Consider the following 144,179-nt stretch of genomic DNA (forward strand, 5'->3'; position numbering starts at 1 on the left):
TCATTCTATTGACAAGGACAGTGAAGGGAACAGAAAATGGAACAAAATTAGTCTATTTATATGACAACCTAAGACTATAATCATATGGTTCCACTCAAATCCTACAGAAATTGGCCATAAGAAGCATCATAAACAAGACACATCATTTAAAACTATATTGTACCCATCAACCTTTCCAGTTTCTCTGCAGCACAGAGAAATAAAAACAGTAAAGAAAAATTAAAGGTTATCTCAAACCTTTTAACTTGCTCTAGAACTATTGTTTATAATCTGAAATGTGCCTTAAAATTGTTTTTATCCAGAAAGGAAGCAAAGAAAGGAGGGAGGAAGGGAGAATCTTTCACATTTGCATTGGCTGTATATAAACAATATTACCAACTTTAAAGATGTTGCTCTTAGATGTATCCAATGCTTTTATGTGGGTGGGCATGATAGGAATGATGAATACATGTCAAATATTTCACATAATTTCTGCCTTGTGTCCTGCTAATTCACTAGCTGGGCTGCCACACAGATACAGCATGGCACAGACTGTCTTATTGCTCAAATGGAATCTAGCAAAGCAATGTCCCATTTTGATCAGTATGGTAAAATGTCAAGAAGGTGGCTGTAAATCTTCAATCTCAGCCTATCTGTGTTTTTGTGTTTTTGTGTGTTTGTGTGTGCGCGTGTGTGTGCACATGACTCATGCATAAAAACCTTATCCTTGTAAGCTGCCTGGAGTTACTGAGAATGAGTTGGGCAGCCATATACATTTTCTTATAATAAATAAATAAAAAAGAGGGGGAGCTTGAATTGTACCATGATGTCACCATATTAACTTTTTATAACCAAATCCTGCTGATACCCCTGCCCCTAGCACTGGGGATTTGCTTACTTTCCCTACCACTTCGCGAATATGAGTGCATGCGCCCCATCCACCCTTGTGCTCGGCCTTTCGTGCATGTGCTTTAATCATGCATGCAGCTTGCATGCATGTGCGCGGCTTGATAGGACAGCATAGAGCTGGGGCGGGTGGGTGGGTGGACCTGCGTTTTCCACTAGCGGTTCAGGCGAGCCAGTCTGAACCAGTTGAATACCGCCCCTGCCTAGCACCCTCAAATCCAGTATTAACCTATAAATATGGTTTTATTATTCTTTTCTAAGAATGTTTACTAAAGCCTTATAGGAGTAAAATCTTTGTTTTTAGAGAGGGAAAATAAAAATGGAAACTGGCATTTTGCTTTGTGGTCTTCCAACTTTATATTTGTTTTTACATTAAATGAAATATATTATTATTTTATATTTTATTATTAACAATACTACTGTAAAAATCGCCATAAAGGCAGAAGAAAGCTAGCTGTGGGCACTTGGGTCCAATAAACATTGTGTCCTGAAGATTATATGACATCTCTTAATCCTTGCTTAAATAGTTGTGCCAGAAAGTAAATAAAAAAGTAAATAAAAAGAAATAGATGTTCTGTCCAATGATAGTTGTTCAGATGAATAAATAATTTTGCATGCATAACAGTGAAGCAAGATCTACCTATTTCACAATCCTTATTAATATGAATTATTAGAGCCAAGGTGGCGCAGTGGTTAAATGCAGCACTGCAGGCTACTTCAGCCGACTGCAGTTCTGCAGTTCGGCTGTTCAAATCTCACCGGCTCAGGGTTGATTCAGCCTTCCATCCTTCCGAGGTGGGTAAAATGAGGACCCGGATTGTTGTTGGGGGTGATATGCCGACTCTGTAAACCGCTTAGAGAGGGCTGAAAGCCCTATGAAGCAGTATATAAGTCTAACTGCTATTGCTATTGCTATTGCTAGAGGTCTTCAAACTGGGCAATTTTAAAACTAGTGGACTTCAATGCCAGCTATGCTGGCTGGAGAATTCTGGGAGTTGAAGTCCACAAGTCTTAAAGTTGCCAAGTTTGGCGACCCCTGAATTATGCTAATATAAAGAGAGTCAGTTTGTTATAGTGGCTAAGGTGCTGGCCTAGAAACCAGGAAACATGAGTTCTAGTCTGCTTTAAGAATTAAAGTTGACCGTGTGACGTTGGGCCAGACACTCTCTCTTCAGCTAACCCAACTCATATGGTTGTTGTGGGGAAAATAGGAGAAGGAAGGAGCATTATGTGTGTTCACCACCTTGAGTTACAATTCTAATAAACAAATAAATAATAACTAACAAAGGCGTTTGAAGGATTGGCCAAGATAGTGACCACAAGTGTATAATTAAAACCTCATCCTTCCTGTAAGTAAATTGGTTATTTCTATGCGATTCTGTCTGAGAAAATTTTTGTATTCAACATTGATGAATGCATAAAATAAATCTATACAGGAGGGTATAACAGACATGTAATGGCGTTCTGTGTGCCTTCGGAGTCTAGTCATGCTGGCCACATGACACGGATATGTCTTCAGACAAAGCTGGCTCTTCGGCTTTGAAACGGATATGAGCACTTCTCCCTAGAGTTGGGAACGACTAGCACATACGTGCTAGGGGAATCTTTACCTGTACCTTAACTGACATATCAGAATGACTTCTTTTTGATAAATACATTCCTATACATTTTCCTGAGAGTAAGTACTCTGAACACAGTGATACTTATTTGCAAATAAATATGCATATAATATAAATATTGTAGTCCTAGTTTAATTTTCTGCCTCAGGGTACATATAATGATTGTTGTTTATTTTTGGTGTCTTCTTTCTTATTAATTTTTAATTCTAATGTTTAAATATTAAATATTCAATGTGTTAATGTTGGTTATTGTTTATAGAAATAAACAATAACCTTGTCATAAGACTTGTCATAATTTGATTATGTAGTTTTTAATTATGCATTTTGATTTTGTTGTATACCATCCTGAATAATTGGAAACAGCCATCAAAATAAACAATAATGTAAGATGAACGGCACCTAATTCCTTTAGCTTTCCTCTTTCTTGAGGCTGAATTCCTTTAAAGGCTATATAATCTTACACGTTGCTGCATCAAACTTTTGTGTGATGTTTTTTTTAAATCACATCTGCCTGAGTGAAAAATACTCTGCCAAAATGTATTCTCCTCCTTCCTTCAAAACTCTTCCCCGTGAGAGGCTCAAGTTTCTGATTCATTTTCAGGGTATTTATATATATTTGGTGGCATTTTTAAGCCCACCTTTGTTGAGAGATGGTTGATTGAGGAAGCTCCCGGTTGTTGTTTTTCTTACTTCATATCTCTCCCTAGCTCAGCGGATCCTTGATTGCCCCCACTTCCTGATCTGAAAAAAAGCCACAGCAGAGAGATTATTGCGTGTCCATTTCCCTTGGGCTTTATGATAAGTACAGAAAGCCAAGAATGCTGCAAAGCTGATTGTAAATAAGAAATAGAAAGTTGCAACCAAGATAAGCACAAGTTCTCTGTGTTTTACAAATGAGAAACCTTCTCATCTGAAAGTATGTTTGGAAGCAATTTGTTTCCTATCGGCTTATATAAAAATGGCTGGATATGCAAAAGAAAATGAGCAGCTCAACAGACCTATGGATGCAGCTGATCTTACAGTTGTATAAAAGGCCTCAGAACTTAAACACAAATAATTTAGGCTATTTTGGATGACTATTACGATTATCTATCCTGCCTGTTGTGTAACAGCAGCCTAGGCTTTAAAGTTGGAAAACTCCAACTTTAAATTGCTTTAAAATATTGTTCCTACATAGTGACTTAGGCCTGCCTGACAATTCCTCTGCTCGGAAGTATAGCAAGTATTGCAAAAAAAAATATATTAAAATCATAACTTTTTTCTTCTGTAGTGACAGATGCTGGTTTAATTTTAAAAAAGATCTCCTACTTGAACTTCTAGGAGGTTTTACAGTGTGAATTATAACTGTCTGAAACCTGGAGGCTTTCCTAGAAATGTTGGCAGGCACAACAATCTGAAATCATGGGAAATCCTACCTTTGCTTAAGAGGTCACAGTTATGCAGTTCACAGGGCCAAAGGTAAATATTACTGACACTGCCTCACCTAGCCAACATGGGAGAATGATGAGGTAAATTATGTTTTTAGAAAGAAAAGGCAATATGGTGGGTTTTTCCCTCCCAGAAAACCATGTATTTTGAGCAGGCAGCAATAAAACACAAAGGAATCCAAAAGCACAAATACAGAGGCCTTTTGGATAGTTCACTGAAAACATCAGCTCAATATGCTGCAAAGGTCAAGAAGGCAAATGGAATGTGACAGACTATTAGGGAAGAAAAATTACAGACGATCTAACAGCACTGTAAAATTTGCAGCTGTGCAAACTTCAGATTCTGCCTTGAGACGGGTTAGGGAATGGCGGAAAGTTTGATAGCCCCACCAAGGAAAAGGGCACCGATCTTTGCAACAGATCACCGCCGTGTACAAAGGGGTAGGACCTCTCTCACCAAAATAAACAAATAAACTGGTAGGAATCCTCTACCCAGGATTAAATAATATAGCTTGGGTGATCTTGTGTGAGAAATCAGTGCCGTGTCAAAAGCTCATTGCACATGGGATATAACAATATAATTTGAAGGGAACTTGCCTTAAATAAAAAGCCTCTGGCTTAAGATAGGGTATGTCCTGATTAATATTTCTAAAGGAGGCTCCCAGGACTGTAGAAGCCCATACAGATCATATCTGTCGTTTTGTCCAGAAAACTGCACAACTATGAATCACAATCCCAATAGTCCTAAGGCAGGCAGCTACAGTATGCTGATCCATATCGATTGAATTTCCTTTTATGCAGGTGGCTAGGAGTGTAAAATTATGCAATATAATAACTGTCCTGCTCCCATACTGAAGCAGATTTACAAGAAATTTATAATGCCTGTTTAGTTCCAACAAGTTTTATCTCTTCCAGGAAGAACCTTTAGTGAAGCTAAAGGACTCTTAATTGGCCACTGAGGACACAAAGAAGACTTCACAAAAAATAGCTTCTTCACCCAAATAAAGGAGACATGGCAACTAAACTTGAGGAGGGGAGGGTCAATGACATTATTGTTTGCAAGATGTACGCAAGGGATCAACAACTCAAAATGGCAGCCAAAATGATGCCCTGCCCTATTTTTATATGTGCCACATGTTTTTGCACATGTCCAATGCACAGAAGGGGCAAGCTTTTATTTCTCTGGTCACAAGTACCATCTGGACTTTTTTGACACTTCCCCTGACAACAAATCCCTCTAATTGTTCTGTTCTCAGCCAGCTGAGGAATTGTGGGAGTTGAAGTCTACAAATCTCAAAGTTGCCAAGTTTGGAGACCCTTGCTATAAAGCATAGCATATACTGGGGCAGAAACCATGCATTTCTGAAAGTTCAAGAATAAGCATACAATGTTATGCACTTAAATATACTGGGGATCATTTCTAAGTAAACATAGAATTGGCAAATCTGAAATGAATGCACAAATCTCTGAAAAGCTTGCTTGGTTTTTATATGCTGGCCAGCCATTGTATTCTATGGGTTGGGTTTTTTGGGGAAAAAAACCCCTTACATTTATATTTAAGTTTATATATGCAATATTCCATAACATATGGAATCCTTTCCTGTATCTGCCCATAATTTATGTAACAGTTGCAGTAAATTGCTCAAGAAATATTTTTAATGCGATTCACCCAGCTTCCCTACTTTGACATTTTCCTTATGCAGACTTTTTAAATGCAAATGTTACTGCATATGACTTCCACTAGCACACTTTCTCCCTAGCACTTTTTTCTTTCTTTCTTTCTTTTTTTCTTTCTTTCTTTCTTTCTTTCTTTCTTTTTGCAAATTATTGATTGTGAAAAGATAAACACTAGTCAATCTTGTTTGGCAATAGAATTTGTGCCACTGTGAAGTTGGAATGCAGACTTTCAAATTTACTGCTGGCTGAAGTGATGATTAGAAAGTCTTTTATATCCTTAACGAAATGCAGATTTAGCATTTTGGTTCTTATTTACTCTATTTGATTACAGAGAAGAGCTTAACATTTTCTGATTTTTCACACAGAAAGAGTCATAAGCATAAGAAAAACTTAATAATACAGCCGATTTTGAAAGCATGTTTTCCTCCCATACTCTATGGTCCCTTCTCAGGTGTCACTCGACTCTTTATCCTCATATACTGGTAGATATGATCGCTAAAGCCAGGTGGTTTTATCTCCCAAATGTCTCTAAAATCTTCCATTTCCTCTTCATTCTCACCACAAAAATATAAAACCTGTCAAGTCCATCATCCTGTTCATCCTTGATTATTGCAACCTCATTTTCTTCAGGTTCCTGCTGATACCCTCAACATTCAGGTTTGCCAGTAATCTGTTGTGAAAATAATCCTCCATTAAGATAGTGCTGTGACATTCCTAAATTGTCATCTCTGCCAGTTCTCTGTTGCCTGCTACATCTGATGTAAGCTTCTTGTATTATCCTTAATAGTCTTATGAGCTGACCCCTTTCCTGCTCCTGTCTGCTTTTCACCTTTCATTCCTGCCTTCTTGGCTCATCTAAACTTCCCATCAAACTCCTTTTTCCCTCCTTTCCACCTCTGAACTTTTTATGCAGTTTTCTTTCTTCTTTTTTTTTGTCAGTCTTATAAATGATGGTGAAATGTAGGTAAAAAAATATGACAAGGGAAAGGGAGTGAACAATTATCCAAGATGGCAACAAATTAGAGCCAGGAAATGAATTTGTGCACCTTGGTATCATATTTACTAAAATGACAAAATGGATGGACGATGTGGAAATAGGGGTGGAAAGATAGTAATAAATTAAAGAAAGGATGGGATCTGTTGCGAGAATGAATGTTAACTAAAAGAGAAATTGGATAGGTGGAGGGACATGTTTCTTCCTGCTTTGTTACATGAAGTGAGACTTGTTATAGATGAAAAAACCCATTTTCCTTCATAGCACACACTACAAACTGAATCAAGCAGATATTAATCTAAGGCTTTCTTCCTGCATGACAGGGACCGATTATGTCAATGTTTACTCAATGCTGTTCTTGTGGACATGAAGTCACAACTTTCCTCATCTTGATTTCTGGTCCTTGTTTGTGTCTTTTGGATTTTTTTATGGTGTGGATGTTGAAAATTGGGAAAGCTCATTGACAGGCATAAATGCTCCTACTGCAGCAATAGCTGGATTTTGCTTTAATATCATTTCCTGCTCAATACTTGAACACTGATCTCCTGAAATATCTTTGCTTCCTTTCTAGCCAGGAAAGACAAATTCTGATTGACTATTAGTGTTTGCATATGTTATAGCTTTTCCATGCAAAAGTGACCATCATATTCTGGTGACTTTAATAATAAGAAGAGCCACTCAAGTCCTTTTCCGTTTAAAATGTAAAATTGGAAGGTTGTAAATTTCTTGTGCCTAGGAGAGTCCCATTATGTCTACATAAATAGTTACTAAAAATTCATCTAAGGAAGTACTTCAATATGTAATATTCTCAAGCAGAAATATTCTCATGCAGAAACATACAAATGTATACTCCTTTCTCTGAATTATAGAACACATTGTTAAATATAACAAGCAGTGAAAGGACAAGTTTCAGAGGAATCAGTCAATTTGATAAATGTGTAAGTAACAATACCTCCTCACCCAAAAAGTGATTGACAGCTTGATGTACCTTTTTGTGTAAAACTGAACAAGCTGAGGAAGGTGGCTCTTAAACAGTTTAGAGTCTAGTTATTTATAAATCTCTTGTAAAATGAAATACAGTCCAGACAGAAAACAATAAGATGGAAAAAGAACCTCATCTGTCTCAGTCCTATTGGGAGTGAATTCGGGAATGCATTTTCACTGGAATTTATGGCAGGAGGCTACTCACTACTAGCACAAGTATTTTAAAGCTTTAAAAGTTGGAAGAACCCATGGGTCTGCTTTTGATCTTTAAAAATATATATTGGCACCCATTGTATAGTTTAGTGATTTTTTCCTAACATCACCAGACTAGAAAATCACCCTTCTATTACATGGTTTTATATGTCTGGGCATTTATTTCATTCAGTCATTGTCCTGGCAGGGTAGGTATCAAAAAATAGAATTATTGGACTTCTGTGAGATCATTAGATTCTTCTGTCTACATCTTTCTGCTGTTATTTATTGCTATTGGTACTTGCATACACTATCCCTAAATGAACAAAGCATGGCAGGAGAGTGATAGGTAACAGAAAAAAACTGTTTTCCTTTCTGTAGACTTCTTTTGTAGAGAAGCACAAGCAAAATGCGATGGAGTAAGGATGGTGTCAATGGCGGGTTTCAAAAATTGTTCGAACCTACTCTGTGGGTGTGGCCTCCTTTGTGGGAGTGGCTTGCTGCCCATGTGACCGGATATGAAGATGCCGATGACACTTGTCAGAACCACCTTAAATTACCTCACACACAGCACTGGCATGCATAAGAATATGATGTAAACTTGTTTTTTAAAAGGCATCTTTGGTTTGCGTTAAAACAACTTCAACACACGCAATGTTCTGATTGTACCACAAATGCAGTAGTCATCCTTACCTTTCACAGAGGCACTGAGTTTTATAAATATGAGCATGATAGTGTAGAATAATCATATCCAAGGACCAGTGGTGGGTTTCAAAAAAATTTGGAACATCTTCTGTAGGTGTAGCCTGCTTTCCGGCTCCACTGGTGGAACCTCTTCTAACCGGTTCGGTAGATTTGACGAACCAGTTCTACCGAATAGGTGCGAACTGGTAGGAACCCACCTCTGGATGGTGTGTATCCTGCCAAAAAGAGGAAAGATCCTTTCCCATGAGCATCACAAAAGTGATGGTTGACACTTCTGTCAGACCAAGATCTTCTGAATTTAATTTCTTTTGAAGAATTTGTTCAAAGTAAAATGAGAGGCAGTTTAAGAATACAGAGTAAGATTTCCCACAGCTTTTATGCTTATCTTAAACTACACTCAATTGTCTATTTTGGGAGAAATGGCCATCTGCCTTCACACAGAAGGCCTGCACTCACCTCATTATTGCTATTATATAGCATTTTCAGATAAACACTGAAATACTTTCTCAAGAAATCTTGAGCACTAAAGCTTATTTGTAGTCAAGCTTCCATTCAATCAAAGCCTTGGAAGATGATGCCATAACAGAAACAATGAGGTGTTCCTTATGTAGAGAATGACATTTCAGTACAGCATGTTGGAAGAGGTTTATGGCAAGCTTCCAAAGAAGTCACACCGAACACAGACTCTAACAGGAAATAACATATCAGAGATAAAGGGGATGCATTATTATTTTTTTCACCATTCTTTGTTTGGTCTAACAAAATTCTTGTTTCTCACTTCCCCACTGCATAGTATAGTTTCTTTTATTGCTTCTTTTATCCCTAAATTATTGTGATGTCACCTCCTTTAAGGTTTTGACTTATATCTCCCTGCGTAGGTTTCCCTGCTGTCCCTGAAATTCTTTGCTGCACATTCAGTTTCCTGCCTACTTCCTTCCAGAGCTTTACATCTTTGTTTTCCACACAAAAGAAATCTTAGTGGATTTCCTGTACCTCCTTCTTATACTGTTGCTCTTAAAGTGACATTTTTTTATGTAGCAGCTGGGATATTTTGGACACTCAAGGAAAGCCATCAACAAGGCAGTAGCAGTCAGACTTCACAAGCTTTTGGGATACTAGAGTTTTGATATGCTCAACCGCCTTCGACAAAGAGAGATAATAAGCTAGTACCTGGTTTGCCCCCTGGTTTTACTTCAGATCTGTTCTCCATAGCCTTCCAAGGCCAAGTTTGGTTTACAACTCCTTCCACAGCCCTTAACATCACAACATCTGTACTTACCTTCCATGCTGATCTTGACATTCTCATCTTTTCGGTTTGCCTTTCTATAAAACGCTTTTCTTTTATCTCCCAACTCCTAATTCACCATTTGACTCTACCTTGCCCTGTCTTTAAAAGATTTGGAAGAGCATATCTAAGGATACATGTCATTGTAAGGTCAGTAGCTTTGCAAGGATTTTGTCTTCTGTTAGCATGTGTGGATATTGGGCGCATGAGCATACGACATCCAACAAGATTCCTTCATTTGTAACGACAGAACTTGAAACTGGACACTTCGTAGAAGCACCATCCATGAAGCTTCTCTTGCTTTTAGGTAGGTGATTTCCTTTTCTAAATAAAGATTAAGACTAAATTAGAGTAAGGAAAGAAACAAGATTCTTATAACAATTGAGAAATCCCTTTATGGTAGTTGCTACATTTGACAAGTGCAACAGATATTTAGCACTGTAAGAACTGGCATGCAAGAACCCTTATGGATTCATTCTCATTGAATTTGGAGGAGAAATTGTACTGTAATAAAACACAGCCAAAGAAGATTTATTTGCTTATAAATGGACAGATATTTTTTTAAAAAAAGATGCGTTCTCTGCTTGAAAGAATAATAACAACATATAATAATGCCACAGATAATATAAACCAGTTCATTGTTATATTTAGAAACTTATTTAATCTTAACCTTTAAAATATATTTATTATTATAGTTCTGGTCATCATTATTCAAGAAAGCAGCTTCTGATTTTTGTGAAGCAATTCATCTTATACTTGTATATTAGGATTGTGATCCAAAAAAAGCAGTATGTAGGTAAATAGGTTCTCTCCTGTATAAATTGGTTTTACCCAAACACTTCTTGATCATTAGGCTATAGTTTTAAAAAAAAACTTGGGAGTAAATCCCTCTGAGTGTGTTTTTGACTGCTGCTAATCAGACTGTTGATCTGGTCATTCTTTTTTCATTATATTAATACCCACAAGCAAACATGTGCATATATTTATATATGTAAGTGTGGGGAGATGTGCATGTACACACACACTTAAGCACACATACACACATACTCACACGTATATATAAAACAAAGGGAAGAATTTTTACGATAGCATGGAAAGAAGAGCAACATAAAATATGACAGAGACAATAAAACATTCCCAACAAAAATATTTTCAAATGCTTACTCAGACATATAACTATTTTTAAGCAGACCTTTTAAAGGTTTAGTGGTGGGGATGTAATTCTTCATTTGGGAATAGGATGCCTCGGATCCCTACTAGTAAGTCCCAAACTGATTGAAGTAGAGGTAGTTTTAAAATTCGGCATGTGGTTATACTCTTAACATCAGCCGTTTCATGTTGCTTTTCAATCCCTGTAGTGTTTCTTGCCACCCTGCTGGATAGTTGCTACAGCCTCCAGAACTGTACCAACCCATGCCACAAGCATGCCAAATGTGAAGTTCGCAATGGAATCCATGGTTGTTACTGTAGCCCAGGATTCACCGGACCTGGGATAGATGCAGATGGCAACAGTGGTTGCTATGGTGAGATGCTAAGCTTTGTCTGATAACTTTTCCTCATTTTGGCAGCCTTGCAATTACATCAAGCATCATATGGGAGAACACTAAATGTAGATGTATGAAGGTTGTATGGGCAATATAGGAATGCTATGGCTCCTTTTGCGAGTCATAGGGAAGAAATGCTTTGAATCCTGCCCAAGTAGAAAGCCAGGAGTTACCTGTTTTTAAAGCAGACTTTTTAGATTTCCATGCAAACCTGGGGGAGGGGGGGGAGATACTGTTGTTTCAGGCATTAATTCACTAAAATTAAATAATGTCTTAAAGCAACAGCATCCGTTATTTTCAGGCTCACTCAGAAGTCCAAAAGGGAATTTGGCTGCTTTAACTGGTGAGGCATGGAGGGGCGGGGGGGGGGGTTGTTGGAAGTTATGTTCCTACAAAACCTAAAGCAGTTTTTCTGAATCGTTCTCAGAATGTGTACAGCTGTATCATGTAGTTTGTTTCTGAAATTATGCATTTCTTACGGCTTGTGCAACTGCCCAGGCTAATAAATCCTTAATTCTGGAATTCAGGTAGTGTGTTGTGATGCCATTGCAGCTCCTGACAAACAAGCATTAGCAGCATAAGGTTTTCCAAACTGTGACTGGACCATATACTGCTTAGCTCAGTCATCGATTGTTAGCTGGATGAAAAATTCAATGGCAATAAAAATTATACTTTATAATGCCAGTTTTCTGGAAATTATATCCTGTTTGTTCAACTGTCACCTGCAAAGTTCTTACTCACTGTCACTTTGCTTTGAAGTAACTTTCAGAAGAGAGCTACGGAAACAGAACCACTGGAGAGGGATAATTATTTGTTGATTCCTCTCTAGGTTTTAGGTGCTAATGGAAGATTTTATCTGTGGTTCTGAGTTTGAATAAATGCTTAACCTGTCATTCCAAGGCATGTTTATTGTCAAACTATTCCCAAACTATTCAGTAAAGTTCTGCCTTACCAAATAAGCTTTTACAAGATAGCAATATCGGCCGCTGATTCTGTGCACATTTTCAATGTGTCATTATTACAGCTATTAAACTGCCAACATAAAAACACAGATTAAATATTCATATTTGTGCATATTGTAAGCACATATAACAAATATAGAAAATAATCTGTTGCAAATACAACAGATGGCAAATTAATGCTCATTCTCATGTTTATATTCATGATACCTTCTATCAAATTGTAATAAATGTTGTTCTATGGTGTTTCTCAAGATATTGATTACAGTAATATATTGCATTTTTGCTGTCTTACCTAATTGTTTTGACGTTTATGATCAATCCTCTCCTTCATTAATAGAAAACCAGATTCCAATTTAAACTCACAAAATGCCAGAGAATTTTGTTGTATACTTGAGATATACAAACATGCAGCTTTTCAAATGAAGAGTACCCCAAATCAGCATGCAAAATTTCTGACTATATTTATATTTTTTATTATCAGATCCTTCCCAAGTATCTAGGATAATAAAGCTACCATTGTAATATTAATTAAAATATATTTATAATAAATAATATTAATTTCATCGCACAGCCAGCCAGATGTTCAGACTGGATTTGGCATTTTTATCCACTTATTGACTTCTTCTCAAGGACTTGGCATAGGGAGATGTTGATGTTTTATTGTGTTAGAGGTATGTTTTCCTTATTTCCTTTTTGTTGGCTTCCTTGAACTTTTTGTGCTGTAATGCAAAAAAGAAGTATTTTAACTAAAAGAAACACTTCCCACAGCAAGGAAATATTGTGTCTAAGAACTAGATAATAGAGCACTTTAAAATTAAAAGAAAAAAATGTTTCTTGAAGCAGTAACCATTTGGGGTTAATATTTTCTGTCTTCTAAGAACATATCTACTATCTTGTTGTAATTGGATAAGATCTTAGAAGTATTAAAAGGCAGTCAGGATAATAATTAGCTTGAAGCTAAAATATGGAACAATGCTTTGACTTAATGACATGTTAGATACTGTGGTTTGTGCCCCCCCTCCCAGTTCATTTTTTTCATAGAGAGGGCTTTTACTGTTGTAGAGATAAATGCTGGCTTCATTTTAATTGATAATCTTTGTTAGCAGTTGTTCTTCTATCAACACAGATTCATTTTTGTGTGCTCACAGGAATCTCAGTTCCCCAAATAGCACCCACAGTGAAAGCATATTAGTTAGATAGGTGGTAACATTCACTGTTACTGTTATTAGCATCAATTTAACAATTTTGCACCTGTTCAGTAATAGCTAGTTTTTAATGATATTGTTAATGATGTTATTTAAATACTCATTTTTCCCACTCTATTTCTGGCACTTTTTTTATTGGAATAATCAAAGAAGCCACAGGAGCTATTGCTTACAAAAATAAAATTCAACCTTTGGAAAAAAATAATTTATGATGGTAAAGAAAAGATCAAAGTTATCAATTTAATTTCTTCTAAGCTTATTCAATCATAAATCTAATGCCTAACTGTTGGGAAAAGCAGGAGAATTGCATCCTGAGTAAAGTTTCAATTCTCCTTGAGCAGAAAGAAGTGGCTGGGAGCCAATCTTTGTCATTTATGTTTCACCTCCCAGGATTCATTGATTATCAGATTATAAATTGACTATTAACAATCAGATTATTAACTAACTATTAAGAGCACCATGTTTCTGTCACCTCTTTCTTTTGCAGAAAACATCTGCCAATAGCTTTGGGAACTTCTCCTTCAGTAACTCTTGATCCAATCTAGAACTACAATCTGTTTTCTCAAGAATGACAGTGATAGGAAGTGGCTTGAGTACCATATAACTTTTATTATCCTTGCCGCAAGTGAACTTTAAAAATCATGGAGTTAAATTGCTGCCAAATCTCTAGGGCTTCTGCAATAACTCTTAAAATCTTTCTCCCTGCCCCAGAATATAAATCCTGGGACTGTTCACATATATAGTCTGATCTTCAATACGAATACATGCGTACAGCAATATGTGCACTCTCTTTCTTTCATAAAACACACACAAATACAAATCCATAATCAAATTTTTCCAGCATATGTGCAGAATGATGCAGAGGGTACTAAATTACTTGAAGGCAGTTCAGTAGTTTAGGTTCACAAAGAGCTCTTCACTTACTGTAATTTCATTGTTAATTTCAAGCAACAAACTCAAATATTTGGTGGTGATCTATTACTCCTTTGGGTATGTAAGAAGGGAAAGGAAGGGAACAGAAAGAAGTTAAACAGGATGTGGAAATGTGTGGAAGGAATCAGATGAGGGCTTTGTATTTGAAGATTGAACCATTTCTGTAAATTACAATTAGTTTTATATTTGATTCAAATGCAAATCAAATCTTTGTAGAAAATTGCAGAAAAATGGAATTGGTGCTATGTATAATCCTTGTCCAAAAACAATTCACATACTGTTGGATACCTAAGGGTGACAAAGAAGATAAATGAAATGCATTGTTTGGAATTTTTCCCTTCCTTTTTCCTATATTAGAGATAAAAAGAGCTGGCATACAGTCTGTTTTGTAGCTTTACTATTTTACTATCCCCTATCTTTTTACTTGCCAACTGCCAATTTGCACTAGGAATAGCACAGTGCAGAATATTCAACTAGTAGTTGAATCATAGTGGTTTTTTTAAACTTTCTAAAATATGTCAGGACAACGAAGCAAAGTTGTTTGTTCAATTGAGCCCAGAAAACAGGGAGAGTAGAGACACAAATAGCACAGTATTATTTTGCAAATATGAACCACAATTTTCACTCTTACAAAACAAATCAATCTCCCCTGAAAAATAAAAGCAGCTTTCCTAGATATCAAGAATTGTGTAGTGTCGTCTACTTTAATTCACAGATAGTTATAGCTCTGAAAAGCTATAGGCTCTCTCTTCCCAAATAAAAGCATTTGTATTTGCTTTAGACGTAATTCTACAACTCAGGCTATCTTTTAAGAGAACCAATGTCACAACATTTAGTATACATTCTGAAATGACAATATAATGCATGAGACCTACACAATAAAGACATTGGCATCATGTATGAAAAATTCCTCTTCCTCCAGTAACTTTCTTTCAGCTCTTGAACATTAAAAAATATTAAGAACTGAATATGCTGGGGTTTGATAATATGATAGTTCAGTCTATGTCTTTGAAACTAGGTATACTATTTGCATATGAAAATTGCATATTTGTACTGTAATCATCAAATGTATTGTTGAAATAATTATTAATCATTTCAGGACTTAGCTGTTGGTGTCTCTTGTTTCTAGTGAGTAAAGGGCACTAGTTTTCTGTTCTCTTTTGCAGTCATTTCTATCATATCTCTTGCAGTATTTATTTGTTTACCATATTTATATAGCATCTCACTTCACAAACCTAAATATTGAAGAAATGTGCTGAAATCAGAGATATATTACAACAAATATTATTAATATTATTAATATCAAAAAGATCAAGCTTCTTTTGCCCTTTTTTCCCTCTTTGTCTTAGCTTCTAGAATGTTTTCTTTGGTTAATGTCAAAATCTTATCTGTAAAAGATGTCCTTTATACTTGTCTAAGGAGTCCCCCTGTGATTTTTACTCTGCTAGTTGTTGCCAAAGGCATTGCTCAACTCTTTTTCAATGTCATTGAGCCAGCATTGTCAGAAGATGTTTCTGTGGTCATGTGGCCAGCATGACATCCTGGAACACCGCTACCTACCCACCAAAGTGGTATTTATTTATAGACCGTATTTTTCGGAGTATAAGATACACCTTTTTCCCTCAAAAAAGAGTCTGAAAATCTGAGTGTGTCTTATACACTGAATGTAGCTTTTTTTGCCTCCCGCCCCATCACCAAAATGGCTGTGCATAGCCTTTAGGAGGCTTATAGAGTGTTCCTGGGGCCTGGGGAGGGCATAAATGAGCAAAAAACAGGCCAATTTCTCCCCCACCCCCAGGAGCACTCTATAAGCCTCCTAAAGGCAATGCATGCTCTTCTTTTGACAAAATATGAGCCCGTTTTCATGAAAAACAGGCTGTTTTTTGCTCATTTCCCCTCCCTCAGCCCCCCCCCCAGCTCCCTGAAGCACTCTACAAACCTCCTAAAGGCTATGCATGCCCATTTTTGACAAAAAATGGCCCATTTTCACAAAAAACAGGGCATTTGGGGGGAGGGGTCTGCACAATGCAAAAAAAATTTTAAAAAAAATTTTCCCTTCAAAATCTTGGCGCGTCTTATACTCCGGTGTGTCTTATACTCTGAAAAATATGGTACTTGCATTTGAATATGGTACTTGCATTTGGATGCTTTTGAACTGCTAGATTGGTAGCTGCTGAGGTGAGGATGGGAGCTCACCCCATCATGTGCTCTCAAGCCTGTGCTGAAAGTTTTCCAGCTGACAAACTTGGCCTCTTAACTGCTTAGCCACCACGCCACCATTAAACTTGTTTAGGGTTGAGAAGATGAATTACAACAGAACATTACATTTGCTAACTTGATTTCATTCCAATGTGCTTGGACAACAGATAGTCCTAAAAATCACCGATTTTCCAGGAAAATTTTAAAAGGAGAAAGATAGGAGAGTCTTCTGTTGACTAACATTGGAGGGCTACTACCATTAAAAGTAGTTCCTTCTAAAGAAAAATGACATTGGTATGAAATAGCTCCTAAATATTACTTGCTATGATATTTCTAGCATGAGAAATATGTGGGCTGAATGTCTATCTTAGTTAACTATGCCTTAGCCTCAGGTTACAGTCTGGTTCTGGCAAAGTCTGGCCCGAGGCATTGTAGATCAAACTGGCAAGTGCAAGCAGATGATCAAAGCTCCACCCCTTTATATTATGTGTTCCATGCATCACCCACATGTAAAAGGGGACAGAGCTTTGATCACTCTGATTGTACCCAGTGTTTTGATGTCATTGATCCATTACTGCAGACACCCTTGCCAATAACCCCCCCCCAACCCTTCTTTACTATACCAAAAGACTCTTAAACTTTCTAACATACAAGTTTGCCAAATAACAGAAAGCAGCAATCAATTCATTCATCTACTTGAATATTTCCTCTTATCCATAATTCATTCCTTAAGAAATACAAAGTGAAATTTGGTGCAAAATGCTCTGTGTTCTGCTGGTATGGTTTCTATGTAAATTGTATTTCAACTTATCTGAGCAGCTTGATGAAGCCATGCTTATAGCAAGTTCTTTCATCCTTCAAAATTGTAAATTCAGGGAAGAGTTTCAAGGATATTTCATGATACTGTTATGTAACAGATTTTTCATTTAATCAGACACAATTCTCAATAAGCTAAGCTGATGGGAAGCTAGAAAAGGTGAAATCATACACAGTTAAAAGATTGTTATATTTTTGTTTTAAATCAAGGGTGTCAAACTGGCGTTGTCACGGTGGCATCACGTGATATATCCCCCCCCTTGCTAAACCAGGCATGGGCATTACCAGTGTGTGACGCATCTGGCCTGTGGGCCATGAGTTTCACACACACACACACACACACTTGTATACAATATACATATACATACATATATATGTGTGTGTGTGTGTGTGTGTGTGTGTATATATATATATATATATATATATATATATATATATATATATATATATATATATATATATATATATGTGTGTGTGTGTGTGTGTGTGTGTGTGTGTGTGTGTGTGTGTGTGTTTGTACATATATATATATACATACACACACACACACATACATACATACATACATACATACATACATATATATCTATACTAGTCTCCCTTTATTTATTTATCAGCACAAATGCAATATATATGTGTGGGTGTGTGTTTGTACATACATACATACATACATACATACATACATACATATATATATATATGTACAAACACACACACACACACACACACACACACACACACACATATTGCATTTGTGCTGATAAATAAATAAAGGGAGACTAGTATAGATCTATTTCAAGCTATTTTGCTGTTATCAGCTAGCCATACCCTTACTGAGATTCAATATTTGGGCATACCAGGGGTTGTGACACAATACATATATACATAATACATACATACATACATACATACATACACACACACACACATACACACACACACACACATACACACACACACACACACAGGACGTGCAGTCAGGGGAGGCAGGGCCTCACCACTGTCATCATGAAAAGAAAAAACAAATTAAAAGGAAAAAGGCTGAGGTAGTTGCTGCCAGAGTCACAGTGGATGACTCTGCTTAGTGCTTAACTGTTTAAAAAAGCCTCTCAAAAAAGTGCCCTCTGCAGGAGGAGGTGAGAGAACCACGTGCCTCCTTTAGTCTATCTTTATGATCACTTGAGCAGAGTTAAGCAAGGGTTAAAAGGTGAAAAATTCCTTATGCAGAGGAGGTTCTCTCGCCTCCTCCTGCAGAGGGCACCTTTTTTTGAGGCTATTTTTAAACAGTTAAGCAGAGTCATCCATTGGGGACTCTGGCAGCAGCTAACCCAGCCTGACTTCAGCAGCTCTTGCCTTCTTCTTTTTACATTTTTTACATTTTCATCATGGCAGACAAGAGCAGAGTTGAAATCCTCTGTGTCACAGCTGGAAAAGGTATGTGGGTCGGAGGGAGGGGGAGGAATTCAAAATTATTGTAATTTGTAAGTAATTTTTTATTGTAAGTAATTTGTGTGTGTGTGTGTGTGTGCTTGTTTCTTCACTTCACTCAAAGAAACTCTCAATTTGATGGATGAAGTATGTGTTGGTTAGGCAGTGGTTGGTCAGATCTAGGATGTGCTTGGGGAGGTTGTATTTGTTTTGGATAGCCCTCAAGGCTTCTTTAATAGGCACTTGGGTGAAGAGGGATATGACATTGAAGCTCACGAGTAGGTCGCTGGGTTGTAGGTTTTGTTTCTTTATTGTTTCTATGAAGTGGAGTGAGTTTTGTACATGTGAGGTGATGGATTCTGTGTAGAGCTGAAGTTGTTTGGCAAGAAATTTGGCAAGATTCTGTAGAGTTGAGCCTATGGAGCTGACTGTGGGTCTGAGTGGTGTTCCTTCTTTGTGTATCTTGGGGAGGCCATAGAGCTTGGGGCATCTGAATGATTTTTCTCTGGGGATGATTCTTTGCTGGATCTCTTCACTAATGGGAGAGGCTTTTATTTTGGATTTGGTGTTTTTTTCCAGGTAGGTGGTGGGGTCTGTGACCAGACATCCCACTTTTGGCAGGACAGTCCCAATTTCTAACAATTTGTCCCGTGTCCTGTGGCGTTTTTAAAAAGTCCCGATTTTTGAAAAGAATGCACGATGCAGTCCTCTTCCCCAGCACCCCACTGATTAAAGCACTTTCTTTCGCCCACCCGAGCTCTGATGCGGGCGAAAGAAAGCACATTAATCAGTGGGGTACGTGCTGGGAGGAATCTTTCCTCTCCTCCTGGCACGCACCCCACTGATTAAAGTGCTTTCTTTCACCCACATCAGAGCTCGGGCAGGTGAAAGGAATCGCTTTAGTCAGTGGAGTACATGCCGGGATGAGAGGAGAGATTCCTCCCAGCACGCACCCCACTGATTAAAGTGCTTTCTTTCATCCGCAGGCCTCAACAACGCTGTCAAGCACTGTCAAGAAAGAGGCTTTTGGCCCCTCTGGCAGTATGTCCGCCATACACACACACACACAAACCCCAAAGAATCCCAGACAGACAAACAAGCAGCTTCCCCATCGTGGGCTTTGTTCTTAACCGACAGCAGGCAAAGGGAATAGAGAGAGGCGGTGACGAGGCTGACTTTTGCCGGGAGAGAGGAGCTTCATCAACTGCGGAAACGTGCCCCAAGGCTGGGATCCAAGGTGCGCTTAACTAGGCGAGGAACTTGTGCAGACCCGCCGGGGCGTGGGAACTGAGGAAAAGAAGGGAGGGGAGGGGGCACAATAAGCGGCCACAAGGAATTGGCGAGGATGCCCAGCGCTTTTTTTCCTCAGCCACGAACTGGGTTTGATTCCCAGCACACCTCTTGAAGAGAATGTGATCCAAAAAGAAAAGTGTCTGAATTAGGACAGGCAAAGACGAGAATTTCTGCTTGTGGGAAACCCGGTGAGTTTAAATTGAAATTCGCCTGTTCTTCGTGGAAGTTGCCTTCAATTAGGGATCCCATCTAATTCAAGAGATCTTAATCCATTAATTGGCCATTTTAATGGTGGACATACCGTTTCCCTCAAGCGGGAATTCTCGTCTTTGGCCACTGATCCCAGAATCACCAGATCAAAGCCCTGCGTCCGCAGCCCTGGGATCCTCTGCTTCAAGATCTCCCTCGCAAGCTTCAGCAGCCCCGATGACAGCTCGGCACGCTTCTTCTTCTCCATACACCCCCCCTTTCCCTCCATTCTTTTCCTCAGTTCCTATGCCCCGGCAGGTCTGCACAAGTGCTTCATCTAGTTAAGTGCGCCTTGGATCCCAGCCTCGGGGCACGTTTCCACGGTTGGCGAAGCTCCTGCTCTCCCCACAAAAGGCAGCCTCATCGCTGCCTCTCTCTATTCCCTTTGCCCGCTGTTGGTTAAGAACAAAGCCCACGGTGGGAAGCTGCTTGTTTGTCTGTCTGGGATTCTTTGGTATGTGTCTCTCTCTGTGTGTGTGTATGGCAGACATACCTCCAGAGCGGCCAAAAGCCTCTTTCTTGAAAGCGCTGTCAAGAAAGAGGCTTTTGGACCAAATTTTTAATCAAGAAACACCCCCCCCCCCCCGTCAATGGTGTCCTGCTTTACCAATGTTAAAATCTGGTCACCTTACTTTAGAGGTCTGTAAATGGGGTCTTGGAGTAGGTTGGATAGTTTGACTTGGCAGTCAGATGTGTTCATCACCACAGTGGTGTTACCTTTGTCTGCTGGGAGAATGATTAAGCCTTTCCTCAAGTTGGTGAGTGCTTTTTGTTCTTCTTTATGTAAGTTGCTTCTGGGTGGGTTGCTGGAGCAGAGGACATTGGTGACTTCAAGTCTGATTTTATTGGCTTCATCTGGGTTGATATTGGTTAGGGTAGCTTCAATTCCGCATATGATGTTTTCAGTGAGGATGTGTTTGGGGGCGACTGCAAAGTTGAATACTTTGGAAAGGACATTGGTTTCTGCTATGGTGAAGGTCCTGTCTGATATGTTATGTACTGTTTGTTTTATGAGTTGCTGTGGAGGGGGATTGGGCTTCTGGCATTTTTCTAGTCTGTGGAGTTTGTTGGTGTGTGTTTCTGTCTTTTAGGAGGATTTGATTTGGCTCTCCAGAGGGCTAGTTGTTTGTATTTGTCCCAGAGTGCTGGGTGGATTTTGTTGCTGAGTTTGAGGTGAAGAGTGAGTAGGTCCCTGTTGGTTTGGTCTAGTAGGAATCTTTTCCTGTGGAGTTCATTTCTGATTACGGCTAATTCAGTTCTTTTCAGGATCCTTTCAGTGGCTGAGGTTTTTGAATGGAATTTTAGTTGGAAGCATGTTGGCTTCCAAAGCCAACATTACACACACACACACACACACACACACACACACACACACACACCTATATTTATAGAAAAACGCAGCTCCGTTCACGCTTTGCTCACACAAGAATGAAGCCAAAGGCACCAGCCTGAAGATGACAAGTGTGACCTTGCTGAAACGTCGCCAAGATACAGTCAATCTTACACAGGAAAAGACCCGAATACACCAAGTCCTGCATATATATATATATAATCAAAGTTCCAGTTTTTTCCCCAAGTTTTTTTCCATTAAGTCCAAAGGAAACGTTTCTGGTTTTATCTTTACATTCACTTCGAGAATCTTCTGTATTAAGATGTGAATCCTACTCCAATATTTCTTTGCTTTCTTACGTGTCCATCATAAGTGATAAAAGGTTCCTTCTTTACTTTTGGATTTCCAGCATTTGAAATCTTTTGCTTTTGATGCTTGAAGTTATTGGAGCAGATGCGGGCCAGGTTGGGATCCTATTCCAACTGGGGATCCGATGCTGTATGAATTCATACAATATTGCTCTTTACCAAACATAGAGAGTGCAAGATATTCCACTTCTGTTCTGCAGACATAACTTATAGCTCAAAGGAAATATACATGATTTAAGGCAACCTTCTTCCCTAAAAGGAGCCCCTGTTAAACTAAGTGAGACTTATTTTCAAACAAACATGTTGAGGATTGTACAGCATCATATATCTCCTCTTTTATCAACTTTCTCATTAAACTTTCTCACGCCAGTCAGTTTTCTTATGCTTCTCCATTGAGATTTGCAGTTGCAGAGTGAGAGCAGCCTGGGTGGAAAGCAAAATGTATTTTACAGAATGTCTAAATTATAATTACATGATTGACTAAAATGCTCAAATATTAATAGTAACAGTTCTTTTATAGCATCTTCATCTACCACTACTGTGCGGTGCGGCTTCAGCACCTTACAGTAAATAAAATCATATATAGTGAAGCCACAATAAAAAACATTTGAAAGCAATGAAAAAGGGGAATGTAGTCAGGAGTTTTGAAAAGATAAAAATACATTGAGAATAAACTCTAAAAACAATTGATTGAGACACTTTTGAAAGGGGAGAAGGAAGGATGGATGATGGCAAAGTATAAATATAATGTTCCACAGTGAGACTGGATCATAGTGACAGAATCCCCAAAGAGCAGGCAATTATAAGGAATTCAGAAAGAATGCATTTATTTAAAGCAATAAATGCATTCATAAAAGCTAAAGCAATATCACTCTCAAGTCCCTAGGTGGTAAACAATAGCTTGATTGTTCAAAGCTGCCATAAAGCTGAATCATATTATTTTTCATAGGTGATGAAAGTTGGTTTTGATTGAAACTGCATTTTTGTTTTTTGTTTTTTTAAATCCACTGTAACAGATTTTGAATGGAAACAGCTAGCAACTTAAAAACCCATCACATAAATTAACTGAATTTATTTGGTCACAATGAAAAAGTGACTTCTCCACATTAGGGAGAAGATTTATGGTTTATGGGTGCATTGCCGGCTACAAATGGTCATTAAGATAATTTGTTAATGCCAATCATATATGAAAATGCTAATATTTTCATGTCTTCCATATGGACTTCGCTTAGAAATCTGGGTGGAAAAAGGAAACAGAATATGATGGATTGCTGGTTTGAGCCAACAATTCCTTTCTTATGCTCCTCTGTTGGAAACCAGGGTAGAATTGGCAAAGACTGCATGGAATGATACCTTTGTAGTTAGAATAGAATAGAATAGAATAGAATAGAATAGAATAGAATAGAATAGAATAGAATAGAATAGAATAGAATAGAATAGAATAGAATAGAATAGAATAGAATAGAATTCTTTATTGGCCAAGTGTGATTGAATACATAAGGAATTTGTCTTATGTAGTCTCAGTGTACATAAAAGGAATGATTCACTCGTCATGAATCATAAGGTACCATACTTAATGATAGTCATAGGTTACAAATAAGCAATCACATCATACTAGGAAACAATATAAATCATAAGGATACAAGCAACAATGTTATAGTCATAAGTGGGAGGAGATGGGTGATAGGAACAATGAGAAGTTCATTTGTCTTTGGGGTTTCTTAAGATGTTGGGTATTTTTTGGTCAGTGTTGAAGGCTGTCTTGATATTGTGTTTGTGGAGAATTTTGCTGATTTTATCTGTGGTGCCTTTGATGGAAAGGAGGAGGGCGATGCTGTTGTCCTGTTCTGTGTCTCGGTTTTTGTGGGGAGTCTCCCTTTGGATTATGTTGGTAATTGTTTTTCTTTGGAATCCGTTGAAGATTAATAGATTTGTGAGAGTGTGTAATTCAGTTTTCAGGTGGTCTTTGTCAGCTAGGCATTTGGTTCTGGAGATTAGGGTCTTGGCTACAGAGTTGATCTGTGCAGGGTGGTGATGGGATTGTGCGTTTAAATAGGACTTGGTGTGTGTGTGTTTTTTCCAGTAGATGATGTGTCCTAGTGAGCCATTGGGTTTTTTGTAGATTAGGACATCCAGAATGGAAAGTTGGTTGTTTGCTTCTATTTCCATAGTGAATTGTATTTTGGGGTGTAGGCTGTTGAGATGTGTGAGGAAGTTGTCCAGTTTTTATTTCCCGTGTGGCCAAATCATGAAAGTGTCATCAACATATCTAAGCCAGAGTTTGGGTTTGTGTTCAGATTTATCTAAGGCGTTAGTTTCAAAATGTTCCACGTATAAGTTTGTGATGACGGGTGAGAGGGGTGATCCCATAGGTGCTCCTTCTACCTTTGTCCATTATGGATAAAGTATGTGTTGGTTAGGCAGTGGTTGGTCAGGTCCAGGATGTGTTTAGGGGAGTTGTGTTTGTTCTGGATAGCTGTCAAGGCTTCTTTTATAGCATTTGGGTGAAGAGGGATATGTTTTTAATATTGAGCTTGGTTATGCTTTTGTAATTCACTCTTCACGAGACTCTCACCATACAGTCTATTTTAATCATTATGTTTTTATTTGGGTCAACATCCTTTTCCTCAAATGAATGTGTACAAAATTAGAAAGACATGATTACTTTTGCCTAGAAGTAGTTTCTATTTGTTTTGATCAAATAAATCCATGAATTGATTCTCTAATTACTATATTTGATGGGACAACTTGAATCCTGCTCTCAGTTAATACCTGTAATAGATAAGGCATTTAAAATGCTTTATCTTCAGATAATTAAATTGGAAGTGGTTTTCTTCTTGGTCATATTAATATAGTACTCGGCAGATTATTTAGATAATTTAACTAGAACTATGGCTATAATGTCCTCTCTTTGGACAACTCCCCTGCTGCTGTGCCACCAGTAGCAGTCACTTTATTTTCTACGTACGTGATTGGCAAATGTTTTCTTTCATGTAGGTAGATCTTACAGGACCTTTGGTTGCTGGCCTGTACTAGTAACTGGGCAATATGGCAGCAGCGTTAAACTTTAAATAATGCATGGAAATGGAAGAGAAACCTATTGTCATAATCTGAATTTTTCTTGTATAGACCTGTGATTTATATCAGAGACATAGCTTTGTTGTAACAAATGGCAATGTATTACCTCTTAAAATATATGGTATATAGAAGGACATTGCCCCCAAAAATGAAAATTAGGACATATTAGTCAATGAGGCTACGGGAAAAACTAAATTCAGGTTCATTTATGTTGCCTTTACATTTAAAAAAAAAACCAACCATACCCTATCATATATACCTTTTAGAAATGCCTGAGTATCTTGTTTTTGAGGATCACCTAGAAATGTGTATTTATGGAGAGAAATGCATAGTCAATCTCTGAAGAGTATATGAAAACAACATAGAAAATAGTTTAGATCAGTGTTTTTCAACCTTTTTTGTGCAAAGGCACACTTTTTTCATGAAAAAAAATCACGAGGCACATCACCATTAGAAAATGTTAAAAAAAATTAACTCTGTGCCTATATTGACTATATATAAAGTGTTTTTCCCACGGCACACCTTACACTATGTCACGGCACACTAGTGTGCCGCAGCACAGTGGTTGAAAAACACTGGTTTAGATCATCTGCAAATATACAAACTTAAATTCAGACAGCACAATACATACAGACAGGATCTGTAACATAAACAGACTGAGATCTCAGGTCTTTTTCTATGATTTAATGTTGGACATTTGTTATCAAGACACCAAACTCTTGTTTTTGCAAAAAAAAAAAAAAACTTTTTGAAAGTCCCCCCCTTTTAAATAAATGGTTATTTTCTTTCAAACATTTGAATCCAATCTTTGTATATTTTAGAGGCAGCTGTGTAATGGGTGCTGCAATTTAGAAAAATAGCTTGGGTGGATATGCGAAGGTCTGATGCTTTATTCATAATGAAAGCTATTCACATGGGCAGCCATCTAAACAAGTTATTTTAAGAGTCGGCATAAGCTCTTGCAGTGACTAGCATATTTCTTGATTTAATACATATTTCTTATATAGACATTCTAGATTTCTTGGAAAGAAATTGTGACTTGTGCAAGGGTAAAAAATGATGATCCTAACTGCGGAGCACATTGTCTTGTATCCAAAATAAAATACAACAAATTAAAAGAGAATAGTAAAACGTTTATTCTGGCTACGTCACATCCTCTATTAAAAAAAAGGAATCAACATACTAGTTGGTATTTATAAAGAGAGAGAGAAACAATATGAAATATATTAATTTATATTATTTAGCATTAACTCTACAGCCTTTTTGGGGTAGTGGTCATGATACCGAGTCCCTCCTGGAGAAGGGCAGCATACAAATAAACCAAATACAATACAATAGAAACCAGGATACCGTAAATTCTAATCTCAGTTTATGCACAAAGCCAGCTAATGACCTTGGAAAGGAGACACGGGTGAACTGCTTCCAAATGATTGTCAAGAAAGCTGCAGGAACTTGTCCAGTCACCCGGACTCAACACTAACACAAAGGCAGGCACACAGAGAGTTAACTGTATTTCTTAACCTTTTATCTACATTTGCAACAGTAGTAATTAGGCTTATAATGAATAAGTGAAAATCTACTTTCTTATACTGCATTGTATTTCCTATCAGTAACTCCTAACTTTGGGGCTATCTATTCACTGTATTGTTTGCAATGGCTCTGGAAAATTTTGTGATCAAAATATAGATAATACAAATACAACACTAGTGTTATTAAGTCTGCTTCTCCTTATCTGTTGTTCATATTTGTTTTTCTCTCTCTCTACTTTTGTTGGCTCTTTTATCTGCTTTTGCCAGTTAATTTTGTTTGAGGCTTGTTGATGTTTAAGAAATAGACATTGGACTACGGTATATTTTTGGAAGTTGAACCCATTGGCACTTGTTCTTGTTTTGATCTGGGTGCAGAGATTGACTGGAAGAGGAAATATTTATTGACATTAAATCTTTAAGGGCTAATATTAAGATGTTGACGGAATTTGCTGATGGTCTGGATGAATAGATATAATTTTTGAAAAAAACCTGGAGAATTTATTTTCAAGGAAAGTTTGTAAAGGATTAAAGGATCTGAGGAATAGAGCGGTAGGAAGATCTGGATTCGAAAGGTAAATGGTAATTCAAGAAGCTCTTAGAGATATAGTACTTGTGAGAAGTATGTGAAGCTTTTGTGAGCTGGGTGGCCATATAAATTTGATGAAGTCATAAATAAATATAGAGAGGGCCTATTCAACTGGCCACCCTTGTTTGGGGCTAAACCACTGTCCCAGACCTGCCAGGCACTTTAGCTTAGGCTTTCCCTGCAGCCTAGACCAGACTACTTCCAATGAGGTCTCTATCTTGGTGTACTTCTTGGTTTTATAATAAGATTTAAGAGATGAAACACCAGAAGCAATGCTTAAAACATTGTTGGACAAAGATGAAAAGTGTCATGACTTCAGAACTAGGCTCCAAGATCAGGTCCTCACTGGCTCCTGTGATTCAGTAGCCACTAAATGAAACACACTGTCTCAGATCTCTCCTAAACCAGCATTGAACCTTCTCTATCCAGTGAGGTGCCAAGAAGCAGGGCAATTCCCCTCAGCATGAGAATCCTGTACCCCATCCCATCAAAATATGTACCTCATTATTTTGTGCAAATGCTGGCTCTGCAAACAATACTTGTGCTTCATTACTGGCAACAAATGAGCAAGGAAACCCTTGGCTCTGTATCTGTGGCAGGGAGAGAGTTTAAACTGTGCAGGGACTACCTTCTGTTGCTGGAAGCATCTTTGGCATCTGGTTTTGTGTTTTGTTTATTCTTGTGTCTAACTTCTGCTATGTTTTCTGACCTTGGTGTGTTTCCTGGCCAGATCTCTGACTGTTTCCTTGGTATTTTTCAAGATATTGTAGGTTTCTGATTATGGACTATCTGACTTGGATTATGATTTTCTCTCAGTCTCTAAAAAATTTGCACACTCTTCCTCCCACTTCTCAATTATTATTCTTTTGCCCCTCTATCTGTCTGCTGCCAGATCGCCAGACAAATTTCCTGACGCATAAACAAGCCTTGCTACACACATTCTGCTTCTGTCACTCTATTCCAACCAGCCACACTCACATTTTGTTTCTGCATTTTAAGAAAAGCTCCCTCCACAGTGTGTTTTCTACTACTCAGAATCTTTGCAAGCCTTGCTTCCTCTCCAAATGTCCACATTGCAACCACCAGTTGCATGGGTGCTTTCTCCCTTTGCTGAAGCTAGGACACACACACAAAAAGCAAATATGATACAATGTGAGAACAGCACATATTTTGGCCTACCTCATGATGAATATTTCTCCTCCTTGGTTGTGTTTGATTCTGATTTTGATTCTTCCTGATTACATCTGAGCAAATAGACCAAGTCCTTTTATTGTTAATTCATTGACCTCATTGACAGTTCTTGGTCTGCCTAGCTTATTAAAGCAGCTTGTGAGATAACCACAGTATAGGTTCATGTGGTTTGGGGCTCTTTGAGAGATGGTGTGATAACACCAGCCTTGAAGGAGGCGATGGTATGCCCCTTCCTCAAGTGGTCATTACTGAGCCCATCCCTGTTGGAGAATTATTGGCAAAGGTTATGGAACAGGTGGTAATGACAACTACAGAGGATCTTGAATGAAATGGATGATCTGGACTCATTTCAATCTACCTTTAGGCCAGGATAGATCAGAGAAAGCACTGGTGGCACTTGCTGATGACTTTTGGTGGAGCCTGGATGGAGGTGATACATCCATTCTAGTTCTCCTTGATCTCTCAGTGGCATTAGAAATCAACTATTATATCCTTTTGGTATGGCTAGTAGAGTGGGAGGCACTATGTTCCAGTTGTTCTCCTCCTTCCTAGGTAATCAGTTCCAGTCAATATTGGAGGGGAAGAGATCACATATTCGATCCCTCATGTGTGATGCACCTTTAAGCACAACACACACACCCTCTCCTGCTCAGCATCCACATGAATTCACTAGTGAGATCACCCACCAGTTTGGGGTGTGATATAAGTATGTTGATGATATCCAGCTTTATATCTCCACCATCTCCTAAGTACCACAGATAAAACAGTCAGTGTACTGCTCCAATGGCTGGAGCTGTTTGGTTTTGGATGGGACAGAACAGGCTTAGGTTCAAGACCAAATGGCTGTAAATATTTAGATCCTCTAGGTCAGGGTTAGGGATTGGTTTGGACAAAACTCAGTAGCACTTTTTCATGCTGTTGTTGACAAAAATAAGAATAACATGATTACCAACATCCGATGATGGATATGGCACAAAAAGAAGAAGAAGGTCAGGGTTGTTGACATTCTTGGTTTTGCATAGGATTGCATTTTCACAATCAAAACTGGTGCACAAGTCCCTCTGGACTCACAGGTACTGCTTAATTAGCAGGTGGAGTTAATGGCCAGGAGAACATCTTGTATGCCACTTGTGCTCTTTCCTCAGTCATGAAGCCCTTTAGACAGTCATGATCAGTCATGATCATCTTACAATGATTTGGAGATGCTTATCAGGCTTGCAAATATTGAGTAGTATACCCAATAACCAAAATACCCCAAATATTCAAACCAGAGCAATGGTAGAAAATAACTAAAAATAATTTAACCAAGACAAATGCAAAGTTCTTCACTTTGGAAAAAGTACAGATACAGAATGGGGAAACCTGACTTAGAAAGAATACTTGTGAAAAAATCTTGGAATAATAATTTACTGTACACAATGCAATATGTGGTGGTTACAGAAAAAAGGGACTAAATTACAGATCATGTCAACAGAAATGTAATCTCCAAACCGTGGAATGTAATTGAAATATTGTTTGGTTCCTCCTTCAGTGTTTTTTATTCAGTTTTGGGTCCCACACTTGAAAAAGGTGAATGCTCTCAGTGAGTTCAGAAGGCAATAAGGATGATCAGAGCATTGGATACCAAGTCTATGAAAAGAAATGAAAGGAATGTTTAAGGTTTATCCTTAAGAAGATAAAACCGAGGATCATATAATAGCCCACTTCAAATACCTGGAAGGAGGTCAACATTTGTTCTGTATCAAGTATAATATAGGTTACAAAATAATGACTATAAATGACAGAAAAAAGATTCTGATTAAATATTTTAAAAATAAATAAGACCCGTAAGAAAGGAAGGGTGGCAAGCTCCTCCTTACTGAATGTTATCAAATGGAGCTTAGGTAGCTATCAAATAGAAATGCTTTAATTTGTATTATTGCACTGTGTGAAGGCTTCAGTTTAGAGACCTATAGGCCCTTTTCCAGATCTGTGATTCTCTGTATCGATTCTACTGATAGAGGTAATTGAGGCAGAACAAAGACTATACATAGTCAAGTTTATCTGTCAAATGCCAAAAATAAGACATTCATCATTCCAAGATATCTTCCTGCACTTCTTATTCTGCATTATTAATCTTGGAATCAAGAATGTTACAGTTGAAAGAGAAATAGGGGTCCAGTGCTCTGGGTTATTTTTTAATCAGCATTTTTAGAAGCCTTATGTCTAGCTGCTTTCCTCTATAAAGATTATCTCCAAATTTAATTCAAAAAAATGGCCTAAGAATAATTTTCTTTATTTTTTGGTTGATCTTTCTTATGCATTGTTGAGGGGTTCTGGATACAATTGAATGAGCATATCAGTGCTTTTTTATGCTCAATCAATGCAATGCTTAATCAATGCAAAGAAGTGCTTATGTACACTGAAATCAAGTTGGGGGAAAATGAAAATTGCATCATTGTGTCAATAATGATGATGTTGGTAAAATAACAGGTTTCTACTGCTTGATAACAACTTCCAAAGGAGAGCAATTATCCAAAACCTCAGTATCTGAAGGAAAATTTTGTTAGGGAGAATTCTTAAAGATCCCTATTACAATCCAAATATTATCTTCTTGATATTTTTGTTAGTGTCATGTATCTTGCAATAACAAGCACTGTGTACTTAGAAGATTATAAAACTAATGTTTTAATGACCAAAAATGAAATCTTTATTATCAATTAAAAGAAATATAGTGCAGGCCAGGGGTGTCAAACTCACGTCTCCATGATGGCATCATGTGACATATCAGAACTTTTTCCCCCTTAGCTAAACCAGGTGTGGGCATGGCCAGAGCGTGACACATCCAACCCACAGGCCGGGAGTTTGACAGACCTGGTGTAGGCACTTAACAGAACATTTGGTTAGTGGCATGATGGAAGCACAGAAAAAAAATCTTATTTCCATAGAAAAAAGGCTGAAGGTTACAGATCAAATAGTTTCAAAAATTATTGACCAAGTTATATTCAAAGAGGGAAATGTCTCAAAGTGAATAATATTTTTTTTCTATTCTATTTAAGAAGCATCAGAAACTGAAGCCTACCTGATCATTTTTCTGCAATATTCATTTTTGAACCAATGTTATAGAAATTACATAATCTGCAGTGTTTAATTTGCAAGATTTGCTATGATAATTGATTATGAGGAAAGCGTGAAATTCCTAAAAATAATCTTGGGCCCGTATTTTCTAAAACCTAACCAAATGACTTATACTATTTTTGTAGTAAATGTAGGTTCTTTAAAGATGGTTTTGAAAAAAGATGTAGGGTGAGTTGGTGTCTTTGTGTGCCAGTAGTTGCTCCAGATGGAAGAAACGCAGACTGTGAAATTTATTTACACAGCTGCATGGTGTAGAGGAAAGGCTCATTAGCTGAACATCTAGCACATCCTTTCATGTAAACAGGTAGTTGGCTTATGCTCCTTTATGTTTACAATATATTCAAGGAGTTCTACATTGGATGGGTGCTTGTGTAGAGGATGTGCATTCTTAAAACATATGATTCATCATTGAATTTGGAGTGTCAGAAATGTAAATAAATGACTTTAGGTTCAGTTAAGAGGAATTTCCTTCCAGTTGTTTTAATTATCCTGTTTAGTTTACCATATATATTGAATATAATGATGATTATTGGTAACATTTTGTAAATGTTTATTTTTTGTGTGGCTCTACAGTTTAAAATTGATAATAATCTTCATGTACAGGTAATCCTCAACTCACAATCATTGTGAGTTGTGGTGACCTGTCAGGGTTCCAAATAGCATCCAAAAGTAAATCAGAGTCCAAGACAAAGTGTTGCTGAAAGTTCCAATTTATTACAAGAGCCATATTATCACATCCAGGAAAATCCGAATCTGAAAGCTTCCCAGTTTTCCCCACACAGTTGAAAGTTCAAGATCTTGCCCCCACACCCACAAGTCCATCACATGGTCTAATATTCCACTGCCATGCTGCAGTTCCACCCATCCAGTTCCGTTGAGGTGCAGAGGTGCAAAGACAAAGGATGACCTTGGCTTTCTAGAAAGAATTTTGTTATGGCTACATAGCATTTAATTCCAACAATCCCCCTCCCATTTTCCCACAATAGAAAATGCATAGCAGAATAATAGGAAGTGTGGCAGGCCAAAGATCCAAAAGAAAAATGGCTGCAGGCCTGACAGGGACCTTTTAAAGTTACAATGGCGCTGAAAAGAAGTAACTTATGACAATTTCTCAAACTGATGGCTGTTGCAGCATGGCCACATGATCAAAATTCAGATGCTTGGCAACCGGTTCATTTTATGTCCTGGGGTCATCATGTGGATCACCTTTTGCAACCTTTTGACAAGCAAAGTCAATGGGGAAGCCACTGTGTCAACTTCTCCTATGCTATTGTTCTTCAGCAAAATTCTTTTTAAGAAAAATGAAAGCATCCAAATGCCTTTGCTGGTAGTGGTAAAGCTTTGTTGTCCCAGGAAATTCAATAATTAAATAAGTAGATAATATTCTCCTTATTGAGGAGATTTAGGAAATTGCAAGGACATTAGATTATTGCAGTGCTTAACATCAGCAGAGGGAGAAGAAAATAATTACTACTGATTTTATTGGTTATAATACACATGCAGCTATTTTTCTTATTTTGAGGACAATACTAAGCAGCTTGTATTGCCATTGCTGCTGATGTTCACTGTTTGGTGGCTAAAACATAAATAACTTGGGAAATTGATAACATACTATTAAAACACAGTTTCATAATGGCATGCATTTTTTTCAGGCCATAAATCCCAATACAATTCAACTATACTACAGAGGCATCATAAATTAAAACACTTAGAAATACCTCCTTCATTGTATAATTACTATTTTACATATTAAACATCTTATCTGCATCTTAAGCACATTTTATCATTTAGAAGATAAATTTGTTTAATTAAAACAGGTGATGAAGGACTTTTAATCCATAGTTTTATTCTTCTAAAACACTTATAAAAGTTAGTGCCAGAGACAGTTTGTAAACATACTGTAGAAGAGAGGGAGAGAGATAGAGCTTTACCTGAGTGTGTGTGTGTGTCTGTGTGTGTGTTTGTGTGTGTGTGTGTGTGTGTTCAGCACTCACACATACATATATACACAATCATTCTATTTATCTCTGGGATAAATATGACAAGAAGGTTCATAATTTTTTATTCATGCAGAATCAATCACTGGAAGGGGCTACTTGATTTTAATCAAGCCATTTATGCAGAAATATTTGGCATATTATAGGTTTGCAAATCTACATGCTAATGTTTACATCCTTAAATTATCCGTTCCAAATATCTTTATTCTTTAGATTCTGAACTGCGTGGAGAATCACATTCTGACAAAGGATGTGAAAGAAACAATTGTGGGGTGGGATGGGAGTTATCCAAAGAATCAAGATGTTGCTCCAGCAATACAATCAAGCCTCTGCTCCTTTTGTATTTTTATCCATTTTGCAAAATTGTACAAAGGGTGCAGGGTTTCAATTACAGCAATCAATCAATCATTCATTCAGCCAATCATTTGTTCATTTATTTGAAAACTTGATAGGCTTGCCTAATTTTAGACAGATGTAACTCTGGGCAGCTCACAAATGAAAGGAAATTGAAACCAACAAAGACAAGAAAGGGTACATATCATGACAATCAAGTAAACAAATGTTGAGCATGGGTACTGTATTCAGTGTGTTGTAAAGACTAAGGGTAAGGAGAAAGTTAAGAAACAGACCAACCACATCTCTTGTGTTCCATAAAATGACATTATTTTAAAGAAGGGACCTGGATTGTGCCTTTCCTAGTGCCGTATGTGGGGCAAGCTGATATCCTCAGCTGTAGGCAATCCCAGTAGCTCTACCAATAGCATTTAGACTTATATACCTCTTCATAGTGCTTTATATCTCTCTCTAAATGGTTTACAGAGTCAGCCTATTGTCCCCAACAATCTGGGTCCTCATTTTACCAACCTCAGAAGAATGGAAGAGTGGGTCAACCTTGAGCCAATTAGAATCGAACTTCTGGCAGTTGACAGAATTAGCCTGCAATACTCCATTCTAACCACTGCACCACCATAGCTCTCATGCCACATAAGGCTTTACAAGTGATAACCAGCACCTTAGAAGGAGATGGCTTTTGAAATCTCCCAGAGATAACCAAAAAGCTTCTATTTGCATAACTATATTAAAAGGAATTTAACCTAAAGGTATTTATTGGAACCCCTTCCTGTAGTTTGTAATAGTACAAATTATGATTATCGCTAAGAGTTATCTTCTGGGAATTTTTTTTTTAAATGTCATGATGCTAGTGAGTCAAGATTGAATCTTAGTGGCTACATGGACTTAACCACACACTCATTTTGGCAACTGTGCTGTAGTAGTTGTTAATGTCTTCTTCAAAATTGTTTTTTTTTTGGGGGGGGGGGGGTTATTTCCTAGTCTAGCCTATTTGTCCTTTACATGTCCTGCTAGTATCCCAAACAAATGTTAACCAACCCTGGGTCCACTCAGTACTTGACATGTACTCCCTGGCTGAGGAGGCAAAGAAAAGGAAGTTAAAATTATTCAATATTTGTAATCATGCATTTGCATTAGAAGAATTGAATAGAGGGTTGTGTCATGTATCACTTTTCCTTCAGGAACATAAGGCAGTGTATATTTCAGTAATTCTTTCTCTTATCTTTCTACCACAACAAAGTTCACCCTCTGAGGTTTCATGGAGAATGAACTTGAACCTGGGTCTCCTCAGTCCTAGTTACTACACTGTACTGACCGTCATCCAACTACAAAACTCTGATTTGGAATGTAGTCATAGACCTCATCCTGTCACTCTCTAGCCAAGAAAGACAAGCCGGCAGTACAAACCTCATCATAACATTTCATGATGCATCAAGGAATGTGACATTGATTGACAACCCTTAATAGAATTGCCTTGCCTTCCAGGTGCCAACGTTGGTAAGACAGCAGTAATTGTTCCCAGTCACTGCATAAGGAAAAAAAATATGCATTGCATATAAACTGATTTCAGTTATTACAGGTTTGAAAATAGTCACTCAGCAGGCTCCATTCATCTCTGATCTCTGATCTCCCTGAAGTTGAGCCTTATTTTCTGGTTTCTTTCTCTGTTTGTAAATATGCATGTAAAAAGTCAGTACCGATATGAAGCAGTGATACATCTTGTCCCTAATAAATTAGGATTAGGGCGACCCAGGATTAATGTTACCTGTAGCCATGTAGGAGAAGAACTTTTAGTATGTGTTAATGTTAGTCTACGGTTATTGTCGTTCATGAAAATTTACTGGGTGATATTAGGCCACTCATCCTCTTTCTTTCCAACATATTTTAAAGGTTGGTCAGATAAAAGGAAGACAAATCACTCATTTTGAGCTCCTGCCGAAAAAGATGGAATATAATTTTAACAGCGTAAAATACAAGAAGGAATAAAGATCTACTCATATATCTTGGGGGGGGAGGTGTTTCTGGGATATTGAGTTCATTTTAATTTGGCAGACTTGAGTGAGTCATTCAGGACATGGATATAAAATATGTACTTGGAACACATTTTTCATGAATATTGGTGAAAGTGAGTTCCATCTTCATTATCTGGTTAAAATTGTTACAGGGTGGGTGTGCGGTAACAATATTCCAATTGTCTTCCTGAATTTTCAATTTTTCAAGAAAGAAGAAACCTTTTTTTAAGAGCTATGTGGAAAACCATGCAGAGTACATTCTTTTACTCACTGTGAGGCAAATTCGTCCCTGCCTTGGGAAAGTCTCAATTAAAGATCTTGAGATAAGTGATACATTTTACTATGAAATTTTAGAAACACTTATCCAATGTTCTCTTGGCCACTGTAGAAAAGTCAGCTTTTTAAAAAAGAAACATCAAGTCTGGTCAACTGGTAGATCCTGATAACCTCCCATTCTAGTACAATTCAGACCTGAACCTATTTAATGTTGCAAGATCAGCCTAGGTCAGCTAAATTCACTATGACCAGTTTTAAATGACATTCTCTACTGGCAGAAAACCCTTGAACACTTACAAGCAGTATGTTCTGAAATGTAAAGCAGCATTTGCAGTCACAAATACTCTGGATACATCCCCCCCCCTCTTCAGTTTGCTACAGTGCCTCTTCTAAGGAAATGTTGATGTATTTCAGAAGAAGACATATTGGAGAAAAGAGCCAGAGGATAAGGGAAATTCCAATTTCAGGTTGCAGAAACCTTGATCAAAGAGTTTGTGCTAAATGTTTCACTGATCAAGAACTAAAGTGACATGTAATCAAGAACTTATACAATTATAAGAGATTTGGAATTAGCAAATAGCAAATAGAATTAGCAAATAGCAAATACTATGGGGATGCTTTAAAAATGTATTCACTGTGCCAAACAGTGATGACTGTTCATAATGTATGGAACTACTTATTATGTTGCTCCCTACAGTTACATTGTGAAAATCCGGTGGTTGCTATCACTGAGGGCATGGAGATGGTTGCACACCCACAAATATATGATTCTACGAGTTGGGGCAGAAATCATTTGTCACAGGAAGCCCATTTCTGGCATTATCCTGTGGCTAAATGCAATGACAGTTCCATGAGAATAATGGAATAACTGCTTAGAATGGGGAGGAAATAATACAGGCAACAGGCGATGCACGGCAAGATAGAAAATGCAGCTCTTGCCTGCGCTTACTTGGTGTAGAATTTATCAGGGATGATATACTGCAAACTTACTATGACAATATTAATATCAAGTCTGAGTATCTAGAGATACTCAGCTCATTTCTATTGCCAAAGAATTGTTACAAGATAGAGTTGAAATAGAAGGTTAGAGCAGAGGTGGTATACTACCAGTTTGCACCGGTTTAGGCAAACCAGTAGTGGCTGTGGCGCAAGCCTCTGCCCACCCACCTCAAAATCATCAAGGAACGTCTGTGCATGTGCACAAGGTTCTGAGCATGCCCAGATGTGCCATGTGTGAGCGAAGTGCGTGCTCCTGCTACTGAACTGGTAGTAAAGATAATAGGATCCCATTACTAGGCTAGAGGATATGTATGACATCAACCTCATGTGTCTAGAGCAGTGTTTTTCAACCACTGTGCCGTGGCACACTAGTGTGCCATGACATAGTGTAAGGTGTGCCGTGGGAAAATTACTTTATATATAGTCAATATAGGCACAGAGTTAAATTTTTTTAACATTTTCTAATGGTGGTGTGCCTCGTGATTTTTTTCATGAAAAAAGTGTGCCTTTGCACAAAAAAGGTTGAAAAACACTGGTCTAGAGAGCCCAAAATACTTCAGACAGATATGGCCTTAACTTTTTCAGGTAATGGTAGCAATGTGCAAAAACCTGATTAATGCCTCATGACAACATTCCTGTTTGGCTATCCAGCATGCTAAATCTTTTTCCAACCATTCTTTTCAAAGATTAAAAACCATATGGTAAACAGGAAGCTTATTTGATGTGCGGGTTGTTTTGATTCTAGTAATAGTAGAATAGAAACTTAAAAATGCAATAAAAGCCACAATAAGGTTTCTTCTCATTTTGACTGGGCACAGGCAATGAACTGGAAAACAAAATGGAAAGTGAATCTTTAAAACAGCAATTATGTCTCTAATTCCAAATCAGAATTAGTAGTGGTATACAATGAAGAGATGTCTTTAACCATCTACTAATATGACATGTTTTAACACTTTTGATTGTGTGTGTCTCTGTGTGTGTATCTAGATAGATAGAGATAGATAGAGATAGATAGCGATACCGGGGGAGGGTGGATGATGGAGATAAAGATAGAGAAATAGAGGGATAAGCACTGATGTTGGAGCAGCTCTGGGGAAATTCCCACTAGCTTTTCACTTTTAAACTAAGTCCTCACTAAAACAAGAAACATAAATCTCCTAAGGTTTAGTCTAGTGCTATTGCAATTGCTATATACTAAACTTAATGCATGAAAAAGATTCATGAACTCATAGTATATGAAGCATGACCTATTCACAAATAGAGAGCATAGATATGGAGAACCTCTATTAGGGAAGGGGAGAAAATGTTTGTATTTTGGTTTTTAAAGTCAATTGAGAATTGCAAAGAAACCATAAGCATGACTGACATGCACACATGCAGGCAATCATATTGTAAGCTTGCTAGCACAGTGCTCTTTAGCTAAGTATCTCACCCATCTCTCAGCAGGTAGAAACATTTTTCAAGTACTTAGACGATACATCACTCCCTACCATACAAAGAATTCCAGGTTGTAGATTACACTGGGAATGTGAAAAATACTACGGAATAAATTAAGGAAAGCCATTTTGTTGCCACAGAAAATATTTAGATATATCATACAAATTAGATAGACAAAATAGATGATAGATGGATGGATGGATGGATGGATGGATGGATGGATGGATGGATGGATGGATGGACGGACGGACGGACGGATATAGATGATGGATGAATCAAGGTCCTCTAGAAAACTTACTTTTTCTTGAATAAGACCTATATTTTGTTTGGTTGTTGTTGTTGATGTTGTTGCCATTTTTCATATGTCTTCACTTCTAAGATCTTTAAAAATATCAGTCTAGCTTTATTATAAATCCTCTTATTGAAAAGTGGTAGCATCATAGACATACAGAGATAGCAAAGCTATATTTATTAATTCTCATTGGTGGGACAATTTTTAAAAAAAAGAGAATCTTCTAAAAAATATTAGTATTCACAGGAATAGGCCCAGTTATACATATTTGGTTCTAACAGGGAGCCAGGTTTTCAATATATTGCTTTATTGGAGATATAAACCATAATTCTAAGCAGTCTGCCCACATTATACTCTGGGAAAAAATCATTTTCTAGTCCCACTCACAATAACCTATTCTTCTGATAATATAATTAAAGAAGTGTTATCTGTTTTGAAAGAAGGAAAGGAAGAATTTCCTCCCTTAAGAAAGGATAACAAAGAAATTCCCTTTAATGGTGTCATATCCACCCACTGGAAAGAGCCTACAGTGATTAAATAAGCCGCCTTGTTTATATTATCACAAAAAGCTTGCTGTCAGATAGTAACTTGCAACAACTTCATATTGTGAAAGTTTACTTTCTCTTAGTGTCATAGCCCTATTCTTGCTATTGTTTGACCCTATGTTTTCATAATCCCTGTTCCATAGGAAAATGTGAGTTAAACCTGAACCTTTGCACTGTCTCATTGTGAGCCTTTTCATTGTTTTTTTTATAAATTATACTGCTTCCGCGAGTGATTCATAGTTCTTTCAAGGACATTATGTTCTTTTCTATCTAAAGGAGAAGCAGTAAAAGTATGATACAAATTACTTTTAAGAATGCTGTTCTTAAATTCAAACATGCATATAGACACACAATATAATTATTCTGGATGACTTCTTCAAAATTAAGATAAAAACTAGTTTGGTTCTACTTTTACAAGGCAGCCAATATTATTATGTTGGAGGACAGCTACTTATTTTGCATCTCTTAATGGTTTGCTATCTTGGAATGTAGATAAACCCAAGAAAAAATATTGACCATCTTGAAAGAGCATTGCCAGACAAAATATTAAGCAATAGCATTTATGTTAAATAATGTATTTTGCCCTATTCATATTTCTTTGATAATCTTCTATTCACCCTTTTCCACAAAAAAAAACTCCTTATTTTTGTAGACGTTTGGAGCTTTGCTTACTCTAATGAATACATAGCAATAGCAATAGCAGTTAGACTACTTATATACTGCTTCATAGGGCTTTCAGCCCTCTCTAAATGGTTTACAGAGTCAGCATATTGCCCCCACGGTCTGAGTCCTCATTTCACCCACCTCGGAAGGATGGAAGGATGGAGCCGGTGAGTTTTGAACCGCTGAACTGCAGATAACAGTCAGCTGAAGTGGCCTGCAGTACTGCACCCTAACCACCTCGGCTCTACAGATTGTTAATTCACTGAACAAAGCTAATGAATTATTATTATTCATTCTGTTGGTCTGTTGTTGTCAGTGTTGATTCGGAACTGAAACAATATCATCTAAACCAGGAGTGTCAAATGTGCATCGTCATGGTGGTGTCACGTGACATATCAGGACTTTTTTCCTCTTTGCTAAACCGGGCATGGGCATGACCAGCATGTGACTCATCCAGTCCATGGGCCGGGAGTTTGACAGCCCTGATCTAAACCCATTATAGTTCATTATATTCACACTAGGAAGAACAATGTCCCATCTCTAATATGTAGGTCCTCTATGATACTGATAGAAGCTTGCAACGTCAGCAATTATGTCAATAAATTTGGGTCAATAATTTTCTGTCAGGTCAACCTGCCTTGTGGTTGTTGGAAAAACAAGAAGAAGGCCTTGGGCTCCTGAATGAAAGACAGGATATAACTGTAATAAATTAAAAAAATAATAGTAGGATCGTTTTAAAAATGTATTGAATTTAAAGACTTGTTTTTAAGACAGTACTATATAAGGAGAAGTACCATTCAGTTAAGAATGGACTGATTTTAAATTCTGTAAGAGTCCATCGTGTCAGCAGAGAGTAGAGATTTAAATGGGTTTTCATACAACACTATTATTATTACACTGGTTGTTATCGCTTGTCGCATATTTTCTTTTCATTAGTTCTCTAAATTTATATGAGCGAAGCACCTTCTGGAACTTAAACTGCATAGCTGTGAAAAAAAGGAAATTCATTTTGAAAAGAAAAATAGATGCTTTTAAGCAGTGGTGGGTTTCAAAAATTTTTAGAACCTCTTCTGTAGGTGTGGCCTGCTTTGTGAGAGCGGCTTGCCAGCCATGTGACCGGGTGGGAGTGGCTTGGGAGTCATGTGACTGGGTGGGAGTGTCCAAGACGATGTCACTGAATTCTTTGCCCCAATGAATGATCTACAAAAAGATATAAAAAAGAAAAATTATTATTTTGTGTACTTACTACTTAAATAATATTAAAATAAGTACACAAAACAATAAAAGAGCTTCTTATAGAAGGAAGATGACTTTCCTTGCCAGTCTTCAATATCACTGACTCCAATGAATGGCCTGCACAAAGAAGAGACACAGAAAGGAAGGCTTTAATTGCATGCACTGCATTAGGATGAAACAAGCACACAAAATAATAGAAAAGGAAGGTGATTGAGGTTTTGTGTGTTAAAGTCACCCACTGACCACCTTGCTCCAATGAATGGCCTGCACAAAGAGATACAGAAAGGAAGACTTTAATTGCATGCACTACCACGTTAAAGATGAAACCAGCACACAAAGCAATAAAACAGCTACTTACATAGGAAAGATGAGGTCCTAGAGGTCATATCTGTTGCCTCATCATCCTGTTAAATAATACTAACTGCAGAAGAAATAAAACAAATCAGTGAGTGGCGGACTGGACTAGTTTAATGCAGACAGGTGGGGGAGCGAGCGAGCTGCTATGGAATGGACGGGCAAGCGAGCGACAGGGCCAGGGCAGGCATTCCGGAACTTACTTCCGGATCCACCAGTGGAACCTCTTCTAACCGGTAGGGTAGATTTGATGAACCTTTTCTACTGAACCGGTTAGAACAGGTAGGAACCCACCCCTGCTCTAAAGTCTATCGAAATTGGAGTGATTTGCCTCATTGAGACACTTCTTATTGCAAAGGGGACACAATTGAACTTCTGAATGTGGTAAGACTTGTTTCTCAGAGACACTTTGCAGTAACTGGATCCATCAGAAGTGTTTTTGTGCACGTAGAGCCTTGGCTTTTATGAATTCTACAGAAGACAGAAATGCTAACAAGGCAGCTGTGCACTTTGATTTTAAGAAACAATTGGCTTCATGAAGAAGTTTCAAGGCTGGCTACATTCACATCTTTATCACAGCAAAGCATCCTCTTGAAGAATTGCACAACTTTAAAATTATTTTCACACAGACATATAATGAATTGATTTATAGTATTCATGAAAAAGAGAGGCATATTTTATCATTTTGTTTTCTGAAGATTCACTGTTTTCCTTTGTTGCTGGGAAAGAATGCAAGCCAAACTATTTGTTAGTATGATATAATTTGATCCACAATAATTTCCAATTGTATGGTGCATAGCTCTGGTCCAATTGCATAAAAGACTATATTTCTTTCTTTCTTTCTTTCTTTCTTTCTTTCTTTCTTTCTTTCTTTCTTTCTTTCTTTCTTTCTTTTTTGTCCAGTGGTGTCAAAATACTATTAAAGATGGCTGCCACAGTTAGCAATTGACTTGATGTAACAGTCTTGCTGGCTTCTAACGGTGGGATAAATATCACACTTGGCTAAGAAACAAAAATTTCAGGGTAGTCTTGGGTTGTGTCCTGGGACAGCGTATTTCTCAGCTATGATTGATGGGAGGAAACAACTGTGAAAATATCTGACTACTTGGAAAAAAAGGTACTGTAAATTGTAACATTTGGTTAAAAATAACACATATATTTTAAATGGAATGAAGTAGAAGTAGAAAAATAATTAATTTATTTTGCTTTAAGTCTATTCCAGTCACGCCACATGTAGGAACACAAACAACTTCATTCTACAGTTCATACCCTGATCTTTTCTGGTTTTGGGGGGTTTAAAAAATGTCTGAAATTCAGATTAGCAACCTGGAATATAAGTAGTATCCTTTCACAGAGGAATAGATTTAATGACTTAAAAATGAGTGTAGGTTTCACCTTTTAATTGTCAAGCACTCCTTACATTTTTTTTTAAGTTCAGTGTGTTGGTGTAACATGCTAACTCCCTTTATAAAAAAAGTTAGCATGTTGAACCAAAGCACTAATATTTCTCATCTGCTATTTGCAATGAGATGAGTTAATAAAGAATAGGCAAACGTGAAATGTGAAAACATTTTTAAAAGCATACAATGTATATAAAATGTAACCTGATATATTCAAATCAATGAATGGTGTTTATCTCAAATGTTCCGACCTTGCTTACCTTAACTAATAAATACAAGCTCACTCATGAATGAAGGTAAATCTACATTCCCAAGCTCACTCAGATACAAACCTAATACAAATTTAGCAATCAGAATCATGTTTCCATACATCTGTAGGTCTATGTGCATTTGACTAAAACAAATTCTTCGGAAGTTGAAAACAGAGCTACAAATCCTAAAAGTAGTTCCCAGGTTTGTCAATTCCCAGACTGATAACAAAGTGCAAAATCTAAGACCACATTCTCTCTACCTCAGGCCAAACAGAGACTCATTTATGAATGGTAACCAAATGGTTTTCCCAGTTGCAATGTATGGCTTTGAAATTTGGACCATAAGAAAGGGTGAACACCAAAGAACTGAGGCTTTTGAACTATGGTGCTGGAGAAGACTCCTGCAAGTCCCTTGGACTGAAAGATGATCAAACTGGTCAGTCTTAGAGGAGATCAACCCTGACTGCTCTTTGGAAGGCCAGACCCTGAAGATAAAACTCAAATATTTTGGCCACTAATGAGAAGGAAAGACTCACTAGAGAAGAGTCTAATGCTTGGAAAGTTTGAGGGGAAAAGAAGAAGGGGATGACAGAGAATGAGGTGGCTGGATGCAGTCACCGAAACAGTAGGCATGAGCTTAAATGGACTCCAGAGGATGGTAGAGAACAGGAAGACCTGGAGGAATGTTATCAAATGGGGTTGTGATGGGTTGGACATGACTTTGTGACTAACAACAACAACAACAACCGAATGGTCTCCCATAAAGGGCAGCATATTCTCCCATTTCGTAGACTACTACATAAAATTTTTCACTGTGTTGTCAATTCAGGGTCCTATGTTTCCTTCCTATGATGAAGGAAAATAAATTAAAAATCAGTGATAGGGATACTTATCCTAAACTTAAACAAGTATTCAAATCAGGTATAGACCCCTTGATACATGGTCCAATCCAGAAATTCAGTCTGTTCTGTGTGGCTAGTAATCCTTGCCTAAGGATGAAGATCTATAGCTGTCTATCTACAGCTTAGTGATGAGAAAATAATTTAATGTCTTGTTACAAGTGCACATTTAGGTATTTATCAATGTATCTGATTTGGATTAATTGTATTCACCTATTCCAGTTCAAGGGAATCCATGCATTATATTATCTTCCACCTGTATTTTGTGAATTTTGCATAATGTTATAATAGTAGGGCTTGTCAGCAAAAGTGCAGTCAATGTATTGGATGCATTTACTGATATGCTTTCAATTCAGAAAAGGATTTCAGTATTTTTGCTATTAAATTTGAAAAACTTTTTCTTTCAAACAATATCTTTTAAAAACCCTGAAGTTGTGTACTTCAGTGGCTTTTTCTGTAGAATTAAATGACCTTAATCCTTTGGAGACACTATTTCACATTATCTGGGATATTTGGATTTCTTTTCTTTGGTAATTACTGGGCTGAAGCTATTCTTGATGTAAATAGAAATCTTCTGTGCTATATATTTTCAAGTATTCCTGGACCAGTTGTTATAAAGAATTAATCTATTCACTACATGCAAGCATGAAAGAATTAGATGGGATGTGTTGCAATTTTACTCCAATATTGTTTTTTTTTAATGTTCAGTTGTGTTCAATTCTCAGTAATTGCCTGTACAAATTCCTGCAGTTTTCTTGGCAAGTCTCAAAGGTGCTTTTTCAAGAGGCAACAGGACTTTCAGTTTTTCTTTGGACATTTTGCTTCTCATCCAAGAAGCTGAAGAAGAGCTGAATGGATGAGAAGCAAAATGTCTTCAAAGAAAAACCAGAAATTCCAGTTGCCTCTTGAAAAAGCATCTTGGGGACAACCATGACCTGGATGACTGAGAATCTCCATAGACATTTTTCTTGGTAACGTTTTCCAGAAGTTGTTTGCCATTTGCCTCCTCTGTAGAGCTTAGAGAAAGAAACTGAACCTAAGGCCTTCAGCTAGTTTTGTCACTAAGTGGACCTAGAGGTCATGGTCTCTCAGTCTGTAGTCTGATCCCTTAACCTCTGCATCAAACTAGCTCTCCTTGCCTTTGTACCTAAAGTTAATTAATTATAGAGAAATCACAATTATTCCTAACCTAGGGGCAAACCCAAATGAACATAAGGGAAGGTTAGAGAAAAAGATATTTCACTGATTAAATATTTCTATATTATTTTCAATCAAAACAGAATACAACGTAATTTCAGAAAAATAACAGAGGTGTTTTGATTGACAGTTTCCAGAGCATTTGTCTTTGTTTGAGAAATCATTTGTGATAGGAAGTAACATTGTACAGGATATGATATCTTTTGTGAACTTTGTACAAGTTGTTCTTTTAGGTAAGAAGTCCCTGCCGCACATAGAAAAATATTATAGATTCTTACATTTCCTGCTAACTCCTACATCTGACATAGAAAAAAAGTTCTAATTATTAACTTTAGAATTCAAGCTTCATAATGAGGTGAGGTAAAGTGATGTGGAAATGTTTCTGTTATATTTGTAATGCAGGTTGGTTTGCTGACACTTGAAAGTCCATTTGATATTATAATTGTGGTGATACTTGAGTGATGAATATCTATTTGTGAATATAAGTCTGGTACCTTTGATCCTGAAGTTGGACACCGAACGCTGCTATCTGTCTTTGCAATCAAAACAAGTAGGTGGTCTCAGGAAGAATGTATATGGAATCATTTAATCTGATTCTAATTTAAAAGCAAACAGGCTAAGAGAAGGAGGAAAGTATATCAAAGGCATTTCCAACTGGGCAAATTAATTTTTGCAAATGACCCATTTATTACCTATTACCTGAAGTAAAACTAATAATTTTCGCTATCTCGCCCAAATAATCAAGTTTATAGCCTTTTACCCAAGCATTCTTTTTGACATCTGACCAAATGTATTCTCTATTGTATATAGTAAAGTTATTTTTTCTAGGATTTATTTAGTAAATATACTTTCTATGTAATAGCAAATTATTCTGCTAAGCATTCATTTTCTCCCTCCAGTAACTTTTATCGAGGCTTTCTTTCTTAAATCTTTGTATATTCCTTATGTTACAAGGAAGAAATGGAGAAACAAATTAAGACATCTAAATTTAAATTCTGCCAACATCTTTTCAAAATGGAAGCATTGAAATGGGGAAATGTAACAAGCTTAATAGAGAAGCAGAACACACAGGATAAAAAATCATATGACTATCCTGGCCATTTAATACAATATAATAAAAGGTACTGTGATCATATGCATATAATCGTATATTTATCCTGAGATTTTTGCACACTAAAAATATCTGTCTGTGATCACCCAACATGTTTAGATCAGATGAAAGCCTTGCATGATATACTAAGTGTATTGTTAACTTTGGTTAAAGTTTTGTGGCTTAGACATCATCCATATTTACTTTAATTTTTAGGATAGTGTGCAAACTCATAAATTGAGTTGATTTAGTAACCATGTTGATCTTGTTGTGTGAATGCAACACGCATTGTCATTTCTGAAGAATCAAAAATAACATGACTGCTCTATTTCTTTGGAGATTTTTTAGATAATCTCCTTTACCTTAAGACTCCAAACGTAGATAACCCAGACAAGACCACAAAACCTGGATGATAAAATATAATAATAGACTAAGCATATTAACAGAATATATCTTCAGGAGGAGGAAAATGAAAGGAATTTTAAATCTTTTAAGACACAAAATTGTTCTATGATCAGTGTGGTCTATTAGAGGACCATTCAATCATTTTGTGATTCATTTGTAAAAGTTCCAAATGTTGCAGGTAAATAAAATTCTCTTTTTCACTCAACAAAATAATTATTCAGTTGCCTTTTGATGATAACGAAAGAAGACACAGTTCTGTTTCAGTTTTATTGGTTTATTATTACAATAATGAATCTACGGAAGCATCAGACTTTTGACTTTCTATTTCTTTAAGTTTCCTCCAACATGGCCCCAAACTTTTTGCTTTAAAGTTTTTGCTTTAGTTTTGATTAATTTCACTTTATTATTATGCTGAAAATTCTAACATGGCTAACCTTAAATAAAAGTTTTTTTTACTAATGGTAGTATATAATTTTAATGAGTAATTGGCACATAAGAATAAGTCTACAATATCTATCCAGCTGTCTAATGTGTATACTGAAAATCAAGAAAATGAAATTTAATTTATTGAGAGGTAGTTTTTGTTTACCTAGAGGCTGGTTCTTTTTGAACAAGATGTGGCTTCCATTACTATTTAACTTTTTGAGTGACTGGGAATTCTAGTCTATTTTTTTCCTTTTACACATTAAAAGATTCCTGATAGACTAATAGCAACATTTCAAGAGTAAAACCATTATTCTATCACTTCCTGGATTAGCCATGTGACTCTGCAAAACCATATTATCACATAGCCACTTTCACAACTGAAAAAATGAGTATTCTACTTTTCAAAATTCTTGGAGCTGCTGCAAGTTTATTGACCATTTAAAAGTATTGGGGGGGGGAGTTCAGATATTTTCTAAATTTTTAAAGTTAGTCCAACGTCCATCATTTCTGGCATATTTCTGTGTTTCTTTAATAAAAATAATAGATTAGAAATTTGTCAGATCTTGTCCCCAAAATAATGTATAATACATATTAGGGACTCACCTAGATTGCTTCTACAGTTCCACAGCTTGAGGTATAAAATATATATAAGAATCATAAAAATTATTTCATACAGTAAAACAATATGGAAATAGTCTCTATTAATCTCCACAACTTCCAAATTTTGAAGATTGCACTTTTTTGAGCTCCTAAGAATAGTTCCTCGGTTTTTGAAGTTTACTAAACTCACTAATGTTAGTTGGAAAATTGCACAACCACAAACCTTTATTCAGTAATGGTGGAGATTATTAGGGAAAGTACAATTCTGAACTTGACTTTGTTTCTGTATAACTAGAGCAGTAGCTGAAGAGGTAATATATTCCAGATTGCCCGCTACATGGAGACCTCTACGCTAGCTAAATTCAGCAAGGTGAATATCGCTGGGATTTGTTTTACAGGAAGATTTCATTTTCTTGTTTTGGAGGGGTTAAGTGAGCAACTTCACCCACTGCTTCCCTTTGGGGATTACGCTACAGAAAACAGCTCCGATATCCCCAGAGAGCAGAGAAGCAGAGAACGGCTGTCAAAAAAATAGAGCTGGATGCCATGAATCAATGTGTTCCCCAGCCACCTTCGCTCCATTCACTTCCCAACCAGGGCTGTCCAGTTTTGTGCAGTGACAGCCCCTCAGCGGCCACCAGCCTGAAGCTGTCAAATTCACCCCAGACAGGTTTTGATCACAGGGGACCCTATGTCCAGGTTATTCTGGAGAAAAAGAGGTGAAATATTTCATTCCTTACGAGTTTTTCTGATGCTAGCGAGGAGTTGGGGGAGGCTACATCCTTAAGTTCAGAAACTTTTGAGCAAAGTCTGTCAAAAAGTACTTGGGTCAAAGCGCTATTGAAGAGAATGAGGGCTGTAAGAGAAACATGGATATTTATTAACAGGTGGCTAATTACTTGGATATGGGATGGTTGGCAAGTAGAGGGCTTCTTTGTAGATGACCTCAGGGAAAATTTAACATAAAATTATAACAATGTCAAGTCTAATAGGAAATCAGTACAACGGATCCCTTTAATGGCAGATTTCATAACTGATGCCATCTGCCTACCCAACCTCATTATCCTGTCTAATCTACCTCCATCCTCCATGTACCACTTCATTGCTCTCCCTTAATTTCCACACACATATCACATTCTCATTGCTCTATGTATTAATTTCCATCTCAACAAGAAACAGAGTGTATGTCTCCAACCTGCCATCCTCATAATAGCGATTATAGGAAATTTCTGGTGGTGATATGAAGATGCTAATCATGACAATTGTTGAGAGTGAGTATTCAAGCTAACCTTTATAAACTGGAGATTGTTCGTGTCTAGATTTGCTATTTTGTCTCATTTATGTTTAGTATTATAAGAGATGGTTGAAACTACATTCTCAATAAAACAGTAAATATATACTGTTTCCTTGTAAAATTGCCATGAAGAGTAATCCAGAGTTCACTGAAATCCATGGTAATTTTTTTCCTGTTATTTTAGAAGCATGAGAAAAATGTAAATATTCAGATGATACAGCTTTAAAATTATTGAGAGTGAATTATGTGGTTATGAAAAAGATTGATAATATATATATCCATTTTTATTGAATATTAAGTACTGGTATATTCAGTCAGCCAACGTGTTTGCCTGGGAGACAGAAATATATGTATTCTATAAATTGTTTTGCTTCTTCATGTTATCATGTCTAAAATTACTTATGAGAAAAAAGATCTACCATGTTCATCTAAACCTATTTTTCAGTCACTATTATGTATAAAATTACAAATATGCAATGTAGGATTATCATGCTTATTTTAAAGATTTTGTCCCATAGAGTTTGCATTCTCATATTTATAAAGTAGTAGCAGAAACAATTGTTCCTGGTAAACTAATGTTGTTCAAAGGTAACTTTCATTTATGTTGGCTGAAACAAGTTAGAAAGAGAAATCTGGACAGCCATTTTTCCTGAACTGAGTTAGCGAAAGTAAATCCCCAAAAGTTCTGATTAAGATGTGGTAAACTCTTCCAAATCTTGAAGATCAGAGTCAGTTTCACACTTAATTAATCCTTTGGCTTTTGTTGAATCTTGGCTGTTTATATTCTTGAAATCATTAAGTTATGGCTTTTCATATTCTGCCACAGTTATCTTTCTTGGGTTTAAATTAAGCAAAGTTCCGTAACTGAATTACTACTGATTTCTGCTCTAGTTGAAGCTACAACTCTAGGGAAGTAATCTGCAGATAAGCTTGTAGAAGTCTATTACATTCCTGAAGAGATTCTGAATCTGGTCAGCAGCACTTCCACTTAATAATATAGGCAGTATGGAATTATTGAACAAGGCCAGCATATTACTTTATAATCTTCACACAACATGATCTAATCAACAGCCTCTAATGTGTCTCTCAAGCCTCTCTTCTTTCTCCCATAGTGGGTATGTTTCCTGTAAAAGAACCAAGGTTGAGGTAGTTTTAATACAGAAAATTTTATTTTACTATGAGCCACAGTGAATTTGCTAATCTCAGATATTGTTGTTTTCTGAGTAAACAAATTAATATAGCCTTCCCGATGGAATGTGTAACTGTACTACATTCTACAATATCAGACATGACTCAGTCTCATTCAGCAGCTGATGGTGTGATTGGTAGTTAACTATCAAAATGCCATGTGAAGAACATTTATTGGCCTCGATTTTTCCTATTTGTGCTGGTTCAATGCTAACATCTGCCATAAAGTTACCTTGTCTTATTTAAGCTATTATTATTAACAATGGTGAGGATTCAATCCATTATCCGTGGCCATCAAAGGGGGGAAAATTACATCAATACATTAGGCGTACATTGTTATAAGTGCTCTGAGATTTCTCAAATGTCAAAAAGAATTATTTCCTGTGATGCCTTCCTCTGTTTTTTTTTTCAATGAAGAGAGTCATTCATTGTGCATATTAGGATTGGGAAAAGCTTTGAAGGGATGCTTCGATTTATTGAAGCTTTGATCAAGTCACTCCATCAAAGGAGATTTATGAATTGGTGTGGGGATTTGCTTGGGAGCAACAGATCAAAACAGGTTCCTTCAAAGCATATTGTAGCCTCTGAAAACACAGTACAAATTTCTGTACATTCTACTGCTTGTCTGATGTACAGTGTTGTACCTTTATTTCCATGAGGATGGAGGTTGAGCGGCATTCTGAGATGTTTCACATTGGTATGAATAGCCAGTCAAGGAGTTTCATCTTATCAAATGTGGTAGGCTGTTTTTTGTTCCTTTGTTTGTTTTTGTTTTTTGAGATGGCAAGAGTACCATTATTTAGGATTTTCTTCTTTTTCACAGCTCTCGGCTTCTTTAATGTGGCCAGTCATAAATTGCATTTTTGCCCTTCCTACTTGAGTCTTACTCTTTGGTACTGATGCTGACAAAACATTTATTTATTATTATGGCCTCAAGGCTATACATCCCTGGGTCAAACAAACCAGGCTTTCTTAAGTTACATTTAAGTGTATACACTTTAAGACACTCAACTGCGAATGAATTGGCAGCAGGATAAAACAGCCCAAGCATTGTTCTTTTATTAACAAAGACAAGAAGAAAATAATACTATTTCTTGAGACAACTTCTTTCCTTTTACTTTGTCTCTCCTTATAACAATCTATTCCATTGTGCCAGACTGTTTTGTTATCTCTCCTGAATTTTAGCAACCAATCACAACTCTGGCATAACCACATTCTTCCAATGATGAGTGTTTTTTCCCCCCAAGAGAGGCCAATCTTACAGCCAACAACTATTGACATCAAAGCATCCCTACATATAAGAGCAAATCAAAGGTTGTTCCTCAGTATATTGACAAGCCTGACAACACACACACAAAAATGTGAGAAAATAAAGATTGCTTTAAAAAATGTTTTTAAAAGTTTTAAATTGAGATACTTTGTTTGCTGACGTGGTTTCCTGATCATGTTCTGTCTCTCTTAAAAGACCTATATTGGAAATTGTAAAAAAAAAAAAAAGTTAACGTGGTGATGTTCTTAAAGGTATTCACCAAAACCTGGCAGGGATAATAACCTCTAAATAGTCCACTATCCCTGCTTCTTTTCTCTTATTTTGACCAAAAAAAAATGAAGCCACTGACTGTATTCATCTTGAGGCTTCCCCATGATAACAGAGAGACTAATGTTTTTTTAATTAAATCTCAAACCGCAAAGCAGCTTGAGAAACAAACGAGTTTGCTCTCCAATCACAGATTTAAATTGAATCGTGTCCTTATCAAATCTCAACTATCCAATTCTAATCGTATCAGAGTAGAGTTGCAAGGGTCTCGTGTACATTCATGTTCATGTGTAGGCGCACTTGAAAATCTTAAAAGTTTCCAGCACAGTATCAGTGCAAAACTTTACAGAACTGCACTGAGTATATATCAATCACTTAGCAGGCAACACCCCCCCCTTTTTTTCCCCTAGAGTTCTTTTAAATGTTTCGTTTTTAAAGAAAATCTTGAGTTCTTCTCAAAAAGTTTAGTCCTCAGTGCTCGAAGAGTATTCTTGCAGGAAGTCATTTGGTTGTGCATAATTAAGCTAGATAGTAATGCGGTCATGGAGTATATGCTTGGTTGCCTTCAAAGGTATCCTTTCTAACCAAGATGAGAAAAACAAGCTTGTTTACAAAGGTTACACATTTTTCAATCTATAAAACCCTGCAGTTGCTATTTCCCTTGAACCATGCAGCGTTCAATAGCATAGTAAATTATGATAAAAAGTTAAAAGATAAATTTCAACCCTTAGGTCGCTGAACTGATTTATTGTGTTCTGGGTCTTTGATTTATTAAAAACATGCTGATGATTAATATGCTCTACAAGAAATATAAAGGAGTATTATAACCTAGATATTCATAATTCACACATATGTTCTTCATTCTCAATAATATTTTTATTTGGAGCACCCTTGTTAAATGTCACCCAGGATTGTCAATATTGTTAACTTTGATTCTTAATGGCTTAGGAACCTGATGGTTAATCAACACCCCTGAAACTTTCATATAATTTGACAAGGGCTATTCCAATATGTAGCTTTTATATTTTCCATATTGAATTTGCCCCACGGGTATAACTTTTTAGCTTCATCAAATAGTTTCTGATATAGGAGTCAGATGAAAATAAAAGTGCAGTAAAAAAAAAGGTAATATTCAGCCTAGAAAAGTATACAATGTATCATTTGGGGGTAGAAGTGGGAGGCTGTATGTTACTATAATTATTTTCTAACTATCTAAGGAAGCACTGACTCTTACTAGAAAATAAATTGAAAGCTATAATACAATCACAGTTTCCCCAGAACTGATTCCCCAGTTTTAAATAAGACACTGGATATTGGAGCAAGTTTATCTAAGTCTCTTATTCCTGCATATTGTCTCTGAAAGCAAATTAATTCCACCAGAAATTTAGTTAGCCTGTATAACTAAAGAAAAGCTAGCCTTGAAAGTTGGCAATAAAGAGTTTGCTGTTTCTTTTGTGGAAATGGGAAGAGATATCCTTTGTTGGAAAGGACATTGGGCATTCAAGAGGATCTACTGTGTATAGATCCATTTTTACAAGGGCCTAGCTATGTGGATTGCTGCAAGCACTATGATAAAATTAATAAGCAAAACCTGTAAAGATTTTTATAGGGACTACTCCGTGCCAGTTGAAAGCATTTCTTGCCTGATTTGAGGGTTGAACCATTTATTTACTCATCATGAATAAAATTTATATAGCCAACCCAACTCACAAACTGAGCCTCTGAGCAGTGTACAACAATCCAATAACAACTACAAAATCAGGCGATTTAAAAGTATACAATCCAGCATAAAATAAAAATTATATTTAAAAAAAGCCAACCATAGACAAAGGGAGGGTATGAATGGGCACCTAGTAATGGAGCCCTGAGAACCCTAGAACTGATTACATAACCGGGTCTTGGGGGACTTCTGTAATGTCAAAAGGAATGGAGTAAACTTAATGTCAGGAGGAAGAATGAGTCAGGCGAAACCTAAGAATGGCATAGAATAACTCAGAATTTTGCCAGGCTAAACTTACATTACCCTCAGCCTAATGGATATACCCTGGGAGATTCTAGGGAGTGGCAATGCTAACTCTCTTCCTCTGTCTTCTATCTAGCTATGGGATATGTTGTCTCTTGTCTCACTCCTCTCCTTGGAATGAGCTCCCTCCTTTATAGGAAACTGCCAAGTCACTGAAGTCCATCAGAATACATTTATAGATGTAATCCTCAGAGAATGTTCCATAAGGCAGGTGCCACAGCATAGAATACATGTCTCCAAGGACCCACCAAATGTAGGTCCATAACTTATGGTTCCAACAGTAAAAACATTTTTTTTTGCACTGTACCACATTTCAGTCCATGAAAAAACATGATGGAAATATTTGGTTTGTATTTAAAAGGGAAAAGAATGGAACCTAACAATTATAAAGGGCTGAAAGCTACTGTGTTGTCCTGGAATATATTCTCCCATTCTCTTGGGTGTTTTTTTTTCCATCCAGTTGAGAATGCTAACATAATGTTTTTTCCCAAAAATTGCAGCTTATGCTTGCTTTAGTATAATCCAATATTAATCTATGCCTTACTGTTTGATAAGCCTCTCATATCAAGTACACTTTCAATCAGTACAAGAGATGCATTTTGTATAAGTTACTTAAAAAAAAACTGTTCTCTAGCATACATAAATGAAGAAAACATTACCTATGATATGTGCACCGTAGTGCTCCCACATCTGCAAGAATAATAGAAATATTGTTGACTGATTGTTCCATGGCCAAGAATATGAGTTGAACTAACTCAAATAGGAATGATAAATACTGTAAAGAAATAAATCCCCCCAAAGTACCTCAGCCTCTAATTAACAATATTGGGACATAATTGAACTGCAGCTATCATTTCAACAAATGTTTATTATTCCCGATCACAAGTATTTGCCTTTATAGTGTGTGTCTGTGTGTGTGTGTGTATTTGTGTGTGTGTGCCTGTGCCTGTGCATGCACAAACTCTCTCACACACAAAACCCTCAGGTATCTAAGTAAAAATATGAAATAATTTGAGGATGCAGTTCCTGAATCGTACAGACTTTTGATATCTGGATTTATTTTTTACTTTAAACTTTTTACTTTAAAGTTTTTCTACTAAGAAAAAAGTAGGTGGAAAAGTCAATATCACTTGAGAAATCTCAGAAAATAATTCTGTTTATTTACAGATGATAATGAATGTGCAAATGCCACACAACTTTGTGGAGAAAAGGCAAACTGTACAAACACTATGGGAAGCTACTTCTGCATGTGCAAAGATGGATACAAATCTAGTAATGGCAACACAAGCTTTGTAACCAATGACGGTACTTCTTGTAAAGGTAAGATCCCAAGAGATCCCCTGTTCGTTTAATGATGTTTTATTCCTTAACCATTACGTCCCTTTCTGCCTTTTCTGTTCTTTTACCTGTTTATTCAGTTGCTTAAAATATTCTCATAGATAAATTATAATGAAAATGAATATTTTTTTAAAAAAAATAGACTCTAGCAGTATCAGACTAACTGAACTCAATATAATAATTTAGTTCCATATAATTTTGTACAATTTTGTATGCATCATGGTGGGATAATTTAATACATGATGGTTTGCATGTAAGGTAAAGATTTCCCTTTCAGTCATGTCCAACCCTAGGGCACAGTGCTCTGTTTCTTAGCCAAGGGAGCCAGTTTTGTCCGAAGACTATTTCCGTGTTCATGTGGCCAGCATGGCTTTATATAAAAGGTGCACAGAACTCTGTTACTTTCTCACCAAAGTGGTACCTATTAATCTACTTGCATTTGCATGCTTTCAAACTGCTAGGCGGACTGAAACTGGCAAGTAACAAGAACTCACCTATTGCACAGAGCTTGAATCTCAAATCTGAGCTGTCAACTCTCCAGCTGACAAGCACAGCGTTTTCAACCGTATTTAAAGTATTTAATTATTTACTTAAATACTAAGTAAAATATAAAGTGCTTGTTACATGGTATTTAATTTTGCATATAATCTTGAAGAAATTTATTTTGCATTAGAGGAAGAAATATGAAACTTTTCTTCTACTTTTCCAGTCCAGGAAATAATAAATCAGTATATTTTGGGGGCCAGTATAAAATCCCTGTGTTGATATTATCTTGTTCAAGTCACATCTCTTTCTTTTAAAGAGATGTGACTTGAACAAGATAATATCAACACAGGGATTTTATATTTGCCCAAAAATAAACTGATTTATTATTTTAGGGTTGTAAAAGTCCTGAATAAGAATTTCCCCAAGTGAAATAAATTTCTGTGCTGTTATATTTTTTCCTATGTAAATTCTACTGTATTCACTGAAGCGTGGGGATTAAAAATTTGATTCCCTAAATATTTTCATGTTAAACCAATTACATTCCCTCTCCCTCCCCCCTTCCCCTCCCGTCTCCTTGTGAGTATGTCTATGTACTTCTGGGAGTATGGAACCAGTCTAAAAAGCAAGTTCAACAAGACCTGCCTTAGTCACGAAAAACCAACTGGGTGATTTTGGTGCAGTCACTCTCTTAGCCCAACCCACCTCACAGGGTTGTTGTTGTGTGGAAAATAGGAAGGGGAAGATGTGTTGGATATGTTTGCTATTTGTAAAATAATAAAGGTGGAATACAAATAAATAAATAAAAATTAATTGTAGAATTTGTAGAAAACTCTAGTTTCTATAACCGTTAACTTTGTGAAACAGTGAGTGCATCATAAGGTAAGAATTTTTGAACCAAGGTATCTCAAGGTATATCAAATTATCTCAGATAATCTTCAGGATGCATCCAGAATCCAGGAACCATTCCTCCAGAGAGAAAGAAATTTAAGGAAGTTGCTGTTGCTGCTGCTGTAATCACATGATACTCATTTTTAACAGGAAGGAAGGAAAGGAGGGAGGGGAAAAGGAGGGAGGGAGGCAGGCAGGAAGGAAGGAAGGGAGGAAGGAAGAAGATATAGGTCTCTCTCTCTCTCTCTCTCTCTCTCTCTCTCTCTCTCTCTCTCTCTCTCTCTCTCTCTCTCTCTCTCTCTCACACACACACACACACACACACACACACACACACACACAAACACACATTTATCTGAATTTTTGAGCACATGTGTAGTTCAGTACATTGAAAATCTAATTTATCCTCTTATCATGCGAAAATGTTAACATTTCCAGTTTCTCAGTTTTGTTAAATGAGGCCATGCTTATATAAGCAGGACTTTTATGAAACCAAATTTCATGAATATAACTAAACATAAACACTTATCCACTTCATGAAATACTGTTTTCTCCAATGTAAAATTATCCAAATGTTCTAAGATGCTACATAGCCGATTCCTAAGGACTTCTGTGCTAATTTAACTTTTTAAAACTATAAATCACATATTTTCAGGAGTTCTCAATGTTGGAATGTTGTCCTGCAAGGAAAAAAGATAACAGGTTCTTCTAGACCTATGCATTCGTCGGAATTCAGATCACACATTCTTTTCCGTTAACAATTAAAATAGAGGTGATGGTAAACTTTATATTACAATGTGCTATTTTAATTGTTGATTATTTAATTCATATGCTGCCACATCTTATCAACTCCCCATAGGTTACAGCAATTTAAAATGCAGCGATAGTAAAATGTCCACAATGAAGTACAATAAAAAAAAACAATTTAGCATATTAAAACCAGCACAAATCTCAATTCACCCTCAAACATTCTCTGAAGCAATTCAGTTTCCTAACTAACTTATGGAAGACTGCTAAAATGAGACCAATTGTGTTCCCTAACATAATGTGTTCCAAATCACTACAGCATCATTGAAAAATAGCTCTTTTTGGACTCAATGCTGGTTTGGTTGGTTTGTGCTATCTTGTGCAATTTGTGTTATTCCTTGGTTGTTTAATGCTGATATATACATACAGGTAGTCATCGACTTATAACCACAACTGAGTCCAAAATGTATGTTGCTAAGCTAGGCATTTGTTAAGTGAGTGTTGTCCTACTTTACGATTTTTATTGTCACCATTGTTAAGGGAATCATTGCAGTTGTTGAGTTATTAACACGGTTGTTAAATGAATCTGCCTTCTCCATTGACTCTGCATGTCAGAAGGTCGCAAAAGGGACTCTGCAACCATCATAAAAATGAGTCAGTTGCCAAGCATCTGAATTTTGATGATGTGACAATGGGGAATGCTGCAATGGTCATAAGTGTGGAAAACAGTCACAAGTCACTTTTTCAGTGCTGTTGTAACTTTGAACAATAACTAAATGCACTGTTGTAACTTGAGTTGTACCTGTATTAAGATTAACATCCTATTTAAGCATTTAATATAAATCAATATTAATGCCATTAAAGCTAAAACTAGTAGACATTCAGAAGGGATGAGCTTTCTGTGCTGTAATGGAGCTTTAATTATCCAGATTAAACTATACACCAACTGATAAGTGATTAAAAAAATTACATCAATATTAAGTAGATTAATTTGAACTGCATTTCCCAAGAGAATCATAAATAATCGTAGACCTATTGAATCAATTCTGGAATAATGCAACAAATTTTTCCGGGGCTGTATAATGTCTTTGGCCATTCTTACAGCAAGTATACACAGAACTAAAAGGTAATTGTGGTGTATGCGTATGTTTTAATTGTTAATAAATCCATATCATATTATCCAATTGCATTATTATAAAAGCCTCACGTGCATTGTCCATCAGCAATAAATCCTTGAATTGCATTTAGAGGTTTTAAAGAAAATTCTGAAAGATACTTGGAAAAATCCCTATAAATGATTTACATTCATAATTAACCTCTGTCTTTTGCACTGATAATTTTGAGCTATGGTAAATTATTCATGTCAAACTCTGCAGTGTTTATTATGTTTTAGAGGGAAAGTGCTGCTAATATTAATGTATGCATTAATTTTTAATATTCTATTTATAACTGCCTTTTTAAACCTGACTGGTTGTCAGTATATTATTTTGTCAATCACATCAAAAAGAAATAATTGTAGCCTGGTTTAGGTCCATCCCTGGAGAAGCAGCTATATAATTTTATGGGATGCATTTAGGACACAGCCTCCTGTATGGAACTAATATGAAGAAAAAACAGTTTTGATAATGAGATTGGTCCCTAGCTGATCTCGGCAACCATGATGAAAATGGAAAAACTTGCAATTGGTCTTTTGTGTAAGTTTATGTCTGTCTGTGTAGACAGACATAAACTTACACAAAAGACCAATTGCAATTATACACTTGATAAACTTGATTTTTTTTACATGCACCATATACATGCTAGTAAAAAAGTTCACCTTGCTGAAAGTTTCCAAATCTACAGTTGTTATTCTATCTGTGAAATTGTTTTATCAATAGATAAAAAAATGTAAACCAATAGGACAAATAGAGCATTCTATGTAGCAGAAGAAGTGGGCTAACTTTGCACTCTGTATTGTAGCCAACATCACAAAAGGGATTAATCATGGGAAGAACACTTGGTAGAATTCAGAATTATTGTCCCAAATAGTAAATGAAGACAAGCAATATAAGAAATCCTTACTAGTACTACAGTGGAAAATGGAATGTCAGTATGGTGTAACTTGGATTTGAAATAAAGAGATCCAGGTTTAAGCCCTAGCTCTATGCAGATCTCACTAGACAACTGTTACAGTTTCTTAGATCAACTCACCTGTAACACAAATGGATCTATGTTGCATTAAAACAGACAGATACAATACAGATCAAGTGAGTTACTAATATCACTCTCTAAAGCCTTCGTAAGACCACACCTGGAATACTGCACTATAAAAAAAGATATTGAGAAAAAGTGCAGAGAAGAGCAACTAAGACTGGAAGCTAATGGACGATTGCAAGTACTTAGCATGGCTAGTCTAGTGAAGAGAAGGATCAGGGGAAACATGATAGCAGTGTTTCAATACTTCAGGGGCTGCCACACGGGTTCATGCTATTTCCAAAGCACCTGAAGGCCAGACAAGGAATAATGGATGGAAACTGATTAAGGAGATATTTAACCTAGAAATAAGCAACAATTTTCTGACAGTGAGAACAATCAACCAATGGAACAGTTTGCCTTCAGAAGTTGTGGGAGCTTCATCACTGGAGACTTTCAAGAAGAGACTGGACTGCCATTTGTCAGAAAGAAGGCAGGGTCTCCGGCTTGGGCAGGAGGATTGGACTAGAAGACCTACAAGGTTCCTTACAACTGTTTTAATATATTAACCTGTTAATGTGAACTGCCTTGAATATTGAAATAAACAGATAATTATGACCCAGTGACACTTTAGTAAAGAGTAGAACAAATCACCGAAAGATAATTGGGAGGTTATTTCTGAAACTGTCAAAGGTTTTTAATATATGCAGAAGTTCACAGCCATGACAGCTTAACAATATCAATTGTTGTCTTTAATCAAGATTTCACATCATTGATTTTAGCCCAGATAATCCTTAGATGATATTCAAAAATCATGTTTCAATTTTCACAACATTGCGTTTAATATATTTAATAAACATGAATCAGCGGCAATTCACCAAGAAATTTGAATGTGGTTCCCCTCTCTATAGGTAATAGAGAATACTTTATATCTTCCAGCATTAATATCATCTTAGTAATTAACTCCAAAGCAGTTGAAAAATATGTATACTAAGGTTCACAATTGGACCTTAGAAAAAAGGAAACATAAGTTATATAAAACACCAAACTTATTGCAGGTTCTAATAGATAACCATGTTAAATTATATTTTTACAATTAAACCTCACATTTTTCAATACTTCTCAATGTTGGGAGGTTTTCAGCTTCTAAAGCTGAAAAAAAAAGGATCTCAGAGCTTTATGTGGCTGTCAAAAGCTTTAGGCCCAACACTGAGAAATCTCTGAAAGTTGTTACCAAATTTAATTAGTTATTGAATTTATATCTCACTTCAATCTCTTGGCAATTTACAATATATGGATGGGGGAAATGAGTCCATGGTATGATTAAAAAAAAAAACATAAACTCAACAATCACACAGCAATAAAAAAGATGGGAAGTAAGTCAAAGATGTCAAACACACAAAACGCCAACTGACCGCAACACTCCCAAGTGTGACCTAAACCAAATTAAAATGCAATGGGGAAATATTTAACAAATTGGTAATTAAAAAAATTATCATGAAAGATGTATAATTATTATTACTATACATCTTTTATTATAAAAGGCAGACCTTTATCCAAAACCTGTCCTTTTAGATTTATTTTTAACAACTTGCTTTTCACCTTTATTCTGGTTGTTTCACTTTTATTGTACAAATGGTGCCCTTAATTCACTGTCTTTCGCATTCATGTGAAAAATATGGAACTGAATTCTCCATTTAGAATACATTTATATGTACTATTTTAGGTGTTTTTTGTACAGTTGCAACTGCGTTTTGTACAGTTTTTTGATTTTGTTCTTGCATTTTCTTAGCAAAGCTAAGTTATAAACATAAACAATATTTTCTTTATTCTTATAGACGCCTTCCAGATTTGCTCCTTTTTTCAGGTTTATCCATTTTTTTTCTAAGAAAATATGGTCACTGTATGCATAATTTTAAAATTTGATAATTATTTGAATTAAGTAAATAGCTTATTTTCTTGTAAATGAAAAATAAAATAGAGCCAGTTTGCATTTCATAAGACTATAAATTTAGCACTTAGACTTATATGCCCCTTCACAGTGCTTTACAGCCCTCTCTAAATGGTTTACAGAGTCAGTATATTACCCCCAACAATCTGGGTCCTCATTTTATCAACTTTGGAAAAATGGAAGGCTGTGCCAACCTTGAGTCGATGAGACACGAACTGCTGAATTGGTGGCAGCTGGCAGGCAGCAGAAGTAGCCTGCATTTGAACCACTGCACCACTGTAGCTCTTTATCTATTATATATCTATTTATCTATTACTTCATTTTTATAGAGATATACATCGCATGGATTCCTGGTACAATGCTTTAAAACCAAAAGAAGTCATCAGGATAATGATCTCAAATAATGCAGGCACAATGTTACACTAAGAGCATAACACCATTAATTAAATTACCCCATCGTAAACACAACTATCGGCAAACCGATTAGAGTGCTTAACCAAAGGCCCTTCAGAACAACTCTATTTTAGTTGCTTTTCTGAAAGAGAGGATTGATGTTATACATTGTCATGTGGATTTGTAATTTCAGCCGACATAATAGAAGTTTCAGATTCAGGTATAATAAATTAAACGTGTGCTCATTATTGTTCTTTGCTCATGGGGTTTGTAGAAAATCTGTGGTAGGTCTATATTTCAAGCTTTACCCTTGAGCTCATAATAATCCAATTGAATTAGCGTATGTTAGACAGTGTTTTCCCTGGATGTCTTCGATAAAAATGAACATGCAGGCAGGGAATCCAGTCACTGTATAGGCCTCCCTCAAATCTACTGTGATTTTGTTGAATGCCTGCCTGGGGTCTCTGGATAACCAGGGTGTTGTTGTTTTTTAACCAGGAATTTGTAACTTAGAACATCACAGTTGCCCATTTCATTGAAATATTTCCATACATATATCTGAACTCCATGCAAATATGTAACTTCCATTCCCCAATGCATGCTCATTCGCTATGGATATGAAAACAGATTTACTATATAACACACAGGAGGGATGTGTCACAAACATATTGGAATTTTTTCCCCTTTAAAAAAAATAGCTGAATCCAGGTTTTCATAATTAATCTCTATGCTTTTATTTAAGATTTTTCCCCCCGTCTTATTTTCCCTGTCAGATTTTCATTCCATATTATTCTAGTGTCTGGCCTGGAAGCCATATTTTGAATTGGGCCTTTAGGCCTGCCACATATAATGCTGTGGGAAACTGGGAGGGGGAAATATATGGAGTATGGGAGGTATAGTCAAAATAACATTCCTTTCTCAGAGAGTCAAGGACATCTTGCCCTGCACCTGTAGTGGTGTGATTGGGAGGCCTCTCCAGTTGGAATGGTCCTTGATTAGACCATCTGATGGACATGTGGGTGCTGGGTAGGGGCTTCAACTTTCACATGGGTGGGTAAAACCTGGAAACTTTCAGATTCAGGTTTTCCCAGATGTGCCAATCTCTAATAAAATGAAAATTTGAGGAAAATCAAGCTTCAGAGTCTTCTTTCGTTAGGGGTTTTACTTGGAACCCTGACATCTAGCTTATTCTAGCTTTTCCTTGTGCAATCCACTTCCTGGTTCACATTTTCTCAATGTAAAGCTCAAATTATCAAAGAACCAGTGGCTGTGTTTCACAACTTCCATGTTTGTGATTAGCTCCTAAATCTTTCAATATTTACTGAATTTAAACACAAGATGGATCTTCTGGACCTCATTAGATCCTTCTTATGTAAAAGGACAAAAACGTTACAGTCTTGTGCATCCTAGGATTATCCTTTGGTCATAATTTAGCCTTTAGTCCAGTGGTGGGTTTCAAAAATTGTTTGAACCTACTCTGTGGGTGTGGCCTCCTTTGTGGGAGTGGATTGCCACCCATGTGACCAGATGGGAGTGGCTTGCTGCCCATGTGACCAGATATGAAATTATGAATTAGTACTTAGGTCAGTCCAAGTAGCTATTCAGAAACTCTGCCATTGAAGCATGCAAGTCTTAAAGCTGTCAAGTTACAAGATCCTTGCACCCCTAACCCTTTAGGAAAAAAACTAGGGGTCTTCAAACCTGACAGCTTTAAGACTTGTGGGCTTCAACTCCCAGAATTCCTCCTCAGTCACGTTGGCTCAGGAACTCTGGCATTGAAGCATGCAAATCTTAAAGCTGTCAAGTTACAAGATCCTTGCACCCCTAACCCTTTAGCAGTGGTGGGTTTCAAAAAATTTTGGAACCTCTTCTGTAGGTGTGGCCTGCTTTCCGGGTCCACTGGTGGAACCTTTTCTAACTGGTCCGGTAGATTTGACGAACTGGTTCTACCGAATAGGTGCGAACTGGTAGGAACCCACCTCTGCTTTAGTCCTAATTCCTTGGTTTTACTATTATAGGTTGATACAATTTATTTGCACATCTTCCACTAAGGTAGTCATTCTCAGTTTATTACTTTTACTTTATTCACGTAGTCCTCTACTTATGGCCACAGTGGAGCCCAAAGTTTCAGTTGTTAAGTGAGACACTTCTTAACCGAGTTTTGCCCCATTTTACAACTTTTCTTGCCTCAGTTGTTAAGTGAATCACCACAGTTGATAATTTAGAAAAATGGCTGTAAAGTGAATATATCTTCCCCATCTGTCTTTGCTTGCCAGAAGGTCACAAAAAGGGATCATATGACCTTGTCCAAAGTAACATAGAAAGGTTCCAAGGCAAGGATTATAGCAAAGAAGATAGAAATAGCAAAACGTTTATGATGATTCTTAGACATCATCAAAACAACACTGGAAATTATAAAAAGGGATGGTAGAATAGTAGCTGACACCTGAATAAACTTAGGAATCTGAAAGAATTGCATCACAGATTGTGGTCAGACTGAATCTGAGTAATGTGCTCCCAATGAATCTTGTAATATCAAATGAAATTATTTAATATTCCTTTTTCCACACCAAAAGGTTGTTCTTCTTATCCAAGTCTGATAAGTAGGAAATTCTCATGGGGTGGATGGGGGAGGGAGGGAGGCATGTTCTCTCTTCTTTGCTTTCCTTTCACTATTTTAGTGTCCTTGCACTCACAGTGACACAGAGAATTCCTAATACAAATGTTCTTTGGAATCCATTATTAGTTAATTAGTTAGTTACTAAGTTATTTAATATCCCACTTTTATTATTTTTATAAATAATTCAGAAGCCAAGAGGGTTGTTTTTCAATTGGCTAGAAGTAGGATAGCAAGATTATAGATGTTTATTGAACATGGGGTTGGAAAGGCTCCTGAAAGTATCGTGGACTGTCAAGAAAATAAACAAACAGATCATTGAGCAAATCAACCCAGAGTTCTCAATCATAGCACTTATGACCAGGTTCTAATCATCTTAGTTTGGACACCTTATATGAAGCCCCAGATATTTGGATAAGACATTAATCCTGGAGAAGGTAGAAGGAAAGGAAAGGAAAGGAAAGGAAAGGAAAGGAAAGGAAAGGAAAGGAAAGGAAAGGAAAGGAAAGGAAAGGAGGAAGGCATGGCAAGGTGAAAGGGAAGGGAAGGGAAGGGAAGGGAAGGGAAGGGAAGGGAAGGGAAGGGAAGGGAAGGGAAGAGAAGAGAAGAGAAGAGAAGAGAAGAGAAGAGAAGAGAAGAGAAGAGAAGAGAAGAGAAGAGAAGAGAAGAGAAGCAAGATGGTTAGACTCAGTTAAGCAGCAACGGGTGCATCTTTAGATAACCTATAAGATAGGACCAGGTTAGGAGATAGATCATCAAGGAAATTTATCTAAGTGTTCTAAGAGTTGACAACTTGATGGCACATAATCAATCAATTTTCAACTAGATCACTGAGTAAAAGTAACTGAACCAAGGTCACTTAATTAGTTTATGTGCCTAAAGGAATATTAGAATGTGAGTCTTCCTGCTTTTTGTCCATCACCTTCAACACTGCTTTATATTATATTATATTTATTATATTATTACATTATATTTATATATTATTATATTATATTATATTATATTATATTATATTATATTATATTATATTATATTATATTATATTATATTATATTATATTATATTATATTATATTATATTATATTATATTATATTATATTATATTATATTATATTATATTATATTATATTATATTATATTATATTATAATTATATTAGTTCCACTCTATGCCCAAAAAGCAAAGGGGAAACATATATTTCATAGTGAATGAAAGATTTGCCATGTAAAAATTGAACAAGCTCCACTCATTGCCAGATATTTTAATAGCTTCATTTATAATTCTAATAAAAACAAAGCAGATCACATAAACCTGAAGTTGGTCCACTGTGGCCTATATATAGATATTTGTCAAGGTGACCTGGATTGCACCAAGGAAAAGCATAGCATTAAACTGAATACAGAACTTTTGATCCATTTGAAATGTTAAGGAAAGCTGTTTTACTTATTTCAGATAGTTCAACATGAATAATTCACATTCTGCTATTACAATAATTAATATGCACCAATTTCAAAACATGAAAAGGTATAAATTAATAGTAAGATATCAAATCTTGCAAACCGTTATACAATTTCAATGTCAAGAATTCTTACTTTAGAAAGAAGTATAAATGGGAACTCAAGTATCCAAGGTTAAAGGATAAGTTTAATTTGATACTTTTCTTGCTTATAATTTAGTTGGGGGGAAGCTTTTAATGGAACTTTCAACTGAAGTTGAAATATATAATAAAGAATAAAGATACTGTGACTCTTTGTGAAGGGCATTTCATTCATGCAAGAAAACTTTGTGTATCACAAACAAATTGAAATTAGAGTCTAGGTTAAAATTAACAGACAAGTACTTTCCAAAGGTTCACCGACAAAACCGCAAAGCCCTTTTCCACACCGACATAACCGCGGAGGGCAAATCCGCGCCTTCCGAAGCGCTCAGCAAAATGCGACACTAGCGTGCCGACATCAGTACTACATTTTACTGTCTGTAATTGATATCTTTATTTCATTTGATGCAACAAAATAAACTTTTACTAGCATTCAAAAGCTAACCCTAACCCTAAATCTAACCCCTAAACCTAACTTATTTAGTGACATAATAAATTTAATAATAATAAATAATAATTTAATAAATAAATAATAATAAAACTAGTCAACAAAACTGATTGATTTGATGCAACAAAATAAACATTTAGTACTACATTTTACTGTCTGTAATCAATATCTTTATTCAATTTGATGCCACAAAATAAACTTTTGCTTCAATACAAAATAATACAGAAAAATACAAAAAGCTTCATTTTACATTTTACTATTTGCGGTTAAAATAATTCAAAAGCTTCACTTCCTTCACGCTTTCGTCGTCGCGCTGATATCGATGCGGTTTTGTCGGTGCTTATTTGTTGCCGCTATTTTGACGAGCGCGGTTTTGTCGGGCCACGCTTTCCAAACAGGTATGAGGCACAGTTAGCATCTTTGTTTCCAAAATTATGTACTGCTTACACAATCTTGAACTAGGATTATAATAGTCATGCATGTTTTCATGCCAGTTGGAGGAAGAGATTAGTTTTCTTAAAATTATTGTTTTTAGGATTCAGTGTATACAGAAAGTATGGATATCTTGTTGGCTTGCTATCAAAACTGCAATAAAGTGTTCGTATGTACAAGCTTGGTGTTTTTTTTAAATCAATTTCTCTCATAATTTCCAGATATAGATGAGTGCAGTGAACTGGGGACCGGTGCCTGTGGAGATCATGCAGAATGTGACAATATGGATGGAGGATACAGCTGCACCTGTAACGAAGGTTATCAACCATCCACAGGAAAATTACAGTTTAAGGCAAATGATGGCACTTCCTGCCAAGGTAAATGATATTATGGTTTATCTGTTATTATAGAAGTATGTCTTCTGAGAGGCCCACCAATGTCTGTTCTGCCTCGCTCAGATTAATCAGATGGATATGAAAATGTAGCAATGCATGAATGCTCAGATTTATAGTACAAAGTTATATGTATGAAAGTTAAGTGGATCTCAACACAACTGGCTTCACCTGCAAGAGATCAGATTCCTGCAGTGATTTACATGTGGGTAATCATGCAATTATGCAAATAACACAAATGGCCTCTTTTGCACGATGGTGTCATCCAGCAAAGGCTGTAAATTGGTGCACATCATGCAACAAAGTGATTTATTTACACAAATGATGGGAACCACTGCAGGGATGCACTTTCAGATGTAATGCATATTCTTGAATAAAGCCAATACACACACACACACACTCCAAGTCAATCTGCTAAAACATGAATTCCCCGTCATTATAAAAGAGAAATATGCTTTTCTTCTATATTGTTCCACTGTACTGTTAAATAGACAAATTACACTGAATAATTTTCAGTAGCCGACTTTTGGCAATTAAGGCTTATATATTTGTCTTTGAGGAGCACTTTACATATTGGCCTTTGTGAAAGCATGAAGTCACTGAGGCTTTCTTTCATTGACTGGAAATTGACTATGTATAATTATCATGTTATGGCATATTAATTACTCTATTTTTTCATTCCTGCAGCAATACAAACAACAACCTGTGAACTGAACAACTGTATAACTAAAAACATTAACCAAACTTTAGCTAAAGTAAGTAAGATTTATGTAGGTAATATTTGCTGTCAAGAGTTTTCTAGATTGGTATAAATGCTTAGACTAGAGCAGTAGTGGTGAACCTTTTTCTTATGGCGTGCCAAAATTGTGTGCATACGAGCTATTGCGTGCACACGTGCCCACATCAATTCAATACTCCCCGGCCACCTGCACATACACGCACAACACACACACATACACGTGCATGTGTGCACAACCCCTCTCCAGGCTTCAGGGGCTTTCATGAAGCCTGGGGAGGGTGAAAACAGCTTCCCCTGACCACCGGAGGCCCTCTGGAAGCTGGAAACAGATCGTTTATGAATTTCTGGTTGGCCCATTGGGACTGTTTTTCACCCTCCCCAGTTTACGGAGGCTTTCCTGAAGCCTAGAGAGGGCAAAAATGGCCTCCCCTGGGCCTCTGGAAGACTGCAAATTAGCTGGCCTGCCAGCAAATATGGCTCCATATGCCAGCTTAGGCACTCATGCCATAGTTTCACCATCACTCTAGTCTAAAACTCGACTAGAATATTAGATTGAGGCTGGGAAGATCTAGATTCAAATCCTCAGTCTGTCATTAAATTAACATTAAACATTGAGTTTATTGGTGTTAGTCTATATCATTCCATATAGGATTGTGATTAAGAGAACATGGTACAATTCAAAAGTTCTTGAAGAAAAATAGGGAATAAATGTAATGAATAAGTAATAGCTGTCGCAATCCTACAGTATACATTTATTGCAATCCTTTCATATCCACTTATGATAATATACCAGACCCAGTGGCTTGTAACCCGTGATTAATTTAATTTAAGACATTTTATAGGCCTCTGATTCATTGACCTAACTTTTGTAGTTAAAGTGACAGAGCACAGAACTGCAGAATGAAAATATCCTGCAGTGTGTGGCAAGAAGAAACTCAAGAGGGTTGATTATATGATTATAAGATTTTTGAAGTTGGATTCATTGTCGTTTCCTTTAGTTACTTTAATTTTAGAAAAGCTTCAAGGACTATGTAGTGCCACACGCAGAATAAAAATAAAATGGACTTCCTTCATACAAAGCTAGTATTCATTTCTTCTGGAAGCTAGAGAACCTTTACAAAACTTAATTGCAACTTTCTTTCCCATATAAAAGTTTGATAAATTGCCAGTGCACTTGTATTTGCAGTTTATTTATGTTGTCTCCTGGTATCAGGCTATAATTCAAGCAAGATTAGATATTTTACAAACCTCCAATCTATCTTTTAACATTAATGATATTTCCCACACTAAATTTTCCTCACAACTCTGCCATTTCACAACAAGAGAAACAGAACTAATATATATTTAGTTATCTTTCTTGTTTAAGCATATGAATTATTTCAGTGGTAGTCCAGCCACATATAACATAAATACCCTGAAATTGGTACACAGAATTGATTATTAAAATTAAATTTATCCTGGAGCAAATATTGATCCCAGGGTAAGAATTGCTGGGTAGAAATAATCTTTATATATCGAGCAAAACATTCTTAGTGCAACGTTGTGAGATCACCTTACTTAGAGATATTTATTACTATCCAGAAATTCATGGCAAGGTTACATTTGAATCTGGACTTTCTCTGTGTAGACAACCTATATTTTATCCACCACATAATTCTCTCTCTTTTTTAAGCTCAGCAAAAAAAATGAACCAAAAAATGGTAGTAGCAACTTTTTAACTATCAATTGAGCACCAATTATAACTCTTCATTTAAAAGGAAGTATTGGACGACATGCATGATGGTTTAAAACTTTCTTTCAGATTAGTGAATTAAAAGATCCTCTGGCTGTATTACAAGAAATCAACAAAAACAGCATAGGACCCGTTACACCAGCTGAAGTAATTTCTTACGTTGAAATGTTATCTGTATCCTTTTCCTTGCTGAGTACCACAAATTACACCATTTCTGATGAGAGGCTTCGAGATCAAACTCTTAATGTGAGTGAACTCAAGAGTTAAAGTTTTGGTTACTTACAAGCTTATCTTACTTGGGATACAGCATACAAAGTTAACATAGTCTTTTTATTAACCCAACAGGAATTTGTTAGTACTGTAAATAATTTTGTTCAGGAGGATAAGAAGACAGCTTGGGAAGCTATCCCAGCAGACAACAGAAGAAGAAGCCTCACCAAATTGATGCATGCTACCGAGGAAACAACAGCCTTCCTATCCCAGAATTTCCCAAAGATGGCAGAAGTAGATGTTAATGCTAGTGATTTGGGTACGCACAGGGAAACAAAACATATTGAAGATGTGTTGTTCTTCTTCTTGCTTGCTTTCTTCTTTTGCATCCTTGCAGACAAATTGTTGACATTAGAAGCAGAATTGTAAGTTTGTTCTCGACTGTTTGAAATCCAACGGATGTGAGCTATTTATTCTTGGTATTTAGAACTGAATAGAAGGCTAGGTAACCTCTTGGTATTGCACATCTAACCCTGCCATTGATTTTCAGGCATGTATTAGGGAGAAGCTTAGCTAAACTTTTCACCAGAGGTGGATAGGCTGCACTCCTTTTCTGACCGGGTTACTAGTCCTGTTTCTCAAGATAGACTGCCTCTGACTTGCCGGGTGCATGAAAATCCTTAACCTCTTTCAATGAGAAATATCTTATAGCAATAGCAATAGCAGTTAGACTTATATACCGCTTCATAGGGCTTTCAGCCCTCTCTAAGCGGTTTACAGAGTCAGCATATCACCCCCACAGTCTGGGTCCTCATTTCACCCACCTCGGAAGGATGGAAGGCTGAGTCAACCTTGAGCCAGTAAGATTTGAACCGCTGAACTGCAGATAACAGTCAGCTGAAGTGGCCTGCAGTACTGCACCCTAACCACTGTGCCACCTCAGCTCTATCTTCTCAAGCAGCCTATGCATTTCTTTCATTACAGTCTCTTAACATATGAGGAGTATACAGATAGTCTTTGACTTACAACCACTAGTCACCCCCAAAATTCTGTTGCTAAGTGAAACATTTGTTAAGTGAATTTTGCCCCATTTTATGATCTGTTTTGCCAAAGTTGTTACGTGAATCACTGCTGTTGTTAAGTTAGTAACACCGTTGTTAAATGAATCTGGTTTCCCCATTGATTTTGCTTGTCAGAAAGTTGCAGAAGCTGATCACATGACTCCAAGGCACTGCAACTGTCACAAATATGACTCAAGCATCTGAAGTTTGGTCACGTGGCCATGGGGCTGCTGCAACGTTCGTGACTGTGAAAAATGGTCATAAGTCATTTTTTCAGTGTTGTTGTAACTTCAAACAGTCACTAAATGAATGGTTGTAAGTCAAGCACTACCTGTAGTTCTTTCAATAGAAAAAAGACTACTCTTTCCTGACTTTCAAATCATCCATATTCTCCTGATGATGTCCCTCAACAGTGGTAGCAGTGTTCCAATATCTCAGGGGTTGCCACAAAGAAGAGGGAGTCAAGCTATTCTCCAAAGCAAGTGAGGGCAGGAAATGAAACAAGGAGAAAATCAACATCTTAAAGAGATGTTTCTTCTAAGGAGAAGTTTTCTGACAGTAAGAACAATTGATCAGTGGAACAACTTGCCTCCAGAAGTTGTGAATGCTGCAACACTGGACGTTTTTATGAAGAGATTGGACAACCATTTCTCTGAAATGGTATAGAGCAGGAGTGTCAAACTCATGTCGTCATGGCGGCATCACATGATGAATCGGGACTTTTTTCCCCCATTGGTAAACTAGGTAGGGGTAGGGCCAGCATATGATGCATCCAGGCCACGGGCCATGAGTTTGACACCCCTGGTATAGAGCTTCCTATCTGATCAGGGGATTAGACTACAAGACCTCCAAGGTCCCTTCAAACTCGATTTATTCTATTCTGTTCTGTTCTACTCTATTCTATTCTATTTAGGAAAAAAAAGAACCTCTTTCTTAGGTGCTGGAAAAGCCTTTAATGAGAGCCTGCATTTTGAAAACCATCATTCTTTAAAAAATAAATAACTAAACAAAAATTCTGCATAAGTAGAGGTATGCTGCTAAGTAATTCCAACCCATCAGTCAAACTTTTGTTTATAACAAAATTGCTCATTGACTTTTCCATTGTTTTACAGAGGATTAAAGCACTGGACTGAAATGTAACGCTAAAAGATTTTGTGTGCTACTTTCTCATTTCTACTCTGCGGTGGGAGTGGGGGGTTGATATTTGGTCTGTTTGTTTTTGACAACAAATATCATTAGAGTCCAATGCAGTTGAATTGCATGCCTTTATCTTCACATAAACACACACTGAATAGATTGCAAAATAAATACTTTCAAAGGTATTGTCTCCTGTGCTTTTAAAGAAATTGGTATTCACTTTCAGAAATGCATTTTTAATAAAGTGGAAGCTCTTCTGAAAGCAGCTTTCGTTATTCTTTACCAAACCTCACTTAATGCAAAGCAAATTAGAGGTTACATTTTTTCCCCCAGGCAAAGAATGAAAAGGTACAAATATGGAATTAAAGGACACCCACCTACCATGAATAACATGGTGCTAGAGCTTAAAGCACGTGAGCAAAATAGTGAAGGGCTATGGATCGGTGTTGGGGATGGAGCAAAAGGGACAAAGGGTGAAATATATAGCATGACATCATGTTAATGCATTAATATTATGCATTAATATGAATGGATAATATTAATACTGACATATTAATTTATGTACTTGAACTTTGAGAGATACAAGCACACACAATAAGATCATTCACATAATAGGATGTTCTGTTATTTGGGCACCACTACACTTTGCTGTGCAATTACAGGATTGAAGGGTTTTTGGAAACATTAATAACTTTGTGCTTTTTGAAGCTGTAATAACGGTATAGCCCAGTGTACAGGTAGTTCTTGACTTACAACATTTCATTTAGTGTCCGTTCAACTCTGGAAAAAAAGTGACTTATGACTCTTTTTCACATTTATGACCATTGCAGCATCCCCATGGTCACATGCTCAAAGTTCAGATGCTTGCCAACTGACTCATATTTATGACAGTTGCAATGTCCCAGAGTTACGTGATCCCCCTTTGCAACTTTCTGACAAGCAAAGTCAACGTAGAAGCCAGATTCACTTAACAACTGTGTAACTAATTTAACAACTTTAGGGTTTCCCTTAACAATTGTGGCAAGGAAGTTTCTAAAATAGGGCAAAACTCACTTAACAATTTCTTGCTCGGGCTCAAGTATGGTCGCATGTCGAAAACTGCCTCCAATAGTTCTTGCAGAACTTTATATTAAGCTAGTCTTCAGCGTAATTGTTATTTCCAAAGACATTATTGCCCTTTTTCTTTTTCAGCTGTAAGACTTTATACATTTGACCCGGAGAAGGTGAACCTCATCAACCAAAATACTCAGATGGGAGGAGACAGTATTAAGATCTCTGCAAAGAAAAAAGAAATATCGCCTGCTAAAGGTTAGTATGGTGGTTTGGGGTTGTTGGTACAATATCTGAACTCAATGGAAAACCCTCTTTTTTTCTAAGATTCATCAGCCGCATTGTTCCACTTGCAGCATGAAGAAATCCACTATAAAGTTAAATAGGTAAAATAGAAAGTGGAAAAAATTGGTGCCGTTATGGGATTTTCATTCTTACACTAATAAATCTTCTTAAGTATTTTATGATCTGTTGCATACATTGACTGGTAATGAGCTTGTGGAAACTACATTTGCCTATAAAGAAACCTTTTCCTTAGATTTCAAGGGAGCAATCATCAGCAAACAGTCCCCTGTGTCCTTTGAATCCTGAGCAGAATCACTGAAATAGTGTAAAACAGTGTTTTTCAACCTTAGTGGCTTAAAGATGGATGGACTTCAACTCCCAGAAGTCCTCAGCTATCTTCTGGCAGTTGAAGTCCACCCATCTTAAAGCCTCCAAGGTTGAGAAACACTAGTGTAGAAGTTCTCCATCATTTTGGTCATGGTTTCAGTCACTAGTTTCTGAAGTGATATATGGGCTAAATACCTTGGGGTGAAATTCTAAATGATAAATAAGCATTAAAGGGATGAGAGAAGTTGGTAAATGAAATACTGAAATCACAAGCACAAACTCCTTGGAAAAAGAAAAAAATGGGGAAAGCACAGTGTCAAAAAATAAAACTGAAATGGAATAGAAAATGGAAACAGGGATTAATAATTTAGGAGGAATACAAACTGCTGGTGTGAGGTTGTAAGGATAGACTCAGGGAGGCTAAAACGTAGAATGACAAGAAGATGGTGAAAATGAAATTGCCTGGTATCTTATTTGTCTCCTCTCAGAAGAAAGAGTTCCTAATGTAATTGAGGCAAACTGGGTAGACTATAAAAACTGCTAAAGGAGTTGGGTGTGTTTAGCTCTCAAAAGAAAAAAGGAGAGATAAAAACTGATTTACATACGGGATATAACAAACATCCTATTCAAAAGAGAGATTGAACTGCTGTCTGTTGAGGCTGCAAGCATGACAACAAAAAAGTTAAAATTAAGAGATGGATGGATAGATGGATTGACAGACAATCTGAATATTTTAAAAAAAATCTAAAAAAATAAAAAGTAAGAAAAATAAGTCGCCTGCCTAGAACAGTGGTAGACTCTCTTTCACTGGACATTTTCACATGAAATCTTCAAAATCTTCCTGATTTGGTGTGTTTCTCCATTCACCTGTGAGATGGACTAGATCAGAGGTGTCAAACTCAAGGCCTGTGGGCTGAATCCAGCCCACAGGGTGCTTAGACCTGGCCTGTGGGGCCACCCTAGAAACAGCAAAGGACTGGCCCGTGGTGCCTCTGCCAGCAAAAATGGAGATCCGTTTTCACTGGCAGAAGGTTGCAGGAAGCCATCACAGCCGAAAACAGTGCTCGGGAGCTTGTTTTCGCTGGCAGAGCACTTGGGCCACCACAGGGACCCCCGACATTAGGGACATCAAGCTGGCCACACCCAGCCTGGCCATGCCCAAGATCAAACAAAACCCTGATGAATGAAATCAAGTTTGACACTCATGGACTAGATGTTCTATAAGATTCCTTTCCATTTTAAAAGTCTATGGTTATCTGAAAGCAGGCAGAAAAGGAAATTTGTGAAAGTGCCTTGTAGATGAGAAAAAGGAGGGCATGTAAAAAGAGAGAAGTCTAACAAAAGCACTGCAATCTGAGTCTTCAGGGGCAGATGTTTGATTATGTATGATATTTAATATACCAATATATAAGGTACTTTACATCCCTTAAATAAGTCATTTATTCCCAATAAAATGGGATATCATTTTGTACAAAGTAATAGCATAGTACATGATCTGGGGTGTATCATGAACCTGGAATTTAACCACAAGACTATAATTTCACAAGTAAAATTATATTTTTAACTGTACACAGGGGGAGTGCTAATATCGCTGCTTTTTTGGTTTTGTTTTACTTGAAATTGATAGTTTAAAAGTTTTTTTTCCCCAGTCAGATGGACCTTTAATTTAGCAGGTCTTGTTAATGTGGTCAGCAAAGTATTGTTCTTTTTCCTATTTTAAAATAAATTGGAATGGAGTGGGAGGAATGCCAAAGAAATTAAACCTAAAGTTTACATTTTGACTATGTCACATATCTTTTATATTACATGTGATTAATGGACTTGATTACAAATTAGATTAAAAAAAAGTTTCTGCATCCCTTGGTAAACAGGGGTTTCATTTTATGTGATCCTACATAAAATGTAGTTAGCTTACAAGCCAGTGTCAAACTCTGATTTCTGAAGTAGGTTTGCTTCTCTAATCACAGCTTGTGATTCAGAGAAAATTGGCTAGCTGGAAATGGAACCAAATATTTTTGATGCCATTCTTGTAGCTATGCCAAAGTGTCAGAGTCTGCTTATGAGTTACATCTGAACTCTTTGTATGAGTTGACCCCGAAATTAGCCTCCTATTGATTGCTCCTTTCTCCATATTGTACACAATATTTAATGTGACTTTCTGTCTCAGCGGGAGCACCAAACATAAATGCTTTCAGAGCTTAGTGTTGATCATAACAATAGAGGGAAGCTAGATTCTTGGCAAGGTATAAATGCATTTGGGTATACTTTATTTAAGTTTAAATGATGAGAAATAATGAACCCAAATAGCTGGATTTTAAAAGCATTTGCTGGGGTTTTGTTTTATTTCATAAACATTATGATCACCCTTCTGTCATTACCATTTCCAAGCAAAGCCACTTGTTAGGAAAAGATATAGGTCTATATCAGAGGTGGGTTACTCCCGGTTTGGCCCAGATCAGGGGAACCGGTAGTAGTGGTGGCAGGACGCTCTTCCCTCCCTCCCATATGCTTCTGCGCATGCACAGAAGCTTCTGCACATGCGCAGAAGCAGCACACGCGCAAGAGAGTGAACCAGTAGTAAAAAAATTGGAAATCCACCACTGGTCTACATTCAGAATGTTGTCCAATTTATAAGAACTATACTGCTTGGAGAAGTATATGAGCAGGGGATGTGCGAGTGGGTTAAAAAAAAAAGAGGATGGCAATCATGACTGTGTGAATGAAGTCTTGAACCTTTTTTTTTTTACATTAACTACAAATGAAGTGGAGATTCACATGCATAGTTGCAATGGGCAATGTGGACAACACTTGTCTGGGACTGTAAATGAATCCCCTAATGCCTGGAACCTATAGCCTCTTAAATTGTACAGTTGGAAGATTTATCTTCCAAAAATATGGACAATATTCTTTGATTGAATGTTTTATTATTAAATTTAATTTCTAATAGTGGCACATCCCTTATTGCTTTAAACATTTCCCTCTGTTTCTGTTGTCTTTCTGCAAGTTTGCTGCAAAATGTCCATTGATTTGATATTTTTCTTGACAGAGTTTAAAAAGGTCTTTTGATTGTTGTTTCCTTGGTGTTTCTAAACATTATTTTAGTTTTTATTTTTAAAAACCAACAATTCTCAAACAACTAAGCATGTTTTATTTGATGAATAGGCACAGTTGCAGTTGTGTTTCTGCGATACGACAATATTGGAGCTCTGCTTTCATTACCACAGAATTTGTCCCTGACAGAAAATACAGAGGATAGAGAAATAGTAGGTTCATCAGTTATAGCTGCTGCAATTAGGTCCACTCCACCTGGGCTGTATCCAGCTGAGAAAATAATATTTACCTTAAAACATCTACAGGTAAGCTTTCTTTTTAAAACCCCTCTCATTTAAGACTGTATTTTTTCTGTAGTGGGTTGCAAGGGCTGCGTTGGCACTATCCTTATAACTCTGTTGTTTGCCAATATGTTTGCCATAATATAATTAGAAGGGAAATTACAACGTTGAGTTTAGCACAGCAAGTGCAAGGCAGGGAATAGGAGTCGGTAGCTACTAAAAAGTGTGAAGTGAAACTGACAAGAATAATGAATGCATGGAAGTCTTATTACACGTTTGTCAACAATCTGCAAGTGTAACCCAAGGCTGTTCCTTGTTGGAGTCTGAAGTGAATATGAACATTTTTGAAAAAGAAAATAGCACCCAAGAAAAAAATTAATGAAGCACATTTTGTAAGTGTAAAAGAAAGTTTCATTTATAGAAAATGCATTAAAGGAATAAGTAAAGCCTAGATCATTGGTTCCTACTATATACCCAGGAAGAAAGGAAAAAAAGAAATTATTTCAGATTAAACACAAGCAGTAATAGGTGAAGTAAACCCCTTAACACTCTACCAGCACCCTACTGCCCCCTGGTGATCAGTAGATTAGGAGGTCCTAAAGGGTCAGTGCTAATAAATTTGTACTTCCAACTCTCAATTCTGAGCATTTTTCCACTTGCAAAGTGGGAGACTGTTGCATTCCTTATGTTACTTAGCAAAGTATAACCACCACAAAGCATAAAATTTCACAGGACCTCTAAGTGAACAGTGCTACTGTTTCTTATAGCCGTCAGCAATCACAGTGACAGTTTTTCAGAATAGCTATGTAATTCGGTATATTTCATTTTGGATTACTAGCCATTATACAGTGATAGTACATAACAGCTGAGAGCTACAGAATGATAAATATGGATTGAAAAGATGAACATTCTAATCCACACATAGCCATTAAACCCCGCTACATATTCTTGGAAAGTAAGCGCTTCTTGATTTAGGCACTCTTGTGAATGTCAAGGACCGATTGTGAATTATTTGGAGGCATTTCAGGATATAATAACAACAACAACCCATGTGTGAACTTTGGAGGTAGAATAAGGGGGAAAGGATGGTGAAAGGACTTAAAAAAAAAAACAGAGGCATTTTCCATAGATGTTAGAAGTTCAAGATTGAAAGCACGTCAAATATATCCAACAGAAAATAAAGTATATGTACTACCTTGGCAAAATTAGGGCTACAGGAAGCGAGCGAAGAATAATATGATACAGCAACCAATTTTTAAAAAACTAACTGTGATTCCTTATGGATTGTCCAATGGCATAAAATGCAACTAGCATCCTGGCCCAGGCCCTAAAAATATGAACCAGATCTTCAAGACGTTCCAAATTTCAGGGGTGAGGTTGTTCATTAGAAGAGGTTCACACAATTGTATGCCATTTATCATTCTTAACACATTTTGTTTCTGCTCCAGCCTGTAGGCAAAAAAGATGTTAAATGTGTATTTTGGAATTATTCAGAAGACACAATGGAAGGGAACTGGGCCACAGAAGGGTGTGAGAGGATCCACTCCAATAGCACACATACATCATGCAGATGTAACCATCTTACTCATTTTGCAGTCTTGATGTCTTCAAATGGCTCTAAAGTTGTAAGTGTTTTTTTTAATTTAAAGACTGTTTTTTTAATTAATCTTTTCTACTTGGGGCCATAAACCCCATTTATAAGGAATATTTTCTGCAAACCAACAGATTAATCTCTTCCTCCACCACTTCCTTCTTCAGGATTAGATATTTCTGTGGCTAGGTTGACCCTGAACATCATATTCTTAGAATCTCTAGATATCCATTGGTACAACGTGGTCCCTTTTCTATCTTTCTATGCTAGAGTGTTGGTCACTGTTCGTTTTCCATGGTTTATCATGGAACACCTCATTTTTTTAAATGGCCAGCTGTTCTACTTTTTCATACGTCTTTATTTGAAAAAAATGGGCTGCCTTATACTTTTAAAAAATCTGAACTCGAAATGAGAACACAAAAGGTGTTCTCACCTACATTTAGTTGGAAGAAAGGTCCAATAAGAGATCTATACTAGCTATGAGTCTCTGCACTATGATTCACAGACAATAGAAATTACTACAGTTGCATGCCAAAGTTTCAGCATCCCTGGTAAAATTGTATGGATCAATGATGTTTCTTTGACAGCCTGACTCTGCAATGTGACAAAGAGCATTATATTATCTACAGTTTAACCTATCCCCCTGCAATTGCTACCTTGTTTTCCAGCTGCCCCACTGATCAGTTCTTTGTGAAATGAAAGAGAATTGATTGCTGTCCAAACTTTTTTTCCCTTGCCAAACTTATTCTGTGCAAGAACTGTGGGTTTCATTAAACACTTTTCTCCGCATCACTTCTTAGTCTGTGTACTGTATCTCGGAAAGCCATTAGAAAGACCCTCATTTGTCCTTCATCATTTTTAATATTCACAACGTGTGCTCACTCCAGAGGTTTAGAATGAAGAACACACAGAAGTTTCACACTTTTCACACTTTGGAGATGACATTTCAAAAATTAGATTTCGCAGTGCTGACCTAGAGTTATGCTAATAAATTACATGAAAAGTAACTAAACTATGTGTTTCAGTTTTCTTCATATGCGTATCCATTTTAGTGCCAACATTCTTCATTATAACTTTATAATATCTTTTTTTATTTATGAATGACACTGAAACATTCAGAAATGTACAAAGATTATTTTGATATTCAGAAAGGGTACAATTGACATTAGAATGAAACCCACACTAATTTTTCCTTCCTCTGTGCCAGACACTTTGAATAATTTGAATAATAACAAAAGAGAGAGAGAAGGAAGGAAAGGGAGGTATGAGGGAAGGCAAGGGAGGGGAGCGGAGGGGAGGAGGGAAGGGAGGGGAGGAGTGAGGGGGAGGGAAGGGAGGGGGGAGGGGAGGGGAGGGGAGGGAAGGGAAATTGTCATCTGTAACCAAGACAGAAATGGATAATCAATATTAAAAGTAAACATTCTAGGCAAGAGTTTTTTGTTTATTTGCTGTATTACTGAAACCAGGGAAAATCCATAAAATGATGGAGCAGGTGCATCTACCCTTTACATGCTACAACACACATATACACTTGCAACATGGACAACCTTGGGAAAAAGAACAAAAATAAGGTTTTCTTCAGATGTTCAAATAGACTAAACTTTTTCTTCAATCCCAGGATGCAAAGGATTATATTCTTACAAGAATCACTCAACTTGGAATAATTATCTCATTGATTTGCCTCGCCATGTGCATTTTCACATTTTGGTTCTTCAGTGAAATCCAAAGTACAAGAACAACGATTCATAAAAATCTCTGTTGCAGCCTTTTCCTGGCAGAGTTTATTTTTTTGATCGGAATTAACATGAACACTAATAAGGTGAGTATCATTTCTTAATGCTGAAAATGGTACGTTAAAGTGCGCATTTTCAAAGGTGTATGTCCTAATGAGCCTTTGTGAGTCTATGTGATGTCATATGGCTTGTAACAGGGTGTCATTCTCCAAAGCATCTGAGAACAAGAAGCAATGGGTGGAATCTAATCAAGGAGAAAAGCAACTTAGAACTGAGGAGAGATTTCCTGACAGTTAGAACAATTAATCAGTGGAACAACTTGCCTCCAGAAGTTGTGAATGCTCCAACACTGGAAGTTTTTAAGAAAATGTTAGATAACCATTTGTCTGACGTGGTGTGGGGTTTCCTGCCTAAGTAGGGGTTTGGACTAGAAGACTTCCAAGGTCCCTTCCAACTCTGTTATTCTACTCTATTCATCACACAGATTGCATCATTTTTGTCATTTATGCAATAATGCCATGGTGTACATATAACAGACACTGTTTGTGGGGTATTTCCCAGTCTTAAGGTGAATATTGGCATTTAATATAACTATAACGTTATCCTCATGAAACAGTTCCAGCCAATTCAGTTCAGTTCAGAGTTTTTAAACACCACTGAATAATTTTTCTGCCTGTGGACTTCACGGAGAATTGAGACCTTCGTTAATGAAAGTGGAGGCAGACTCTTAATTGTTTAGACTGGCAATGTTCCAATATCAGCAGGAGTTCTGCCAATTTGTTTTACGGGTTGCTTTATTTTTAATCAGTATAGAAAAATGTTGCTTATCCACATTGCTGTAAGGAAAGCAAAGGAAATCTAAATCTATCTCCTGGAAGAGAGAATACATGTAGTTCTCAACTTACAACCACAATTAAGCCCAAAATTTATGTTGCTAAGTGAGAAATGTGTTGAGTGTTGCCCGTTTAACGACCGTCCTTGCCACATTTGTTGAGTGAATCATGGCAGCTGTTAAATTAATAAAATGTTGTTAAGTGAATCTGGTTTCCCTATTGACTTTGCTTGCCAGAAGGTCACAAAAGTGGTATCACATGACCCCCGGGAAGGCTGCAAGGGTCATAAGTGCATTTCAATGCCATTGTAACTTTGAACAGTCACTAAATGAACTGTTGTATGTCAAGGACTGCCTGTAGATTAGCCTGCAGTTTGCCTAGTCTGATGTGTCAGGGTGAATACTTCAAGCTAAAAATTTTACCTGGGCAAAACAAGCATATATGTTGCTTCAGTTTTCAAATGACTTTGGTCCAAGTGTTTCCACATTCAGACATTTGACGACAGGCCCTTAATGGTCTTGTATTGAGACAAAATGTGAGAAAAACCCGTGCTTCCTCTGTACAGGAAGAAAGTTTTAACCTGCATTGCAATAAATGTACTGTTTCATATTAGTCACTTTTACTGTTCCTTTTTTCCTCCCTTCTAGCTATTCTGTTCCATCACTGCTGGACTGCTCCATTACTTCCTCTTAGCGGCTTTTGCATGGATGTGTATTGAAGGCATTCACTTGTATCTTATAGTTGTTGGAGTAATCTACAATAAAGGATTCTTACACAAGAATTTCTATATTTTTGGCTATGTAAGCCCAGCAGTGGTGGTTGGCATTTCTGCCGCACTGGGATATAAATACTATGGAACAACTGATGTGTAAGTTACTATTTACATCTTGGATACTTCAAATGTGGTCCAAATACAGTCTGCTAGGATGTGATAGCACAACTATGCTTTGGCTATGATTTTCTCATTGTCAATATTTTTAACAAATCTAGTCATTTGATACTAACAGTTTTGAAATATCATTAACACTTTTGACTTCAGCACTCCTCATTTAAGAATGAGTAGAAGACCTTAATTTACCCAACACCATAAAGTGTTCTGCCATCAATCTCTTGTGCTCAATAAGGGATGGGTGTTCCTATGCTGACCATTCTCATTGTGTCTTGAGTGTATTTGATTTTGGACTAAATATTAGAAACATTCACAAGATCCTTGGTAATGATGGAAAATATTTAGCCTCAGAAACATATCTACTGTGCTTCAATGTATGGACACTTTTTTCCAAAGTTCTGTTCCCTCTATTGAATTGAGTGAAACCCAGTATATTAATTCACTGTCATCTGTAACCAAGACTAAATAAGATAATCAAGTCTGACAGTATGCATTCGAGGCAACATGTTTTAATTTATTTATTTTTGGAGAGAGAGAAAATTAAATGATCAAATTTAGTGGTCTCATCTATAAAGGTAGTTTTTTTTTTAACCTTAAATTTCATTCAAATTGTTTTGAATAGGCAGCTATGTCAATGCCAGGAATGGAGAATTCAGGGGCTTCTTCCATATTTTGTATCAATTTTCTTCATTACTATCTATTCAATGATTCCTTTTTCCTCACCTCATCCATCTTTACGGCAACACTATATCTTCTAACCAAGAACAACGCCTATCCAAGGTGGTCCAATTAGGCGTCAAGGTTCTTCGAGCCATTTATTTGTTTATTAATTTTTTATCCCACCTTTAGTACTTTATAGATAACTTAAGATAGTGAATAAACCTAATACTCCTTCCTCCTCCAATTTTCCCCCACAACAACTGTATGAGATACATTGGGATGAGAGAGAGTCACTGGCCCAAGACAAGACTATAATTAGCAGTCTCCTGGTTTCTAGACCAGTACCTAAAACTCACACAAAACTGGCTATTGTCATGTCACCATGGGGATAACACAATACCCCTTGTCCAGGTACCTCCCATAGCCTCTCTGCCTTATCATCTCTTTCATCAGTTCTAGAATTTGGAGGATACAATGACTCTCTCCAAAGCTTTTTCTGGCCTATCCAGTAGCTGATTGCCTGACCAGGGGTTCAAACAATGTGAAGTGAAGCAACATGGCTATTTCACCTCCCCTTTTAAATTAGTGTACAATGCTTTGCCAAACAGGTTTGAAAGTATGTTTCTCTCTTGAAACAAAGCACACCTTTGAAACACTGTACAGATCTACAAAAAATGGGTCACCTCTAGCCACAGAAACAATGTTCTGGACTTTTGTCCAGAAATAAGAATACCAAAAAAGTAAGATATTTGGCTTTGGCACTCCATATCAAGCCAAGTTGGTTTAATCTGTAAATGTAGTTGAAAACGTTTCATCCTATTTACCTTTCAGATGTTGGCTCAGCACAAAGAATAACTTTATATGGAGTTTTATAGGACCAGCATGTCTAATAATCCTTGTAAGTATGCTTTTCTTCCCATATTTATTTTTTTTAAAAAAACTGGAATACATAAAGTAGTAATAATAACAAAAGGTGTGTAATCATTACTTACCCATTGATAGGCCATCTGTGAGTGCTTAAATATGGCAAAATGAACTATTTTAAAGGCTTTTATATAACTGACTCTAAAATATATTTACCTCTTGTACATCTAAGTGCTTTGCCTGACTCAAAAAAACATATGTTTGATTAACTAAATATTTCAGTTGGGGATTTGTTTCTTTTAACCCGATGGCTGGAGGGAACAGAATTCTCTATAGCAATTCAGTTGTGTAAGATGTAGCATCTTTACATGTCAGTTGTATCTTGGCAGAACTCAGCAGGAGAGGTATACAGACATGATGCCAGGAGACAGATAATCTGGTATTTCAAATGCTGAGTTACTTAATCTTTTATCTGTGATCGGTCATCTTTGAAGATTAGGCTGTCATCTTTTTGATTTTTTTCATTCTCGTCTACCCTGCCATCATCAAGGCTATTTTAAACAAAATTGCAACATCAGAGACAAGAACCTGCTATTTCACACAGACAGGCAAGTTGAGAATTGATAGCCTATATTTCAGATGGAAGGAGACTTTTTTAATTCCTCTTGGAATTGTTTTCAGACTTGATCTTCTGGAAATATTTGATGCTTCCAAAGTGCCAGGAAGTTAAACATGTACGACTTAATTTAGGTCAAGTAAGAAACATTGGACTGTTAGGTCAATGATATAAATAACTCCTGGTCCTCATTTGCTGATAAATTTTTTCTTTAAAATATATTTGCATGGTTAGCATGAAATGCAGTAAGCATAAATCTATTACATGGTTGGTATCAGTGGTGGATTTCAAAACAATTTGGAACCTACTCTGTGGGTGTGGCCTCCTTTGTGGGAGTGGCTTGCCAGCCATATGACCGATGGGAGTGGCTTGCCAGCCATGTGAACATTATTTTAAAAAAAAAACTTTGGTGGGGATGTTGTCTTTGCATATAATCTGTCTTTTATTTTACTTGCAAGTACATATAGGTTCCTTCTGATAAAGACCCTTTTAATTTTCTGAATTTGCAAAATATGCCAATCTCTTGCAGGAGCAGGAGCCACGCAAGAGCTAAACAATCTTAGCATTAGTCCTGGTTTTCATGTGTCCCACTAAACCACAATAGGGTTGATTGGATTCCGGTTGAGTAATACAAACCCCTATTTGGGGTACCTGAAACACAATTTGCGATCCCAAGTCCTGTAGCCCCCAAAGTTTCTTTTTTAATTATTTACCTATTTGAATTTATTAGCCGGCCAACTCCAATGGACTTTCCTGTCCAGTATCCCTCCCCCCCCTCACTCCTTTCGCCCATTGTGTGTACACTACAGGCCCCGATCAAGGCAAGGAGCAAACTGGTGAACCCATCCAGATATAGAATGTGGGAACATGGTGGAGCCTTAAGGGGAAACTCCCTGTTTTGCAAAACCCTCATTCCATGACATTTTCCGCCAAACCCTGTGGGGAAAATCCTCCCAAGCTGCTTCCCCCTCTGCATTAGCCCTGTGGAAACCAGTCAACTCTGCAGCCTCGAAAAGAGAAGGGGCGGGCAGATTTATCACCAAAAAGGAGCGTGGCGAAAGCCTAATAGGTGGGAAACGGTAGCACTGCAGAGGGGTGGGTTTCAAAAAAATTTCGAACCTAATCTGTGGGTGTGGCCTCCTTTGTGGCAGTGGCTTGCCAGCCATGTGACCTGGTGGGAGTGGCTTGCTGGCCATGTGTTCTCTCTCTCTCTCTCCTCTCTCTCTCTCTCTCTCTCTCTCTTTCCTTTTGTCTCTCTGTCCCTTTTTCTTTTTTCTTTCATCTGTCTCTCACTTTTTATTTCTTTTTATTTATTTATTTATTTATTCTTTTCTTTCTCTTTCTCTTTCTCTCTCTGTGTGAGTCTGTCTGTCTCTCTCTGTGTGTGTGAGTGAGTGTGTGTATGTGTGTGTGTGTATGTGTGTGTGTGGCTCTTTGCGTCTCTCTCCCTCCCTCCCTCCCTCTGTGTCTCTCTATGTGATTCTCTCTCTGTCTCTCTCTCTGTCTCTCTGTCTCTCTCTCTCTCTCTCTCTGTACATGTGTATCTCTCTCCTCTCTCCCTCTGTGTCTATGTTTCTCTCATTCCCTCTATCTCTCTGTGCCTCTGTCTATCTGTCTGTCTCTATCACACACACACACATAGACACAGAAACAGACACAGACACACACATACTGTGGTCACCTTGTTGAGTGTTCCAATCACATTTGAAACACTCAACAACTGGCCTGTATTCATGGTTTTTTGCAGCATTCTGCAGACATGGGGGCAAAATATATGGTTAAAAGTAGCTAGCAGCAGCGTTCTTCCCTGGGGGGGGGCTCCGCAGAACACCCCAAGACCAATGGCTCCGGGATGAGGGACGGAATCTTTGCCGCGGGCCAGTAAAGCTTCATCCACCAGAGGCAGCAGGACCAAAGCCCCTCTCCCAACTGGCCTTTCCTCCCTCTGAGGGTGAGGGACCCGGCTGCCCCGCTGCCTCTGGCTTCCTTCCGAGAGTCTCCTCTCTCTGGGGCTGTAATTGTGCAGGCTGTGTGTGCGTGCTTATGTTTTCCATGGGGGTGACGGATGGGCTCCAGAATCGCTCCTTGCCTTGGAAAACATAGGCGCGCATGGGCAGCGGGGCAGCCAGGACAAGGGAGTGCAACCTGCATGGCTTGTTCAAATAGCAAAAGAAGGGACAGGAGAGGAGGCTGTTTGAAAAGTCCCGCTTGGAACTCCTCTCCTTTTCCTTCTTTTGCTGTCTGTACATGCAGTGCGGGTCGCACTCCCTTGTCTTTCATAGCCAGCTCGTTTCCAATTGGGGTGGGGATCGATGGAGAGGGATGGAAAAAATCAATTTCTTCCCCCCTCCCCCAATTGGAAACGAGCTGGCTATGAAAGGGAGCACAACCCGCACGGCTTGTTCAAAGAGCAAAAGAAAGGGACAGGAGAGGAGTTCGGCTGTTTGAAAAGCCCCGCTTGGAACGCCTCTCCTGTTCCTTCTTTTGCTGTTTCTACATGCCGAGCGGGTCGCACTGCCTTGTCGGCAAGGGCGCTTTGCAGCGACAGGGGCCAGGAGCGGTACCGGCATTCCTGGAAGTTAATTACTTCCAGGTTCACTGACCAACCGGTGCGCGCAAACCAGGGCGATCCAGGAGGAACCCACCCCTGCACTGCAGCCAAACTGACCTGCAACAAGGAGCAATTGCTTCCTCCACCCGCTTCTTCGAACGGCAGGCCTCGGTGGTGGTTAAGGCTCCTATCTTTAAATGCGGATCTTTCCTCGCCACTTTATGAGGTTGGGCCAGGACTTGCTTTCTGAGCATGGGACGACGGGCGGTAGTTTGCGCGGAAGCCCGGTTAAGTCCTTTGCTAGCAGGCAGGTCCTAGGACGCCTGCCACCACCAAAGCTACACATGCACCAGCAATGACATTCTTTTCAATCAATTTGGTGCAGTTATAAAAGGGGAATTTAAGTTTGGGAAACTCAGCATGAGCTATGGATAACTATTCCAAATGACCTTATTTAGGGAAAAGCCTTAAAGCAATACTACCCCTGCTTTTTCCAGGTGTCCATATGATCCATGACCTGAATAAATTTCTTATTAATCCCATTGACCAGTGGTTTTATATTCAAGCCAAACAAGCTTATTTTCAGACAAGTCCATGAACAAGTGTATGCTAGCAATATTGTCCAAATGTTTACAGTTTTGCTCCAATTCATTTCATGGCCTTTTTCATTTCTAGGGGTGGATTTTGCTAAGAAGCTATTGAAAAAGGGAGAGATTTGAACATTGGGGGGAGGGAGAACGTGAAAGAAGGTTCCAATGTGTCTTAAAACTGATACTTTATAAGAATTCATTTTTCCCTGTTAAACAAGTTGCAGGTTTTTCTTCAAAATTTTCCCAAATAGTCTGCAGAGCCCACTGACATTTGTAAGGCACTTGTATACAGCCATCTTTTAAAGAAAAGCATATTTTTAGTTGCAGTTTTGCTGTATGTTGGAGAATAGAACTAATCTGTCTACTTTACCAACATTGCTAATCTATCTGGCTTTTCAATGTGGCATTGCTGCCTTCAGCATTGGAATGGTAGAAAAATATTGCTCTGCTCATACAATATTCCACAACCAGGAAGAACATTAACAGATGTAGAAATAATCTTATCAACAGTGATACCTGTGAATACTTGATCTAGAAAAAAACACTTATATTAATTTGATATGACCTCTCTAATAACTTGAGCTGCAAATTAATGTAAAGAAGGTAATAATTTCATAAACATTTCTAGTCAGGTCATCTATGCCTAAAAGGAAATATGATTTTTTCCCATTGAGAGGAATATGCCCATCATGTAATCATAATGATTTTAAAAAAAATCTAAGTGGCTAAGACACTGAGCTTGTCGATCAGAAAGGTCAGCAGTTCAGCGGTTCGAATCTCTAGTGCACGTAACAGAGTGAGCTCCCATTACTTGTCCCAGCCTCTGCCAACCTAGCAGTTCGAAAGCATGTAAAAATGCAAGTAGAAAAATAGGAACTACCTTTGGTAGGAAGGTAACAGCGTTCCGTGCACCTTCAACATTTAGTCATGCCGGCCATATGGCCATGGAGACATCTTCGGACAGTGCAGGGTCTTTACCTTTGAAATGGAGATGAGCACTGTCTCCTAGAGTCGGGAATGACTAACACATAGATGCGAGGGAACCTTTACCTTTGTGTTTTATGACAATATAGCATAGTGATATAACAATTGAGAAACATTGTGTTTTCATTAGGATGATAAAATGAACCACTTAATACTTGGAATCCATAATGTTTTAAATAAACCTTGTGGGGGAAGGCTTTTCTAGATATTTCTTTATAAGTAAAGGGGGAACAGGTGGGAGATAATTTGATGTTAGAGTATATTATAATATGCCTTGGAAGTTTCACGTACTTTATTAAGGTTATAGCAAACCTACAAATTTATAAAGGTTATTTACAACATCACACTTTGTTTTAAGACAATGAAGCAATTTTAACATTACAGATCTGGTTTTAAAAGACATTCACTTAAACATTCATCACTGTACACTTGTTCCCTTCCAAGTGTTTAAACAGTGTTCACTTTCTTGAAATATTTATTCATTAATGCCTGAAGTACTATTAGAATTCTGAAGTGTAGGCCTGTGGCATAATTGATCCTATCAACGTTTTAATTATTATTTTCTTGATGAGAAAATATTAAAGAAAAATCTTGGGTCACCGTGAGCATGCAAAGTGGAAGGAGTACTTTAAACCTTTGTAAAACAAGCTGCATGCCAAAGATAATTTCCCCAACTTGCTTCTTTTTGCAGCCTTTATTGCACTACCAATAATTCCGAGACTATATTTCAGATTAGATCAAAGCTTGACTGGGCAGGGAGTTTGCAACTGTAATATAGTTTTAAAAATAAAATAATGACTTCAACATAAGCTTTAGGGAACTAGAGAAAACCTGCCTGCAGGAAGGGGTGAAAGTAATTATGGCTACAAGCGATATAAAAAGGTTAAGCTAAGCCTGCTAACTTCTATGCTGTGATACTGTATTCAGCCACTGTAACCACTCCTGAACAGAAAAGAGATTGGCAAAGCAACCTTACATGAAAGGATATTTATGAAGCACTGGGAAGTCAAGAAGTTCTGCAATATTTACTTCCTCCCAGGCTGCTGTCGGGAGGCTGGAAATGAAAGCTTCCATGAAATTACTGGGAGACAAGTCATTAGAAATCATGCCAAGGGCCCCTAAGAATTGCTTAGCTCCAACAGATCCAGTCTTTCCTTTCTGAAACATTGATACCTAACCTTTTCCAATATTAAATTCACCAACGCTGGGGAAAAACCATGAATAGACAGATGATCAGCAAGATGGAAAGGATTCTTAAGTCACATTTCTTTGGAAAAGCATTGTGCGGGAGAAGGCCCCAACCTATCTTAGACCATTGAAATCTAGTTTCTCCAACAGGACTTGGGAACAGAAATATCATGTTACTTCCTTTTATAATGAGATATTTTGTTTTCGAATTGAGTCAGTTTATATGCCTAGTATGGAACTGAGAGTTAATTTGAGAGAGATCTTTATGTGCAATTTTTAACCTTTTTTATGGAATACAGTATACTAAGCTGCTCAGAGTGAGTGATAACTGGATATATAAGCTAGTAAGAAAGGAAACAAATGCCTCTTTATTTCTCTGGCCAAGAGTGAAGGAGAAATATTATCATATATGCCTCAGTGTCCACCCCAGGTACTGGTCTCAGAACTAAAATTTTGCACACCATGTATCATAAAACAAGAACAGATCTTAGTTGTGTGAGGGTGTTCTCCCATGATTATTATGTAAAAGGGAAATTTTGACAATTCACTTAGGAAACTAAAGTTTGGAGTTGGAGTTTATTCAATTTGTAGGCCGCCCTATTCCCCAAAGGGACTCAGGGCGGCTGAACAAAACCAAGGGAGGGGAAATTACAAAAAGTAAGACAAAGACAATCAGACAATACGAACAATTTAAGAGCACAACAGACACAGCAAATTCGAGTAGGGGGGGGGAACTCAACCCCAGGCTTGCTGGGACAGCCAGGTCTTCACGGCCGTCCGGAAGGCCTGAAGGGTGGAGAGGGTCTGAATCTCCACGGGGAATTCATTCCAAAGGGCCGGGGCAGCCACAGAGAAGGCCCTCCTCCGAGTAGTCGCCAGCCGACATTGGCTGGCAGATGGAATACGGAGGAGGCCTAATCTGTGGGATCGAATGGGTCTGTGGGAGGTAATCGGCAGAAAGCGGTCTCTCAAGTACACAGGTCCAATACCATGTAGGGCTTTATAAGTAATAAATAGCACCCTGAAGCGTATCCGGAGACCAATAGGTAGCCAGTGCAGCTCGCGGAGGATAGCTGTAACATGGGTGTACCGGGGTGCACCCACAATCGCTCGCGCAGCTGCATTCTGGACCAGCTGGAGTCTCCGAACACTCTTCAAGGGCTGCCCCATGTAGAGCGCATTGCAGCAGTCCAGTGCCTATGTAAGTTGGATACTTGATTATAGCAGTAGTCCAGTGGCACAGAAGAGTATCTGATTACATATAAAGTTTTCATTTTAGATTCTCAGATACCTCTTAAGAATATAGTCAGAAACCTCAGTGATTTTTCTCATGCCTCTTTCAGACAATGAAAAAAGAAGAAAGCAAAGGCTATCACTGTAACCTATACATCTATGCAAACTATAAATCTATATCCATTTAAGCTAATGTTGTATATATTCCATTATTAATCCATTTTACAGAATTTCTTGATTATTCCATTTACAAAGATAAATAACTACTAGAGAACATGTCACCGAGGCTCCATCGGTGATGCCATTTTGAGGACGATCCTGAACATAAAAACTCCTGCCCTCAGGATGCCACGACAGGGCATTGCATGCCAAATCTATGACACCAGACACAAATACAGGTTCCCCCCCCCCCGCCCACAATGCCATCACTCTGCTAAACACCTAATTCCCACAGCATTGTTTCATGCCTAAAGATATTTACTCATATATTCTCAGACTCTAGAAGGAGTGCAGAGAAGAAGAACAAAGAGGATTAGGGGACTGGAGGCTAAAATATAAAGAACGGTTGCTGGAATTGGGTATGTTTAGTTTAATGAAAAGAAGGACTAAGAGTGACATCAGAGGTGGCATTCAGCCAGTTCGGACACGTTCATGCAAACCAGTAGCTCCAATGATCAGTTGCCCACCCACCCCCGCCCTATCATGTCCTTTATTTCCTGCTTTCTAGCTCATCTCCATTGTGCAGAACAGCTGATTCCACCCCCCACTTACTGTTCTACTTACCGTTGCTGACTTGGAAGGTAAGCAGCTGAGCTTCTAAATGCTCCATTTTCAGCGCTGCACACAAGTGCTTTAGGCACATGCCTGCACACAAACCATGAGCTCATCGAATGAGTTGTTAAACCAGCAGCATCCCAGCACTGGGTGACATGATAGAAGTGTTCTAATATCTCAGGGGTTGCCACAAAGAAGAGGGAATCAAGCTATTTGCTAAAGCTCCTGAGGGCAGGACAAGAAGCAATGGATTGAAACGACTCAAGGAGAGAAGCTAGTTCTAAGGAGAAATTTCCTGACAGTTGGAACAATTAATTAGTGGAACAACGTGCCTCCAAAGTTGTGAATGCTCCAACACTGGAAGTTTTTAAAAAGAGATTGGGCAACTATTTGTCTGAACTAGTATAGCATTTCTTGCCTAAGCAGGGAGTTGGATTAGGGGGGAAGGTCTCTTCCAATTCTGTTATTCTATTCTATTCTATTCTATTCTATTCTAGGAGGGCTGTATTACTATTGTCCTTGTCATCTTTTCTATTAGCTTCTCCTATTGGCATCTTATGATTTATCACTTTGTTGTTTGTATGTACACTGATAGCTTATACAATAGAGACAAATTCCTTGTGTGTCCAGTCACACTTGGCCAATAAATAATATTCTTATTCCCAAGATAAATAAACACAAATATCCAAATCTTCAGGTGATAAATGTGCAGCTTTCCCTAACGATATGCATTTTGTTCTAATTCTGGGTGCAAATTTCTGTCACATATACATTTCAGTATGCAACTTTCCCCTAAGGTTGTTTTTTTTTTTTTAAGATGGCCATATTTTTTTCCTCTCACCAGGTTTGAGTTCAGATTCCATCCACTAGAATTTAAAAGGATGGCTGTGCCGTTATAAGATTGTTCTTTCCTGCTTAGTCTTCTATCTCATCTCTGCCATCAGCATTTCTTCCTGTTGTTGTTCTTAAACATTTTTCCAGTTGTGTCAGACTAGGACAAATAGCTAAAGCATTTGGGTAGGTGTATCCATCTGGGAGATGATAATGAGACAAATAAGGCAGCAGACATACTTTCTTTGTTGACTGACAGCTTGCGGGCAATTTCAGGCAATTAATATGGCATACATTTTTATTGACTGGTTTAAACCATTGCATAGTTATCAATTTAACTATCGTCTACCCTGATGGAAGCAGCCCCGAAGCAGCCTCATTTCACCAGCCATTAGCCAGAAGACAAAAATCTTCCTCTCTTCACGCAAGTCTGCACTTCAGAATTCTAGCTTATTATTTCTAACATTGATAATAAGGGTCACGGGAAGAATGATGTCTGTATAGTGACATCAGATAGTTTTAAGGAAACATATCTAAATAGATTTTTTTTAAAGCAAGAGAAAGAAAGAATGTGACTTTAAAAAGCAGCAGGCGATAACTTTGCTTCTCTCTGCTTTACTGAAATTTAACATCAGCATATAGATAGTTTCATCAATTATTGAGTGAGAGTCTAGGTTGGTGAAAAAGGGATGAATTGGAAGTTTTATTTCTGAAGTTTTGAATATATAAACGCTGAACAGACTAAGAAATAGTATGCCAAAATCTTCAGAATTATCTCTTTCCTAGGCTGTTTGTTTTCTATACAAAAACAGTGCCATAAAAGTCTCATGCTTACGTATTTCACTTCCATAACATACAGCTTTCAATATTATTTTATTACTGGGAAGATTTGGAGAGGAATCACATTTTCCTTTTCTTCCCTTTGAATATGCTCATGTTTAGAATAATTACTGCTTCTTCAGTTGTACCTAAATTATGCTGTTTAAAGAATTATTTAGCTAACATCGGATATAAGAAATTGTACTTTACTTTTGCTAATACATAATACTTTTCTTTCCCCCTACCTCTGCAAGGCAGGTATACAACCTATTTTGTGATACATGTAGAAATAATAAGAATGGAAGAATTGAAAATGAGAACTTAACCTACATTGTACCAACAATAATGTATCGTAAACATAATTTCAGCTACAGTTACTAGTGCCTGTCTTAGAGCTACAGCAGAATGAAGATGGCATCCCTTTGTTAGCCATGCCACCAGTTACCAAATTGACACCTGGTGTCATCTTTCCAGCCTATTGTGGAAGCAAACAGGATGGCAATAGCCTTCCTTTGCCAGCCTTGTCAGCTGTGCACTACCCCTGCAACTCTTAATAATGGGGTACAGTTGTAAATGTGCATACTTCATCTCAGCAAGCACAAGACTTAAGAATTTAAGGCAGGACAAGAAGCAATGGATGGAAATGAATCAAAATGAGAACCAACAGAGAACTAAGGAGAAATTTCCTGACAGTAAGAACACTTAATCAGTGGGACGACTTGCCTCCAGAAGTTGTAGGTGCTCCAACACTGTAGGTTTTTAAGAAGCAATTGGACAACCATTTGTCAGAAATTGTGTAGGGTTTCCTGCTTGAGCAGGGGATTGGACTACAAGACTTCCATGGTTCCTTCCAAGTTTATTCTTCTGCTATTCTGCTCTATTTGCTTTAATAATGCATATGAAAATAAACCATTAAACTAAATGAAACAGAACACTCATGTGTCGCAAAGTTGCAAGGCTCAACCTACATATCTGGTTGCAAGTTCTAATGTTGAAGCCTATTGGGGGGCAGAGGGAGGATGTGAACATGTATTGAATTTTGTACTGATGAACAATACAGTGCTTGTTTAATTAAGCAGGTAACTTTGAGAATTGGTACCTAGAGCTCCAAATTGAAATACATGAAAATTTAGCCTTATATGAGAAAACTGTGTCTTCTGACCTTGAGCCAGACCGCCCCCCCCCCCAAATTATATGCCTTAACAGATTTTTGTAAATGTTGACCCCCTTAGTCCTCAACATACCACCATTCATTTAGTGTCAATTTGAAATAACAACTGAAAAAAGTGACTATTTTTCACACTTATGACCATTGTAGCATCCCCATGATTACTTGATCAAAATTTGGGTACTTGGCAACTGGCATGTATTTATGACAGTTGCACTATCCCAGGGTCATATAATCATCATTTGTAATCTTCCCAGCTGGCTCCAAAAAGGAAAGTCAATGAAGGAAACCAGATTCACTTAATGACCCCATGATTTACTTAACAACTGCAGTGATTGGCTTAACAACTGTGGCAAAAAAAGATTACAAAATGGTGCAAAACTCATTTAATAACTGCTTTGCTTAGAAACAGAAAAATTGTGTACAATATCAGTCATATCTCAATGACTACGTGGTATTCAAATATGGTTGAAATCTAGGTGAGCCAAAAGTTGATCACTTTGTATTTGGAAATCCCACCATATTTTAACCTGCTCGTTTTCAATTACTTTTTCACCTCTATGTTACCACCATATATTTTCATTTCTGGCACATAATAATTTTCACAGATGTTTCTGTGAATCATTTTGGCAAATGTGCAATGTTTGAGAATGAAGTATTCTTTTTAATCAAGAAATCCTTTTTTCTCCTTAGAATATTTTTAAAAAATATGACATGTATACTTTATTACTTTCATGAGAGAAATGTCATATGGAGATATAAGGAAAGGATGTCAAACGGCCAGGAATAGAACTATTCCTTTCTCCTTTTTATTTATTTTTTCTCTCTCTTCTTGTTTATTTTAGTTTTTAGAATATAACAAAATCAAAAGTTTTGGAGTAAAGTTATGATACATTATAATTAATAAACATAATTATAACTAATATATTAAATTACGATCCAAGATGGATACTAATGACATTTAATTAAGGTTGAAGGCATGGTTGAAATAAAACTGCCATCAGTAATTTTCTAAATGCTATGAGTTTTATGACCCTTTAGGGTAAACCTTGAAAAATTCAAAAGTGTTCTATTTTTTTCCTAAAAAGAGACAAAAATCAACATTATGGGCTAATGATATCTCCAGCCTTTTAGCCCTGAGAAACTAAGAAAATCCCTTCCAATAATGGATTAAAGTATTTCTTGTAGAAGAAAACATGACACTTGATGGGAGTTAGGATATTACCATGACCAAGAGCATCTGCAAAGTCCTTCCATGAAAATTAGGTGCCTTTATATTATCCCTGTAGAAAAAGAATATTATAAATGGCTCCCTTAAATCCAGCATTAATTCTGACATTGGATGATATTGTACATCAGCAACATCTTGGGTCTTGAAAAGCATGTATATATAACTGCCTTTTCTTCTAGTCTGCTGTTCAAAATGCTACATGGTTTTTGACACTGCGAATTTGTTTCATTTTTCACTACTGATAAGCCTTCTGTATCCTTGGCACTGGCTTTGGAAGTGATTTGGCAAGCTATGGCTATCTTTTAAGACAATCCCTACTGTGAACAGGAAAAAGATTTGGGTTCCTGGTGTTGGCTGGTAACCAACTTTTATCCTTCCTCACTAATCAAGTGGAGAAAATACTAGCTATCTCAGCCTGCGTTCTTGAAATGATTACATAAGAATTATTATTTATTCATGTATTAAATTGCCACACTGCCCATCCCACCAGAGTAACTCTGAGTGATTTAATAACAAAATAACATAAAATAGGACTAAATTTACAGTTAGATATAAAATTAAAAGCAAGGTTAAAATGTACAAGTTAAAAGTCAGAATCTGTTGGAAAGCAATTGTGCCATTCAGGAGGAGGAGTGAAATGAGGACTTAGCTGGAGTTCTTACATAAACAGAAAAGGACCAGGTCTGAATTCCCCAGATACATACACACTTCTTGGATGCTGTTGGACTTTATCTAGTCTCTAGGCTGCGACAAGATTCCTGTGAAATTGGCACAGAACATTAAAGTAGTTAACTCTGAATGAACTCTACAGATGTGGGTCTGGTCATTCATGCATGACAGAATCAAAGTTAAAAAAATTCACAAGAAAACAATAAAACCATACAGACATACATATCTAACTATAATAAAAATACAAATTACAAATTATGTCTAACAGATGGAGTGGGAAGGAGTAGGATGAGCTGAGGTGGAGCTGGGGTGGCTTAGTGGTTAGAATGCAGTATTACGGTCTAATTCTGCTGACTGCCGGCTGCCTGCAATTTGGCAGTTCAAATCCTACCAGGTTGACTCAACCTTCCATCCTTCCCAGGTCAGAAAAATGAGGACCCAGATTGTTGGGGCAATATGCTGATTGTGTAAACTGCTTGGAGAGGGCTGTAAGGCACTATAAGCCTAAGTGCTATCTGCTATTGGCTCATCAAGCATCTTCAATGTGATACTCTTCTAGTGGAGCCCCCAACCACTGTCAGAGCCAAGTCTTCAGATTCTTGTTGCAGATCAGGCAGGTGGCAGCCAATCTGGGAGGGCAAGATGTTTGAAATATTGCTTTGTTTCTCATTTAATGCGCAATTATTACTTTTTATTTGCCTATAGGCCATCCTAAAGTCAGTGGGCAGATTCAAGCAGGATCTGATATGAATGATTTGTGTACTGAAAGGGAAAACAAAGCAGAGACATCAATAGAGGGGGGGGGGGGACTTTAATTCATTTTTCCTGTAATGCAACATTCTATCTTTTCCAAGCTATTATATTTTATTTAACCTCTCATTATTTTATTTAACCCCTCATTCATTTCTCTTCTTTCTAACTAATCTCTCACTTAAGTACTTCACTCTCCTAGTTCCACCCTTTATCTCACTTACTGACACAGGATCCAATGTCTTTTCATCAACCTAAGACATTCTACCATTTCTTGCTTGAATACACCTCCACCCAGCATCCTTTAATCCTTATTGATAGACAGGAAAAACTGTCTTCCTATTGAATCTGAGCTGATGAAATATATCATATATATGTGGCGGGGGGGGGGGTTAAATGCCTAGGGGAAATGGCTTCAGAGAATGACTAGATGCTTCCAGGGCTTTTTTAAAAAAAAATCACAACAAAGACTATGGCTGGGCAAATCAAAATTCAGTTCTTTTTCCTGTATGCCAACATAAGTCAAGAAATGCATTCAAAGCCAGCTGTTTAAACAAACTGCCAATAGGAGATGAAATGCCTTGTATTCCTCAGATGTGAGCTCAATATGGAGCTGCCTGGATGTCTTACAAGTCAGTCATGGATCCTAATGCAAAATCTAACACACTAAGATATTGTGTGGCTTTCTGATTTTCTCTAGAGGAACTCAGAATTACAATGATTCGTACTTGCTGTTCTTGCACCTGAAAACAGGCACTACAGAGTTAAAACACTGGAGGATTTATTTATATACTGAAGAGCTCAATAACTTTTCATTTAAAAGATACTTTATTTCATTGTTGTTGTTTATACTGAAAGCTGCTGAATCAAATCATCCAAAGAATATAAACTAAAATATGGACAGCTTTGTCTTGGTAAATATCACAGGGACAAAGAAATTTGAAAGATTTAATAATACAAATTCAAACCCACAGCAGACCTTCTTCGCTCTGGGGGCCATAATAATTACAACTGGAAAGAAGTTGGATATTTTAAATAGAAATCATATGAGTTCTGATTCTTATATATGAGGATATGTATGCAGTCCATTCTCTGTTCATGAAATGTTTTCCATCCTTTCCCATCATTGTCTAGCAAATAACAATTTTTGCACTGTGAGATGCTAATTATTTGTCCATTTCTATACTAGCCCAAAGGTGGCTCAGTGGCTAAGACGCTGAGCTTGTCGATCGGAATAGTTGGCAGCTTGGAGGTTCAAATCTCTAGCACCGCATAATGGACTGAGCTCCCATTATTTGTCCCAGCTTCTGAAAACCTAGCAGTTTGAAAGCACTTAAAAATGCAAGTAGAAAAATAAGAAACACCTTTGGTGGGATGGTAACAGCGTTCCATGCTCCTTCCTGCACTTAGTCATGCCGGCCGCATGACCACAGAGATGTCTTTGGACAGTGCTGGCTCTTCGGCTTTGAAACAGAGATGAGCACTGCTCCCTAGAGTCAGGAACGGCTAGCACATATATGCGAGGGGAACCTTTACCTTATACTAACCCATCTTCCTTAGGAGTCTTCGTTCAAATTCGAAACTAAAGGTTATTTGGCCTTCCATTTTGAGTCCTGTCCCAAGAATACATATTTGGTTTTATTGGATTAATTGTTGTGCTTTATTATCACAAAAAATAATAAAACAAAATAAAATAAAATAATAGAAAAGTTTAGAACAGCAAAAACCAGAAAAGGATCATGAATATTGAGGACAAATAAAATCAATCTATCCTTTTAGCATAAAAATATTCCCATAAAGAGTGCATACTAGTTTAGTACATTATTATATCTTTATATTTTTCCCTTCGTGTATTCAGTTACTAATCAATAGTCTGCTATATTATCTTATTATTCAACAAGAAACAATCTTTTCTCCCTTCAGTTCTGCTTTGCCTGGGCTGTTGACATAATATTCTATGCACTCCCTCACCCCAGATATTTTCATTAACAAAAGGGAATATATATTTTATCTAATTTAAAAAGGGATTAAAAGGTTTTGATTTTTAGATCGATACATAGTTACCAAAGTATGAAAAGTGGAACCTAAATATAAAGTCTAATTTTAAGTCTCATTTACATTGTGATCAGTGTAGCTTTTACATTTAAGTTGCAGGTAAACCAGAGAATATTATTGTTAAAGTGAGGATTGATTGATGGGCGTCATTTCCATGACCCAAATAATCTTCTTTTGGCTGCTTTATATTAGATCTTTCCAGTAATTCAGTATGCAAAAATCATTAATAGAATAAATTGCAGCAGTGTGAACCTATGGAAGCTCTTTTGAAGACCTAGCACCATGAATGTTCAATGTTCAAATGGATGAATCCTGTGTCAGGACTGAAAGTGTAACCAGAATAGGACTAGTATAATAGTGGAAACAGCATCAAGGAGCAATGGCTTTCCCTTTTGCATTAACTGATAGTGTCATTTAAACATTTCAGTTTGTTTCATAAAAATCTCTTGCCTTCTGGACTGAATTGCATAGGTATCTCTTTTGCTTAAATGTTAAATACTCCTTCCAATCTGTCAAAGGTTGTGACTATGATGCCTTCTTCCTCGGCTGCTAGAGCTCTACTCGTAAATTACATACAAGTCCCCTAGGATTGTGTGAAACTACCATCCAGGACTCAAATGTGTGATCCCACAACTTATCTCAAAGAAGATCCATCAGCCAGGGCTCAATTCCTGGCTGCCAATTTTTAGCTTAGAATTGTCTCTGAGATATATTAGTTCATCATGATGCAGAAGCCAAAACCTAAAAGATTATAAAATACATTTCCCAGCTGCCCCTGCAAGCATGGCCAATGTGAAGGGTTACGTATAGTTCATGATACACATTCAATTTTAGAATGTCACAGAGTTGTTGTGGCCCATAGTGTTTACCTCAAAGATACAACCATTGCAATTCCTTTTTGGATTAAATTAAAAACCAAGACAAAGGAAAACATAGCTAATTTAAATCATAGAGCTGGGAGGAATGATTGAAGCCAACTCCATGCTCAAGAGCAAGGTTCTCAATTAAAAAATTCCAGATGGTGAAAGTCCTTCCACCTCTCTACACAAATAGTCCTTGGTTTAGGTCCTTAAACTGCTCTTAGTTTTGTTTTGGTTTTGTGATATTGTGTGTGAGTATTTGCTGTCCATAGTAACTGCTGCACAGGCTGAAACATCATTTGTAGTGTGAAGAAGAAAAAAGATTAATGTTTTTTTCTAGCTACCGTAGCATCAGGAATAAAGGATAATTTTCAGAAAATGTGCTTTGCTGAGGAGCTTCCAAGACCTTTGGTCTTGATATGTTCCTATGAAGTGCCCAGCCTCAGAATAAAAAGTTAATCCTTTCCCTTTCCTATAACTGGAAATAGCCATTGTGACTTCACAGGGACAAGCAAATCAGAGGTAGTATTCAGCTGGTTCTCTCCGGTTCAGGTGAACCAGTAGCGGCAGCTGCGAGAGGCTCCGCCCACCCATCCTGACGTAATGTGCAAGCACTGCACATGCGCAGAAGGCGGTGTGCATGCACAGAGGTTCACATTTGCGAACCGGTAGGGAAGGTAAGTGAATCCCACCGCTGAAGCAAATGTAACCTCATTTTCAGGCAGTTTGTTTGATAGGGATAGTTGAAAAATAGCTCAAGTATTATTGTTCAAGAATAAACTCTTCCTGTCTCCTATGGGATACTGTTATCTCATATGTCTGATATGAGATACTGTTATTCATTGTATGCTGAGTTTTATTTCTCTTTTACTAGTTGTTAGTGAAACAAATATAACATTTCTATCCAATTACCAGTTTTCAATATTTTCAAACTTAGAGAAACAATATTCATTTGTTTTTCTTTTTCTTTTACTACCTTGCTTGATGAAGAGAAAGGTATTGCCAGATTAACACAGAATCTTTTAATGTAAATTTATTCCAAAATCCTCTTATACTTCTATATTCTGCATTCAAAGTTTCTATAAATACACCCTGTTATTAATATTGTATTTCTGATAATAAGGGGAATGCAAAATATTTTAGGTTAATCTTTGTCTAATATGATTTGGATTAAAACCCAAGATAAATATTTGAATTTTAGTTAAATTTAGGATGGATTTCTGCTCTCCAAATAACTTTACCAATTCATTTATAAAACATTTAAAGACTGCTTTGAAAAACACATTGAATTACTATCCTATTTCATTATAGTGCTTTCTATTTCCCTGATTTTAAACTATATCACTTATTTGCTAATGTCAGTAATGCAATATATTAGAATAAACATTATATTAAATATGTGCTATTAGAAACCCAGTTATATTTCTTACTTGACTCCCTTGAAATTTTGGCAAGGACTTCATCCCAATTACAATAGCAGTATTGTGATATTTTCAGCACCTAAGGTGGTTATGCATATTTGGACATTATTGGGTAAGAAAATAAATGGTCCTAATTGAATGATATATTTTAAATAACAAATGTAAATACTGTTTTCAGTACTATGCAAAAGTTGACAAAATACAATATCTTTTTCCCCCTTCAGGTTCTTTTTGTTTTATTTTTTCCACTATCCATGCCATTTACTACCTTGTGATGATTAGTTAATTACAAATATGGTTTCTATGCACTACACTAATCAGTTTTGTATGTTTCCTTTTCCTATTTTCAATTGTAAGAAAACTAATAAAGCTGAGATTTAAAAAAAAGAATTTTATAATTTTGATTTGCACAAGTACAGGACTTAACCTCTGCTTTATAAAGTGGCTCTTCTTCAAGAATACATCAAATGGACTTATTTAGTTGATTTCTAAATGGAAAAAGTGTAAATGTGACCTAGAAATGCTTTTTTTTCCCTAAACTAAAACTTCAATGTATATTTCTCAAGGTGAATTGGATGGCATTTGGAGTAATTATCTATAAAGTATTTCGTCAAACAGCCATGCTAAAGCCAGAAGTTAGCTGCTATGAAAATATAAGGTAAGAGTCAACTTTGAGAGAATTCTTTGGCAGCATGTTTTAAATTGCTACCAAGCAATGTTAGTCTTAGCTAACTACAATTCTGTCGAGCGTTTTCAGTTTCTTAATGTAATAAGAAAGGACATCCTCACTGTATTGCTTTAAAGTATTTATTATGCTGACCAATGCCTAAATTCCACAGGAGGTTTTTCTTTACAAAAGAATATTGATATTTTACCTTTTATAAGGATCTCTTGGGAGCAAAATAAGAGTGAAACAAAAAGATATCCTGACATCACAAAATACTGAGACATTTGCAAAAACATTATTTCTTCTTGTATCAATATTTCTAAGATATGTTAAGTTTTCGAACTTGGGTTGCTAAGTAGTCTGCTTCTGCAGCTATCGGCTGGGAAGATAGTCCCTCTAGATTAGGGGTGTCAAACTCGCGCCATCACGACGGTGTCACGTGATATATCTGGACTTTCCCCCCCTTCACTAAACCAGGCGCGGGCACGACCAGCGCATGAGCCAGGAGTTGACAACCCTGCTCTAGATCATCCTTCAGAGTTAAAGCTCTGGGAGATTTTTTTTTTTTAACAACAAATATGAGATTCTGGCTAATATGACCATTTTACTCTTGCAAACCAGATTATAGTTTTCATATTGCATAAAAAACCAGATATGAGGCTCTTTAGTAAGTAACATGTTTAACTCTCTTGTTCTAAACTCTCAGTAGGGCTTTTGATGTTTCACTCTATTTCCAGAGAGTTTTGTAGAAATAGGTGTTCCATATTTTTTTTCCTCCTTCACCGGGGTTTGATTTTTATTGTTATTCTTTTTTTTTATTTCATGAGCTACTATGATTTTTCCATCAATCTGTTTTCTTTAAAACTGATTTATAGAGACCTTGAAAAGCATTTGTGCTGGAAAAGCTGGAATGTGCTATAGGGACCATTGAAAGCAACTTACTGTTTTTGTTGCTTGGAAACATTCACGTTGTTTCAAGTCATTGCACTAGATTTATAGTTAGGATTTAGCAGCTCTTTGATTGATCACTTTGCTCCCATTCTCCACCTGATCAGTTCTCACAGAGAGCCCAGTCTAATGGAGTCAAATGGTTATAGTGCCTAAGGAAGCAGCGTGAAAATAGAGATGATGGGGGTGGGAGATTTGTGTGTGAGAGAGGGGGGGACAGGGAGAGAGAGAGAGAGACAGACAGACAGACACGGGGGGGGGGAGAGAGAGACAGATAAAGAGAGAGAGAGAGAGAAACAACTTTCTGCAAAGGAAGTTCAAAATTAGTGGGCTGCAAAGGAAACAGAAAATTAATGACTACAAGAGCACACTGTGTAATTTGTCATCGCTCATGACCAAAGCTGGAGAAACTTACATTAGAATGTGTTAACATAAGAAGAGAGAAACAATCTCAGGGAACAGATCTGCGAGCTGTTTGGGAGTCAATATCTTGACCACCACCCCCAAACAATTTAAACTTCCTTTGCCTCGTGAAAGCAAAATCGTTTCAGAATAAGGAGAAAGAAAGTCTGTGTTTTGAACAAACTAAGAACTATCTCTGAGGCTGAACCTGAGAAACAGCCCAAAAGTTCCCTCTGATGCCTGGCACATATGCTGACCTCAGAGCATGCCATACATTTCTTTTTTCCCAAGGTTTCTTAGGGGGTATACTTCATAACAGACATATGTTTTACCTTGGGGAATTGCACCAATAGTAGATTTAAAATCAAATCATATGGTTCTGCAGCACACTAGAGAAAACAGATTTGAAGATTAAGACAGCCAGTGTTTAAAAGCCATCAGCGTTTCCACTTTTGTTGGTGACTGCTCAGAAAACAAAATAGGAACTTTATTCCAGCCATGGCACTGCAGCACACCCTAAAGCAGAAACCATGCCATTGCAGTGCAGAACGCAAAAGTTTGTCAGTGACTCACATTTAAGGGAAGGAAGTAGAAAGAAAATCAAGGCTAACAGCTCTTCTTTCCCTTCTCCCTAGATCCTGCGCACGAGGGGCACTTTCTCTCCTTTTTCTCCTGGGGGCTACGTGGATTTTTGGCGTGCTCCATGTCATTCAGGGATCAGTGGCCACGGCATATCTTTTCACAGTTTTCAATGCATTTCAGGGACTGTTCATCTTTATATTTCTTTGTGTGCTGTCACGAAAAGTAAGGGTTTTTTTCCAATATATGTAAATAGACCATGAGGTGCATTTATACAAAATTATCCTAAAAATGTTCTTCTCCTTACTGCCACCCTTCATTCCTTCCCTCCCCCTCCTTCCCTGTCTTTCTGTCAATATATTCCTTCCTCCCTCTCTTCCTTCCTTCCTCCCTCCCTCTCTGTCAATATATTACTTACTTACTTAGTCTCTGTCTTCCTTCATCTCCCTCCCTCAGTGGAAAGCCAATTCTAAATCTTCTCAGGAATGCTAACACCCTCCCTCTTTCCTTCCCTCCCTCCCTCCTTCCTTCCTTCCTTCCTTCCTTCCTTCCTTCCTTCCTTCCTTCCTTCCAGTAAATAGCAACTACTTGAAAGTTAGAGCTGTTTCAGAAGAGCTTGAATAAAATTGGCTCTTGGAAAGTTTGATTGGATGATTAGTCACCCAAGCCCCAGTCTCAGTAAAAGAACCTTCTCTGAAACTACTACTTGCATTTTCCAAGCAGTAGTCTTGGTACTCAAACTGCAAACCAAACTAGTAAAGAAAACATCCCTGATGTCTGCACTGTTCCACCACCCACAGAATAAGGGCAATACTGGTAATTATGTTTAATGTTCCATCATTTATACGGTGTTCAACATCTTATGCAGGATAATCTGCTCAGTGCAGTAATCTAAATTAAAATATCCCAAAGAAATATATATATCCTGTCATATTCATAAGTAACTGCTTGATTATCAAACTGCTCTTGCTTATAGAAAGTTTTGCCTAACATTCAATCTAAGTCTGCACATCTATTAATGAAGGGCCTTATTCCATAATTTGCAATCTATGATAGAGGACATATTTAAAGCCTCTTCAGATACTTGAAAAGTGCTAGCATATTCACTCAAGCATCTTGTCCGAAGGTTAAGCAGACTCAGTTACCTCAATCTCTCTTTGGAAAAAATAATGTATACCCAGACTGCACATGTTGAGCTGCAGCTCACAGTTGATAAAATGTTAAAACAGTACCCTGGTTTAGGTAATGGTAAAGGTTCTCCTCGCATATACATGCTAGTCGTTCCCAAATCTAGGGGGCGATGCTCATCTCTGTTTCAAAGCCAAAGAGCCAGCGCTGTCCGAAGACGTCTCCATGGTCATGTGGCCAGCTTGACTAAATGCTGAAGACTCATGGAGCTCTGTTACCTTCCCACCAAAGGTGGTTCCTATTTTTCTACTTGCATTTTTACATGCTTTTGAACTGGGTTGCAGAAGCTGGGACAAGTAATGGGAGCTTACTCCGTTACACAGCACTAGGGATTCAAACCGCCGAACTGCTGATCTTTCTGATCAACAAGCTCAGTGTCTTAGCCACTGAGCCACCACGTCCTTGACTCTGGTTTACTTTGTGCTATTCCTTTTCAGTCTTGGCACAAGAAAAATGAAGGAGAAAGAAAAAGAATGGGGAAAGCCTCTTTGGGTAACAATTACTGACAAGAGAAGACCCCCATGGTGTTGAACTGTTATTAAATGACCATTCTGGGAATTAGTTATATGGCATCAAAGTGGCTCTTTCCTTCTTGCCTCTCTATTTCTCCCCCCACCAGTATTAGCAACACAAGCAAGGACAAATCTGAGCAAGTCTTCTGCTGTCAGTTTTCTAATCCTTAGCAATCTTTACTTCTTTGGATTGGAAAAGTGGCAACCCAATGCCATTTTCTCCCACCATTTTCCTGCCACTCATAGCAAGAGAAGAAGTGGGAGGAGAATAAGAAAACAAGTCTTATGCTCCCAATTCTCCAGTTCCATGGTTTCTATCTGATAGGCTCTAAGACCCTGTTCCCCTCCTGCTTCTTTCCCTATATTCTCACACAAAAAAAAGGAAGCGGAGCATTTTTTTAGCAATCATCTTCTTCCCCCACCTGCATGACCAAGCCAGGTGAGACATTCTTGAAGACTGTTGAATCGTTTTCTCATAAGGTGGTGTAGTCTAAAGAATCCCTCCATCCCCACTTCCCTTCTCTTGACAGGTGGGAGAATTACTGAACACATCTTATCTCAAATGAGACACCGAAGATAATCCTGACATCAAAAATTCTATTAACAGAAAGTAGAAAGCATGCATTAAAACTGGAACAGAAAAGTCTGTGGGGTGCCTTTGCAGTGAAGGGGAAAAGTTTTGGGAAGACACCCTTATATATTTATATCTTTCTGAAATAGTTAACAAGGCAACTGCTGCCTCTGTTAAGAGACCTTATAAAAGAGTCTAACCCTTGTCAAAACAACACCACTTCTCTGAACCTGTTCTAGGCATACAGGATTTAGGTGTCCACCTCCTTTTTATAGGAGGATAGGGGCACATCATAAAGTAACAAGGACCAAACTGATTGACTGACTGACTGATAGAATGATGAGGAAGATTGTTTTTTTGTTTATTTGCACAAATGCAAAAGGCTAACAGTTTAAAGAAAGAAGGAATCATATCTTGCTGTTTCATATTTGAAAAAAAATATTAAGCAGGGCTGTAAAATTAAGTTTCCAAATTGATAATTTAAAAAAAAAAACTTAACCAGGAATTACCAGAACAGATATAAAGAAACCCACAGCATGTTTGGGATCAAGTGACTAGTAATTTCTTGCAAGCATAATAGTCTCCCTAGAAATCAGTTGGAAAGTTTATGAATAAATAAATAAATAAACAAATAGCTGTTCTCCACAGCAGTACCATGCAGGCCTTAAACACCTGATTCAGATTTGAATAAGATCTAAAGAAAAATATAATCTGAACTAGAGAGAGTTGGAAATGCACACATTAAACGCATTATAATAATGTTGGAGTCTGATTTAGTTGGTGCTCCATACTTAAAAGTGAGCCAAGAATTGTCATCCTGCTTGAATAAAATAATTCATGCACATGCATAATTCACAGCCATGTATTAAGACTCTGAAATCTGATTTATATAACACAGGTCTGAGATTTCAGAAGGCATTTCAAATTATACAGCAGTAATCCTATCAAATAATTAAAGAGGTTCACTAACTATAGTCATTTGATTCCAGACTGAAACTTTTTATGTAATGTCCTACAACTTACATTGTCAAAATCTCATCAGCATCTTTTTCTCACTCCCTGCAGGGCCAAATTATCCACAGAATAAGCCACATTTGGTAGAATACGCTTAAAACATATATATATATATTTACTTGTTAGTAAGCCAAGGTGCTCATTGTATTTTTTTCATTTCAGATCCAGGATGAATACTCCAGACTGTTCAGAAATGTCCCTTGCTGTTTTAGATGCTTGAGGTAAATTGATGGAAAGCCAAGATGAGCAGCACTGTGGAAGGAAGCCGAAAACAAGAGGCTTTCGAAAAATTGCTATATTGTGAAAGTATGAAATGAGCTGCTGAGCTGTCATCTCTCTTAAATCAATTATTTTCTCTCCAGTATAGGTATTGTACTTAAATGTGCACTCAGGCACGCTATATTGTGTACAAAAACTGCATATCTGTACAAGACAAACTGGTTTATTATGTAACAAATAAGGTTTCTAAAGGTGCCCAGGACTCTTTAGGGCAAACAACTAAAGCTCAAAAGAGGGAAAAGTGAATCCAAGGTGAAAAGCTTTTTGTTGTTATTGTCAGATTGACTCTTCATTTCATATCTAATGCTTGGAAATGAAATAATTTCACTTATTACTATTTAAAGAGAGTACAACCATTACAGTGTTTTTAAAAAGTTTTACCTTGGTCAAAATATCGTGTCCTGTCTTGAAAGCAGCTAAATTAAGAAAATAGTGAGCAGTTCTTTAGTTCTGATCATAAGGGGAAAACATACAGCAATTTTGCTAGCTGAAAGTTTAGATGGAAGGCCTCTATTAGCTCAGGAGCTCTCAGTTGTGACAATTGTAAGATGGGTGGACTTCAACTCCCAGAATTCCTCACTCAGCCATGCTGATTGAGGAATTCTAGGAATTGAAGTCCACCTGTCTTAAAGCACCAAGGTTGAAAAAAAAATCATCTAACCCTGTCCAGATGGGAGGGAAGGAGGATTATCTGTGTCTACCCATACAGAGCTAGGGATATAAAGGAAATCTGCCCCATGCAGTTCTTTTAAAGTCAATGATCTGCTAGTGGGGGTTTCTGACATGGCATGGTCAATAGTGATACATAGCCTATCGGTATTCATTATTCCCACCTCAAACGTTTTACTCAAAACAACCTATCTATAAAGAAAAGGTGGGGCTCCTTATGTTTGACAGAGATGTGTATTCAAAGAAAAGCTTTTCTTGTGCAACACTGCCTTAAAATATACATTAGGCCAATGTCACAACATTGAGTAGTATGGGAAATATTTGAAAGGAAAAGTTTACAAAGTAACCTCTCCTTAAAACTTTGTGGAAGCCATGTCCCACAGAAGACTCAACATAACCCTTTGACAGTTTCACCCAGTTGCATACAGAGATACAGAGAGAGGGGGGAAGGGAGGAGAGAGAGAGAGGGAGAGGGAGGGAGGGAGGGAGAGAGAGAGAGAGAGAGAGAGAGAGGAGAGAGAGAGAGCTATTACCTGAATAAAGGTAAAAACTCATGATATTAATGTCTTCCCACCCCAGAGGTGGGTTCCTACCAGTTCGCACCTATTCGGTAGAACCGGTTCATCAAATCTACCGAACCGGTTAGAAGAGGTTCCACCAGTGGACCCAGAAAGCAGGCCACACCGACAGAAGAGGTTCCAATTTTTTTTGAAACCCACCACTGTCCCACCCCACATCCAACATGGTAGTCACTGTTATTGTGATGAAACTAGTAGTGACACCAAGTGGGAGACAGTTATCAAAACTCCAAAGTACTGCAAGATCTAAGTCACGGGTGTCAAACTCGCGGTGTCACACTGCTGTCACATGATGTTTCACAATGTTTTTCCCCTTCGCAGAGCTAGGGTGGGCCTGGCCTGTGCATGATGCATCTGGCCTGTGAACCGTCAGTTTGACACCCCTGATCTAAGTCAACCTGTTACTACTAAGAGGAGCATAGCCATGTAATTTGGCCTGTGTGAATTGATTTAAGTTTGTTTAATGAATTGAATCAGATGGTGGAGACAATGTGATTTGTTTTGCTGAAATAATGTTGGTAGTCTCGAACAACTGAATCTCATTAGGCAGGATTAATTTGATACTGCCCAAAGTATGCATTGGATCTTCCCAGCCCAGATAAGCTTTAGCATATGCTAGTGGAATTTAAACTGGTCATTCCAGAGCATGGTGCCCAAGCCAAATGCCCAAGCCAAGTGCCATATGTAGTTACAGATGTGCATCCTTCTGACTGCAGTTCTGTATATGTTGCATGTATATGTGAAAACTGCATTGTATATAACAACATTTGCTTCCAGTAAGACCTCTTCAGGCCATTATGATCATTGGAAGACTAATTTCAAAGAGCTTAAACGTATGTGAAACCTACAAATAAGAGGCTTTCCCAGAAATGCAGAATTTCTCTAGTAGGCTTCAGTGAGGAACAAATTTAGAGGACTGAATAAATGAGAGATGAACATGTATGCCTAGATGTAAGTGTAAATCTGTTTATTGGATTAAATAAATCCTTTCAATTAAGAATATCAAAGAGAATGTTGCTGTTTTCCAAATGCCAGAGCATCTATATAATAATAAATCAAATCTATGTTAACAAGAACTGGAGTGTTGTCATAGTAATTTTACCTCCTCCACTGTTCTATCTTGTAATTTCAAAGCCTCTCAAATCTCAGGGATGGTGGGGAAGGCTGGGGATATTCACAGCAAAACACTGGCGATGTCAAGGAACAACAGCAGCTGGCCAAATAGGTCCTCTATAACCAGCATTTGATGTAAAGAAACAAGTTACATAAAAATAGTTCTCAATCTTTTTCTAGTCCAAATCTCAGCTGAATTAGAAATGCAACTAGGCAGTGAAGTTCAAAGATGCAAGCAACAAAAGCCTTTCTTCATATGTCTTTGAGGTTGTTGTTTTTCTTTATAGAGGGACCTTGTTGTTTTTCTTTCTTTTTTTAGTCCTATCCTTTGTATTTCTTTCTCTAATTCTTCACTTTCCTACTGAAAGGCAACTCCTAGTTATGGTGATTTATCCTATCGTTCGAGTCACCTTGCAACCAAAGGATTATATCAGTAATGTAATATTAATGTCAAGTTATTATTGCATTACTTTAAAAACACTCTGGACACAATGCAGCAAATTAATTATTTGCTGATCTTGCCCTCAATTCCCCCATGTAACAGCTCTCAGGATTATATTTTATTTTCAGTCCATTATTTACACAGGCTTCTTTTTTTAAAATCAACACAATCCATTTCAAGAATTGTCTGGTTTGCTGACTCTAGAACACGCAATATATAATTGTCCATGTGAGAAACAATTTTGAATTGCTGGAAAGGCTTTGGACCGGGCACATTTACCAAAAGCATGCGAAGAAAGAAACATTCCCAGGGTGGTTCCCTCCAGGCAGGGTCATGCCTTTGCCAGCAGTGGCAAGGTTCGTGAGGGTCTTGCCCACCTGGCGGGCCCTGCCAATCACTGCACTGGCTACTGCTCCCCCAGCAAAGGTGGCCCCCGCATGGAAGTGAGCCACAGTGCCCCTGCAAGAACTGCCATGGAGGATGCTCCCACAGGCCCCGGCCTGGCACCCTCCAAGCTCCCTGCAACGGGCAGCCTCCAGAACGACGGGCTAGATGGGGCCCCACCGGACATGGGCGAGGGGACCCCAGCATGGGAGTGATGCTAGGGGTGTCCCCTGTGGGTGTAGTGGGGCGGCAGGTGGCACTGCTGTTGGTCAGGCCTCAAGGCTCCTGGGCCAGGTGAGGCTTGTTGGGGGAGACAGTGCCAGGGCTGCTGGCCTTCTGGAAGTTGTTGAGCATCTCCTCGGAAGAGCTGCGCTCAGGCTCCCCAAGTTGGTGGCCCAGGAGAGTGAGACATCCAGCATCTTGGAGGAGGAGAAGGGTGGTTGCTCATGCATTGCATTATGGGTGTGTGCATCCTGACATCCGTGCTTGCACTTTTGCAAGTTAGCCATCACTGTGCTATAGCGTAGATGGCAAGTATATAATTATTTCCAGGATAATGAGCCACCTGATTTTTACCAAGATAAATATTGTTAGCATTTCTATTGTGTTTTTTTAATGAAAATTAGACCTCTTTTGGCAGAGTTGAAATTGCATAAAAAAGACTACTGTATTTTTTCTCATCAGGTGATCTCTCATTCAACAACTTCTTTCCCAAGCTGTTTTGTTTAGATATAAAAACCTGAACCTCAGTTCATTTCCTTCATTGTCTTTATTGTCACCAACAGCATCACACCACTTCTTCTATTTGGGGGTGCAGCTTTCTAAACTAAACTTTTTAGTTTATCTGTTGTGGGTTTTTGTGATTCTTCAAATCATCATTCATAATGCTTACGTTCATCAACCAACTGTTCCATTATTGCCCTCAATGTTAGCTCTGTGTGATTCGGCTTAGTGCCTTACAAGTATCCTGCCATTAAAGGCTGGAAGGGAGGACAGAGGATGAAAGGGCAAAAAAGCTGTGTGTCTACTGATGAGAAAGCAGGAGGGGGAAATGACAGGTGACACAACCAGAGCGCTCCTGTTCGTACCAGCAATCCAAGGCCAAGCACCCTGAGAAATATGTGGATTAACCCCAAACATCTCAGTGTTCTCAAACCATCTTGGTGAGCTGGAAATGGACTAGTCACAGGGGAAGGATGGCTATGGGTGAACCTTTTTTGTATTTTGCAAGCACAGAAGAATTCAGAGCTGGCTTGACTTTACTGCAACCAATAACTTTAGTAAAAGAACTTGCTTTGGAGTCAATGGTCTTCCTTTCTTTCTTTCCTAAGGGATCAGATTGGGTCAATCAAGACTCTCCACAATAGATTCTTTCCCCTTTCTTATTAAAGACCTGCCTGTCTACCCATCTATCTGAGTTCACTGATCCTTATGATCTAATCTAACATCTAATATTGGTATAATACTTAATGATTCCAAAAACTAGGTAGCTTACATCCCAAAGCTTTTCTTGCTTGTTTGGTTGCCTTTCTTCCCTGGCTCTGTTCCATAATGGAGTTACCAGTGATGATATCCAGGCAGTAAAAATCTGTTCTTCTGGAGGTTCACCTGATCCAGCTCTTAAGGGTTAACACTACTCTTCAGTTTTGTTTTTGACCTTGGCAAAAGTTGAACACCCTATCTGAGCAGTTTTTAATCTTTTTCACTGCACAGCACACATCTCTTATGCAAGACTTCCAGGTTGTGAACCCGGAATTCCATGATATCACAGATTCCTGAGACTTAGGAGAAGCAATGAAAGCAGTCTGCCCCAATGATCCCACAGAGGCAAGGTTGTGCAACACTATTTGGCATTCACTTGTGGCTTATTGATGTGATGCACCTGTGAATCTTTTCTGATACACAAATGTGCCACCTCTTTATATTGTTGATCCTATCACTTGCCTTTGATAGCAATAGCACTTAAACTTATATACCACTTCACAGTGATTTACAATCCCCACCAAGCAGTTTACAGAATCAGTATATTACCCTAATAATCTGGGTCTTCAGTTTACCAACCTCGGAATGATGGAAGGCTGAATCAACCTGAGACTCGAACTGCCAAACTGCTGGCAGCTGGCAGTCAGCAGAAGTATCCTGCAGGACTTCATTCTAACCACTGTACCACCACAGCTCTTAAAATTAGCATGGCTTATATCCTTTTATCATCATCCTTAATTTCTGTTGCCTATATTCGTCTCGTGTGTGATTTGATTTTTTGTTTGTTTGTTTGTTTGTTTGTAAATCTGATGGCAAGAATTGTCTCTAACTGAAGTCAGTCATTTTGGGATACAATGATCTGAAAAGTAAGCCAATAAAGAAGTTGAAAAGAATGGCATCCAAAGTGAAGGCATTCCATACGCATTATCCAATATCCACACTGTAGCAATACACACCTGGAAATAAGATATTCAGCTGTTTCTATACAGCTGAACTTTTTAAATAGATAATGTAAGTTAAGACATAACCGCTGCCAGCTTGACTGAAAACATAATTAGGCAAAATGAATGAAAGTGAAAAATATAACAATTCACTGACATATTTAGCCTTTCCTAAATTATCAGATGCAGCATAATAAAGTCACCTGATTCCGCTTTCTTCATGCTTCTCTGTCACAAGGATAAAAAGATATAAGCCATGCTAATTTTATTTACTCACTAACTGTAGTAGTCTGCAGCTAATCCACCTTGTGCAAAACAATTTAGCCAACATAAAGTTACATTTTTCTTTTAGACTGTAATTCTGCCTTTTTCCAAAAAGAATATGCTCAAGGATCAGAGCATTTGTGCAGTGTAAGAAAAAAGAAAAGCTGCCTGAAGAAATACCAGATCCTCCAAATTGCAAGCACTATTGAGATTAATCCATGGCATCAAATGTCTTGACTTAGAACAGTCATTCTAAGAATGTTGGCTTTTTAAAACGTTATTGCTTACTGTGATGAAGCATGATGTTTAACACCTGTTCAAGGGAAGGTTATTCCTTGGCATATTTTAATCATTTTACTGTACTCCCTAAATAAGAAAGAAAAATGTGAATAAGCTCTCTCTACCTGAGAGTGGGAAGTCAAAAAACATCTATAGGCTAACTATAATTGGACCAGAATGGTAAACTATATTACATACACTTCAAAAAAAGCAACATCATCCTGCAGGCTGGTCATACGAACAGTGTTGACTGAATGGATCTTTTCAACTCATCATGATCAATATACCAGAAGATTCTGAGTACTGGAGGCTGAAAATGTACAGAATAAAAATATGCATTTTTGTATATGCAACATTAGACATAGATAGTGTCAAATCAGTCCAATCGCTTAAGCGGACCCAAAATACATAGATTCAAGCAAATAGATGTTTCCCAGAAGGTTATGTCAATCCTAAAGCAAAGCTTAAAAATTAGCAGAAAACCCCCACCAAATTAGTTGATTCAGTTGGACTAAGTTTTTGTAAGAATAGACTTAGGGCTCTTTAGAGATGCTTCTACTAAATGCAAGCCTGGTAATAAGTTCTCCCTCGTGATAAAGGATTGACCTAGCATGCATCACAGGTACATCTCAAATTTTGAACACAACTGGGAGAAGAATTTCCATTTCTTAGCAAGATGATTTGTAAGTGAATCGTGCCCAATTTTATGACCTCTTTTGCCACAGTTGTTACACAAATCACTGTGGTTCTTTAGTGAATCACATGGTTGTTAAGCAAATCCTGCTTCTCCCCATGGACTTTTACTCGCTGGGAAGGTCACAAATGGTTATCCTGTGACCTGAGATGCTGTAACTATTGTAAATGCATACCAATTGTGAAGCTTTCAAATTCAAGTTCAAGAACCTATCCTAAGTGCCATTGCAATTTCAAACAGTCACTAAACAAATATATGTAAGTTGAAGGCTACCTTGAGTCCAATCTGGGTGCAGAAGAGAGGGTGACCCTATCAGAAATGCGCCCAGCAGAATTTTGGGTGTGCCATCAGCCTAGATCACAGCTGACAGCAGCAGTGTGGTGGCAGTGCTGACCAGCAGTAGTACAGCTGTGCTGAAGTGGCAACAAAACTCCCAAATTTTATTCCCTAGATAGTAACAGGTCCCATCATTCTGTAAATTAGCCATTTGAGGTACCTTTATTGTCCAAGTTTTGCCCTGTGATGTAGTGTTTCACTCAATTGAAGATAACAAATTATCAGAACCAAGAGTTTTAGCGTGGCACGACAAAACCGCGCTCGACTAAAGCGCGCCCGATTAAACCGCGTCACTGATGTCATCAGCAGGGTGACAACAGCGAGCGTAGAGAAAGAAGGGCACTTTAAATAGTGCTTTGAAAGCAAGCCAATTCAAGTTAAGGTAAGGGTTAGGTTTAGGGTTAGGTTAAGGGTTAGGGCTAGGTTAAGGGTTAGGATTAGGTTTAGCGTTAGGTTAAGGGTTAGGTTTAGGGTTAGGTTTAGGATTAGGTTAAGGGTTAGGTTTAGGATTAGGTTTAGGATTAGGTTTAGGTTTAGGGGGGTTAGGTTTAGGTTTAGGGGTAAATTTTAGGTTTAGCATTTACAGCTTTTTTCTCCACGCTGTTGTCGCGCTGTGATGACGTCAGCTATGCGGTTTCGTCGAGCGCCCTTTAGTCGAATGCGGTTTTGTGGTGGAACCGAGTTTTAGTACTATGTGGATACATTTTAAAGTATTTCGGGGGGAAAAACAGACTATAAATAATAAGTTAATCAAGTCAAACATATATTGATCATTTAGAAGTTCATCTGGCAAATACTAATCCTCTGAAGTATTAATTGAACAGTGTCTTCATCCTCAAAATAAGAGTGAATGTCATTTTGCCATTTTTAACAGATACGAAAACAAGTTCCATCCGAGAGATAGCCAATGAAATAAATATTACTTTGCACTTAAAATTAAATGGCATTGCTTGTAATGCCATTTTGTACTGTCTCATGTGTAATTTTAAAGAATATCTTCCTCACACCAAGTTTGGCTTACAGTGATGAGAAATATGTGATATGTAAATACATGAATACATGAAAAATACATTGATAATGCTCCTGTGAAATAGCAATGGCAATGAAATATATAGTGTTTCACAATGTTCTTACAGCCCTCTCCAAATGGTTTACAGAGTCAGCATCTTGTTCCCAACAATCTGGGTCCTCATTTTATCCAACTTGGAAGGATGAAAGGCTGAGTCAACCTTGAGCCGGGGAGACTTGAACTGCTGAACTGCAGCTAGCAGTCAGCTGGGGTAGCCTTATATAAAAGGATGGCATATACATCATATTGTTTAAGATTCTCCTCAAAATACATGAAAAAAATTACATTACTGTGTTTTACTGGTAACTGATTTCCTCACATATTGAGTTAGAAACTGCAAAGCTTTTTCAAGGATATTTCTGTTGACATTGTTATACATAAATTATTAACTGAATTCCAGAAATCTGAAAATGCAAATGAATTGCAGTGATGCTAAAAACTTGTCCCTTATTATGCCACCAATTATTCATGCTATTTCTCATATCTGATAAAGCAGAGATACATGATGATGGCAAATATATCAGAAATGCTGTAGGTCAATGACAAACAGCATATTTTTCATCTTCAAGGTTTTTGTGCAATATTCTACAAACTACACAATTGGCCAAACAGGACTCTAAACCAAGGATCTCCAAACTGGCAACTCTAAGATTTTTTTACTTCAAATTAATACAATACCATACAATAGCAGAGTTGGAAGGGACCTTGGAAGTCTTCTAATACAACTCCCTGCTCAGGCAGGAAACCTTATACCACTTCAGACAAATGTTTGTCCAATCTCTTTTTAAAAACTTTCAGTGTTGGAACATTTACAATTTCTGGAGGCAAGCTGTTCCACTGATTAATTGTTCTAACTGTCAGGAAATTTCTCCTACCTTCTAAGTTGCTTCTCTCCTTGACTAGTTTCCACCCATTGCTTCTTGTTCTACCCTCAGGTGCCCTGAAGAATAGTTTGACTCCCTCTTCTTTGTGGCAACCCCTGAGATATTGGAACACTGCTATCATGTTTCCCCTTGTCCTTCTTTTCATTAACCTAGACATACCCAGTTCCTGCAGCCGTTCCTCATATGTTTTAGTCTCCAGTCCCCTAATCATCTTTGTTGCTCGTCTCTGCACTCTTTCTAGAGTCTCCACATCTTTTCTACATCGTGGCAACCAAAACTGAATGCAGTATTCCAAGTGTGGCCTTACCAAGGCATTATAAAGTGGTATTAACACTTCACGTGATCTTGATTCTACCCCTCTGTTTATGCAGCCTAGAACTGTGTTGGCTTTTTTGGCAGCTGCTGCACACTGCTGGCACATATTTAAATGGTTGTCCACTAGGACTCCAAGATCCCTTTCACAGTTACTACTGTTGAGCAAGATACCACCTATACTGTACCTGTACATTTCATTTTTCTTGCCTAAATGTAGAACCTTACTCTTTTCACCATTGAATTTCATTTTATTAGATAGTGACCAATGTTCAAGTTTGTCAAGATCCTTCTGTATCTTAAACCTTTCTTCTGGAGTGCTGGCTATTCCTGCCAGCTTGGTGTCATCTGCAAATTTGATGAGTTCCCCATTTATTCCCTCAATAAATCCCAAAATTTATCAAATCCCAGAATTCCTCAGCCAGCCATGTTGTGTGGGAAATTCTGGAAGTTGAAGTCTACACATCTTAAATTTGCCCAGTTTGAATACACCTTTTCTAAATTGTAGGAACTGTATGTGTTTGTCCTTTTGCTTAACCCGAGCTCCCAAAAATCTGTTTTCTTACTATCACACCTGGAAAATAATGTATTTGTTCTTTAAAATAAGAATTGTATTGTTTTAGTTATTATTTCAGAGTTTCCTATGCAAAGTGTTCCATGGTACAGCCCAGAAATGTCATTAATAACATCCTTCCATTGCTCTTGTCCTACAGTTTAAGTAATATGAAATTGGTCTATTTTTGCAAAGGTTCATTTTCATAGAATCTATAAAATTTATGAGACATTGACGGAGTAGGAAAACCAATATTTTTTCAGTATTATCTGTTATTTCTTTATATCCCTCAATCTTAACTTGAGCAAGTCTTGTGTAAATGTATGCTAAGTCCATCAGGCAAAGGTAGTTATACAAAATATCTATTTTAAAAGGGGAAGGAATTAATCTAACATTTATGTTTTGAAGAAATAACATTGACTTCCATTTTGCAGAAGTCAAATGTGCACATTTGACCCGGCCTTCCAGAAGTTACAAAATACACATATAATACCATTACTTGGTTTCCTATTGTTCCCATTGCCATTAGAAGGAAGAGTAAAAGGAGATGATTCACTGGAGTATGTGAAAATTAGTAATGAATTAGATTAGGAGCATTTCAATATGGGAAAAGAGACGTTTGCAAAATCAGCACTGAAGAATGATGCACACATTCTCAAAATTTAACCCATTGAACAGCTCAACATATTCACTGCAGGTTGTCAGTGAAATGAAGAGATAATCATGGCCTACCAAAAGACTGAACCAATATGAAATCAGTTAAGTATAATGCTGCACTTATATGCAACACCTGTATCCACACCAGAAATGTGTAGAACAGTGATGGGTTTCAAATTCTTTTAGAACCTATTGTGTAGGTATGGCCTGTTTTGTGGAATGGCTCTGTGGTCATGTGACTGGGAGGGAGTGGCTCGGTGGTCATGTGAATGGGTGGGAGTGGCTTGGCAGTCATGTGACCAGATGGGAGTGGCTTTGAGGTCATGTGACCAGGTGGGCGTGACTAGGTAGTTAAGGTCATGTGATTGGGTGGGCATGGCCAACTCGATGTCACTCACATGGAGCCATATTACAACAGAGGAGCACCTGGCCTGGCTTGCCCCTCCCAGCCAGTCCTCACCTCATCTTGCATGTAATGATGGAAGATGAAGCATTTTCAAAGTCATCTTCCCCTTGATACTAGCCAATAAGATGAGATTTTACTGTCAGAAGACCACTTGCTGTACATTTCCAAATATTATTTATCACCATTCTCTTGGTAAGACTGAGTGAAGAGATTTATAAAGAATAACAGAGTTGGAAGGGACCTTGGAGGTTTTCTAGTCCAATCCCTGCGGAAGCATGAGATGAGACCCTATACTATTATGGACAAATTTATTCTTAAAAACCTCCAGTGATGGTATACCCACAATTTCTGAAGACATCCCATTTCTCTAATTGTTCTGTCAAGAAATTTCTCATTCCTAGGTTGGATCTGTTTGATAAGTTTCCAGCTTATAGATCTGTCTCATACTTACTTCCAGTTGAGCCAGGCACCAGCTATTCTATACATTTTTTCTTGCCTGTGTAAAATCTTACTTTACTCTCCATTAAATTGCATTTTTTTTGTGAGAAGTGATGTTCTACAGTGGTATTCAGTTTACTACAATGATTTTTGCAAATTGCATTAAAGGTTGAAGAATACATCTCTACTTATACTGATAAAAATTCAACATGAAATCATACCGTAAATCAAATACTTCCAATCCTACAATTGAAAAACACATTAGAAAGGCCTTTAGTGGATGTTTTACCATTCTTTCTCTTCTTTAATTAAATCTTTCTGCTTTATTTTTTTTCTTGGGCCTTATTGCAACATTTCAAAATTCTCACAGATCCTTCACAAAGAACCAGTTCTAACTTAACTGGAATACAAAACTATCTTTCCAGTCTGGAATTCCCTGACATACACACCCCTCAGCTCCTCAACATTTCTCAGTGTTATGTACCGAAATATGCTTCTCTTTTTTTGCCCATTTTCAAATTAACAGGCCAGCTGGTTTGGGGAAGAGAAGCAGCTTCTCCTTCCTCATGTACAAGCCTGATAGTGGACAACTGTCCCTTCCCTTCCTCCCTTTCTCTCTCTTGTTCCACTGCAGAATCTGAAAAACGCATAGCTGGGGATAGGCACGCCCACCCCCCCCCGTGCCTTTTGGGGAAAACACACACAGAGCTGTCTCCAAGGTCCACTGGTGGGTGCCTTAAAGAAAATAGAATTGCTCCCTGGATGGGTTTTCCTTTCTTAAGCAATTTAAGAGCATTGCCACAGTCTTACAGACTTCTTTCCCTGCTTTTTCTTTTCTTTTTCCTGGCAATCTATTGTGGATGGACAAGCAGAGGAGCTCCAAGAGGGATGGGGGCCCAACTTCAACCAATAGTTTTAAAAAAGGGTGTGGCCCGGAGACCATGCAGCCCACTCCCCCATCCAAAAAAGGGCCTCCTGTTGGTCTTTCCTCCAGGGAGGGGAATAAAGGAAGACGATTGAGGGAATCCCCTCCAGTTCTCCTCCGATTCCCTGTCATCCCATCTGCGCATACCTCTTCAAGGTGCTGGGCATCTGGGATCCCTTTCTTCCTTGCTCCCCAACATCTGCTCTGATGGCAATTATGGCTAAAAGCAAAAGGTCTTTGGAAGCTGTCCCCTCCCCCTCCCTTTTGCAGAAACTCCTCTTGCTGGACAATTGCTCCGTCTTTCCTGACTTTAAAGTTCTCTTGTCCGACTATCTTCTCCTGCCCCCCTCCAACCTGCATGGTCTCAGTTGCTGCTTGGAGGGGGGGAGATTTCTGGATTTGCAGGGCTGAGAGGAAAAGGGGAAGAAGGAACAGGCCCTCCAAGTCTGCCCCCTCCCTCTTGGTGTTTTTGCAACCAAATTCTCCCCCCCAAACAGAGGACCTGCCACCCAAATACTGCGGGGCAGAGCAGGCTGGCCCCACTACTGGGCAACATGTGGGGGGGAGGCTGGAGCAATTCCGCTCTGAATGGATGGAGAGGAAAAAAGTTGGGATTCTCCCTGCTGTAGCCTTTAAATGGCAAAGAGAAGCCAAACTTTTTCCTCTCCATTCACAGACGAGCTGCAGCTCCCTTTATGCCCCCCCTGCCCCCTCCCTCCTGGGGGTCGAAGTACCTGAAGGGGACTGGCAGGCTGACACAGCTCCACTGAGAAGACATTTCTGAGAAGAGAAAGTTCTCCAGTCCGGCTGCACCCACCGCTTCTGGATGTCTATTGTAGTCGTGGGAAGCCGAGGAGAGCATGGAGAAGAGCGTGAAGGTTCTTGGCACTCTGGGAAGCTGCGAAAGTGGCTGGGAGAGGCGTATGGCTTGGTTTAGCCTCCTTGGACGTTGCAGCAGCAGCCCCAAGTGTGCCAATCTTGGTGTTTTTCGCATCGTGGTGTGCTGCAAGAGGGTGTGAGCAAAGATCTTTTCCGGCCGGCGCAGAGGACTTCCCAGGACTTGCTTTTCTGAGCACAGGGCAATGGGCCCGCACCTCCACCACCAGCAATCCGGAAAAGGTCTTCACTCATTCCCACTTGCAGCACGCCCCAATGTGAAAATCACAGAGATCAGCACGCTTGAGGCTGCTGCTGTGACATCCAGGGAGTCTAAACCAAGCTGCGCACCTCTCCCTGCTGCTTTCGTGGCTTCCCAGAGTGCCAAGAACCTTCACGCTCTTCTCCATGCTCTCCTCAGCTCCTTGTGACTGCAATAGATGTCCAGAAGTGGCGGGGGCTATATGCTCAGAAAAGCAACTTTGAGAAAGTCCTTTGCTAGCAGGCAGGTTCTAGGATGCCTGCTGCCACCAAAGGACCTTCCCGAAGTTGCTTTTCTGAGCACGGGGAAAATGGATGGTATTTTGTCCCTTCTGTCTCCCCGTTGCTCAGAAAAGCAACTCCGGGGAGATCCTTTGGTGGCGGCAGGCATCCTAGAACCTGCCTGCTAGCAAAGGACCTTCCTGAAGTTGCTTTTCTGAGCAACGGGGAAACAGAAGGGACAAAATACCGTCCGGCCGGGACGGGTATACAGGGCCAGGGGCGGGCCAGGCTTACTTCCAGGTCTGGTGACCAACCGGTTCACGAGAACCGGCGGGGACCGGCAGCAACCAACCCCTGGTGTAGAGCCAGGATAAAAAATCCAGAGCTTACTAAACCAGCATCTTCATCATTGACAATGCTGGCTAGATTGCTAGTAGATGAAATTCTACAATAATTGAATAACTTAGGATAAATAATTTTTCATTGTAGATCTTTTTTAGACTTTAACTGTAGACTTTATGCTTCATGCAAATAAGATATTTATATTTATGTCCATATCTACATGCATATATGTAGATATATACATATATAGTTTTAACATATGTGAATCATAGTGAGCATTTGCAGCAAAGTATCATTAATATAACATATGAAAGAATTTCACCATATAGAAATAAAGAAGATTTTCAGTGATCTTCATGTTCTATATTACAGAACAATTGGTGGTATTAAGCCTTATTTCATGGTTGCTCTTCATCTGACTTAAAAATTGCAATTTATTGATTGATTGGGATTTTTGATAATGGCCAGTTGCTCCTTCTTGAATAGTCTTGATGTGAAGGAGGAAAAAAAACATGGAAGGGTAGAAACAAAGAAGGACTTGATACAAAGGTAAAACCAAAATCATACCAGATTCTGTAACACACTTTGCTTACCTCTTTAAACTTGCATAAATGCCCAATAGAATATAGCAAAAAAGTAGCCCTCAACAAAGCAAATAATGACAACAACACCTTCCCACATTTAGTATATGCATATAATGCATGTGTTGAAGAACTCAGTTTAGTCTGTACTCAATGATTTTGAGATGAAAAGACAATAGATGGACTGATTGAATATTCTGCTTTGCACCCATATGCAACCAAGTTGACATCATAGAAAGAAACAAAGGTTCGACTGCTACTACAATGTTTTATAGCATTTTGTGAACTCCTAAATAATACAGTAAATGGGTGAGCTATGCAAAAGTTTGCAATTACTTCAGGAAGAACAAAATCTTGTGCCTAAAAAGTTAAAAAAAAACATTTTACTTATGATCTCTCTAAGGTCTCTTTTAGACAGAAGACATTTCTCTCTATCTTGTACAGAATATGTTGAACTCTGATGGCTAACTGAAATGCCAAAGGTGACCTCCAAGTGATACAGTTCATCTCAACAAAGTAAACAGTGGTAGGGTTGCCAATTTCTTTACTACTGATTCGGGCATGTACAGAAGCGTCTGGGCAGGTGGGCGGAGCTTTCTGCCACCGCTGCTACTACCGGTTCGCCTAATCCAGGCTGAACCGGGAGCAACCCACCTCTGAAGGCAAATAATTTTACCTTCACAGCATAAAGCACTTTTGTAAAGTAAATTATAATGTCCATGATTATTAATGTGGAAGAACTGTAGAATTGGAGCAAACTATCTTTAACTTAATTGTAATTAAATAAAGTCTAAGGTGCCCTAGAAGGATTAAATCCGAATCCAACTGACTGATACTTCCCCCATCCAACACAGGAATTTGGGGCAATCCATTTATTCACATTCTGTATAGCTTCAATTCTTGCCTCAAAGTAAAGGCAAAAAAGATGAACGGACGGTCATATTGATGACTGAGAACATCCCCATTTTGAAGGATTTGGGCCTTGCTTGTATGTGATAGTAGACAAAGAAAAGCATTAAGCAGACAGAGAGGGAGGAGTAGATTTATGAATTATTGGGGAATGGGAAATGCATCAGTTGATTGTCGTTTGAAAGATGTCTCCCCTGAAGCTAAGCAAAATTGAAAAGGCATCCACCGAATCTTAAAAGAAATTCCTCTGATATCACATAGGCTACCTTTTTAATAGATGATTTGTATGCAAACTTTCAAGAGAGTTGAGGGTATTACAAGCCACTGAATCAGGCACAAATAACTTATAGATACATTTTTGCAGTAATGGGCAAGGTGCATGATCCAAGACTACTGCAAGCTTTCTATAAGGCCACTCGTCCCCATAGATCTTCTGACATTATTTTCTTTGTTTTGTCAAACATTCAGACTTACATGCTTGAAACATATCTGTCTACCCCCACCAAGTGTCGCCTAGTATCTTGCGATCACAACTCATGGAATCCTAAACAATCAAACATGTGACCTAGCTGAGCAATTGACACTCAGAAGCATAGAAATAGTCAAAGCAGGGGAGGTTGAGGGTGTGTTGAGGCCTATAAGCACAAGCCCCAATAAGCATCAAGCGGGGGAGTAGCAGGGAAAGGAAGGTGCAAGGGAGGGAGACGCCTTTTGTGTTGTTTCTACAGCACTTCCTGTTCTGCTAACACATCCAAGTCACCCATTGCTTTGTCAAGAACATGACTTCCACTTCCAGGTTCCTCTTCCTGCTTCTCAGTCAGATAACCTTGAAGTGAAACAAACAAGCCTGGGCCATGTACAGTAGCAATAGTTAGACTTATATACCGCTTCATAGGGCTTTCAGCCCTCTCTAAGCGGTTTACAGAGTCAGCATATTGCCCCCAACAACAATCCGGGTCCTCATTTTACCCACCTCGGAAGGATGGAAGGCTGAGTCAACCTTGAGCCTAGTGGGATTTGAACAGCCAAACTGCTGAACTACAGTCAGCTGAAGTAGCCTGCAGTGCTGCATTTAACCACTGCGCCACCTCAGCTCTGTCGGCTTCTCAGTAGTAGAAGAGGCATTCTCAAAGTTTTTTTTTCAGGAACTGTTTGTTACTACTTGCTTCCCTCTGTTCCAAAAGGAACAAGAAGTTTAAAAAAAAAACATTCTCAGGCAACTGAGGAAAGAGGGAGTTGCTTCTGAAGGGCGGAGTTATCAATGCTGTTTATATTCGTGGTTGTATATTTCCTTGAAAAAGGAAAAAGAGGTCCTTTGTGATTCTAAAAGTTGAGCGGGAGTAGAGAAGGAATATTTAGAAGTGCCAAATTTGGTGAAGGGGAGATTCTTATGGGATTCAAGCCCACTGTTGTGATGATGCAGAAGAAAGTTTGATGGATTCTAGATTCTACATTAATGTCTATAGATTTTACCATGTGCTATCAACTTCTTGCTCTTTCCAATTCCAATTTTGATGGGCCTTCCTCATGGCTGTTAGTTGCCCTACCCTCTGTGGTTCAGTGGGGCTGGTAGAAAAACATTATTCTTTTTTAATAGTTTTTATGTCTATATATGGAAATGGCCAAACCATGTGCTCTTTTTTTCTCTCTTTAGAGAGAATTTTGGAAGATCTTTATTTATCCCGTTTTCAAGAACTAACCTGGGAAAGAAGACAATGCTTATTTCTCATCATTTCTGTCAGACTAGGATTGATGTTGTTTGATTTTGTGCCATTCATCCTACTTACATTCAAAACAATTACAAATTTTGGTGATCTCCTAAGCTAAAACTCTTTAGTTTTATTAATGTTAGGATTAAGTTGTTGTTTTTTATTGTAGAGTGTTCTGAGCCAATTTGATTTGATATTTTACCATCCTCTGCACTTCTCTTCTAAATGTGAGCAACCATAGGGTACTTCCCTCCTCTTTCACTCTTGAATCAGATCTGTTTTAGAAATATGGCAGAATTGCAAAGAGGTATTTTGCAAATTCTATTGCAAAGCTGTCCCAGAAAGAGAACAATCTGCTGATTGGTTAGCTTGATTTCATTGCATTGAGCTTCTTATGTCGGTACTGAAAGCTATGGCTTTGTAATTCTTTACCACTATCCAACTAGCTATTTCATCATAACTAACATTATTGGACTTGAAACCGAATTATAGCTCTTGCATCTGTCATTTATCATGGCAGCAAAGCTTCTGAGAATTCAGAGGGCCATCTGGAATCACAGTAGGAATAGTCTTTAGGGACAAGTGTCCTATTAGTGCTGATGATAAAGCTAATTAGAAGGGGGGGGGCTGTGCAACAGTAATACTTACATGAAGGATTATGTTTCACACAAGGAATCTTTTCCTTCTTTATGTTCAGCCTTTTTATAATGTGATACACTAATATAATATAATATCTGAAAAATGCTAGAATATTCAACCCATTGAATGGGATAATTGCCTAATTTTACCCATTCATTGGGAAAAGTCTATCAATGGCATAGTGTGGGGAGACAATATAATTATTCATAAGTGTTGAATGAACCTCCGGCTCATTCAAGCATTAGTAAAAAAAATATTACATAAAAAAAAAAGAAATGCAGGACTCTGCAAAGCCAGTTGATAGTTCCACCATTTCTACCCACAGATACTACTGAGGATAAAATTCTAACAAACCCTTTTACCATTAACAGTACCTAGGCTGGTAAATATAAAGTTACCTACATTGCTCAGACTTCAATAGACCAACCACATAATAAGATGAATTGGAGGGATGAAGTAGTTTACATGAGTGGTGGGATTCAAACATTTTTACTACCGGTTCTGTGGGCTGGGCTTGGTGGATGTGACATGGTTTGATGGGCATGGCAGGGAAAGGTTACTGCAAAATCCCCATTCCCTCCTGATCAGCTGGGACTCGGGAAGCAGAGAATAGATGGGGGCGGGGCCAGTCAGAGGAGGTATTTACTGGGCTCAAAGAGAATGAAGGTCCAAACAAATATCTTCTTGTAGGCTTATGGAGTCTCCATTTCATATTCCTTGCACCTGTACACATACATGCATATGCACACACAAACTATGTCTCTAAAATCAGTAAAGGAATAATTTAATTCAAAATGACAAATAGAAGTGATTTCTCCATTTAGAATTTGTTGTTGAACAAAGTATTTCACTTTAATAATTGAATGTTAAAGCAAACTCCTACTCTCAAACATATTAAATTGAAGGGCATCTAATTATCTTTTATTATCAGAGTTTATATCAGGAGGAAGACAGAGGGGTGGGTCCCTAATTGCCTATTGGTTTTTAACAGATTTGTGATGGTTTCTGTGGTTTTGTTTCTTTTTTTTATGCTATATCTTTCAGAGTCATAATGTTTGAGTTGAGTGGTTAGAATGCATTGCAAGCAAGGATCATGAAATAAAACTATCATTCCTTGGATACATCACAAGGGCTGATATCAGAGATGGAATTCAGCAGGTTCTGACCAGTTCTGGAGAACTGGTAGTGGAAATTTTGAGTAGTTCGGAGAACCAGTAAATACCACCTCTGACCCCATCTATTCTCTGCCTCCCGAGTCCCAGCTGATCGGGAGGAAATGGGGATTTTGCAGTATCCCTCCCCTGGAGTGGGGTGGGAATGGAGATTTTACAGTATCCTTCTCCTGCCATATCCATCAAGCCACACCCACCAAGCCACACTACGCCCGCCAAGCCACACCCACATAACCATTAGTGAAAAACATTTGAATCCCACCACTGGCTGATATACTGTAGCTATAGAAAAATTGTGCTGCTTGGAAAAATGAAAGGGAGGAAGAGAGTACAAGAAGTGGCTATGCTGAGTATTAAAACTACAGAAATCACTTACAAAATTTGGGCAATGCAAGAATAAAAACTACCACTTGGAGATCTTTCATTCATACAGTCAGCAGGAGTCAGTTACAACTCAATGGAGTAAAGCATTAGCAACACAGCACAACAAACAAACCAATACAATAAAATGTTTATTTAATGTATTTGCACTGATATTAATATTTCTACAACAATCGGTTGTAGAATGTTGGTACTGTGTTCTCTAATATGATTGTACTGTATAGAAATAGATACCATACAGTTCAGGATCAGTTGTATATTTTGAAGCAATATATTCTTTATACAATTCAGGACTTCTCCTTAAAATAGGAGCATTTTGGTGTGACTTCTTCCTAGAAAAAAAAAGTCTTCAATCAGAATAGAGCTGGAAGCAAGAGACCCTATACAGTGCAATACAGTGCAATTCAGCTGGTTCTATCCGGTTCGGGCGAACCAGTAGCAGCAGTGGTGGGAGGCTCTGCCCACCCACCCAGATATCATCACATCCCGTTTTTGAGGCTCTGCGCATGTCCGGAAGGTCTTGTGCAGATGGCGGATATGAGCGAAGTGAGCTCACACAAACACATACCCTCACATTTGCAAACTGGTAGCAAAAGTAAGTTGATTTCACCCCTGCCCTATACCATTTCAGATAGGTGGCTATCCAGTCTTTTCTTTAAAACCTCTAGTTGTGAAGCATCCACAACTTCTGGAGGCAAGCTGTTCCTCTGGCTAGTTGTCCTCCCTGTTAGAAAGTTTCTCCTTAATTCCAGGTTGCTTCCGTCTTGAGTAGATTACATCCATTCTTTCTCATCATGTAGTAATCACATAAAAGATGACTGCTGTTTTGTATATCAGACCAGTATCACAGAATTCCTAAGAAGGATAGGGAAATGAAAAGTAATTTAATCAGTTGTTTAATAGTGCCTCTCCAGTATTTTACCTGCAGGTAATGCTATATCGAGGCTGCAAACATTTGCGCAACCACTAGATAGCAGTAAAGATACATATATAGCAACCTTAGTCATGTCTTTGTCCCAATGACAACGATTTACAGGAGCTACAAGTGGATTTAGATTTTAAATTTTTTTTAGATTTTATTTATTATTTATAGGCCGCCCTTTTCCCTAAGGGGACTCAGGGCGGCTTACAATTCATGGGAGGGGGAGTGCAAGACAAAACATAAGACAATACGTGAGTAAAAATAGAAATAAAATAATAAAACACAACATTCATTCAACATTCGGGTGGGGCGGATTAAAATCTTTATCCCCAGGCCTGACGGGATAGCCAGATCTTAAGGGCTGTGCGGAAGGTCTGGATGGTGGTGACGGTACGAATCTCCATGGGGAGATCGTTCCAAAGGGTCGGAGCTGCTACTGAGAAGGCTCTCCTCCGCGTAGTCACCAGTCGGCACTGACTGGCGGATGGAACTCAGAGGAGGCCCAATCTGTGCGATCTAATAGGTCGAAGGGAGGTAATTGGCAGGAGGCGGTCTCTCAAGTACTCAGATCCACTACCATGAAGGGCTTTATGGATGGTAAGAAGCACCTTGAAGCGCACCCGGAGATCAACAGGTAGCCAGCGCAGCTCGCGGAGGATGGGTGTTATGTGGGCGAACCGCGGTGTGCCCACAATCACTCGCGCGGCCGCATTCTGGACTAGCTGAAGTCGCCGGATGCTCTTCAAGGGCAGCCCCATGTAGAGCACATTGCAATATTCCAGCCTAGAGGTCACAAGGGCTCGAGTGACTGTTGTGAGAGCCTCCCGGTTCAGGTAGGGTCGCAACTGGCGCACCAGGCGAACCTGGGCAAATGCCCCCCTGGATTACTTCATTAATATTAAAGGTGCTTACTTCACATAACATACTGAGTCCATGAAACATTTTTTTATATGAAGCTAGCTTTTCACTGAGGCTATTTGCATTGAGTACATATTAATATATTGAGGAAAACTGCACCAAACTCAATTGCAGAAAATACAACTTCAGCAACAGATTGGTCAATGCCTGGAATGCACTACCTGACTCTGTTGTTACATCCTCAAACCCCCATAACTTTAATCATAAACTGTCTACTGTTGACCTCAACCCATTCCTAAGAGTGGCGTGCATAAGTGCACCAGTGTGCCTAACGTCCCTGTCCTACTGTCCCCATTTATTTGTACCCATTTCCTGTGTTCTTATTCATGTTTATTCTTATTCTTGTTATCTTGTACATGAGTGACAAACTAAATAAATAAATAAAATAAATATTTCAGGAAGGCATACAGATAAACTCATCAAATGCAAAATATGGTCCTAATTTTAGGACAGCCAAAAATTAGGGAATTTTCCTTATTAAATGTTTTTTATAATTGTAATTTCTTTATGTTGTTCTGAAGAGAATGATTGCAATGAAATAAAATCCAAATGAAAAGTATTGTCTCCACATCTAGCTAAAGTAAGGATATTTTTATAAATGAGAGGTCAGAGTACCGTAATTCCTAAAATGAAATCTTTGGTTATCTGTATTCTAGTCTACACAGAATCTCCACCACTATTCACTATATACTTATGCTGATAATAGCCAAAGTTCTTAAAGCCATGATGAAAAAAATATGTTAGTTTTTCTCTGTATTCAGGTTCTGACAGTTCTGTCTATCTTTTCATTTGAATTAAACTATGATCCACAACAGTGTTCCTTCATTTTGGAGGTCATATGATGCCAAAGCTAGACTATATGTCAGATGGGATAACAAAATGAGATACAACTCACAATTAGCAATAGTAGCAATAGTAGCAATAGCAGTTAGACTTATATACCGCTTTCAGCCCTCTCTAAGTGGTTTACAGAGTCAGCGTATTGCCCCCAACAACAATCTGGGTCCTCATTTTACCCACCTCGGAAGGATGGAAAGCTGAGTCAACCCTGAGCCGGTGAGATTTGAACAGCCGAACTGCAGAACTGCAGTCAGGTGGAGTAGCCTGCAGTGCTGCATTTAACCACTGCGCCACCTCGGTTCTCTTGAGATATAAGGCCAATGCTGTTACCTTGCACCAAAATTTCTTCTTTTGCTTCCAAAATCTGCTTATTCACTGCAATGAATAAATGAATACACACATTTCTTTCACATGCCAAGCTTCACAGTTTCCCTTTACATGATCTGCTGATTGTCCTTAACTACTCCATAAGTCTTTCTCATGTAAAACTCCATTGGTTGCCATCCCAGGTTATTCACTTCATTCTTGTTCACACATATCACACTCTTCCTGGTTCACCGTCTTTATATATATATTTGGCCCAGTGACACACAGTACTCACATCAATACAACCATCACCATAAACAACCTGTGTTTGGCAGTGGATTTCAACTGGAGGACTTTTTTGGCAGTCAAAAATCAATCATGGCATGTAGCTTAAAGTGCATTCACAGCAGGCTTCGATTTCATGAGTAACAGCTTTTCTCATAGCAAACGCCTGTCAACTGAAGTGAAAGAACAGATACTATAAAATATCCTGAGCTTATAAGAGCTCCATTCTTTGTGACTTATAACATTGGGGTATTAGTTTTCATTCAATCTTCCTATTAGGGAAAAATCTATGTTCAGGGGAACACCAAATTCAGCTTGTTTCCAACATTTGCATAAAACATACTTCAAAATTCATACGTATTTTTAATAAAACTATAATAAATCTGCAGACTTTAAAATTAAACATCTTTTAGGGTTTTAATAACAAACAACTAATTTCCAACTTAAAGTCTGGGGAATTAATTTCTTGTTCCAGAAAATGATAAACTAGTTGTTGATTTTGCGTTCTTAAGCTTGGCAGATCTAAAGGTCTATATCAGATGTATATCAGTAGCAAAGGAGGTTCAGAAAATTAATAAGAAAGGTGATAGTGTCTTGAATAACTATTTCATTTTCTAGATCCTGGAAGTCAGTCACTGTTCCGACCTGAAACCCCAATTAAAGTTGATCCTCTTGGGGTTCAGCAATTAACAGTCAAAATATATCTATGAGGCTTGTATGAAGATGAAATCTACTATCTATCAAAGATTAATAAGAATATGAAAAATAATTAGTACAGCAATTTTATGGAAGACTTACTCTGGATATGACTACATGATTCCACATTACTAAATATTAGTTTAGAACTATTCATAAAGCAAATGGAACTGCCAATTTGCTGGGTATTTACTAGGATTGTGCCCATTTCAAAAAAATATTTGAAATAAATATTCTGGTTCTTGTGCAGGCACAAGGGCAGAATTTATTAAATTAGTCTAACTTTTTCAGGTTCGATGCGAGCTTTAATTGACATTCATAGTTATGAAAACTACTTACTGCTGGTCCATCTGAAAACCATAACGGATCCACTGTAAGACCCATTGCAAAATTGTCTACCAAGCAACTAGATCAGCAGATGATGCTGTTAATATGGCACTGCACTACATCTTACAACATCTTGAATCTGCAAGGACTTATGAAAAGGTCTTTTTGTAGATTTCAGCTGGGCATTCAATACCATCATTTCAGATAGCACTTAGCAATAGCACTTAGTCTTATATACTTCTTCACAGTGCTTTACAACCTTTTCTAAGCAGTTTTACAGAGTCAGCGTATTGCCTCCAACAACTGGGTCCTCATTTTACTGACCTCAGAAGGATGGAAGGCTGAGTCAACCTTGAGCCAGTGGGATTCAAACTGCCAAAATGCAGGCAGCCAGCAGTCAACAGAGGTAGCCTGCAGTACTGCATTCTAGCCACTGTGCCTCTTTTATTTTTCTTTAGTGAGATCATAAGCTTTCTAAGCAATAGGAAGCAGCAGGTGAAACTAGGCAAAATCATATCAGATACCTGTACAATTAGCAGAGGTGCCCCACAGGGCTGTGCACTCTCTCTGTTACTCTTTTCACTCAAAACCAACCACTGCATCTCAAATGATCCCTCTGTTAAAATACTGAAGTTTGCAAATGAGACAATAGTGATTGGTCTCAGTAGAGATAATGACAAATCTGCATACCGACAGGAAGTTGAACAACTAGCTTTGTGGTGCAATCGGAACAATCTTGAACTGAACACACATCTCTAAAGCAGCAACCTCTCTCTCTCTCTCTCTCCCTCCCTCCCTCTCTCTCTCTCTCTCTCTCTCTCTCTCTCTCTCTCTCTCTCTCTCTCTCTCTTCTTTTAGACTTAAAATGCTTTAATTAATAGCAGAGTGATGGTTTTATGCTAGTGTGATAGAAGAATTTTTTTCAAATCAATTTCAGAGCATCTTAGTCTTCGCACTGGCTCATGACCCTTATTACAGATATGAAGTCCCAGGTAACTGAAGAATTTCCATTTGCTAGAAGCAAATGGTACTGCAGAGGAAGCTATCTATCACCTTTAGAGGCCTACACAATTTTTATGGAACCAGCTCTCCCTAAAAGTAACTGCCCATCCCATCAGGTGGCATAGGATGGGCAACACTCTGGGTGCCTTCCCTTTTCAATGGCTGCCCAGACCCTTTGAAACAATCCCCATCCTGAGATTTGGAGGGAGCTCAATTGTTATTAGCCTTCTGGAGGGCTGTGAAGACATGACTCTTCACTCAGGCATTGGGATAGGATGGAAGTGAGCCCAGCAAGTGTAAGTATACAATTGGTAATATATTGTGGTGCCATGACATGATATCTGATGTGATTTCAGGAGAGTTGGGGTTACATTTATTTTTATTTTATGACATGTTGTTGTATGCCATCAAGGATTATCATGTATAAATAGGTGGCCATTTACATTTTCTGAAGAAATTAATAAATATTCTGTTTTACAGGATGGTCTTCATAAAAATTGAAGGGCTGACTGGCTTTCCTTGCCTCCCAGCTACTAGTTTCCAACACAATGATTGGACAGCAAGGCTAATAAAAGGAACCAAACAAGGAAATGCATCATTATAGTGGGAAGATGAAAGACTAGCGCTTTACTTCCTGTAGCTGCTACTGTTGTTGAAAGAGAAGAAATCAGTTTTTTTTAAAACAAAAGTGGAAAGGTGTGATGATCCACTATGTTCTGTACTGATCCATGACCATAATCAACTAATCTATGTGGTACCTTACATTATTGTCCATATTGAATAATGATTAGTTGAGATCTCCTGGGCATTTATATTGGACAGAGATTCATTCATTGATTTATTACTTCATCAAACTTATATGTTACCGCTCTGGCTGAAGTGAATCTAAATGGCTCACAAACATTCAATTTAAATCCAATGAAAACATTACAACAATAAATAGGGATTTTAATTTAAAATTCAGTTAAAGTTATTTGCAAGTTACAAAAACCTGGGCAGAAGTAAATGTGGCTGTTCCCTTTTTGGTTTCATTTCTGGTGCCTTTGAATCATCTGCACTCTTGATAATGGCTTGGACCAGTCCTGCAGTTTTCATGGCAAGGTTTTCAGAAATGGTTTGCCATTGTCTTCTTCCAAGAGCTGAGAGAGAATGACTGGCTCAAGTTCGCCCATCTTGGCTTCATGCCTAAGGCGAGAGTAGAACTTCTTGTCTCCCGGTTCTAGTTTGGTGCCTTAACCATTAAACCAATCTGGCTGTTGTTGTGTTTCCTGTTCCCACAGTGTCTTTAATGGTCAAAATAGTCTCAACCAGCTGTGCTTTATTTCAGATGTGAAATCACCAGATCAGCCTGTGAAAAATCTAGTTGTGCTCCCTTATTTCACATTAAAAGCAAGTGAAGATGAGGAGAGACTTGGATTAGATGATTTTTTTATCTTTATTTCTTTTCAAAATAAATCCATCAGCCACATTAAACTGGTTTCATCTAGCTTCTCTTTTCACTTTTTTTCCTATTGGGGAAACTTTCCTGTCCCCAATATAAACTATCTGGACAGCCATTTGTCTGAAATAGTATAGGGTCTCCTGCTTGAGCAGGGAATGGACTAGAAGATCTCCAAGGTTCCTTCCAACTGTTATTCTGCTATCACTTTCATCTTTTGTTAATTTTCAAACTCAGGAAATCTACAGCAATGATTATTCTCTGACACTTCTTAAGAAGACCATGGTGACCACCAATGTGAAGTTGCAGGGGGGAAATTATCTAGCTTTTAAATATTAAAGAATGATAGAGACATTTTATATACATGTGTCTGGTCCCACATATTCAATTTAGTAAATTTTTGTCCATCTTTTCAATAAAAATTGGTAGGAATAAATTGAACTGATGCAACTTCATCCTCTTATCTCTACTGGGCAGGAAGCAGAGTGTGAGGAGCTGGAGGGATTGAAAATTCCCCCTACTGAAACTGCAACCTAGGAAAACATTTAGATTATTTACTTTCAATATTTATTTGTTTGCTTGCTTGCTTCATACCTTGCATTCAAAGTGGCTAATAACATTTTTAAAAGAAAAATAATAATAGAATTAACAGTAAACTTCATGCTAAAGTCATCTTTGAAAAGCTTGGCAAAAGAATAAGATAAATATTTTGTTTTATCCACACACTCACGCCTAAAAAAAACTTTAGGTGTGCTGCAGGATGCTTTTCAGAATCCAGAGCAGGGTAACATTTACACTTTCTGACTCCAAGGTAGTATTACTTTGCCCTTTACTTAACTGATTATATTTTATTCTTCATTCATTATTTAACAATTGCCCCTAAAGGGAGTTGGCCCACAAGATTCCCACATTAATAGAAATTAGAGGTACTATTGAAATCAGGGGGTGGAGAATTTGAGACATATTTTTTGCACTTCCTTTCCTGTTGTTTCTTACCGAAACAATTGTAGGTCACGTCTGAATTCAAAAATGTTACCAGTTCCACATTAAGCATTCTAAATGTATGTTTTTGAAAGATTGAGTAGCATAGGGGTTTAAGGGGTTGATGGATTGATCACTTCGATCAGTAGTGGGATTCAAATAATTTACCAACCAATTCTCTGCCCTAATGACCATCTGGGTAGGCTGGGCTTGGTGGTCATGTGATCATGTGGGCGTGGCCAAGTTAATGTCACTCAGGTCGATGGGCACTTCACCTTAGTTGTTACATTGGTAATAAGGGTTAACCGGAGAGGCAGTTTCTGTGAGCAGGGCAATAAAGATTAGGCTAGAAACAACACCAGAATGTTTCCTTCCTGCCTTCCTTACAGGATTAGCCCTGTAAAGTGGGAAAAAACAAAAGATTTCTTCCAACAACCGGTTCTCCGAACTGCTTAGAAAGTTACCAACCGGTTCTCCTGAATAGGTGCGAACTGGCTGAATCTCACCACTGACTTCGATGGTATAAATGTGTCAAAGGTGTACCAACAGATGTATGATCTACATTAAGATCTACACAATTAGCTCATATCGACAGCTGATCTACACAAATCAGTAGAAATCAAAGTGTTTTAGATATGGCAATGAAAGGACATGAAAAATAGTTCACATAAACACAACATATTTACTAAAGCAACCTCTCCAAGAGGATATATTTGAAGAAACGGTATGTCTATTCCAGTAATGGTTTCCTCTTACCTTCGCTAATGGTTCGGAACTGGGAATGCGCATGTGTGCGTGGAGCTTCTGCACATGCACAGAATCTTCTGCTCATGTGCAGAGCATCTGTGATGACGTATGGGTGGGTGGGTGGAACCTCCCGCCACCGCCGCTACCGGTTCACCCAAACTGGGGAAAATCGGCACAATACCACCTCTGATCTATCCACAGTTTTTGTAGCCAAAACCTTAGGATAGTGAGATATTTTTAATATTATAGCTTCGGAATTCTCAACCTTGGCAACCTTAAGCCATATTAAGTCATATGGACTTTAAACTCCCAGAATTCCTCAGTCAGAAATGCGGGCTAGGGAATTCTGGGAGTTGAAGTCTAAGCAGCTTAAAGCTGTCAAGGTTGAGAAACCCTTGGTATTATTGGTTGTTTACAGTCCATATTTATTGTAAGTTTTAACCAGAAGCTATGATATCTGACTATGAATCAATACACAAAAAGAAACTAATTCTGAAATACATAAACCTAGAGCTCATTTCAGATGAATAACACTTTTGAAAGAATACAGCTGCTACAGGCAGAGGGATATTCAGCAGCTTGTTTTTAATTCAATCCTCCCAATCTGGAATTTGGAATGTGCATATGTAATTTCCATCAACACTGGTAAGTATATTTAGAATGCCTGCAAATAACCTTCTCCTCACACAGAGAACCACAAACTATCAGGAAGAAATAAATTCCTGCTTGAGAATAGCAAGTTATATATTTGGTTTATTATTTCTGATTCCACACAGACTCTTCACAGGATGCTTTGCAAAAGTATACATGCACCCTCAATACAATCTAACTTACATCACTTTTTAAACATCATTTCCTTTTTTTTTTTTTTGCTTTTTGTCTCCATACCACAACTGATAAATTAGAGAGTTACTGAAAAACATTTAATATCTGTGACTTGAATTCACTCTGTCTGATTCTTTGTTCATGAATGCCAATTTTTCTACAGTTTTATAAACTCATGGCATAATATTGTAGTGCCATCTGCTGGATTGTATGTAAAACAAGCAAGACATGATATTAGGAGAATAGTTCAAACAAAACTGGAGTAATCTTCACACACAAGCCCATATACACAATTTGGGAAAACTACCATTCAGTCATGCGAAAAAGGAACCTGCAAATTTTTAGACATGAAGACATTGGCAGAATTTTTTGAGCAGGCTTCTTTAAATGAAAAACAGCTAATTTCCTTTGTTCACATGTTAAGGAAAGAAGTACCCCAGAAAGCAGCTCAAATACTTATTACAATCCAGTGTCTTTTCTGTCCAGAAGAAAGAGTAATGAATGAGTCTACAAGCAAGGCCAGCTTTTCATGGCTTTGTGGCTTTTCACAAAAAGAAACTTGGTTTATATATTTTCAAGAGTGAAGCAGAGAGTAGGCAAACATTCTTCTTAATCCTATGACCAAATATTCTTGTTCAAATGGTTTTTCAAGATAATCTCCTCCAAATAAACATTATCCAATCTGAAAACTATTGGAATTTGCTTTGGACTTGCATTTGAACTTTGAAAACACTTCTCTTTCTCTCCAAAAATGTGCTCAGTTGTGGTGCATCTGAAAAGTCCAGTCAAAATTATTAAAATGAACCTAGCCATAGAGGTTTCTGTTGAATCTGTCCTGCTTACCACTATCTATTCATACTTCTGAGTAACCATAAAAATTTGGATAATCCTACTTAACTGAAAAAGTATTCAGAGGAGTTGGAGGTTTGATTCTCTATAACAGGACTTCTCAATCTTGACAACTTTAAGACATGTGGACTTTAACTCCCAGAATTTCCTAGCTCCCTTCAGATATTCTGGGAGTTAAAGTCCAAATGTCTTAAAGTTGACAAGATTTGGAACCTTTGCTATACAGAAGGGTTGTCAAACTCCCAGCCCATGGACCAGATGTGTCACACACTGGCCACGCCCATGCCCGGTTTAGCGAAGGGGGGAAAGTCCCAATATGTCATGCGATGCCGCTATGATACATGAGTTTGACACCCCTGCAATACAGAACCTCATTGAAAAGAAACAATGGATCAAAACTAATCAAGTGTCAGGGTTCCAAGTAATGTTTTCCCATTTTCCCACAGCAGAAAATGTGGCAGGCCTGAAGGCCCAGTATAAAAGATGGCTTCCAGGTCTGACATCAAGGAGAGATGCAACCTAGAACTAGGGAGCAATTTTCTGACAGTTAGAACAAGTAATCAGTGGAACAACTTGCCTCCAGAAGTTAAGAATGCTCCAACACTGGAAGTTTTTAAGAAGAGATTGGAAACCATTCGTCTGAAATGGTATAAGATTTCCTGCTTGAGCAGGAGTTGAACTAGAAGACATCCAAAGTACCTTCCAGCTCTTTTATTCTTTTATTTCCCGATACAATATCTAAATTTGATCATATAGAATATATTCTAATGGAGTATTTGTTCTTAAATGCTTTAAAGAAGAGGTGAAAGCGGTTGCAGGCAGAGAGTCTTAGACAACACTTAGAGGATTCAATATTTTTTTTCCAAATCACATGGCTGTCACTGTATCATAGGGTGACCTATGGAATTCCTAATACAGTTTTTACTTTATAAATGATAGTTGCTATCATAATAGGATGTTAAGGCAGACCAAGATAATTAAACAGCAACCTGAAGGAAGGGTGCTGGGGTGGGAAAGTCACCCAGTGGTCACTGCCACATACAATGTGAGCACATACAATTTGTGCCAGAAAGACAAACAAAATTCTGTCCACCCACTCTCTATTATAAATAGTTTTTCAACAAAATGTCATCGGTACAGAACAAACCAGAAATTAAGTCTGTGAATGAAGTCAGTGATTGCTTTCTCTTTAAACTTGTGAAAAATGGTGGGTCACCCTGAATTTTTTTTAAAGCTGTTTGTTGGCAAACTCTGCTTTTAAGCAAACTTTCATCAGACCTTCTTATCAAACTTTGACCTGTTCACCATCTATCTGTCAGAATTATTTGTTCTGTCAGGGTGCCCAGAACAATTGCTTCCTTTGCTTAGTCCTTTTGCATTCTATTCAAATAATTTATTTTTGTCACTCAGCAAAACTGTTGATAGAAAATAGGAAATGAACAATGACTCAAAGGTAACTACTGCATATTTTAAATTCCCAACAATAAAATGTTAACCATTTAAGCACCATTAACATGGAAAGCATGCCATAATATCGATTAAAATGTATAGGGAATTTGTATTTTAGACTTAACTTTATATCTATTCAAATATCTGCCAAGTTATTTTGGGTGGATCATAGATAAAAAGAACAGAATAGTTTATTATTGATTTAAGAAGCTTGTATAAATGAAGGATCAATTCATTCATATTTCATATTCATATAAACCTAGTTGTAGACTAGATAACCATTTATCTTCCAAATCCCATCTTACTTGAGTTTAAAGTAAGTTTCACTGTTCTCTATTATGTCTATTTCCTAATCAAGGCCTCTATTCAATGTTCTGATAAACATAGATAACAACAAAAAAATAGAAACAGACATAATGAAACTACATGGCAGATTTTTATTTTTCAGGCATATGTATGTTGGAAAAATATAGAAGAAAGTTTAACACCCAATAGAAATATAATAATTTACATACATATTTTTTATTATCAGTTTTCAGTAAATTTGTTTATCCATGGTGTTTTTAGATTGTGTGAAAGGGTTTGAGCTAATGAGGCAGGAATTTCTCATTCTCACAATAGAAAAAGACATTTTATAAATAAGAAGAAAACTTCAAGCTAAAAAAAATGTCTGGATGTGTAAAAAGGAAGGAAGGAAGGAAGGAAGGAAGGAAGGAAGGAAGGAAGGAAGGAAGGAAGGAAGGAAGGAAGGATTTGTAAAATGCCCCATTCCAGAAAATTCTGGGTAGCTTGACAAAATACTGTTGACAAAATACTTGACAAATATGAATTGAAAAGGTGAGAGAAAAAGGTTCAGGATTTAATTTTTTCATCTGACAAATATAGTGTGCAGTATTCTAGGATCCTGTTATATGAAAAACTTCATAAGTATGTCTTCTTAACTCTTGCAGCAAATCTACTTCTTTAACCTTCTTATATCTAGTTGAGGCTATGGAGCAGAGGAAGAATTTAATCATCATAACTGGCTTGCAGTGCTAATGCTACATGTCTCCTGGTCTCATAAACAGCGGCTAGTATCTGGGTTAATAGTGTAGTAAATCTATGTGGGTTATCTTGAAGTTATACATTTAACCCAACTGTCATGTATAGATAAGCAGAATCATCAGCAGGAGAGGAGTGAGAGAAAAGTTAGGGAAACTTTGCAGCTAGAATTTCCACAAATGGATTTCCAGTTGATAAAGTCAGAAAATAACATTACAACTTTAAAGCTTTTCCAAATGAAACTCATCTACCTATCTATCTGTCCATTTTTAATGGGAAATAAGATGACTCTGTTATTGATTTAGGTGGATATTTCCTATATAAACTTTCTTTATAAATAAGTGTCCCATCAGATATCAGTAGTAATGGTTGAGGAGTTGCTTGTTAGGTGTTTTTTTTTTTTCAATTTCACTTTTTAAATTTTTTTTGCATTGTTTTGTTTACTTTTTCCTGGCTTTTGTCATTTGTTTTTCCTGATTTTCTCTATAATGGCTGGGTATCTTCATGCTCTGAGAACTTGAGAAATGTTGTGCTACATACAATATACAGTATAACTCTAAAGATAGATAGACTCTACTTAGCCCATTCTGCAATGCTCCTAAACAATGGAGCTGAGATGGTTCTTAAAGTTTATGTATTGTACCTAGTTAGCTACAGTGCAACAATCCATCATTTCAATTCTCAGTTGAATTTGAATTCTGAAGAAAGATCGGTGACTCTGTATGTTTAAAAAAATCTCAGCGAGGATGAAAGTGGTTGTGTACTGTCATCCATCAGGAATACCTATTTTGGTTAAACGTGGGAATAGCTTGGTAAATCCAGAAAAAAAATAGGAACAAATTTTACAACAGAAGAAAATACTATAAATCCCTTAGAGGTCCGTCCGTCTGCCCCGCCCAACCCCCCAAAAAGAAGTCACTTTATTCAGACCTAACCATGGAAATGTGATAGCTCAAATATAGGCAAACTGAAGTGCACTCTTCCAGATTAGCACGCAGATTATGTTAGTGAAGCTCCTGGTTTACTGGTTGGATGGTTGCAATGTGTGTGTTCAGTTCTTCTTTATCAATCATTATAAACTTGAAAAAAAAATAAGATGAGATATATAAAAATATATTCAATGTTTTCATATCAGATTGGAAGACAGTTAAATATTCATGACACAATGAGTCTAAAGGCTATTCTGAGATGTAACTTGATGAAGACCCATGATTTCTATAAGCACGTCAAGAATCTCAAGGTTTAAAATCTTGTGATCATGGGCACACAAGGAAAACCAGCTCCTTCCTCAGAAGTATCATTAAAAAAAAATCAAGGACCTGAATAGATAAGAAGCAAACAATTTCAGAGAGGTGGAAAAGGGGGTCCAGTGCTGAATTCAGGCAACTAACCTTTTTGCTTGTAGTCAATTTCACACAACTCCCCCCAAAATTGTCTTATCTCACCTTTGAACTTAGAATAACTTTATTGTCACTATAAATGTGCACTAATCAGCATACATTAAAATTTCGTTGCATACAGCTCACAAAGGGTCATCACCTCCAATAGACTCTACATAAACGTGAGAAAATAAATAAATAAATAAATAAATAAATAAATAAATAAATAAATAAATAAATAAATAAATAAATAAATAAATAAATAAATGTGGATATATCCACATACCCAGTGGTGGGATTTAACAACCAGTTTAGCGATTGTATGATTCGCGCGCCTGTGCAGTTTTAACAAAATTTATCTTTGACTGGGATGTAACACAGCTGAAGCGTGGCAATCTGCTCTGCTGCACGAATCAGCTGAGAGGGTATAGGTAAGTAAAGTGCAGGGGAGGCTGGGTGGGCCCACCTAATCATCGGAGCAAACCAATCCGCTCCCAGATGATCGTCAGAGCTACCAGTTTGCACAAACCGACCCAAACTGGCTGAATCCCACCCCTGCACATACCCACATATATTAAATGACACAGAGAAACAACACAGTCTACTTCAGATGTATACATGTACATGGCAAGAAAAACGAGTTTACCAACGGATGGCATAGGGAACAAAGCTGTTACAGTATCTGGTAGACCTGCTAGAAATACTTCAAAACCTCCCCCAGAAGGGAAGAACAGACCATAAAGTGGGTGAGTGTCTCTCTAACAAATAAGCTGTTAATTTCCTACTTTTGAAGTTTTAATCCTCACCCAATCCCATTGAGTGATACAAGATATATATTGATCTTTTTGCAGGTTTATAATGATGCTTTTTTCACATAAAGTTTTTTCAACTTTCTCTAGGCAAACTTATGCCATATGATCTGGGTTTACACCACAATTATCCTCTTCTGGTTTAATAGCCTTAACTTCATTAATACTGTGTTAGAAAGATTAATACAGGTTGAAGATATGACTGTACTTTGAACTATACACCCACCCAAAATATTAATCTTATTACTATATGTAGAAGCATAAAATCATCCAAAAGGTTATTCTCTGATGTTGTAAATGTAGTGAGAGCTTTACAATATGTTTATGTTTATGAACTGGTTCATTATTGCTATAATGAAAAGATTAATCAATACTGTGTAATCAAGTTTTAATGATATGTTTAAAAATGAGCTATTTCTTTTCAATGTGTAATAAATAAATAAGCTTTTCCTTTTCGATTTTATTTTGTTTTCCTTTTTCTTCCTCCCTCTTTGTTCACCCAAGCAATAAAATATGTTACAAACAGGCAATCCTGTAGTCCTGTACAAGTTGACATTGTTTCAGAGACTTTACTGATTCCAAGTCACACCTTGAAAACATGTACTTCTAATCCCACCTGAACAAAGCTGGACTTAAGCAGGTCTGGCCTCTTAAACTTCTGCTTAAACTGCCTTTAATTCTAGCCAAGCAGTCCTACATCCATCAGTCTTATAATATCCTCATCATCTTTAGTTGCAACATAATCTTTGCTCCCCCTTTTCATCTGAGGAATGTCTTTGAGCTCTACCATGACAAAATGGACATAGGATAAAATCTTCTAGAAGATGCTATAAAATCTGACTAAGTACTAGGATTCCTGATGGTTTGGCTGGTAAAAAAAAAAAACTTATTTTTATCCCAAAATTATAGCTTCCAGCTTTCATACAGCATAACACAACAGGAACTCTTAGGAGTTTGGCAATTTTCATGCTTTGTACTGCCTGCAGTAAAAAGAAAAGAAAAAAGAAAAAGAAAGCAATAGAAAGCATTTATATACTTTGCTTCATTCCAAGGAGATAACTGATGGATAAAATGTGAGTTGCCCTTTAGGACACAAAATGACTTATTGGTGGAACAGGCTGATATCATGGATATTATTCCACCGCTAATGTATAATTAATGATATAGTAAATTATAAATTTAACATATTGAAAAAATGATCCCCCAAAAATCACAAGATAAAACATAAATTTGCAGGCATGGTTCCAGTTTGTGATTGCACTCAGCATAGAAAAAGCTAAGGTGCTAGAACAATGGTTCTCAACCTGTGGGTCGCGACCCCTTTGGAGGTCGAATGACCTTTTCACAGGAGTCTCCTAAGACCATCGGAAAACACGTATTTTTGATGGTCTTAGGAACTGAGACACCGCTCCTCTATCCGTCTCCAGGCGGGTCCACCCACATGCAGATACGCCCACATATGAGTACCCAGCATGATGACATCATCGCGCCAACCCGGCTTGATGACATCATCGCACCTACTCTGTTAAAAGCAGCTACTGTGTTGAAAGCACTATTGGAGGTAAAACAACACTTCATGAATTATAATTACTGGGTAAAAGTAATATCATGTACTGTAAAATCATCAACTACTGCAAAAAAAAAAATCTGTACCATGGAAACTTAACCTGGATGCTGATCGGTTTTTTTATATTCAGCTGTGGTTGATGTGAATACTGCCGCCTTGTGATAGTAACAGATATGTAAAAAACAACAACACAGAGAATGGTAAATCATTGGAAACTTTAATGAACTGTATTGACTGAACTATGCCATGTATCATCTTTTGTATAATTAAAGCTATTGTTATATATTATTTACATTAACAAACCATCCCATGACAATGGATTGTGTAGAGAAGAACGTTAAGAAAAGGAAATATAGTGAGGATTTTTATCAGTAGGTTTTACCTCAATAATTACAGCAGAAATTGAGAA

At 37.7% G+C, this 144,179-nt stretch overlaps 1 protein-coding gene across 1 annotated transcript; it reads left to right on the forward strand.

Moving 5' to 3' along the window:
* The first annotated feature begins 9,541 nt into the window (after window positions 1-9,541).
* ADGRL4 (adhesion G protein-coupled receptor L4) lies at window positions 9,542-108,979 on the forward strand. The gene is made up of 16 exons (XM_014064775.2): window positions 9,542-10,075; window positions 11,127-11,291; window positions 55,236-55,388; window positions 67,358-67,513; window positions 68,216-68,283; window positions 70,069-70,245; window positions 70,345-70,528; window positions 73,599-73,715; window positions 77,232-77,425; window positions 78,850-79,026; window positions 80,611-80,811; window positions 82,206-82,426; window positions 83,939-84,005; window positions 102,278-102,369; window positions 104,364-104,532; window positions 107,755-108,979. Exons 1-16 carry the CDS (start codon window positions 9,955-9,957, stop codon window positions 107,815-107,817), a joined length of 2,325 nt encoding a protein of 774 aa, XP_013920250.2. The 5' UTR covers window positions 9,542-9,954; the 3' UTR covers window positions 107,818-108,979.
* Window positions 108,980-144,179: the final 35,200 nt, after the last annotated feature.

This window comes from Thamnophis sirtalis, unplaced genomic scaffold, assembly GCF_051295495.1.
Source record: "Thamnophis sirtalis isolate CommonGarterSnake01/CBP01778 unplaced genomic scaffold, rThaSir2_p1.2 scaffold_7, whole genome shotgun sequence".
NCBI lineage: Eukaryota > Metazoa > Chordata > Lepidosauria > Squamata > Natricidae > Thamnophis > Thamnophis sirtalis.

What these genes read in the sequence shown, in the direction of transcription:
- ADGRL4 (XM_014064775.2), top strand. Translation starts at nt 9,955, where the DNA reads ATGTGTGGATATTGGGCGCATGAGCATACGACATCCAACAAGATTCCT. An exon ending in TGGCAACAGTGGTTGCTATG is followed by an intron (nt 11,292 to 55,235) that starts GTGAGATGCTAA and finishes GTTTATTTACAG; the next exon opens with ATGATAATGAATGTGCAAAT. An exon ending in TTAACATGAACACTAATAAG is followed by an intron (nt 80,812 to 82,205) that starts GTGAGTATCATT and finishes CCTCCCTTCTAG; the next exon opens with CTATTCTGTTCCATCACTGC.